Consider the following 127,953-nt stretch of genomic DNA (forward strand, 5'->3'; position numbering starts at 1 on the left):
TGTATTCACATTAGAGCAGTTTGTTCTTTGCATCCAGTCATCTGAACGCGCTTGCAGAAATCCACTTGTTTGCCGCTAAAACACGTCCATTCGTGTAAATAAAAACTGATCTTTTTTTTATTAAGTCATAGACGTTTCTGTAACAAATCTGTGCAAACAATTAGTTCATCTCCGACAGTTTCTGATGATTATTTTGATATAGAAAATGATTTGGGTGGAATGATTTTGTGTTTAATGTCATTTTTGGTGTTTTTTTTAACAATTATTATTGTTAATTAGCTTTTTTTTTTTTCTTTTTTTGTAGGACTTGCCCTCAGAAATGAGATTTTAGCTGCTATGGCCAAATACAACTCATGTAAAAATAGAGTAAGTGGCAATCGAGAAGACATACAGAGCAAAGTTCCATCTCTGCCTTCTCTCATATCCAAGCCCGACCCATGGATGCATGATCATCCACTGAGGTAAAAACTCTGTGCCTTTGAGGTGTGACCTAAATAAAAAGTGGCATGTCACCTTAAATACATAATTCAAAATACTGCCACCCACCCTTCCCAAAAAATGTGACAGTCCTCTACAAGATATGAAGACATCTTCTACTAGGCCTCATCTAACAGTCACACTTTCTTTGTTGCCCCTAGCGACCAATCACAGCACAGCTTTCATTTTTAAAACTGCTCTGGAGAAATTCAAGGTGGTCTCTGATTGGTTGCTATGGGCAACACAAACACTTTGGGCCTAGTGCATCTAATTTAGCTATAAATGACAGTTTTCTATGGTTGTGAACACCGCAGCTGCCGATTATAGACTCACTGCAGGTTAGACAACAGTTCTCCATGTGAAGCCGTTCCGAGGCCTCCATCACAAATAGCAAAGTAAGTAACTTATGTAACTGCAGAGTAATGGTGGCTGCTGACTCCAAAAACAAGAATGTCCGCTGCACGACTGATGGAAAGATTCACTACAGATCACTGTCCATGACTAGCAGACGTCTGTCCGTAACACACGGATCCACACAAGAGTGAAAGTTCATGTAACCTGATTTTTTTTCCAGAAGGGGGCACCACAATCCCACTGTTTTTACCTCAATGTTCCAAATCACTGTAAAATTGCATCTCTTTTGCCATAAAATGGAGCCATAATGTAATTATGAATATTGTAGAAAAAATAAGTGCACCATGGCCGAAATGTGCCAAAAGGTGTGAATTGGGGTCTGATATTAATATAGGGGTCTGGTGTGGGGTCTAATATTAATATAGGGGTCTCAACTGGGGTCTAATATTAATATAGGGGTCTGGTGTGGGGTCTAATATTAATATGGGGTCTCAACTGGGGTCTAATATTAATATAGGGGTCTGGTGTGGGGTCTGATATTAATATAGGGGTCTGGTGTGGGGGTCTAATATTAATTTACAGGTCTGGTGTGGGGTCTGATAGTAATATAGGGGTCTGGTGCAGGGTCTGATATTAATATAGGGGTCTGGTCTGAAGTCTGATATTAATATAGGGGTCTGATGTGGGGTCTAATATTAATATGGGGTCTCAACTGGGGTCTAATATTAATATAGGGGTCTGGTGTGGGGTCTAATATTAATATGGGGTCTCAACTGGGGTCTAATATTAATATAGGGGTCTGGTGTGGGGTCTAATATTAATATGGGGTCTCAACTGGGGTCTAATATTAATATAGGGGTCTGGTGTGGGGTCTGATATTAATATAGGGGTCTGGTGTGGGGGTCTAATATTAATTTACAGGTCTGGTGTGGGGTCTGATAGTAATATAGGGGTCTGGTGCAGGGTCTGATATTAATATAGGGGTCTGGTCTGAAGTCTGATATTAATATAGGGGTCTGATGTGGGGTCTAATATTAATATGGGGTCTCAACTGGGGTCTAATATTAATATAGGGGTCTGGGGTGGGGTCTGATATTAATATAGGTGTCTGATCTGAGGTTTGATATTAATATAGTGGTCTAGTGTGAGGTCTAATATTAATATAGGGTCTGGTGTGGGGTCTAATATCAATATAGTAGCAGAATGAGGGTTCTGATATTAATTTAGGGGTCTGGTATTGAGTCTGATATTAATATAGGGGTCTAGTGTGAGGTCTGATATTAATATAGGGGTCAGATGTGGGGTCTAACTTCAATATAGCATCACAGTGAGGGGTCTGATATTAATGTAGGGGTCTAGTGTGGTGTCTGACAGTAGTATAGCAGGTTTAGTGTGCAGTTTGATACCAATATAGGGGACTAGCTTGGGATCTAGCGTGTGATTTAATATTAACATAGGGTCCTGTGTTGGATCTGATAATAAATTGATCTGTTCTGGGGTTGAATATTGAGATATGGCTATAGTGTGAGATTTGATAACAAGGTCTGGGGTCTGATATTAATATGGACATTTGGTTGTGATTTAATATTAATATAGGGGTCTAACGTGAGGTCTGATAAAATAGGGGTCTGGAGTGGAGTCTGATATTAATATATAGTATGTGGCATGGCAGGCTTTATAATAGTAATATAGGTGTGGGGTGTGATAATATTGGGGTCTGTTATGGGGTTTGACATAGGGGGGTCTGGTGCAGGGTCTGACAATATAGGGGGTCTAGTGTTGGATCTGATATTAATGGGTGTCTCGTCTGGGATCTTATAGTATAAGGGTTTGGTGTGGGGTCGGATAATATAGGGGTCTGACAGTATAGGGGTCTGGTGGGTGGTTTGACATCATTAGAAGGGGTCTGTTGCAGGGTCTGCCAATATAGGGGGTCTAGTGTGGGGTCTGATATTAATATAGGAGTTTGGTCTGGGATCTTATAGTATAAGGGTCTGTTGTGTGGTCTAATAATATAGTGGTCTGTTGTGGGGTGTAATAATATATTTTTGGGAGGGGTATGACGTTATTATATGGTCTGGTGCCTAATATGAATGTAGATAATATAGTGATCTGGTATGCGGTCTTATAATAACATAGGGGTTCTGGTATGGGGTCTTATAATAACATAGGGGGTCTGGTATGAGGTGTTATAATAATATAGTGGTCTGGTATGGGGTCTTATAATACTATAGGGGTTCTGGCGTGGGGTCTTATAATAATAAAGTGGGTCTGATAACAATATAGGAGTCTGGTTTGGGTGTTTTTCACTAGTTTCCCTCCTAATGGGTCATCTGAGCCATATCCTGACCCCTACAATGTCAGGGGAAAAAGCAGGGCCTCCACCAGAGGGCGCTGGAGAAATGTAGAAATCCTGCTACACTGGACTGAATTGTATCATCACATCGCGCTTCATCTCCTGAGAAAAAAACAAACCGGCTCCTTTAAATGCCTTACTGTCAGCACTGTCATAAACTGGGATGATATAATTGCACAGTACACGCAGACTAACTCTGCTAGACTCCTAATGGTTAATAAAGACAGCCATAATTATACTGCTTGGTAATGATTACGTCGTTAATTGTTCTTATGGCCGCTGTTAAGTGTTAATTGAGAGAATCAGTAATGAAATCATCACTTATTTATAGCGCTGAGCTAAATTTAGTCTATAAAAGGTGACCTGTCTTACCGCTTTCCACCACTAGATGGCGGCAGAGCACACGCAGGTAATCCCTGCATTGCACAGGAGCTCGTGTGCCGCACCCACCAGCATGGCACCGCCCTTTCCGGCTTCATCCATAGATGTAACATGGGATGCCTTGCCCGGAGATGGGAACTTCCGGTGTACTCCAGTTTCCTGGGCTGCTGACATTTAAATCCAGCTGGGAAGGCAGATGTGCATCTGTGGGTCCAGTCCCGTTTCATTCAGCACTGGAGAGCAGAATCCTGCACATTGCATTGAAGGGGGCTTTTATTTTTGCTTATGATCACAGATTGTATCATTTACATTGACAGTGCTGAGCAGATCACAGCAGAATCTGCCTCCTGTTCTGATTTTTTTTTTTTGCTTCCCTGGATGCAGTGGTCCATATATTTCCAATAAATCCGGAAATATTTTGCAAATTTTTTTTTATTTCTATTTTGCAAAATATTGACCTTGTTAATTCCCTAAATTGTCCCCACTTCTGCCTCCAGACATGTTCAGCTGGCTGGGGAACGACGACCGGAGGAAAAAGGATCCTGAAGTTTTCCAGACGGTCAGTGATGGGCTGAAGAAACTGTACAAGACCAAACTGCTGCCCCTGGAAGAATATTACAAGTTCCACGAGTTTCATTCTCCGGCCCTGGAAGATGCCGACTTTGATAACAAACCGATGATCCTGCTGGTGGGACAGTACTCTACTGGGAAGACCACCTTCATCCGGTAGGTGCTCTATAGTGAGGAGGACAGGCTGTATAGGGGGCTCTGACAGTAGTCTACTGGGAAGACCACGTTCATCCGGTAGGTGCACCATAGTGAGGAGGACAGGCTGTATAGGGGGCTCTGACAGTAGTCTACTGGGAAGACCACCTTCATCCGGTAGGTGCTCTATAGTGAGGAGGACAGGCTGTATAGGGGGCTCTGACAGTACTCTACTGGGAAGACCACCTTCATCCGGTAGGTGCTCCATAGTGAGGAGGACAGGCTGTATAGGGGGCTCTGACAGTACTCTACTGGGAAGACCACCTTCATCCGGTAGGTGCTCCATAGTGAGGAGGACAGGCTGTATAGGGGGCTCTGACAGTACTCTACTGGGAAGACCACCTTCATCCGGTAGGTGCTCCATAGTGAGGAGGACAGGCTTTATAGGGGGCTCTGACAGTACTCTACTGGGAAGACCACCTTCATCCGGTAGGTGCTCCATAGTGAGGAGGACAGGCTTTATAGGGGGCTCTGACAGTACTCTACTGGGAAGACCACCTTCATCCGGTAGGTGCTCCATAGTGAGGAGGACAGGCTGTATAGGGGGCTCTGACAGTACTCTACTGGGAAGACCACCTTCATCCGGTAGGTGCTCCATAGTGAGGAGGACAGGCTTTATAGGGGGCTCTGACTGTACTCTACTGGGAAGACCACCTTCATCCGGTAGGTGCTCCATAGTGAGGAGGACAGGCTGTATAGGGGGCTCTGACTGTACTCTACTGGGAAGACCACCTTCATCCGGTAGGTGCTCCATAGTGAGGAGGACAGGCTGTATAGGGGGCTCTGACAGTACTCTACTGGGAAGACCACCTTCATCCGGTAGGTGCTCCATAGTGAGGAGGACAGGCTTTATAGGGGCTCTGACTGTACTCCACTGGGAAGACCACCTTCATCCGGTAGGTGCTCCATAGTGAGGAGGACAGGCTTTATAGGGGCTCTGACAGTACTCTACTGGGAAGACCACCTTCATCCGGTAGGTGCTCCATAGTGAGGAGGACAGGCTTTATAGGGGGCTCTGACAGTACTCTACTGGGAAGACCACCTTCATCCGGTAGGTGCACCATAGTGAGGAGGACAGGCTTTATAGGGGGCTCTGACAGTACTCTACCGGGAAGACCACCTTCATCCGGTAGGTGCACCATAGTGAGGAGGACAGGCTTTATAGGGGGCTCTGACAGTACTCTACCGGGAAGACCACCTTCATCCGGTAGGTGCTCCATAGTGAGGAGGACAGGCTGTATAGGGGGCTCTGACAGTACTCTACCGGGAAGACCACCTTCATCCGGTAGGTGCTCCATAGTGAGGAGGACAGGCTTTATGGGGGCTCTGACAGTACTGTACTGGGAAGACCACCTTCATCCGGTAGGGGCTCCATAGTGAGGAGGACAGGCTTTATGGGGGCTCTGACTGTACTTTACTGGGAAGACCACCTTCATCCGGTAGGTGCTCCATAGTGAGGAGGACAGGCTTTATGGGGGCTCTGACAGTACTCTACTGGGAAGACCACCTTCATCCGGTAGGTGCTCCATAGTGAGGAGGACAGGCTTTATGGGGGCTCTGACAGTACTCTACTGGGAAGACCACCTTCATCCGGTAGGTGCTCCATAGTGAGGAGGACAGGCTTTATGGGGGCTCTGACAGTACTCTACTGGGAAGACCACCTTCATCCGGTAGGTGCTCCATAGTGAGGAGGACAGGCTTTATAGGGGGCTCTGACAGTACTCTACTGGGAAGACCACCTTCATCCGGTAGGGGCTCCATAGTGAGGAGGACAGGCTTTATGGGGGCTCTGACTGTGCTAGTCTTAGGTATGCAATATCCATCCATCTTAGGCTGCCGTCACACTATCAGTATTTTACATCAGTATTTGTAGCCAAAACCAGGAGTGGATGATAATGCAGAAGTGGTGCAGATGTTTCTATTATACTTTTCCTCTATTTGTTCTACTCCTGGTTTTGGCTACAAATACTGATGTAAAATACTGACCAAATACTGATAGTGTGACGGCAGCCTCACTGGGGGGGGGGTCCTATAATCTCTGCAGACTACAACATTTAAAAGGGGGCTTAATCGTTACATAATGTAAAATTCAGCAATCTTCTGTTATATTTTGTGCTTCCATTCCTAACCAGTTACAATATCTCTGCTTGCTGCAGATACCTAGGATTGTTCTTGCTTACATCTCGTACTTCTCAGAGCTGAGAGTTTGCTACAATTGCATCCATTCTAGATAAACAGCCTGGACTCCGGTCAGAGAATTATTAGGTCAGGATTGGGCTCCATCCTTTTGGCTGTTTCCATTCACTGACAGCAAGCTCAGATGGTTAAAACCATGATGAATTAAGTGCACTAGAAAGTCCCAGGACTCTTCTTTATACAATGATTTTGCTTTGGAAACCCCCTTGAGCTGCTTTTATCTGCTTCCCCCGTTAGTACAGGGACCTTTTAGAGGCTCTCAACTCACAGTTGGCGCCTGTCATAAATGATGCATGGACTGTAAGTGGAGCAAATGTCCGATTTTACACAGGACTGCCCATCAAAGTGAAACTTAAAGAGAAAGTAAAACTAAACATATGCTCCAAAGTGTGTTTATATAATATCACACAAATGAAGATATAAATGGCTGCTGTCTTTTCAATGAACTTTGCATAGATCAATAGTGCGTGCAAATATAAGAAGCCTTGCAATGTATCTTATTGGAGAAATATTTTTTTTCTGCACTTCCGAGCCATTTCTTTTCCTTCCACTGCCCCCTGAACATATCATTCACTCTATAAAAATGGCTAAAATCTGTATTGGTCCAATCAAGATCGACTGTCCATTCACTGAGGGATCAGGTTACAGCTGCTTATTGTTTTATTTCACACCAGTGCTGGATTCACAGTGCATAATCTAGTACTGCTATGCGATGCTGCCACTTTCTAGTAAGGCTGTTTCCACGATGACTTATATTTTTTTTTCAAAAATACTAAATAAATAAAAAGTAATGTATTTTACTTAATGGGTGCAGAAATAGTGTGTGTGGGGGGAAATCTGTACCATCAAAAAATTTACCTTGCCTGAGCACTGGATTCACAGCTTCATTGCTTAGTAGTGCTGCATACTATCCTCCATGCTGCTTCTACTTTCTAGTAAGTGGTTTCTCACCCTAGCACTGAATTCACTGCTCAGTACTCCAGTATAATGTCACCGATACTTCTACTTTTTAGTAAGTGTTTATCTTGCTTCAATGTTTGGATTCACAGCTACACTGGTCAGTACTCCTGTATAATGTCCTCCGGGCTGCTGCTTTTGAGCATGTGCTACATAGAGACTGGAGAGCAGTAATCCCTCATTGTCTCTGTATGCTGGGTACCAGAGCAGATACTCAACACTCACCAGCTCAGAAACAACTGGAAATTTGAGATGGAGACTGCAGAGGGGAAAACTGATGCAAAACGCAGGATACAATTATAATCTTATAATGGAGAGAAATGTTGTTGTTCCTCATGTTCACACAGTACTGAAGTCTCCTGAAATGACAGGTACACTTTATATATTAGGCGTGTTTTCTAGTAATTGGAGGAGTAATAACCAGCATTGCATCACCTGTAGTGATTGTCACTAGTGATGAGTGAACGTGCTGGGATAAGGTGTTATCTTAGCATGCTCATGTGCTAACCCAGTGACTTCGGCGTGCTTGAATATGTTTGAGATCCCGCGGCAGCATGTCTCACAGCTGATAGACACGCAGGTAATCCCTGCATGTGTTGTGGCTGTCTAACAGGTGTGAAGCATGCAGCCGCAGGGACTCAAACATATTTTACGTGCACGCCGAAGTCACTCAGTTAGCACATCGGCATGCTCAGATAACACCTTTTCCCAGCATGTTCACTCATCACCCAACTTTCTTAGACCCCTGATTTATCATTCACTTGAATAAATTCTCCAATAGGATCGGCACTGACGGACACAATGATCCCATGGGTAAGAACAATATATGCGCCCTTTGCAGTCCAGTCACTCATAATTCTACCTCCTTTGGATCTGGTGGAGCCCCCCTGACTTCTTGGGGCCCCTATACAGTTGCACCAGTGGTATGTCCACCCCTGACTGTCGGCCATATTGCTCGTCACTCTACTTTCCCAGAAAGGGAAACTTTTCCAAATGGTCTTAATCTCCCATCTGTGCCCAATATTCCTATTTGTAGCCTGTAATAATCGCCTCTGCAGGATAGTCTAGACCCGCGGCAGGATTACACATAACGACTTTCTCACTCCATCATCTTCATTTAATTAACCCTTTCTGAATAACTCGCCCCATAGTTAGGTCTAATGTTGTTTTTATGCATCCGGAGCCTCGTTCTGTAAGACGTCATTGAAAGGTCGTTATACCCCAAATGTCTGTTGGTCTCTCATTAGCTGCACAGTGGGATTCATTCTACTGCTTTCTGTTATCAGGGGGCTTTAGTGTTCGTCCTTGGGGAACAGTCCTCACCCCCGTGACCACTACCTAATGTCACATGACTCCGGAGAGACCTTTTACATGATATGTGACTGATGGCAGCCGCTCCCATAATTCTGCCGCACCATTATAATCTGCTGATTATAGAAGGTCTCCACATTATGATGGGTACGTGGTAAATTATACATGTGGGTTAATGGGGTCCGGAGCTTCAGAGGACATCTCTGCTCTTCAATGATTGATGAGGGGCACAGCGTAGATGTATGGGCGAGACACGGAGGCAAAGGGGAGATTTTTCGGGGGAGTATGAGGAACGTAGGAGTAATGCCATTTTTTTTTTTTTTTTTTCATTTTAAATAAGGTAAATACCCCAATACCTTCAGGCTGGTACATTTTATCTGCACTGATACATTGTAACCAATAGGAGGAAAGAAACGAAAGAGTGAGTTGTGCAATTTGCAGAGCATTGTTTAGCCTACATATCATTGTAGCAAACCCTCAGATGTGAAAGGTTTAATGCATGTAATGATTTTCAGCCTCCAGGTGTAGACAGAATGTTTCTTCACTGACAGTAAGCAGAGGTTTTGAAAAATGGTAACAAATTGATACACAAAGGCCCCAATTCATTAAAGGGGTTGTCCAGGCTTGGGGCTATGTGACCTCAGACTTGTGAATCCTCACGGCACGCACGGTGTACGCTGTCGGGATTCTCCAGGGCACAGTTCCCGCTGTGAGGAGTCACAAGTCTGCAGTCACATACAGTGACCCTTCAAGGCTGTTGTTGACGCCATTATTAATGAACGGGGCCGCTGGAGTAAGATGGCACCTTACAGCTGCAGTGCCGGCAGAAATATTACTCCGGTCGTGGACCTCAGAAAACCGTCAAATTCACAAAGGAGATTTCACCAGTTATCAGTTTATGAAATCCTCCATAAAGCTCAAAGTCCCTTTACCTCTGCGCGAAGATTTCTGGTAATGGAAACCTGACACGATCGCCTAAGGCCGTGTTCCCACGCAGCGTGTTTATTTTGCTTTTCAGAATGTCCGATGTGTTTAACGCCATGGTGCGGAGGAGACTGAGAATGTAATTTCTGCCTCCTCCATTGCCAGCGTCTGCAGGAATCGCACTGCACTCGGGTGACATCAGAGTGCAGCCCAATGTTTCACATGCACCCATAGACTTGTATGGATGCGTACAATCCAATTCTTGCTGAATCAGCATGAGAAAGTAATGGCAGATATGCACTGGCCCGTACTTATATATACATTAAATAAAAAAAATTCTGGATTGCACTCATCTGCTTTATTCGCTGGTGTGAGCGAGCCCTAATGGTGCAGTCAGGAGGAATAGCTGATGGCCAGGTAATAAGCTAGTGGTCATCTCTTGTGTTTGGTCAGGTCGAGCTACAGAAGTCTGAGTGCAAAAGGGGTCTTGTCCCCTATAGATCTTTATGGGAAATCAGTCCAGGTGGTCCTGTCTTCTGTTCTCTGAGAAACCAGAATCTCCACTTTAAGAGGCCTGTAACAATACTACAGTATTAAAAGGGGTATATGTTAATGCATGACTGTCAAATCTTATGAGATTTTTTATTTATAGGTGCAGAAGGGGATTTTGCCATTTTTGTCGCACGTGCTCTTGGAGAACTGTACTCTGCACAGGCACAATATAATGCACTGTCCCTTTAAATGTTTGGCTTCTGAGACGGATGTAAGAGGGTGAATGGGCCTTATTGATGGCTCTGAGTTTACCTGGCGGGGTATTAAATAAACCTATATTATTCCCACGGTAGAGAGATTGCGCACAATGGCACATTCACAATCTCGCTCGTCACGTAAAATGGTGTAATTGCGATAACTGACATGGCAGCGGCCGGCGGCAATTGTTTTTGTTTATGAGAAATTGCATTCTGTTAGGAAAAAAAAAAAGTTGTTCTGGTTCACTTCTGCTGATTGTCGCCTCCATGACTCGGACTTCACCTTTAGGGCCTGTGCACACGTTACGTATGTGGTGCAGGAATGTCTGCATGTCTTGGTAGGAAAAATGCCGCGTGCAATATGCCCGTAACTGCAGAACCTCTTCCTGCTGTCAGTGAATGGGAACATGCTTGTGAAAACTTACGTAGATCGCATACGTGTCATAGCTGAGGGTTTGTTACAGTAGCATCCAGTGTAGACACAGAATATTCTGGTGATTCTTGATGGGGGCTTATCCAGATAATTTACTGTTCTCCGCAGGAACTTGTGTGACATCCGCCATTTTTTCCCTCCTCAGGTATCTCCTAGAACAGGACTTCCCTGGGATGAGGATCGGGCCGGAGCCCACCACCGACTCCTTCATCGCGGTGATGCAGGGGGATGTTGAAGGTGTTATTCCCGGCAATGCCCTAGTGGTGGACCCCAAAAAACCCTTCCGAAAACTGAATGCCTTTGGAAATGCTTTTCTGAACAGGTCAGTACTTGATCAGCTTGAGTCGTTAATAATCTACAGATGGAGCAGAGCTGACTGTGTCCTTGAACTTTTCCTTTTTATTGTATTGTGTTATGTCTGTAATGCTGGCAGTTTAGCTGCAGTCTCGTGGAGTTCAGAGGGGACACATTATGCCGTTGCACCAGATAACAATCTCAGCACTGCTACATCTGTATTTTCCATGAGGAAGGTGACGTTGTGCCAATTAGACTAGCAAGCAGTCTGACCTAATTCCAAAGCCGTGTTTATGAAGCGCCATATCTGCTGCTCCTCCTCCCCTCTCACACACAGGCGGAGACAGACTGCAGCTTCATCTCCCTCCTCACCCTCTCCTCCTCTTCTGTTCAGTAACTGTGTGAAGCCCCTATTGATATAAGCCAGTTACGGATCCCCCAGTTCTCGGACTGGACGTCTGAGCATCCGCTGTTATCTGTCATACACTGGAATTAGACGACGGCCCGCGTCTGTTCTCTGCATCCAGCAGTGTTTACCCTCCACAGTAATGCAGAGCTAGGAGCTCCGCGCTGTGTCCAATGACTTGCTAAAAGCTTAACAGCAAAATCTGTGCTCCCCCGAGACCGCTTGTACTGTAAGCGAACCCAGCAAGATATGTTGTACAGCATGATGGAGATTACAGGACAAAGGAGGCGATGCCCCAGAGATGGCGGAGTGAAGGCACATCCGCCTTAGCTTGCTGAAATGTTATGAAAAGCCTCATATGGTATTTCGGCACATTGCAGGGCCGGCGTAGTGTGAGAACTGCACAGTGTAGAACCGGCGTGGTGTGAGATTTGCACGTTGTGTGGTGTGAGAACTGCACAGTGTAGAACCGGCGTGGTGTGAGATTTGCAAGTTGCATGGTGTGAGATTTGCACTGTGCGGAGCCGGCTTGATGTGAGATTTGCACGGTGCAGAGTCGGCGTGGTGAGATTTACACGGTGCATCGTGTGAGATTTGCATGTTGCAGAGCCGGCGTAGTGTGAGACTTGCACGGTACGGAGCCGGTGTGGTGTGAGACTTGCACGGTGCGGAGCAGGCGTGGTGTGAGGCTTGCACGGTGCGGAGCCGGCGTGGTGTGAGACTTGCACGGTGCAGAGTCGGCGTGGTGTGAGACTTGCACGGTGCAGAGTCGGCGTGGTGTGAGATTTGCACTGTTCGGAGCCGGCTTGATGTGAGATTTGCACGGTGCAGAGTTGGCGTGGTGAGATTTACATGGTGCATTGTGTGAGATTTGCATGTTGCAGGGCCGGCGTGGTGTGAGACTTGCACGGTGCGGAGCCGGTGTGGTGTGAGACTTGCACGGTGCGCAGCCGGCGTGGTGTGAGATTTGCATGGTGCGGAGCCGGCGTGGTGTGAGATTTGCATGGTGCAGTGTCGGCGTGGTGTGAGATTTGCACGGTGCGGAGCCGGCATGGTGTGACATTTGCATGGTGCGGAGCCGGCATGGTGTGAGATTTGCATGGTGCAGTGTCGGAGTGGTGTGAGATTTGCACGGTGCGGAGCCGGTGTGGTGTGAGAATTGCACATTGTAGAGCCGGTGTGGTGTGAGATTTGCACGGTGCGGAGCCAACAACCAGCTCTGTTTCCAGACATGATTTTGTTAATTCCTGGCAGAGCTTGATGTTTTCCACTTTTCCGGTGATTTATTAATCAGATTTTCCTCTGCCCGGAGAATCTCTTTAAGGGCGCAGTCAGACGGCCGTATAAACCGGACCGAGCCTGGAAGGCAGCGCACGGACTGGCCGCAGATCTCCCGACCCAAGTGTGACAGCAGCATAGAAATACATGGACTGTCACACTCGGGAGATCCGCGGCCAGTCCGTGCACTGCTGTCCGATCTCGGTGTGATTTATCCGGCCATCTGACTGTGCCCTTAAAGGCCAGGTAACGCCCCTGTACGCTGTGCTGGGATCCGTCCGTCCTCTGGGTCTTGGTAGGAATATCAGGAATGTGCGCAGTGACCGAGGTGTGAATAGTCGCATAGCCCTACTGATGAGGTGTGAGGTCGGGATCACACGAGACCATCTCTCAGTGACACCACAGGAATGTTTGTCCTCTAAGCTCTAATTAAATGCCTGACGGAGCGGGTCTGATGGGAGGAGTGGTTATTACAGGGTGGGTCACTTAGAATGTCACGTGAGTTGTCTTGACCCTTTTATGTGGATTTGTGTCTTATATTAGATCTTCATTTACCCTTTTATTGCAGATTTTTGTTCTCTTTATTTAAAATTAGCAGTGCTCTGCATAGCCTCACGTTCACCACTGATTGGCAGCTTTCTGCCTATGCACAGGGTACACAGAAAGATGCCAATTGATGATGAGCGAATGTTCTCTGACAATGTGTTATATGAGCATGCTCGGATGCTATCTAAGATGCTCGGATACCACGTTGTGGTCGTGGTTCTACAGAGCTCGGCGTTCAAGATCACTGCTAGATCTCCAGCAGAGAAAACCGTGATTGGATCAAAGCTGCAGCAAGCAGCCCAGTAAGTGACACATCCCTGGAATCTGCATTTCTGCCCCTACATCATGCTACTCTTTGGTAGCAAAAACCTGTTGACAGATTCTCTTTAAAGGGTGTGAATACTTTAGGCTACGTTCACATTTGCGTTGTTGGGCGCAGCGTCGTCGACACATGCGTCATGCGCCCCTATCTTTAACATGGGGGGGGGGCATGGACATGCGCCGCTATGCGTTGTACTGCGTTTTACGACGCATGCGTCATATAGACGCACAAGACAGGGCGCAGGGGACGCTACTTGTAGCTTTTTCCCTGCGCCGAAAGTCCCGATCTGTAGGATCTTATGACAACGCATGCGTCGCCGACGCTGCGCCCAACAACGCAAATGTGAACGTAGCCTTAGAAACTTTTTTTTTTTTTTTTTTTTTATTGTTGCAGCACATTTAAAGCTAAAATTAAGTAACTTTTTTATCCATAGTCTTGGGTTAAGCTATTTTTCCGTTTTGTGTATACAGCTCCTATGCGGACCTTTGTGCCAGCAGAATCGTAGGTATTATTGCAATGTGTAAAGCCACTGTCATGAGGACAGGTGGAGACTGGGTGCTATAATGTAGCAGACTACACACAGGGTGCGATGGTTGTCTGTAGCTATGGAGACGCATAGGTCTGCAGGAGAGCTGTGTACATTAAATATTGGGATTTTTTTTTTTTTCTGATTGAGGTGTTATAAAGTTGCTTCTTTAGTCTCATCACATTAGAGCTGTACAAAACCCTCTAGTGCGGAGCTATTTTCTAGTTATTTGTTTTGTTCCTCTGTAGAAGTGACGGCTCTGATGGGAGTAGTTGTCACTGAGGTTTCCCGGAGTAGCGTTCTACAGGTCATTACATGGATGGGCAGATCCGGAGCCTGGGAAAGCTGAGTGATTAACTCTCTAGGTCCCATAGTACAGTTGATTATTGCAGGCAGATTCTACAAGTTCTTGTCATTGCTGTGGATATTTGGTGGAGTTTTCTGCCCGCCTGCCCCTCTTTCCCCCGTCCTGATGGTGAGGTCAGGCCGGGGGACCGCTTCTTCTGTCCTCACACTGGAGCCCTGTGACCGCGGCTCTGCCCGGCGCGGAGCGGACATGTGACACATTGTATGACGGCAGCGGACAGAGCGGCTTCTTATGTAACGGGGCCGCTCTATTCATGCAGGGTCCATAACCGGCCAGGGCATTTTCCAGTTCATTGGAGCGGTGCACAACGTGTCCAGCACCAGAACTGTGCAAATTATAGAGGCCGATAAAACGAATATCACAGGAGCGGCCTCGCCTGCCCCTCAGTATCCGCACACTGCTGAAATACTCTGTGCTGCTGGGGTCGCCGCTGCTTCCAGTATGTGAGCTCTCACAAATGCTTCATGCTGCTGGTGATCCTGACTCCCCCCGCCCCCCTCTGTCTGTGACCTCCTATAAGACCAGCACGCGCCTTTCATTAAATACTCTGTGCTGCTGGGCGACTCTGGTCCGTCTGCTATTTAACACTCCATTTGCATTCTATTACTAGATCAGCACATTACTGTATTGAAATACTCTGTGCTGCTGTAATATTCCCTCCTGAAATACTCTGTGCTGCTGTAATATTCCCTCCTGAAATACTCTGTGCTGCTGTAATATTCCCTCCTGAAATACCCTGTGCTGCTGTAATATTCCCTCCTGAAATACTCTGTGCTGCTGTAATATTCCCTCCTCAAATACCCTGTGCTGCTGTAATATTCCATCCTGAAATACTCTGTGCTGCTGTAATATTCCCTCCTGAAATACCCTGTGCTGCTGTAATATTCCCTCCTGAAATACTCTGTGCTGCTGTAATATTCCCTCCTGAAATACCCTGTGCTGCTGTAATATTCCCTCCTGAAATACTCTGTGCTGCTGTAATATTCCCTCCTGAAATACTCTGTGCTGCTGTAATATTCCCTCCTGAAATACCCTGTGCTGCTGTAATATTCCCTCCTGAAATACTGTGCTGCTGTAATATTCCCTCCTGAAATACTCTGTGCTGCTGTAATATTCCCTCCTCCTGAAATACTCTGTGCTGCTGTAATATTCCCTCCTGAAATACTCTGTGCTGCTGTAATATTCCCTCCTCCTGAAATACCATGTGCTGCTGTAATATTCCCTCCTGAAGTACTCTGTGCTGCTGTAATATTCCCTCCTCCTGAAATACTCTGTGCTGCTGTAATATTCCCTCCTCCTGAAATACCATGTGCTGCTGTAATATTCCCTCCTGAAATACCCTGTGCTGCTGTAATATTCCCTCCTGAAATACCATGTGCTGCTGTAATATTACCTCCTGAAATACTCTGTGCTGCTGTAATATTCCCTCCTCCTGAAATACCCTGTGCTGCTGTAATATTCCCTCCTGAAGTACTCTGTGCTGCTGTAATATTCCCTCCTCCTGAAATACCCTGTGCTGCTGTAATATTCCCTCCTGAAGTACTCTGTGCTGCTGTAATATTCCCTCCTGAAATACTCTGTTCTGCTGTAATATTCCCTCCTGAAATACCATGTGCTGCTGTAATATTCCCTCCTGAAATACTCTGTGCTGCTGTAATATTCCCTCCTCCTGAAATACTCTGTGCTGCTGTAATATTCCCTCCTGAAATACCCTGTGCTGCTGTAATATTCCCTCCTGAAGTACTCTGTGCTGCTGTAATATTCCCTCCTCCTGAAATACCCTGTGCTGCTGTAATATTCCCTCCTGAAGTACTCTGTGCTGCTGTAATATTCCCTCCTCCTGAAATACCCTGTGCTGCTGTAATATTCCCTCCTGAAATACTCTGTGCTGCTGTAATATTCCCTCCTGAAATACCCTGTGCTGCTGTAATATTCCCTCCTCCTGAAATACTCTTTGCTGCTGTAATATTCCCTCCTCCTGAAATACTCTGTGCTGCTGTAATATTCCCTCCTCCTGAAATACTCTGTGCTGCTGTAATATTCCCTCCTGAAATACCATGTGCTGCTGTAATATTCCCTCCTCCTGAAATACTCTGTGCTGCTGTAATATTCCCTCCTGAAATACTCTGTGCTGCTGTGGTCCACGTATTAACTCGTCTAACCTTTCTCAGACTCCACATAGAAACGTCTACAGTAAATCTTCTCATACTGGTTTGTCCTTTGTTCTGCAGGTTTGTCTGTGCTCAGTTGCCCAACCCCGTCCTGGAGAGCATCAGCGTCATTGACACCCCCGGGATCCTGTCTGGAGAGAAGCAGCGGATAAGTCGAGGTGAGGGTCCCTGGTGACGATGGTATAACATGGGTGCTGCACAGATTACATGTCCGCTCCTTGGATTCCTTGATTCAGTCATTTATGAGCTAAAAAGTATCACTGGGATTCTAAGTGTCAGCTCTCCAGATGGGTCATAATGAGACGTTGTAATCTGCATTATGTCTGGATTGTTTAAGATCGCTGCCTGCTCTCGGAGAGTGAAAGCCTCCTCCTTCACACTGTACAAGAAATCCTGTTCATAGTAACTAGTGATGAGCGACTGTGCTGGGATAAGGTGTTATCTGAGCATGCTCGGGTGCTAACCGCGTGACTTCAGTGTGCTCGAATAATATGTTCAAGTCTCCGCAGCTGCATGTCTCACCAATGTTTGACAGCTGCAACACATGCAGGGATTGCTTAGCAAACAGGTGATCCCTGCATGTGCTGCGGCTGTTAGAGACACACAGGCGCAGAGACTTGAACGTATTATTTGAGCACGCCGAAGACACTCAGCACCCGAGCATGCTCAGATAACACCTTATCCCAGCACGGTCGCTCATCACTAATAGTGACCCATCTCCTCCTCGAATGTTGCCAGTGATTCCTGTTACGTAGTTTTATAATTCTGTCTCTGGCCTGACCCAGTCGTAATGGGTTTGTGACAATGTATCAGTGTCGGTAATAGCAGTGAGATCGGCCTGGGCTCCAGGACAGACACTTGGGCTACATTCCTATAATGAGCTTTTGGTGTTTTTTCTTTCTTCGCTGCAGCAAAAACGCAGCATCTTTATAAGTCCGGCAATGTTGATGGGATTTATAGATGTCTCATTGACACTGTGCTTTTTTTTTTACACTGCTTAAACTTATCTGCAGTGCGAGTTTCCTGTCCGGAGCACGTCCATTTCCCTATACATACAATGAGTTTTTCTGTGCAGATTTTCCCCAAAAACTTTCCACATCGGAGATGGAAATTCCACAGGTAAAGAACACACTTGTGTTTTTAGTGCGGTTCCAGAATGGAAACACATCGAATCCACACCTAAAGTCTATCAAAAAAGTTGTCAAAGCCAAATACTATGAACTATCAAAAACTAAAACCACAGCGTGAGAAAACTCAATGAAAAGCAACATAGCGTAAATAGGTGCAGAAATACTGCGGCATCAAACACTCCTCACCGGAACATAGCCGCATGATGCTGCAGCGTTTCGCACTGATACATTGTAACAAAACATTGCCCACGGTAAAACAACATAGACTAATAAAAATGCTGGCTATTGATGACTTTTGTTCAGAATTTTCTTGAGAGATATATATATATATATATATATATATATATATATATATATATATATATATATATACGGTATATATAATTTAAAAAAATTCTGTTTTCCTGCTGTTTTTTCAGCTTCTACAAAAGAGCTGCAGGGAAATCTAATGGGTTCCTCTCAATTGTTGTGTTGTTGTGTTTTTGTTTTTGTGTGTAATATACTTTATTGTATTAATTGTTTGCTGCTGTTAAGATCTCTGCTCGCTGTCATTCAATAAGAATCTTACTTGCTTCCAAAGTGAAGCCAACAATAATCCTCCCTGGTGTTGTGATGGTGACGCAGGTCTGCAGCTCGTTACAAAGCGGATCTCTAATTATGCTGTGCGACCATCATGTGGCCAGAACAGGTTACAGGGGTCTTATTAAAAGCATTTATTAAAAAATCATCTCCATGTTCGAGAACAGAGGGATTGGTAGCTTTTCTAGTTCACTGCTCATTGACCAGTTTACTGGCCACCTCTGAAATCTAACAGAGGTGGCTGGCTACCTAGGCAATGAGCACACACTTGCAAAAATGTCTAAATGCAGCTCTGAAGCTGACCACACCACCATGAGAAAATTCCTATATAACAAGACCAATATTAATAAAGACCCATGATAGTTGGGGCCCCTGTTGACCGTTTTTTATTGAGCCCAAAAGCTTCAATCTTCACCAATGGGATTCACCAAGCGTGTGATAGACTGTCTCTTCCTCTATTGGACTCGATTAACCATTTCATGTGAAAACCTTTACTAAGAGAAGTTTCTAAGATTAGAAGATAAAAACAGCGCCACCCTTTCCCATAGGCTGCAGCTAGTATTGCAGTTCAACCTTATCCATGTGAGTGAGGAGCAGCTGTAATGCCAGAAAACCCTGAGACTTGGCATCACACAGTCTTCACAAGGAGGGCAGCAACCTGGCACAATGGTGGCACTGTGCTAGGAGTAACATGCTGCTCTTATTCCAAAATGTGGGAGGATTCTTTCCTTCCAGGTGGGATCTCTATGGCCGGAGGTGTTACTGGCTCCAGACCATAGGTTTAGGTGTCCACACAGCTGTGATTTCTTATTGCGCCAATGCTCGGCTGTCGCATCACAGGAAATCCTAGTGTGCGGTAATGTCACGGCCGGTACGTCGCGTCTTGTACAACCTTTCATGCCTAGAAAAAGGCGAGGTGATGGCCAGCCTCTCAGATAGAACTACAATCCCCACCCTCCCTTCCTGAGGACATGTCTAGCCTGACCTGCACAGTGAGGATGTGGAGGGCCCTTCTAGGGGTCATCATCATTGTGGCCCCTGCTTCCTCATAATCAAGTGGGAAAACTTCCTGACGCTGCAGAAAACGTGTGTGTCATTACTCTAAGGGTTTTATCTCTCAGCAGAGGGGACACATGTAAGCGGGCATCTTGGTGTCTAATGGTAAGTTGGCATTGTGCACCGTACAGACCACTGGGCACCGTGTATACCCCTGTGACGAGGCATTGTGCACCGTACAGACCACTGGGCACCGTGTATACCCCTGTGACGAGGCATTGTGCACGTACAGACCACTAGGCACTGTGTATACCCCTGTGACGAGGCATTGTGCACGTACAAACCACTGGGTACTGTGTATACACCTGTAACGAGGCATCGTGCACTGTGTATACCCCTGTGACGAGGCATTGTGCACGTACAGACCACTGGGTACTGTGTATACCCCTGTGACGAGGCATTGTGCACGTACAGACCACTGGGTACTGTGTATACCCCTGTGACGAGGCATTGTGCACTGTACAGACCACTGGGCGCTGTGTATACCCCTGTGACGAGGCATTGTGCACTGTACAGACCACTGGGCACTGTGTATACCCCTGTGACGAGGCATTGTGCACTGTACAGACCACTGGGCACTGTGTATACCCCTGTGACGAGGCATTGTGCACGTACAGACCACTGGGCACTGTGTATACCCCTGTGACGAGGCATTGTGCACGTACAGACCACTGGGCACTGTGTATACCCCTGTGACGAGGCATTGTGCACGTACAGACCACTAGGCACTGTGTATACCCCTGTGACGAGGCATTGTGCACGTACAGACCACTAGGCACTGTGTATACCCCTGTGACGAGGCATTGTGCACGTACAGACCACTGGGCACTGTGTATACCCCTGTGACGAGGCATTGTGCACGTACAGACCACTGGGCACTGTGTATACCCCTGTGACGAGGCATTGTGCACTGTACAGACCACTGGGCACTGTGTATACCCCTGTGACGAGGCATTGTGCACGTACAGACCACTGGGCACTGTGTATACCCCTGTGACGAGGCATTGTGCACGTACAGACCACTAGGCACTGTGTATACCCCTGTGACGAGGCATTGTGCACGTACAGACCACTGGGCACTGTGTATACCCCTGTGACGAGGCATTGTGCACGTACAGACCACTAGGCACTGTGTATACCCCTGTGACGAGGCATTGTGCACGTACAGACCACTGGGCACTGTGTATACCCCTGTGACGAGGCATTGTGCACGTACAGACCACTGGGCACTGTGTATACCCCTGTGACGAGGCATTGTGCACGTACAGACCACTGGGCACTGTGTATACCCCTGTGACGAGGCATTGTGCACTGTACAGACCACTGGGCACTGTGTATACCCCTGTGACGAGGCATTGTGCACGTACAGACCACTGGGCACTGTGTATACCCCTGTGACGAGGCATTGTGCACGTACAGACCACTAGGCACTGTGTATACCCCTGTGACGAGGCATTGTGCACGTACAGACCACTGGGCACTGTGTATACCCCTGTGACGAGGCATTGTGCACTGTACAGACCACTGGGCACTGTGTATACCCCTGTGACGAGGCATTGTGCACGTACAGACCACTAGGCACTGTGTATACCCCTGTGACGAGGCACTGTGCACTGTACAGACCACTGGGCACCGTGTATACCCCTGTGACGAGGCATTGTGCACGTACAGACCACTAGGCACTGTGTATACCCCTGTGACAAGGCATTGTGCACGTACAGACCACTGGGCACCGTGTATACCCCTGTGACGAGGCATTGTGCACGTACAGACCACTAGGCACTGTGTATACCCCTGTGACGAGGCACTGTGCACTGTACAGACCACTGGGCACCGTGTATACCCTTTTTACACAAGGCCTATCTGGTGCGTGTTTTCATCACAGAAGTGCAGTGTTATTGAAAATTTACCAAGGAAGCCAGCAGATCATATAAACATTTATCTAAGCAGCAAAAAAAAATTAAACTAAAAAAAAATAAAAATTGTAAACTGGAATAAAAATAAATCATCCACTGAGTAAGCTTCAGATATCTGGCAGGTGGACATGGAGCCCCAGCTGCGGTTCACTGCCACCTGCTGCCATGAGCCCTACGGGACCGCTCTGCTGCGGGCAGGATCACAGTGTGGGTACGGAACCCCGGGCACGGCTGACGCCGCTTGTGTTGGCTCCGCAGATCACTATTACGTCACCTAATTAGTATAAATATAATGAGAAGAAAGCAAATCCCGTAAGTCTGAACTCGCAGGAACCGAGACGCACAGACCTCAGCGCCAATGGGTCCTTTATATCAGACTGAACAGATAATATCCATGTTTACTTAAAGGGGCGTTCCACTGGGTATTGGGCTACACAGAACTAGTAGTCACAAAGGATCGCTCTTCCTCCAGAAAGACTGCCACGTCTTTCGCGGGCTCTGCTTGGCATTCACAACCAGAATTGGGCTGAGTTGCAATACCATACACAGCCTGTGGTCAAAAGTGGCGCTGTTTCCTAGGGAAAGGATGGACAAAGGAAAAACTGTAGTGAGTGTAGACTATGGAAAGGGATGTCTCACTTTATGGCTGACCCTTACCTAACAGTGGAGCCGCACCATCCAGTCTTCCTTCCATCTTCTCTCTCTGCCCTCTTTCCTAGCTCTTCTCCCTGGTGTTCTCCTGCCTATCTTGGCTCCAGCAGTACAGTATATTTCTCCAGTCCAGTGCGTATAATTTACGATTTCCCCTGGCCTTTAATTAGGACGGCAGTGCCATTCAGCATCTGTATGTGATAATTTACAGCAGGACCCATTACTGTCCGTTCATACCTCAATGCTAGTGACCCGGCCATACACACCCCTCGCCCCACCACTTAGCGGGGTCATGTTTGAGGTCCACCGATAAATATTTTCAGGAGTGTTAACTGATTAACCCTTTATTCTCTGCCTAGCACTCTTTTATACCTGAGCAGGGCAGCTGTGGAGCCTTATGTAATCTGGCATCTGATAATCCGTCACAGAACTGTAGACTATAATGTATGTGAAATATCCGGATCCTGAGCAGATTTTTACTATCTGCTTCGTTACATATACAAAAATGTCCACAAACATATCAATGCTGATAAGGTAGTTCCTTCACCGTGAAAGGAGAATCGCAAAGGAAATATAGAGGGGGTGTGTGCTTACACTAACCCAAACAATAGATACATAGTATCATAACACACCACTCAAAGAGAAAGAGTAAAAAAGTAACAAATTTTATTGAAATACCATTTTTACAGAATTCATGACAAAATACAAAGTAAGAGGGAAAGGATATTTACCCAAGTAGGATGCACAAAAAATAGGATCCCATCAACATGGTGACATGCACAGAAGGATAGCCATATCTCTAAAGTGCAGAGTGCAATTACATAGAGAATTATTACAGCAGCTAACACATACCCATGTAGTACGCCTGTCCTCGATCACAGAAAGCCCCGACGCGCTTTTCGCGTACCGCTTTATCACGCACAATTTCTCTTTCCCCCTTGATAAAGCGGTATGGCTATCCTTCTGTGCATGACACCATGTTGATGGTATGATATGCTAATACTAATTCTCTATATACCTGCACCTTGCACTTTAGAGATGTGGCCATTTTTTATTGGCTCTATCCTATTTTTTGTACATCCTACTCGGGTAAATATCCTTTCCTCTTACTTTGTATTTTGTCATGAATTCTGTAAAAATGGTATTTCAATAAAATGTGTTACTTTTTTACTCTTTCTCTTTGAGTGGTGTGTTAGATACTATGTATCTATTGTTTGGGTTACTGCTTCGTTACATGTACAGAGCAAGCACAGGGGCTGCAGCCTGGCCGCTGGTGGAGGTCGGGGCACAAGAAACCTCCTGGAAATGCTGTTATTTGGGAGGTTTTAGCAGATTCCAGGAGACGTGCTGCCCTTCTTATGACTAGCCTATAATTCAGATTATCAGATAATCCAGCAACTTTCATGTCACGTCAATTACCATATTAGGGGGGGTGGGGGATTTATTTTTATAATTACGGCATATTAATAGGAATTATTGTGAAGTGCAGGTAATCCCAGTCAGGATTCGTCACCAGTAGGACTCCTCTGTGCGTCGCTTTCTCTGGATAATCCATGTTCTTATCTCTGGAAATATCACTTTCCTGTTACACCTTCTCCATCCCTGATGCCGCATGTGGCGGGATTAGAGCCCTGAGACGGTAATTGGGGTAGATTGTTGACCCCTGCACTGCAGGTACTGGTAATCTGCAGCACTACAGCTCCCAGCATACCCAAGCAGCCCAAGATGGTTATCTGCATCTAACACCATATTCTCTCCAGACAGAGGCAAAGCGTGGGGAACACGGGACTCCAAAGTCTATGGTGGCACAAAATATTGCCCCATCCTACCTTGTTTCTTCTTGGCCTTGGTGCAGTGAGCGCCCACCAGGCCAATGGTAAGATGACAAAGCTATCAGGATTAATTGAGTTTTGTCACCTAAGTAACTGACTATGCAGAGCGCAGAAGCAAATGACTAACTCATCTTTACCGCTGCTATCTGCATAGGCAGTAAGAGTATTGAGTCAGGTGTGCTGTACTGTGCTCTCCACTCACTTCTAGTTTTGTGAGGAGCAGAGATGGGAACCGCCTTGGAAAGCTGTCACAATTAAACACTAACATAATAGATATTAAAGAGAACACATCATTCGATTTATGGCGCCCAAACCAAATCTGCACGATTACAGCCAGGTATGTTTTTCTCTGAAACACCGAAGAGCCGACTGGGGACCATAGGGAGATATGAGCTTCTGATGCGGTCGCCGACTGGATACCCCCGCCTCGCCCTCGTGTGTGTATGTACATAGGGGGAGACCTGTCAGTCACCTGGAGTGGTGCAGGGAGAATCTGGCCAGGAACCTTACCGAACTTGTCTGGTCTCTCTATGGTCCCTGGCTGCAATCCTGTCTCCAGGCTCATGATTTTGAATAGTTATTGTCAGATTTCAACAAAAAGCAGAAACGGGTAGCACGGTGGCTCAGTGGTTAACTTAGCACACTTGCAGCACTGGAGTCCTGGGTTCAAATGTCTCCAAGGAAGACCTCTGCAGGGAGTCCTTGCGAGGGTTTCCTCCCACAATCCAAAGATTTACATGTTTAATGTCCAAAACAACTCGCACAATGAACCGCACACAGTATCCTCCGGATCGCAGCCGGGGCGTCACAACACTCCGTATACAAGACTGGTTGCTGTGGTCGACTGCACCACCGTATCACGCTGCGGCGTGCCAGGTGCTCGCTGCTCTTGGCGCTGTGTTGCCTTACACAAGCTGGACACTGCAGAGCCACCTGCTCTGCTACTTGCAAACAAACTGTTATGCTCACGCTCTGACTGGTGGGCGTGAGCTCAGGGGATTTGTGGCCCCACTGCCACAAACCAGACTACCCTGGAAGGGGCGTGACAGCTGCTTGGGTTTTCACTGGAGCCTCTGATGGTGAGGTCAGGCTTGTGCAGCAGGCAGCTGCCAGGTGCTGGTCCAGGGTGGTGTCTGGCTGTGGCTGCTGATCCCACTTGGGAGACAGGAACACCAGGATTGGTGCGGGCATCTGGCAGGACTGGCAGATGAGCACGGCTTAAACTCAGACGAGTAGACTGGCACGGCTGAGACAAGGCTGGCAGAAACACTGCACAGAACACAGGGCTGGCAGTCACAGAACACAGGGCTGGCAGGCACAGAACACAGGGCTGGCAGGCACAGAACACAGGGCTGGCAGGCACAGAACACAGGGCTGGCAGGCACAGAACACAGGGCTGGCAGGCACAGAACACAGGGCTGGTTGGTGTGGTGTATGAAGGAACAGGTAGGGACCTGTTCACACAGGAGGTGAAGGTATGGATATGTAGTATGGAGGGACAGGTAGGGACCTGTTCACACAGGAGGTGCAGGTACAGATATGTAGTATGGAGGGACAGGTAGGGATCTGTTCACACAGAAGATGCAGGAAAAGAAACAAGCAGAAAGGAATGAAATATGAAGGAACAGGTAGGGATCTGTTCACACAGAAGATGCAGGAAAAGAAACAAGCAGAAAGGAATGAAATATGAAGGAACAGGTTGGGACCTGTTCACACAAGAGATGCAGGTATGGAAACAAGCCAGAAGGAAAGGAGAATGAAGGAACTGGTGGGGACCTGTTCACACAGGATGAGAAGTGCAAGGCTGCAGATAGGAGCAGAAGAGCAGCAAGAGATAGCGTAGCAACAAAAGCTAAGCAGAGCAGAACCGCAAGGAATGCAGAGAGGAGGTGCAGCAAGAGATTTCTGCAGAAGCAAACCAGAGCTTAGCCACAAGGAATGTGGAGAGGAGCTGCAGCAAGAGATAACTGCAGCAGCAGAAGCTAAGCAGAGCGGAGCCACAAGGAATGTGGAGAGGAGCTGCAGCAAGAGGTTTCAGCAACAGGAAAGCAGAGCAGAGCGGAGCCACAAGGAATGCGGAGAGGAGCTGCAGCAAGAGATTACTGCAGCAGCAGAAGATAAGCAGAGTAGAAAGGAGCAGAACCGCAGGAGTGCGGAGCAGAGGTAAAGCCACAAAGGTACAGAGCAGGCAGAGCCGCAAGAGTGCAGAGCATAAGCAGACTGAGAAACACAAGGAAAGACACAACAGGGAAGGAAACCACAGAGAAAGATAAGACTAAGTTCAGACAAGGCAATGGAACAAGACACAAGGACAAAGACACAGGGACCAGGATATTCTGTCTCCTGGAGGGCAGAAAACAAGATCAAGAACACAGAGAAAAGCCTCCAGAGAGGGAGTAACTCAGAGCTAGGCCTGGCAAACTCAGAAGCAAAACACAAACTGAGCTAACACATTGCACAGGCCCAGACCACTGGGTGGAGCTGTACTATATACTGGAGGCCTCCTGGCAATTGGTCAGGTACACATTAGACAGATGCACCTGATTCCTATAAGAACCAGAGAGTTCAGGCGCCGCCCCCCTATACACACAGCCAGGAAGCATGCAGAGAGCAGAGGCACAGAATATGGAGCTGGCATGAAACAGAAACCACAACATGACCTGGAGCAGTGGGTAAGATAGTGTGAGAGATGCGAGGCCATGCCGTGATGCCAGCAGAGTTGTTACACAAACACTGACACCCCAAACCCTTTACTGAAGGGTTTTTAACTGGAATCTGTGGCCATGGGTCACTTGTAAGACCCGGCTTGGAGAGAGTGAACTGCCCCACTACCATCCTGTAGTCCGCTCCAAAAATAAAAGCCCTTTATGGGTTTTCCTGAACATTTGCCTTGGCCAAATAGCTTGACCAGGTCCACACTTACTTTTATTTTGCCTTGTGACTCGCAGGTGTCCTGCTGTGGACTCAAGTCGCTCCAGCGGGCCCAATAGTACTCCGTCCACATCCTGGGGGACACATATCGACCCTCACATATAATCCCCCTCACTGCCTCACAACATGCACACTCGTACTTTTGGCTGCTCGCTATGCTGATACATGGAAGTGTAGCGAGCAACCGCTGAAAACTGGAGAGAGGAAGGCGTGCACATCCACACTGACACCGTGTGTGTGGTGTGTTGTTTTTGTTTTTTTTTATTTTTGTGAAGGAGAGTACATGTGCTTGGGAGATCAAAACCGGACTGGTGGAAGGAACTTGGAATTCTAATTGCCCACAGGTTAGGGGTGCAAAATACTTCCCTTGCCCTGGGCGCTAGCAGCCCACACTACACCATTGCCTCCAGCTCCTACTACTACAGGAAGCTGAGATTTGGGAACCTGAATCCTCACTGCACCGCAGACACTGGTCATTACTGTACGGTCGTCAGTGGCCACCACTAGAAATGTTTCAGCACTGACCACTTCAACGAGAGCCTGGGGTACAGTGCATTGCATTGTTGTAGTTGTAGTGTACAGTAGACCCCAACAGGGGGCAGCAGAGGAGAGAAAGATCCTGCAGCCAGAAAGAGAACCTGGCTCCAGAGCTGCACTCAAAAATTCAGCTGAAATTTAATTATTGTAGCAAAACTGTGGTGTAAAGCATAATGAAGAAAAGTTCTTGAACTTTCATTTTTGACCTCTCAATATCTGGCAGGAGCTCTACTGGAGTTGGACTGGGACCTAAGTGCTTTGGCAAACGTCTGTAAGTTTCCACTGGTTCCTGGTGACTTCACTCCACGTCATTTCTCCCCGGGTAGAAATGGAATGAGAACATGATGAATTATGGATGAGCGTTCAGTCCGTGCTCCACCAGCTGTGTTTACCTTCTCCAGCCTCTAGCTCTGAAGTCCTCGCTCCTGCTGAGCCCGCAAGCTGTGTGTAAAGGCTAGAGTTGGCATTGTACAGCGCCCCCTACTGGCAGGGCAGTTACAATATCATGGCATTGCTCCAGTAATCACAGAGATCTGTCTTTGGGCACAATGAGTAAAGGCCCCGTCTCACTAAACGATTTACCAACGATCACGACCAGCGATATGACCTGGCCGTGATCGTTGGTAAGTCGCTGTGTGGTCGCTGGGGAGCTGTCACACAGACCGCTCTCCCCAGCGACCAACGATCAGGGGAACGACTTCGGCATCGTTGAAACTGTCTTCAACGATGCCGAAGTCCCCCTGCAGCACCCGGGTAACCAGGGTAAACATCGGGTTACTAAGCGCAGGGCCGCGCTTAGTAACCCGATGTTTACCCTGGTTACCAAAAAAAACAAACAGTACATACTCGCCTTTCGGTGTCCAGGTCCCTTGCCGTCTGCTTCCTGCTCTGACTGAGCCGCCGTACACTGAGAGCAGAGCGCAGCGGTGACGTCACTGCTGTGATCTGCTCTCACTTCTCACTGTACGGCCGGCAGTCAGTCAGAGCAGGAAGCAGACGGCAAGGGACCTGACGGACATCAGATGGTGAGTATGTACTGTTTGTTTTTTTTTACATTTACGCTGGTAACCAGGGTAAACATCGGGTTACTAAGCGCGGCCCTGCGCTTAGTAACCCGATGTTTACCCTGGTTACCAGTGAAGACATCGCTGGATCGGTGTCACACACACCGATTCAGCGATGTTAGCGGGACCTCAACGACCGAAAAAAGGTCCAGGCCATTCCGACACGACCAGCGATCTCACAGCAGGGGCCTGATCGCTGGTACGTGTCACACATAGCGAGATCACTATGGAGGTCGCTGTTGCGTCACAAAACTTGTGACTCAGCAGCGATCTCGCTAGCGATCTCGCTATGTGAGACGGGGCCTTTAAGGCAACGCCGGAATAAAAGGGCTCGCTGTGAAGCAAACGCCGGCCCCATACGCCAGGGGAAAGAGGCGCTTTCTCTGTGCAAACAATGATACCAGTGGTTCTCCATAAAACGCTATAGAAAGTGATGCAGAACTCGCCAGATGGGGTTTTTGCAAATAAAGTTTTTGTCCTGCATATTGTCAATGACGAAGGACTTGTGGATAAATGTTTTAAAATGGAAATCCCTCATGGAAACAGTAAAAATTGTAGTAATTGTTAGTCTGGAATAAAATATGAAAAGTAACATGCTCTATTGTGCAAACAAAAATGCAAGGCGCAAAATACTGATGACCAAGAAACCAAGGTGTGTGCATGAGATCTCTGAAGTCTCATAGACTTTGCTTGTACTGTAAAACGCAGCTGAAAATTTGCATATAAAAAAAAAAGCTGAAAAAACTGAACTTACCTGAACACTTATCACCTTTGCACAGAAGTTAATAATTTTTCTAGGTAGCAATGCCCCATCAAGTATGTCTGCTGGTTTTGCCATTATGTGGCTTGTCATTATTCCCTGTCTTCTCACCTTGATACCTAAGAGTCTTGATCACACACAGATTTCCTGACATCTTTGTTCCATTCACCTGATCTCCTCCCTGTATTTCTTTTGTCTTGTTTTGGTTTTTTTAACGGTAACCCAACTCCCATTGCATTATTTTTTGCTTATTGTCCAAAATGGGAACGGATTGTGATAATTCTTAACCTACGCAAAAGCTTTCAGATTTTCTTCATCCTTCATTTACAGCTCTTTGCAGTTCTCGGCTTACGTGGGGGGTTCACATTCATCGGTCCCATTATAAATCGATTAGGCACTTTGTCATGGCTTCCATTCATATCAACCTTACCAGAGCCTTAAAGAAATGAGTGAACTTTTGGCAATTTTACATTTTTTTTTAAACTATATATATTTATACAGTCATATGAAAAAGTTTGGGCACCCCTATTAATCTTAAGCTTAAAGTTTTATAAAAATTGTTTTTTTTGCAACAGCTATTTCAGTTTCATATGTCTAATAACTGTTGGACACAGTAATGTTTCTGCCTTGAAATGAGGTTTATTGTACTAACAGAAAATGTGCAATCTGCATTCAAACAAAATTTGACAGGTGCATAAGTATGGGCACCCTTATCATTTTCTTGTTTTAAATACTCCTACCTACTTTTTACTGACTTACTAAAGCACTTTTTTTAGTTTTGTAACCTCATTGAGCTTTGAACTTCATAGCTAGGTGTATGCAATCATGAGAAAAGCTACTTAAAGTGGCCACTTGCAAGTTGTTCTCCTGTTTGAATCTCCTCTGAAGAGTGGCATCATGGGCTCCTCAAAACAACTGTCAAATGATCTGAAAACAAAGATTATTCAACATAGTTGTTCAGGGGAAGGATACAAAAAGCTGTCTCAGAGGTTTAACCTGTCAATTTCCACTGTGAGGAACATAGTAAGGAAATGGAAGAACACAGGTACAGCTCTTGTTAAGGCCAGAAGTGGCAGGCCAAGAAAAACATCAGAAAGGCAGAGAAGAAGAATGGTGAGATCAGTCAAGGACAATCCTCAGACCACCTCCAGAGAGCTGCAGCATCAACTTGCTGCAGATGGTGTCACTGTGCATCGGTCAACTATACAACGTACTTTGCACAAGGACAAGCTGTATGGGAGAGTGATGCGAAAGAAGCCGTTTCTGCAAGCACGCCACAAACAGAGACGGCTGAGGTATGCAAAAGCACATTTGGAGAAGCCAATTTCTTTTTGGAAGAAGGTCCTGTGGACTCATGAAACCAAGATTGAGTTGTTTGGTAATACAAAAAGGCGTTATGCATGGCGGCAAAAAAACACAGTGCGTTGTATAGTTGACCGATGCACAGTGACACCATCTACAGCAAGTTGATGCTGCAGCTCTCTGGAGATGGTCTAAGGATTGTCCTTGACTGATCTCACCATTCATCTTCTCTGCCTTTCTGATGTTTTTCTTGGCCTGCCACTTCTGGCCTTAACAAGAACTGTACCTGTGTTCTTCCATTTCCTTACTATGTTCCTAACAGTGGAAATTGACAGGTTAAATCTCTGAGACAGCTTTTTGTATCCTTCCCCTGAACAACTATGTTGAATAATCTTTGTTTTCAGATCATTTGACAGTTGTTTTGAGGAGCCCACGATGCCACTCTTCAGAGGAGATTCAAACAGGAGAACAACTTGCAAGTGGCCACTTTAAGTAGCTTTTCTCATGATTGCATACACCTGGCTATGAAGTTCAAAGCTCAATGAGGTTACAAAACCAAAAAAAGAGCTTTAGTAAGTCAGTAAAAAGTAGGTAGGAGTATTTAAAACAAGAAAATGATAAGGGTGCCCATACTTATGCACCTGTCAAATTTTGTTTGAATGCAGAATGCACATTTTCTGTTAGTACAATAAACCTCATTTCAAGGCAGAAACATTACTGTGTCCAACAGTTATTAGATATATGAAACTGAAATAGCTGTTGCAAAAAAAACAATTCTTATAAAACTTTAAGCTTAAGATTAATAGGGGTGCCCAAACTTTTTCATATGACTGTATATAAATATTTGTAATATTTTTTTGTTTGTAAATAGTTTTCCCTTTTCCTTGTCACCCTGAGTCCGGATGGAGTCCATGTTTGCATTTATTCTGCATGCTTCATTTATTTTATTTTTTTTCTCTTGTGTGTTTTTATTCTCTCATCCAGCACAAGAGGAAAAAGGTTATAGCGGTCTGAGCAGATGCCTTTACGGAGGTATTAAAATGCACAAAAGCTTTGGCACTAAAAAAAAAAACAAAGAAACAGAATGTATTTTGGCTTCGTCCTGCATGAATAATGAATTCTCTTAACCGCTCTGACAAAGTAACATTCACAGTAACCGCTGCTGAGCATTTGCTACAATGTAAAAGTGCCACGGTGCATTTTTTGCATTGAAACTGTAACTAATTTACAAATTTGTGATTTATATGTTTGTCTGTTTTCTGTACTGTGTGTAATATTTGATGATTGAAATGAACTACTTTAATGTAAGGAGTCCACTGGATGCTGCCCTAGGTAATGGGCATGTTAAAGGGGTTTCCTGACAATGGAAGGAGTGGAAGGACCTCCTTGGTCACAACTTTCTGATAAATGTAAGACTTAAATATGGCTTCCTTCAGAATTCTTGCAGATACCCTAATTTTGCCAAACAGGAGCTCCTCGTTGTAAATCAAAACTTTAAAACATTCACCCTTCAAGCTGAGATATGGGATTCTTCATCATGGGGTCTTCGCCCTGTAGGACCCAATGTCTGTCTTTCATAGTCAGTGACTACATTGGAGGGTCCTTATGCGGCTTTAACAACAAACAGCTCCCCGTATCTCCTCTTCCTAGAACCCTGTGAGTGTAACAAAAGAAAAAGTTCTAATCAAAGTGTTACGTTTTCGAGGAAGTTGTTCCTCAGCCCCGGTTGATTAACTTGCAGCTGGTGCCTGAAAGCAGTAAGACCATAAAAGAATTCCCCCCCCCCCCCCCCCCCCAGTACCTGTAACACTGAACTTCAAAGCCTGGTCTCTACCCGTACTGTCAGGAAGTCACCGACTCAATTATTGTTGCAAAAATAAGGAAGGAAATGCCAACACCACCATCCTAAGTACCAGGAAAGAGGGAAAAGTTTATTTATTTTTATCCTCTGATTGTATCTTTTTGTCTTTTATTGCCTTAGTTGACCATTCTTCAATATTAATCAGAAAATTGAACTAATAAAACATCATTAAAAATACAAAAATAATGACTGAGACAGAAATTCTCTTTTGATACATTTTGCTACTTTTCGAAGTTACACAACTGTTTTGCTACAAAGGGAAAGCATATTTAAAAAAAAATAAAAAATAAAAAGTGTTGTGATGTAATTTCTTGGTTCAACCCCTCCTTTTTCATGCTGATGCAGTAGCATCAGGGTAATGAGATTAGGGCTTGGTGTCAGCAGCTGTCATTGACACCTAGGCTTAGTAATGAATAGGTGATAGCCCGACACCTTTATTACGAAGTCTGTAAGTAAACACAAACACACACAAACCTACACACAAACCTACACACACTTTGTCACCAGCCTAGGTAGGAGCATTAACAGAACGAACGTACATAGGCTGTAACCAAACAGCAACTATTAACTTTTTTTTTTTTTTTTAAAGAAAAAAAAATGGAAAAATGGGAAAAAAAATTGTATGGGCTCCCGCTTAATTTTCATAACCAGCAGAAAGCTCAGGGCTGATAATATTATGGAGCCACTAGCCATAAAGGTTCCCAGGCTATGAATATCAGCTCACAGCTGTTTGCTTAGCCTTTACTGGCTAGTTTACAGGGGCTCACCAGAAAAAGTTAACATAGGGTCTTCCTATAAAATCTAACCAGCAAAGGCTAGGCAGACAGCTGTGGACTGATATTTTTAGCATAGGAAGGGCCATTGATATTGGCCCCCCTCTCAGACTAAAAACATCAGCTCTCCGCTGCCCCAGAAAAGGTGCAGCTATAATATGTGCCAAATCTGTCGCTTAGCCACGCTCTTCCCACTTGCCCTGTAGCGGTGGCAAGTGGAGTTCATATTTGTTGGGTTGATCTCGCCTTTGTATTGTCAGGTGACATCAAGCCCACAGGTTAATAATGTAGAGAGGTCTATAAGAAGCTCCCATTACTAACCCCATAGTGATATTGTATAAAAACAGACACCCAGAATAAAGTCCTTAATTTAAAATGATGACACACACTCCTTTTAATAAATCTTAATTAAACCATACTCCCTGACCGTCTAATCCACAGACACCAACGTCTCCTTCAACAAAAATAGAATACTAAACCTCAATATTTCTCACCTGTCCGCAGAGAAGATAATCCATAATGTCCCACAACGATCCTGATGACTTTGAGAGCTGTCACTAATGTAACTGCTCTCAAAGACAGCCCGCGATACACTGACAGGAGGTAATTCTCCCGCAGTCTATGGCCGGGATCACACATGCGAGAAATACGTCCGAGTCTCTCATGGTAATACCCGGCATTGCCGCTGTCACTCAGGAGCGGAGCGTGTGGCCGCATATATTGCTATGCGGCCGCACTCCCCGCTCCTGAGTGATGGCGGCAATGCCGGGTGTTACCATGCGAGACTCGGACGTATTTCTCGCATGCGTGATCCCGGCCTATCACTGAGCTGCCGTAAGAAAGTTCTCACGCAGCTGTGCCGTAAGTGAGAGCACCAGAGCTAATCAGCTGATGAACTCCGGGGAACTCTCACAGCAGCTCAGTGATACACTGACAGGAGGTAATTCTCCCGCAGTGTATCGTCGGCGGTCGCCTCTACCGATGTGACTGTTCTACACGTGAGATCGCCATGGGACACTCGGGATTACGTGGACTATGGCGGACAGGTGAGTATATGGTGGTTTATTATTTTACTTTTTTTTTTTCTAGTAGTTGGATGCATTAGGGATTTGGTGTTAGGTGAGTATAATGGGTTTTCTCCTACGCCTCATTGGGGACACAGGACCATGGGTGTTATGCTGCTTGCCACTAGGAGGACACTAAGTAAACACAAAGAATTAACTCCTCCTCTGCAGTATACACCCCTTGACTGGCCAGTAACGACCCAGTTCTTGCTTAGTGTCTGTAGGAGGCACTTGGGTCTGTTCTCAGACCCCAACTTTTTTTTATTTTATTTTTCTGTAATATTTTAATTAACGGAGTGAAGGGGGCGACGGATTCCTTTCAGGGTCCGCTCTCCCCCGAACCATCAACAGGCGAGCACGGCGAGTATACCTCCCCGTACCTCTCCTGCGACGACTGGGGCACGCCTAATCTGCACTAGGGCGACGGTTTCTATACGGTCCCGATCTCCCCCCTGTAAGAGGGCGAGCACATAGAGTATACCTCTTATGTGCATCTCCCGGGCTCCATCACACTCAAGCCCTCACCTTGGCATCTTGTAGTCCCCACAGCAGCCATAAGCCCCCTGCGGCAGGCACATCCGTAAGTCCCCTGCGGCAAGCACAGCTGTAAGTCCCCCGAAAAGGGCAAGCACACATCAGGATGCTCTCCATCCCCCGGCTTAGGGAGGATCGATTGAGCTGGAGGTGGCTCCTCCTCGGTGAGTACTACTCTTCCTTACAATGTCGGAGTGGGAAGATGCGGTCCGGGTCCCTGGGGAGAGGTACCGCTGGCTAGATGCCAGCGGTGATCGTTAGGTGCGGCGTCGCGGCCGCCGGCAAGCTCCGCCGGTCGGCTCCACTAATTTAGTCCCCAACTTCTTCAGCCGGACTAGGCCGCATTTCAAAAATCCCGCCCACCGCTGGAGCCCCGCCCACTACTCAGGCGCTCTCGCTCTGAACGAGAAGAGTCCTGCAAATCTCAGGCGCCATCTTGGGACTCCACTGCTGCAGGGAAATACAGCCGAAAACGCTACTTCCCTCTCTTCCTCCCTGGAGACACCAGCACAGGACCGTGGGTAAGCTTCTCCACTGCATAGGGAAAACCTTAACCCCTTCTCTGCACCCATAGCTCTGCTATCACAGTTTTTTGGGAAATAGACATACACTATGTCTCAATCTAAGGAGGCTAAAGGGGGCAATAAAAAGCACATTGTGTTTTTTACTTCATGTGCCACTTGCAATTCTGCGTTGCCACGTGCCCACAGTACCCCCTTGTGCCAGAACTGTGACCCGGCCTGTGCACAGCCGCCTCCTGCCTCCGCCTCCAATGTCTCCTCCGACCCCGCCGAGCCTAACCCTCCTGAGTGGGCCGCGTCCTTGTCACGCTCTATGGATTCCTTGGTCAAGGCATTGGACTCTTTCCGAGGGTCCTCCTTAAGCCAGAACTCGCCTCCGTCGGCTGCGACGGAATCTGGCGCCGGTGCGGGGCCATCCAACCACAGGGGGCGTACCGTACTACGGGAATCTCTGGGTGCCAGAAAAAGAACCCTCCCCTCATCTCCCGTCCAGGCTCGAGCTTCAGCTTCTGCGAGCTCATCTTCTCGCTCCCCCTCCCTTGAGGGTCGCAGCGTGCATGACTCAGAATACGAGTCAGAGGAATCTTTAACCCAGGACTCCTCTATCGGTCAGGAGACACTTGACTCCCTTATTGAGGCAGTCAACAAAACACTAATGGTGGACGAGGGATCTGTATCCACTCAGGAACACGTTGTGTCTTTTAAAAAGACTAAACGCATTCAAAAGATATTTGCTAATCAACCTGAGTTTCAGGACATTGTCCAAAAGCACAGGGAACACCCGGAGAAGCGATTTACGGCTCAAAAAGCCACGGAAGCTAAATATCCTTTCTCCAAGGATCTGATGAAGGATTTGCTTCTCTCTCCTTCTGTGGATCCTGCCGTATCGCGACTCGCATCCAAAACAGTCTTATCCCTGTCCGACGGTTCATCAGTCAAAAATCCTTCTGACCGTCAAATTGACTACCTGGCTCGCTTAGTCTTTGAGGCCTCAGGAACAGCTCTTCTTCCATCCTTCTTTGCCGCTACTTGGGTGGCTAAGGCAATGGTTGCCTGGGCAGAGGTGTTAACCTCTAACGTCCACAACAGTAATCTTCCCCCAGAGGCGGCCAGACTAGCTAATCAGATAGCTCAGGCCGGAGATTTTCGTAGTTAACACTTCCATAGATGCGGCTAATTGCGCAGCGCAAGCGGCTGCAACGCAATCTCCATCAGGAGGGCCTAATGGCTCCGTGATTGGCGAGCAGATTCTGCTTCTAAAAAGTCACTGACTTCTTCTTTACCTTACCAAGCGGGTCGTTTATTTGGGGAGAAACTAGACCAAATCATTTCTGATGCCACCGGAGGGAAGAGTAAATTTCTTCCCCAGCAAAAAGCTGCCCGGCCCTTTCGGAATCAACAGCAGTTTCGATTCCAGTCCTTTCGGAACAACTCTAGTTGGTCCTCCTCCTCCCCTGGTTCAGGACGGCGGGAAAACAGAAATCCTCAGGTCTCATACAGACCAAACCGTTCCTGGAAACCCCGACCGAGACCTTCTTGACCTAAGCCATCCGCATCCCTTAAACCTTCTACACAATGACTCGTCGACGTGTCCGGCGGACACCGACAAAGTAGGCGGACGTCTTCTTTCGTTCCGTCAAAATTGGCTCTCGGTCGTTCACGACGAATGGGTCAGAGAGCTCGTGTCTTTCGGATACAAAATCGAGTTTTTTCCACCCCCTCCGCGCTTCTTCCTGTCTTCTCCCCCCAAAGCAAGGGCGTCACATCTTCTTCAGGCCATACAGGCGCTTCAAAGGGACGGTGTCATCGTTCCGGTCCCTCGAGACCAAAGGTTCAAGGGGTTTTACTCCAACCTATTCGTGGTCCCAAAGAAGGACGGGACCTTACGGCCCATACTGGACCTCAAACTGCTAAACAAGTTTGTACGGGTCCGACACTTCAGGATGGACTCGCTCCGTTCCGTTGTCGCGTCCCTGGAAAATGGAGAGTTTCTCGCATCCATAGACATCAAGGATGCTTATCTACATATTCCAATTTTTCCTTCTCATCAGCAGTTCCTGCGCTTCGCAGTCCAAGAAGAACACTTCCAATTTGTGGCCTTGCCCTTCAGACTCGCCACTGCCCCCAGAGTCTTCACGAAGGTCATGGCAGCTGTCATGGCCATTCTTCACGCTCGGGGAGTGGTAGTCCTTCCGTATCTGGATGACCTTTTAATCAAGGGTCCGTCCCATTCTGCCTGCAAGGAGTTTGTAAATATCACCATGGATTCTCTTTCTCGCCTGGGTTGGAAAATCAACTTCGAGAAATCATCTCCAGTGCCGGCTCAGCAAATCTGCTTCCTGGGCATGATTCTGGACTCTTCCCGCGGGTTAGTCATTCTCCCTCCAGAGAAGGTCTTGTCCTTACAACAGGGAGCGTGCAAGCTCTCCCGCCCAGTCCCTCACTCCATTCGCTTTGCGATACACATACTCGGGAAAATGGTTGCGGCGATGGAAGCCGTCCTGTTTGTGCAGTTCCATCTCCGTCCCCTGCAACAGGCGCTGCTGTCAGCCTGGGACAGAAGTCCGTTTTCCCTCGACCGTCATTTTCGCCTGTCCCCACAGGTCAGGCAGACCCTCAGGTGGTGGACGCTACAGTTCTCCGTGAACCAAGGGAAGTCCTTTCTCCCAGTACGCTGGTTAGAGGTGACCACCGATGCCAGCCTTTTGGGCTGGGGCGCAGTTTTCAATCACCACACGGCACAAGGTCGTTGGTCCACAAGAGAGTCGCATCTTCCAATCAATATCTTGGAGATTTGAGCGATCACACTTGCCTTATGCAACTTTCACCATCTTCTCGCAGGCCATCCCATCAGAATCCAATCCGACATTGCCACAGCCGTGGCGTATATCAACCGGCAAGGGGGAACCCGCAGCAGGGCAGCCATGCTAGAAGTCTCCCACATCCTGCTCTGGGCCGAGACCAATCACTTGCTCATCTCGGCGATCCACATACCGGGTGTGGAGAATTGGGAAGCAGACTTCCTCTGTCGCCAAGGTCTTGTCTCGAGCGAGTGGTCCCTCCATCCAGAAGTCTTCCAGCAGATTTGACTTCGCTGGGGGATGCTGGATGTGGATCTCATGGCCTCGAGGCTCAACAACCAGGTTCCCCAGTTCATTGCCCGATCCCACGATCCTTGCGCCATCGGGGCAGATGCTCTAGTCCTGTCGTGGCCTCGGTTCCAGCTGCCATACATATTTCCGCCTCTTCCTCTGCTCCCGAGAGTCATCAAGAAGATCAGGGCAGAGGGGAGAGCGGTGATCCTCGTTGCGCCGGACTGGCCGCACCAAGCATGGTGCGCCGAACTCGTCCAAATGGTCGCCGATGTCCCCTGGCGGCTTCCAGATCGCATGGATCTTCTCACACAGGGCCCGATTTTGCTACCAGAACTCCAGGGCCCTGTCTTCATAAGTGTCCGCATTGTCTGTTCTATTCCAACGAAAGATCGCTTCCAGACTGCCGGTCAAGACGTTCAAGGAGTCTCCCGGGTGGTCCCTCCCTATAGAATGCCTTTGGCTTCATGGGATCTTAACTTGGTTCTCGGAGTTCTTCAGGAGGCCCCTTTCGAACCATTGCAGGACATCTCTCTCACCCTCCTTTCATGGAAGGTGGTCTTTCTCGTGGCGATTACGTCAATCAGGAGAGTTTCTGAATTGGCGGCCCTTTCTTGCCGACCCCCCTTTTCTCATTTTTCACCCAGACAAGGTAGTCTTGAGAACCTCTCCCTCTTTCCAACCTACACTGTGTTCCAAATTATTATGCACAAAGAGTTTAGGAGTGATAAGGTTAGAATTTTTTTGTTTGTCATTTAAACTCATTGATGGTGATGTGTGTCAGGGCTCTTTATATCACTGAAAGCAATTGCAGAAACCTGTGCACATTAGTTTGGCAGGTGTGTCCAAATAAAGGCAAGACTACTTAAGAAGGCTGTTCCACATTATTAAGCAGCCTACATTTTTGGCCAAAATGGGAAAGAAAAAGGATGTGTCGGCTGCTGAGAAGCAACAAATTGTGGAGTATTTAGGTCAAGGCATGACTACAATCAACATTGCCAAGACACTTCATCGTGATCATCGCACAATCAAGAGGTATGTAGCTGATTCCCAGCACACACGTGTGCGTGCTGATAAGGAAAAATTGAGGACTCTTTCCAACAGGCAATTGCGTAAGGTTAAAAGAGCAGCTGCAAAAATGCCTTGTCATAGCAGCAGACAAGTTTTTGAAGCTGCTGGTGTCTCCAACGTCCCCAGAACAACAAGATGCAGGGTTCTTTAGAGGTGCGTAAGCCATCCTGTCGACCACCTCTATCCACTGCACACAAGCAGAAACGGCTCCAGTGGGCCAAATGATACATGAAGACTGACTTCCAGACTGTTTTGCTCACCGATGAGTGCCGTGCAACGCTCGATGGTCCAGATGGATGGAGTGGAGGATGGCTGGTTGATGGACACCCCATGAAAACACGGCTAAGGCGCCAACAAGGAGAAGGTGGAGTAATGTTTTGGGCTGGAATCATAGGGAGAGAGATTGTCGGCCCCTTTATGATCCCTGAAGGGGTAAAGATGAACTCCATAATCTATGTGGAGTTTCTAAAAACACTTCCTGCCATGGTTCAAGAGGAAGAACCGTGCTTTCCGCAGCAAGATCATTTTCATGCATGATAATGCCCCGTCTCATGCTGCAAAAAACACATCTGCATCTCTGGCTGCTATGGGCATAAAAGAGGACAAACTTATGGTGTGGCCACCATCTTCCCCTGACCTCAACCCCATTGAGAACCTCTGGAGCATCATCAAAAGGAGTGTCTATGATGGCGGGAGGCAGTTCACATCTAAGCAACAGCTCTGGGAGGGTATTCTGTCCACATGCAAAACAATTGAAGCAGAAACTGTCCAAAAACTGACAAATTCAATGGACGAGAGAGTTCAGAAGCTTCTTTCGAACAAGGGGTCCTATGTGCAAATGTAACATCACCTAGAATAAAGTTTTCACTTGAAAACTGTTTGATTTCATTTTGTAATAAGCTGATAATGCTTATAACTTCACAATTGACCATTTTTTTGTTCAAAATAAAAAAAAAAGGTTGAAAACTCTGCTGTGCATAATAATTTGGAACATGCATTTTGAGTGTTTATTTTTTTTTTAAAGATACTGTTTTCATAGGCAGTTTGTTCCAAAACATTGCAATTTTACTAGAATAGTAGATGACTGGAAAATAACAATGACTGCAATTCAGATAGGTAATTTAGAGAAAATATGAGGAAATATTATTTGCATAATAATTTGGAACACAGTGTAAAGTCGTCTCCTCTTTTCATCTAAACGAGGACATTGTCTTGCCGTCATTCTGTCCTGCTCTAACCCATCGTATTGAGAAAGCTCTCCATACTCTGGATGTGGTTAGAGCTCTTCGGCGGTACATATCTCGCACGGCTCCCTTCCGTAAGTCGGATGTCCTGTTCGTGCTTCCGGAAGGACATAGGAAAGGTCTACCCGCCTCAAAGGCCACTCTTGCCAAGTGGATTCGCTCCACTATTCAGGAATCCTACCGCGTCAGGAACGCCTCTGTCCCAGCAGGGATTAAGGCGCATTCGACTCGGTCGGTCAGTGCTTCTTGGGCCATTCGGCACCAGGCTTCAGCACAACAGCTTTGTAAATCTGCGACTTGGTCTAGTCTGCATACTTTTACGAAGCACTATCACGTTCATACTCAGGCCTCGGCAGATGCTGCCCTTGGCAGGGTCATTCTGCAGACAGTGGTACCTCAGTAAGCCAGTGGTACATGGGGTTTTAGCAGTGCAATTGCTCCCCACCCAGGGACTGCTTTAGGACGTCCCATGGTCCTGTGTCCCCCAATGAGGCGTAGGAGAAAAGGAGATTTTTGTGTACTCACCGTAAAATCTTTTTCTCCGAGCCAATCATTGGGGGACACAGAACCCACCCTGTTAGCCTATTGGCTGGCTGTTGTTGTGATTTGTTCCTCAGTTTTAGACCTAGTTTACTTGTCTTGTTTTTTCTCATACTCCTACTGCTTTACTACCGAACTGGGTCGTTACTGGCCAGTCAAGGGGTGTATACTGCAGAGGAGGAGTTAATTCTTTATATTTACTTAGTGTCCTCCTAGTGGCAAGCCACATAACACCCATGGTCCTGTGTCCCCCAATGATTGGCTCGGAGAAAAAGATTTTACGGTGAGTACACAAAAATCTCCTTTTTTTATTTGAATACGTATGTAATTATTTTATCAGTGTTACTGCTAAGAACCACCGCATCGGTGTTTCCCACGCTGTGACACAGATGACAGCATGGGAAATGCCATAGGAAAGTACGTGAAAACGCAAACAAAAACTCAGCAATTTCGCAAACATTTTTATACCTGTGTTTTTGCTGCGGATTTGACTGACTCAATTGAAGTCAATGGGTAAAAAACACTGCAGAAACGCACAAAGAATTGACATGCTGCAGGAAAAAACTCACTTCAAATTCTCAAAGGAAATTTACTGATCATGTGCACAACACTTCAGGATTGTCATTGAATTCGCTTGCAGAAGGATTCCATAGCGGTTTGGCCCACTTCTGCTCAGAAAAAAACGCCACAAAAACGCACAGTGTGCACACAGCCTAAGGGGATTGGGGGATCATATCCTAACTAGGTCAGGTCCTAATTCTTTCTGAAAGACTGGTGCTAGTAAATCTGTCATAGTAAGCATTATGTGCACTTGGAAATTTATTTTTTTTTGCCAAAGTTTTGGAACAGAACCTCCAAAGTTTGAGTTGTTTTGACTTTTTCAGGAGGATTTTGAGAGTTAATTATCTGCCCCAAAACCTCCCGGGAAAAAAAAAATACAACAGTCTAGCTCTTGCAGGGCTTCATGCTCTGGTCTAGCCGCTTGGATACATGTGGCACAGGGTTTTATATCAAAACAGCATGTAGTGACAGTCTATGGTCTGTCATAAACTTTACAGCTCCAAAATGAGAACGACCTTCATTCAGTATCAATTCTGTTATTAGATTATAGATCCTGGACTGGGTCATAGGATTGAATATACACTGCTCAAAAAAATAAAGGGAACACTTAAACAACAGAATCTACCTCCAAGTAAAAATCAAACTTCTGTGAAATCAAACTGTCCACTTAGGAAGCAAAATATTTAGAATTGAGAGTCCTCAGTGGTTGATACCTTTTAATGGCTAACTGACAAGATGGTAACAAATTGCAAGCTTTCGAGACTACACAGGTCTCTTCATCAGGCAAAGACTAATAGAAATTCTGAAGAATCACATATTTATGCACAACATAGCACAGAAAAAAAAACATGGATAACACAGGTGGCATGAAGCAGAATTACCATGAATGGTAAACAGTTATGTCCATAAATGTTGGGCCAGTTCTTAGATAAGGAATGTTTTATTGTCCTCTGATAGGGGTCTCTGTTGTGATGACCCCTCATAGTCTGAGGGGCAAATTCCTTAGTTGATGGATGATGTGCATAAATATGTGATTCTTCAGAATTTGTTTTAGTCTTTGCCTGATGAAGAGACCTGTGTAGTCTGGAAAGCTGCAATTTGTTACCATCTTTTCAGTTAGCCATTAAAAGGTATCAACCACTGAGGACTCTCAATTCTAAATATTTTTCTATCTACTGGCTAACACGGTACCAAGATATATATCTTTCCTGTATCACTTAGGAAGCAACACTGATTGACAATCAATTTCACATGCTATTGTGCAAATGGAATAGACAACAGATGGAAATTATTGGCAATTATCAAGACACCCTCAATAATGGAGTGGTTCTGCAAGTGGAGACCACATAAAGGTACCAATGCTTTCTGGCTGATGTTTTGGTCCCTTTTGAATGTGGGTTGTGCTTTCACACTCGTGGTAGCATGAGACGGACTCGACAACCCACACAAATGGCTCAGGTAGTGCAGCTCATCCAGGATGGCACATCAATGCGAGCTGTGATAAGAAGGTTTGCTGTGTCTGTCAGCGTAGTGTCCAGAGGATGGAGGCGCTAACAGGAGACAGGCCAGTACACCAGGAGACGTGGAGGGGACCATAGGAGGGCAACAACCCAGCAGCAGGACCGCTACCTCAGATTTTGTGCAAGGAGGAACAGGATGAGCACTGCCAGAGCCCTGCAAAATGACCTCCAGCAGGCCACAAATGTGCATGTGTCTGCACAAACGGTTAGAAACCGACTCCATAAGGATGGTCTGAGTGCCCAACATCCACAGATGGGGGGCTGTGCACACAGTGCAGGACGCTTGGCATTTGCCACAGAACACCAGGATTGGCAAATTCGTCACTAGCGCCCTGTGCTCTTCACAAATGAAAGCAGGTTCACATGTGCGCAGGTTCAGTCTGGAGATGCCGTGGAGAGCGATCTCCTGCCTGCAACATCCTTCAGCATGACCGGTTTGGCATTGTCAGTAATGTTGTAGGGAGGCATTTCTTTGGAGGGCCGCACAGCCAGAGGTAGCCTGACTACCATTAGGTTCCGAGATAAGATCCTCAGACCCCTTGTGAGACCATATGCTGGTGCGGTTGGCCCTGGGTTCGTCCTAATGCAGGACAATGCCAGACCTCATGTGGCTGGAGTGTGTCAGCAGTTCCTGCAAGATGAAAGCATTGAAGCTATGGACTGGCCCGCCCGTTCCCCAGACCTGAGACATCACGTCTCGCTCCATCCACCAACTTCACGTTTCACCACACTGTCCAGGAGTTGGCTGATGCTTTAGTCCAGGTCTGGGAGGAGATCCCTCAGGAGACCATCCGCAGCCTCATCAGGAGCATGCCCAGGCGTTGTACAGTAGGGAGGTCATACAGGCACGTGGAGGCCACACACACTACTGAGCATCTTTTCCTTGTCATGAGGCATTTCCACTGAAGTTGGATCAGCCTGTAACTTCATTTTCCACTTTGATTTTGGAGCATCATTCCAACTCCAGACCTCCATGAGATATTCATCTTTATTTACATTGAAAAAAAATAAATAAATAAATAAATATATATATATATATATATATATATATATATATATATATATATTATAATTATTATTCTTTTTTTCTCCCACAGCCAGGCTCCTTTGGTTACTCCACAGCACTCAGATTCCAGTCATATTAATCCCTCTCAGGAGCCTATTGTTGCTGGTGCAGCTTACATTACCAACACATATCTACCTTCCGGGACCTTACCTCCTGCTTTCCAACGCCCATAATGACCCAAATCTCCTTTTTCCAGCAACCCAGGCTGATAACTGTTACCAGTATGAGCAGAACTCAGTCACGATGGATTGTCAGCTGCTGTGTATAAATAAGAATGTTTTTACTTTCACCGACAGCAAGCAGAGATAGTGACAATGGTTAGGAACTAAAACCCAAAGAGCCCGGATTCATTAGCAGTTTTTGCTATAAATGTAAAAATGAATCGGGCTCCATGTATATTAGAGAGTTTGCAGGACTTTTCATTCTCCTATTTGACCCATTGGGGCAATTGTTTTGCTTGTGGCCTTTTAGAGCAAATGGACATGATAGAGGTGGTCCAGTTCCCTCCATCAGAATATTGGATTTTCAATGTAGGGAATTTTGGACCTTCATTTATTGAAAAACCACTAAATAATTACGGATGTACCTTTTTCCTGGGGAAAAACAGCTGTTTGTGGTCTCAGAAGCGGGATGTGCAGCTGATCTTCGTGACAGCTGTCTGCGTTGATAATCTGAACCTTTACTTCTAGAAGCCTGAGAAATCTTTCATCTAATATACTAAAAAGACCCAATGATTCATGTGACCTCCAAACCTAGAACATTTACAACTATAGTGATAGATACGTTACCCATTGCCCAGTCCAAACTGTTTACACGCATTTTCCAGGAATTTGCTCCAAAATCGCTATCAAAGGGTCACTTGCGTGCATAGAGACTTCTTCCTGAGCATGGTGACCGCTCCACATAGGATGTCAATTACTGCAGAGCACACTTCCTAAACGTGATAAATATGATGTACTGAACTCTGTTCTGATTCCCCTCCAAGGGGTTAATTGTATTAGGCCACAGTGCAGCAGGAGGCGAGCGCTGCTGGAGAGGAAGCTGCGTCCGGTGACTCCGTCCAGTGTATAGAAAAGTGGCCTAATCCTGCCCCAATAGTACGAGTGTGAGTGATAATCCTTCCCTGTCCTGCTGTAAATCCGGCGCTCTGCGTATCCTACTATTACAATAAGGCCGGAGTCACATTAGAGAGGAATACGTACGAGTTGTATGTGATAAAACATCGCATAGTACTCGGACCAGTATTCCTCTATGGGGCAGCTCACTTCACCGTTTTTTTTTCCCTCAGCCATATAGTACGGTACATTGACGAGTCTCGGCTCACTCGCACCCATATAAGCCTATGGGTGCGAGTGAGACAACGCACATCACTCGGATATCCTATCGGTACTTAACTACCAATTCCAGCATCGTCTGAAATAAACAAAAGTATAAAACTCGTACAATAGAAAAAAGAAAAGCACTAACCGATCTGAAAAATGCTTAGCTTTGTTGAGTATTCATTAAAGAGTCCATGGCCGGGAGAGTGAGGAAAGGAGTTAGTGCGAGCAGGTCAGAACGACGGCTGTTTCGCGCTATGCCAGCTCTTCTATGGGTCCACGGGTGTACAAGAATATAACTAGTATAATACTGCCCCCATGTACAAGAATATAACTAGTATAATACTGCCCCTATGTACAAGAATATAACTACTATAATACTGCCCCCTATGTACAAGAATATAACTACTATAATACTGCCCCCATGTACAAGAATATAACTACTATAATACTGCCCCCATGTACAAGAATATAACTACTATAATACTGCCCCCATGTACAAGAACATAACTACTATAATACTGCCCCCATGTACAAGAATATAACTACTATAATACTGCCCCCATGTACAAGCATATAACTACTATAATACTGCCCTATATACAAGAATATAACTACTATAATACTGCCCCCATGTACAAGAATATAACTACTATAATACTGCCCCCATGTACAAGAACATAACTACTATAATACTGCCCCCATGTACAAGAATATAACTACTATAATACTGCCCCTATGTACAAGAATATAACTACTATAATACTGCCCTATATACAAGAATATAACTACTATAATACTGCCCCCATGTACAAGAATATAACTACTATAATACTGCCCCCATGTACAAGAATATAACTACTATAATACTGCCCCTATATACAAGAATATAACTACTATAATACTGCTCCTATGTACAAGAATATAACTACTATAATACTGCCCCCATGTACAAGCATATAACTACTATAATACTGCCCTATATACAAGAATATAACTACTATAATACTGCCCCCATGTACAAGAATATAACTACTATAATACTGCCCCCATGTACAAGAACATAACTACTATAATACTGCCCCCATGTACAAGAATATAACTACTATAATACTGCCCCTATGTACAAGAATATAACTACTATAATACTGCCCTATATACAAGAATATAACTACTATAATACTGCCCCCATGTACAAGAATATAACTACTATAATACTGCCCCCATGTACAAGAATATAACTAGTATAATACTGCCCCTATGTACAAGAATATAACTACTATAATACTGCTCCTATGTACAAGAATATAACTACTATAATACTGCCCCTATGTACAAGAATATAACTACTATAATACTGCCCTATATACAAGAATATAACTACTATAATACTGCCCCCATGTACAAGAATATAACTACTATAATACTGCCCCCATGTACAAGAATATAACTACTATAATACTGCCCCCATGTACAAGAATATAACTACTATAATACTGCCCCCATGTACAAGCATATAACTACTATAATACTGCCCCCATGTACAAGAATATAACTACTATAATACTGCCCCCATGTACAAGAATATAACTACTATAATACTGCCCCCATGTACAAGCATATAACTACTATAATACTGCCCCCATGTACAAGAATATAACTACTATAATACTGCCCTATATACAAGAATATAACTAGTATAATACTGCCCCCATGTACAAGAATATAACTACTATAATACTGCCCCCATGTACAAGATTATAACTAGTATAATACTGGCCCCTATGTACAAGAATATAACTACTATAATACTGCTCCTATGTGCAAGAATATAACTACTATAATACTGCCCCTATGTACAAGAATATAACTACTATAATACTGCCCCTATGTACAAGAATATAACTACTATAATACTACCCCTATGTACAAGAATATAACTACTATAATACTGCTCCTATGTACAAGAATATAACTACTATAATACTGCCCTATATACAAGAATATAACTAGTATAATACTGCCCCTATGTACAAGCATATAACTACTATAATACTGCCCCCATGTACAAGAATATAACTACTATAATACTGCCCCCATGTACAAGAATATAACTACTATAATACTGCCCCCATGTACAAGCATATAACTACTATAATACTGCCCCCATGTACAAGAATATAACTACTATAATACTGCCCTATATACAAGAATATAACTAGTATAATACTGCCCCTATGTACAAGAATATAACTGCTATAATACTGCTCCTATGTACAAGAATATAACTACTATAATACTGCCCCTATGTACAAGAATATAACTGCTATAATACTGCCCCTATGTACAAGAATATAACTACTATAATACTGCTCCTATGTATAAGAATATAACTACTATAATACTGCCCCCTATGTACAAGAATATAACTACTATAATACTGCTCCTATGTACAAGAATATAACTACTATAATACTGCCCCCTATGTACAAGAATATAACTACTATAATACTGCCCCCTATGTACAAGAATATAACTACTATAATACTGCCCTATGTACAAGAATATAACTACTATAATACTGCCCCTATGTACAAGAATATAACTACTATAATACTTCCCCCTATGTACAAGAATATAACTACTATAATACTGCCCCCTATGTACAAGAATATAACTACTATAATACTGCCCTATGTACAAGAATATAACTACTATAATACTGCCCCTATGTACAAGAATATAACTACTATAATACTGCTCCTATGTACAAGAATATAACTACTATAATACTGCTCCTATGTACAAGAATATAACTACTGTAATACTGCCCCTATGTACAAGAATATAACTACTGTAATACTGCTCCTATGTACAAGAATATAACTACTATAATACTGCTCCTATGTACAGGAATATAACTACTATAATACTGCTCCTATGTACAAGGATATAACTACTATAATACTGCTCCTATGTACAAGAATATAACTACTATAATACTGCCACTATGTACAGGAATATAACTACTATAATACTGCTCCTATGTACAGGAATATAACTACTATAATACTGCTCCTATGTACAAGGATATAACTACTATAATACTGCCCTATGTACAGGAACATAACTACTACTAGATGGTGGCCCGATTCTAACGCATCGGGTATTCTAGAATATGTATGTATGTATATAGCAGCCACATGGTATATAGCACAGGCCACGACATATTGTAGAATACCCGATGCGTTAATAGAGGCCACGTAGTATATAACATTTCCCACGTAGTATATAACACAGCCCACGTAGTATTTAGCAGTGTGGGCACCATATCCCTGTTAAAAAATAATAATAATTTAAAATAAAAAATAGTTCTATACTCACCCTCCATTGTCCAGTGAAGCTCTGTCGATGCGCGCGCGGCTGCCGCCAGCTTCCGTTCCCAGGATGCATTGCGAAATTACCCAGATGACATAGCGATCTCGCGAGACCGCTAAGTCTTCTGGGTAATTTTGCAATGCATCTCTGGGAACAGAAGCTGGCGGCAGCCGCGCGCATATCGGCGGACAACGGAAGGTGAGAATAGCAGGTTTTTTGTTTGTTTATTATTTTTAACATTAGATCTTTTTACTATTGATGCTGCATAGGCAACATCAATAGTAAAAAGTTGGTCACACAGGGTTAATAGCAGCTTTAACGGAGTGGGTTAACCGCGGCATAATGCGGTCCGTTAACGCTGTCATTAACCCTGTGTGAGCACTGACTGGAGGGGAGTATGGAGCGAGCACCGTGTACTGACTGGACGGGAGTAGGGAGGGACTAATTCTCGGCCGGACTGTGGCCGTCGCTGATTGGTCGCGGCAGCCAGGACAGGCAGCTGGCGAGACCAATCGGCGACGTGGGATTTCCATGACGGAAGTTGCAGACAGAAAGACGGAAGTACCCCTTAGACAATTATATAGTAGATAATACTGCTCCTATATACAAGAATATAACTACTATAATACTGCTCCTATATACAAGAATATAACTACTATAATACGGCCCCCTATGTACAAGAATATAACTACTATAATACTGCTCCTATATACAAGACTATAACTACTATAATACTGCCCCTATGTACAAGAATATAACTACTATAATACTGCTCCTATGTACAATAATATAACTACCATAATACTGCCCCTATGTACAACAATATAACTACTATAATACTGCTCCTATGTACAAGAATATAACTACTATAATACGGCCCCCTATGTACAAGAATATAACTACTATAATACTGCTCCTATGTACAAGAATATAACTACTATAATACGGCCCCTATGTACAAGAATATAACTACTATAATACTGCTCCTATATACAAGAATATAACTACTATAATACTGCCCCTATGCACAAGAATATAACTACTATAATACTGCTCCTATGTACAATAATATAACTACCATAATACTGCCCCTATGTACAAGAATATAACTACTATAATACTGCCCCTATGTACAAGAATATAACTACTATAATAGCGCCCCCTATGTACAAGAATATAACTACTATAATAGCGCCCCCTATGTACAAGAATATAACTACTATAATACTGCCCTCTATGTACAAGAATATAACTACTATAATACTGCACCTATGTACAAGAATATAACTACTATAATAGCGCCCCCTATGTACAAGAATATAACTACTATAATACTGCACCTATGTACAAGAATATAACTACTATAATACTGCCCCCTATGTACCAGAATATAACTAGTATAATACTGACCCTATGTACAAGAATATAACTAGTATAATACTGCCCCCTTACTTCTTTGTGATGAGACAGAGGTCAGTTTTGCTCCTTTGTTACATGTCTCGCTCTGGTAATGCCCCTTTCATTTACAATAAGCTCTGGGGGCAGATTCTCGGGGAGATCTATGTCCGGCCCATAGATCTTTACAGCTCATTTTACATATTAAGAAAATGTGTGTTTCGCCGGGATTAGATATCGGATTGCAGATATGACGCTATAATTTGGGCAAATAACCTTTAATATTCTGCTCTTTCCGATACATCCTTTCTGCGTAGTGCGATGACAGGTCACATCCAGTACACGGCGCGGTGTGAACACTATGTAGAGAGAGTGGAAAACACCTTGAAATCCCATATTCACACTTTCCATGCCAGGAACAAAGCTCTCTGGAAAGAATAATGGAGACACCTGAGTGGCGGTCACTTCCTCATGAGCTCCTTGTGTTGATTCTGGTAGTTAACACTCGCTGATCCTATCTTCCCCCGGGATCCCCTGTGAGCAATCACATCCACTAATGCCGTAATCCCAGACACAAATAAATGTACTCGCAACAATACGGCTTCCGCTATCAGCAGAAAATTACTAACGCTGCTCAGAAAAGGCTGAATCTTAAAATTGAGACTTTTTTCCCACTAAAAGTGCAAAATATTTCCTAGAAAACATGGAATTATTTATTTTCTGTTTACACTTTTCTTTTTTTGTTTGTTTCTTATGCCACATTTTATAATGACAATGTCTTTTTTATTTATTTATTTTTTAATATACATGGTATTTTATTTTGTGCCATTTGTCACGAAAAATAGTAAAAAAAAAAAAAAAAAAAACAAACAAACAAGAGAATATAAAAAGAATAATCACATTTTTGCATTTTCACATAATTTGTCGGAGTGCCTTCATTCTTTTGACTGTGACTACACTGTGGCAGTAAAGTGCAGTCAGTCTCTAATTTTGCAAAATTTCCAGCGCCCTCATAGAGCAGTGTGCTTGGATTTTTCTGACCTGATTTAGCCTAGAATAAAAAAAGCATAAAATGAAACCCGTGCCACAGATCCCCCGTAATGATTTTAATCAAGGGATCCCTATAACCGTGTTAACCACAGGACCCCCATGAGAGTCAAAGACGGAGGATTTTCATAATAGCGGCAGCCATAGGATCCCAATAAGGGCGCAGTCAGATAACCATATAAATCGGACCGTAATGTGCACGGACTGGCCAGCGGGTCTCCTGGCACGAGTGTGACATATATTTCTGTGCAGCTGTTGAGTCGGGAGATCCACCATCCAGTCCAGTGTCAGCCATATTGTACCCAGAAAAATGCCAGCCATGGAATCCCTATAAAAGTGATGGACGGAGGATCCTCTGTGTCTGCCATAGGGTACCCATAATAATGCCCGCCATGGAATCCCACATTGCTGATTTGCCTTTGTAAAAATCTGCGCAGATTCTGCCTCTCTTGGCAGAAAATGCAGTTGATGCGGCTTTTCATGCGGTTTTCTCTGCGGATTTGCATGCTAAATATATATTATTTAACAATAAAAAAATAATTCTGATGTCATTTCCTTGTCCAACCTCTTCTTTTACATTCTCCATTGAAGACCATAATATCATTAGATACCATGTTAACATATAATGTTTACACACCCAAAACAAAAGTGAATATATGCGTCAGTCAGATACCCTCATTAATAAAATGGTACAAAAAGTTAAATAAAAGACACACACACACTTTGCGTCAATATCTGTTAAAAAAATAAATAAATAAAATTGCATGGGCTCCTGCATAATTTCCATAACCAGCAGAGGGAAAGCTGAGGGCTGAAGTTAATATTCTTGGAAGGAGCCAATGGCCGTAATGGTTCCCAGGCTATTAATATCAGCTCACAGATGGTTGCTTAGCCTTTTACTGGCTAATTTACAAGGGAACCCCAGAAAAAAATTGACATGAGGTCCCCCTATAAAATCGAACCACCAAAGGCTACGGAGACAGCTGCAGGCTGATTTTAATAGCCTGGGAAGGCGCCATCGATATTGCCCCCCCCCCCAGTATAAAAACATCAGCTCTCAGCTGCCCCCAATTCTTTCACTTAGCCTCACTCTTCCCACTTTCCCTGTAGCAGTGGCAAGTGGGGTAAAATTTGTGGGGTTGATGTGAACTGTGTATTGTCCGGTGACATCAAGCCCACGACTTAGTAATTGAGAAGCATCAATTAGATTCCTATCCATTACTAATCCTATAGTTACATGGTAAATAAAAACACAGCCAGAATAAAGTCCTTTATTTGAAAAAATGACAGACTCCTTTATTAATCTTAATTTACCATACTTACTGCATCGCCTAATCTCTGAATCCCTCGATCTCCTGCAACAAAAATAAAATAAACCAACACAAGTACTCCCTGTCCGCCGTAGTCCATTTACTCCCACGACGATCTCACATGTAGAACAGTCACATCTGGAAATGTGACTGCTTTACCCAGCCTCCAGCGATACACTGACAGGAGGTAATCCCTCCAGCATGTGCTTTGGTGACCACTGAGTGCAGCGCAGTGATACACTGCGGGAGGATACCTCCTGTCACTGTATCACCTGAGCCATGTAGAGCGGTCACATCTCCCGATGTGACTGTTCTACATGTGAGATCGCCGTGGGACACTCGTTATTAAATGGACTACGGCGGAAAGATGAGTATATGTTGGTTTATTATTTTATTTTTATTGCAGGAGATGGAGGGCGTCGGGGAATTAGGTGTTTTGAGTATGAATGTGTTTTGTTTTTGTTTTTTTTACAATTAAACAGTCGCCAGGTGATGGGGCTGTGAACCCGCAACAAAATATGCAATGTGTGAACATAGCCTAAAAGAGGTGGATGGAGGATCCTCGTAGCCGTGTCAGCCAAAGCCTAAATATGAATATAATAGAATAAAATGACATATTTACTACAAAACAAATACATTATTTCCTACAGAACCCCCATGATGGTGACAATCATCAAAGGATCCCCATAACCGTCTTAGTGAAATTATGTCCCATAACGGTGTCAGCAGTCTGTTACAGGACATGTCCTCAGATATAAAGGCTGTCCGGGCAAAGCTGTGTGATTTTCGAAAGGCGGTCCAATTCATTACTCCGGGTTCTCCTAACACCCTATAGACATAGTGATGGGTAATCTAGATTGTGAGGACCGAGATGATGACGATGGCTGTGAAGCTCCATGGAATTAATGGCACTATATAAGGATAATTAATACATACTGTTGTAGTGAGCAGATCATATATTCAGGTTTTTCTGACCCTTATGGAGATTTCTTCGTTCATCAGGAGTAAAGCTTGTAGATCGTTGTCTTCAGTAAAAAAAAAAGTGGCAAAAATAATGAGGCATTTACTATTCACCAACTAAACATCAGTCACCAAATTCTTAATTCCTAATGGCCAACCGCCCAGGGAACCTACTGAGTGTCCTCGGCACGAACCCTAAACCTTCAGGACCAACAAACTTACCGGAATGTGACGTGTAAACACACACGTAAAGGACATCGCCTAAGTAATACATCACACATGTGGATGTAAATATTAGGGTAACTTAGATTTTCATGGGGTTCAACTTTAAGCAAAAGTTTGTCCTCCAGAGCTGCAGTTCATACTGTAAGCTGCCAGGAAATAAATAGCAAAGTGAGCAACCATGTCTACATACATCATAGCTAAAGATGGCGAATCACATAGAGAGCGCCCTCTAGTGGTGGCTGCAGGCAGCTGATGGTTTATTACTTACCTCTGTGTATGGAGGAGATGTATGTTACAATCCCATTATGGACATACATTGACGTCTTTTGTGATTATGACATAACATTTTTGGACGGCAGTAACCATTTAATGATATGATTTAATTTGCATTAAAACTTAATTTATAGCTTCAAGTACTTTTCTACACATAGTAAATCAATTTACCGTGGACTCTATGCTGCAAATATAGAATCCATCATCTGCATCTTCAGTAGGTTTTTTTAATTGATTTTTTTTTATTATTTTAGAGTAGAATTTTTTTATATTATTTGTGGGGGGGGGCACCAACAGCAGCTTGCTGATGGCTTCCAAATAGCAAAAGTATCTGACTGACTTACCCCAGATTAATCTGCTATGCTCTACTGCGGTTTCTTAGAACATCGATCAGACTCACACTATACCCAGCAGAACAGGACATTATAATGTGCCATAGGTGCCTAATAAGAATACAAGATCCATCAACAGCAGCTTGTTAATGGTTTACAGGTAGCAAAAGTCTCTCCATTACCGTACTTAAGCAATATTTATTTCTAATCCTCGTAACAACAAGGAAACTACTTAAGAAACCACTTTAAACCTTAACAACACAGGAACTTTTTATTTTTGCTCTTTGTTTTTACTCCCCTTGTTCCAAGAGCCATCGGGTTTTTTGGTTTTTTTACACTGACTCGGCCATTTAAGGGGGTTTTTTTGTGGAAAAGCTGTTGGAGTTTTTTATATATTTACAATTTTATTTTTAAGTCCTTTTCGGTGGGTTGAACTTTGTCGGACGATCACTTACTGCATTATATAGCATGTCACAATATTGCAATATATTTGGAAATCGCAGTTCTCCTATGGAGCTCAGCCTGAGGCTCCAGTCGCTGCGGTGCCCGATTTGGCTCTGGATCTGTTCTGCAGCAGGACGACAACCCCAAACATCCAGCCAATGTCATTAATAATGAGGAGTCCTGGGGGTGATGATCCGGCCCCCGCAGAGCCCTGATCTCCCATCATCCCGTCTGTCTGGGATCACATGAAGGATCCGCACAAGCCTCATACACAGAAGATCTGGGGTCAGGTCTCCAAGATGTTTGGAGCAACCTCATTGCAGAGTTCCTTCGAAATCTATATAAAGTATCTAGAGGACGTGATGGAGGCGACGGGCGGTCACCAAATATTCATTTCTCTTTTATTCATTCATTTTTCATTCAGTTAATTGATAAAAATAAACTATTAGTACTTTTATTTTATTTTTTTAACCATTCTTACTTTGCAGCATTCTTTCCACACCTGACTAAAAGGTTTGCACAGTTCTCTACATAAGAATACAAGATCCATCACCAGCAGCTTCTTGATGGTGTCCGTGTAGCAAAACGATCAGAATCACTTAACCAATATTTATTCCTTACCCTCATAACAATAATAATAATAATAATAATAAAATATAAATAACTATTAATTTTAGATAGATGATCTCTTTAAAGGGAATCTGTCAGCAAGATTTTTACACCCCAAACTATGTATTTAGTCACGTAGTTCTTTCAAAGGCAAGTCCGGCCATACCTTTACATGGCGATTCCTCCGTTACTGAGAAATGTGCATTTGAAAATGCATGCACATGAGGCTGAAGAGCTATGGTAGATCTCAAGCCTCTGCCACTCCAGCTCTATTACTTGACCAACGCTGCCTCCTCCTTCTTTTTGATTGATGGCTCTTCTGCTTAAACTCATACACCATAGAGGCTGTCGGTGAAGCTGGAGGAGGTGGCATTGGGTGGGGAATAGAGCTGGAGTGACGGAAGTTTCAGATCTGCCATAGCTCTCCAGCCTTATTTGCATATCAATTAAAACACTAGTTTCTCAGTAACAGAGGAACAGATCGGCCATGTAAAGGTATTGCTGGACAAGTCTAGGTAAGGGCTACATGCACATATAGTTTGGGGGTGAAATCCTGCTGACAGATTCCCTTTAAGAGATGACACCACAGCCCTCGGTTGACCAGCTTCTTGTATAACAATGTAATTTACCTCTGTCGTTCCAGGTTATGATTTTGCTGCAGTGTTAGAATGGTTTGCCGAAAGGGTTGACCGCATCATACTGCTTTTCGACGCCCACAAGCTGGACATCTCCGATGAGTTCTCAGAAGTCATCAAAGCCTTGAAGAACCACGAGGACAAAATGCGCGTGGTCCTAAACAAGGCGGATCAAATAGAGACCCAGCAGCTGATGAGGGTTTACGGCGCCCTCATGTGGTCCTTGGGCAAAATTGTCAACACTCCGGAGGTCATCCGGGTCTACATCGGGTCTTTCTGGTCGCACCCGCTGCTCATTCCTGACAACCGCAAACTGTTTGAAGCAGAGGAGCAAGACCTGTTCAGAGACATTCAGAGCCTTCCACGTAACGCAGCCCTCAGAAAACTCAATGACCTGATCAAACGAGCGCGACTGGCAAAGGTGGGATGACGTTTATTTTCAGTTTTCACTTATCTGTATTTATTTTGAGTCTTCTACTCTTGTCACATCCAACATGGCTTTTCATGGGAGCTGTATACACAAAAGGATAACCACCGTGAAATTGAGATTAATTTTTCATTATACAGGGGAAAAACACTAAATTTGACTGTTAAACTGTTCATACCCTTTTAATTAGTTATACATTATATTGGTATTGATGGGACAGGAGTTTGCACCTTTCTTCTACAATATACTCAGATAATTTGTGATCCTCCACTCACGCTAATCTCTGACAGGGCGATGTACCTTGAAAGAAGACCCAATTTTATAGTTTTGTGCCCTGGAATGCACAAAGGGTTAATCCCATTCCATTGTTCTCCTTTCTAGAAAGTGATTTTCTTTGTGTTTGGAGTTTTGTCTTTTAATAGTAACAAGCTGGAGCTGCTCTATTTTAACGCTGCAGTTTGTATACTCGGAGCGGAGTCCATTGAGATGTAATTCATGTCTGGTATTTCCTGCACCCGCCGCCGTGGATTTCTGCCCTATTAGTGCAGTGACCTCATCATGGGCTTAAAAAGTCAGAGGAAACAGCGTGATGGATTACTGGTGTGGAGTGCGGAATAGAACATTGCTAATAAATCCAAAATGTGCTTTTAATGTTGTGTGTCCTGGTGGTGGAAAATCAGAAATATATATGTTAATGGTCTTTGTAGTCTGGAGCCTCCTATAACAGTAGTCTGAATGTGTAGTATGGAGCCCCCTATAACAGCAGTCTGGATGTCTAATCTTGAATCCCCCCCCCATAACAGCAGTCTGGATATGTAGTATGGAGCCCCCTATAACAGCAGTCTGAATGTGTAGTATGAAGCCCCCTATAACAGCAGTCTGAATGTGTAGTATGGAGCCCCCCCATAACAGCAGTCTGGATGTGTAGTATGGAGCCCCCTATAACAGCAGTCTGGATGTGTAGTCTGGAGCCCCCTATAACAGCAGTCTGGATGTGTAGTATGGAGCCCCCTATAACAGCAGTCTGAATGTGTAGTATGAAGCCCCCTATAACAGCAGTCTGAATGTGTAGTATGGAGCCCCCCCATAACAGCAGTCTGGATGTGTAGTCTGGAGCCCCCCTATAACAGCAGTCTGGATGTGTAGTCTGGAGCCCCCTATAACAGCAGTCTGGATGTGTAGTCTGGAGCCCCCTATAACAGCAGTCTGGATGTGTAGTATGGAGCCCCCTATAACAGCAGTCTGAATGTGTAGTATGGAGCCCCCTATAACAGCAGTCTGGATGTGTAGTATGGAGCCCCCTATAACAGCAGTCTGAATGTGTAGTATGGAGCCCCCCATAACAGCAGTCTGGATGTGTAGTCTGGAGCCTCCTATAACAGCAGTCTGGATGTGTAGTATGGAGCCCCCTATAACAGCAGTCTGAATGTGTAGTATGGAGCCCCCTATAACAGCAGTCTGGATGTGTAGTCTGGAGCCCCCTATAACAGCAGTCTGGATGTGTAGTCTGGAGCTCCCCCATAACAGCAGTCTGGATGTGTAGTCTGGAGCCCCCCTATAACAGCAGTCTGAATGTGTAGTATGGAGCCCCCCCATAACAGCAGTCTGGATGTGTAGTCTGGAGCCCCCCTATAACAGCAGTCTGGATGTGTAGTATGGAGCCCCCTATAACAGCAGTCTGGATGTGTAGTCTGGAGCCCCCTATAACAGCAGTCTGAATGTGTAGTCTGGAGCCCCCTATAACAGCAGTCTGGATGTGTAGTGTGGAGCCCCCTATAACAGCAGTCTGGATGTGTAGTCTGGAGCTCCCCCATAACAGCAGTCTGGATGTGTAGTCTGGAGCCCCCCTATAACAGCAGTCTGGATGTGTAGTCTGGAGCCCCCTATAACAGCAGTCTGGATGTGTAGTCTGGAGCTCCCCCATAACAGCAGTCTGGATGTGTAGTCTGGAGCCCCCCTATAACAGCAGTCTGGATGTGTAGTCTGGAGCCCCCTATAACAGCAGTCTGGATGTGTAGTCTGGAGCCCCCTATAACAGCAGTCTGAATGTGTAGTCTGGAGCCCCCTATAACAGCAGTCTGGATGTGTAGTCTGGAGCCCCCTATAACAGCAGTCTGGATGTGTAGTCTGGAGCCCCCTATAACAGCAGTCTGAATGTGTAGTATGGAGCCCCCTATAACAGCAGTCTGAATGTGTAGTATGGAGCCCCCTATAACAGCAGTCTGAATGTGTAGTATGGAGCCCCCCTATAACAGCAGTCTGGATGTGTAGTCTGGAGCCCCCTATAACAGCAGTCTGGATGTGTAGTCTGGAGCCTCCCTATAACAGCAGTCTGGATGTGTAGTCTGGAGCCCCCTATAACAGCAGTCTGGATGTGTAGTCTGGAGCCCCCCTATAACAGCAGTCTGGATGTGTAGTCTGGAGCCCCCTATAACAGCAGTCTGGATGTGTAGTCTGGAGCCCCCTATAACAGCAGTCTGGATGTGTAGTCTGGAGCCCCCTATAACCGCAGTCTGGATGTGTAGTCTGGAGCCCCCTATAACAGCAGTCTGGATGTGTAGTCTGGAGCCCCCCTATAACAGCAGTCTGGATGTGTAGTCTGGAGCCCCCCTATAACAGCAGTCTGGATGTGTAGTCTGGAGCCCCCTATAACAGCAGTCTGGATGTGTAGTATGGAGCCCCCTATAACAGCAGTCTGGATGTGTAGTCTGGAGCCCCCTATAACCGCAGTCTGGATGTGTAGTCTGGAGCCCCCTATAACAGCAGTCTGAATGTGTAGTATGGAGCCCCCTATAACAGCAGTCTGAATGTGTAGTCTGGAGCCCCCCTATAACAGCAGTCTGGATGTGTAGTCTGGAGCCCCCTATAACAGCAGTCTGAATGTGTAGTCTGGAGCCCCCTATAACAGCAGTCTGAATGTGTAGTATGGAGCCCCCTATAACAGCAGTCTGGATGTGTAGTCTGGAGCCCCCCTATAACAGCAGTCTGAATGTGTAGTATGGAGCCCCCTATAACAGCAGTCTGGATGTGTAGTCTGGAGCCCCCTATAACAGCAGTCTGGATGTGTAGTCTGGAGCCCCCCTATAACAGCAGTCTGAATGTGTAGTCTGGAGCCCCCTATAACAGTAGCCTGGATGTGTAGTATGGAGCCCCCTATAACAGCAGTCTGGATGTGTAATCTGGAGCCCCCTATAACAGCAGTCTGGATGTGTAGTATGGAGCCCCCTATAACAGCAGTCTGGATGTTTAGTCTGGAGCCCCCTATAACCGCAGTCTGGATGTGTAGTCTGGAGCCCCCTATAACAGCAGTCTGGATGTGTAGTCTGGAGCCCCCCTATAACAGCAGTCTGGATGTGTAGTCTGGAGCCCCCTATAACCGCAGTCTGGATGTGTAGTCTGGAGCCCCCTATAACCGCAGTCTGGATGTGTAGTCTGGAGCCCCCTATAACAGCAGTCTGGATGTGTAGTCTGGAGCCCCCTATAACAGCAGTCTGGATGTGTAGTCTGGAGCCCCCCTATAACAGCAGTCTGGATGTGTAGTCTGGAGCCCCCTATAACAGCAGTCTGGATGTGTAGTCTGGAGCCCCCTATAACAGCAGTCTGAATGTGTAGTATGGAGCCCCCTATAACAGCAGTCTGAATGTGTAGTATGGAGCCCCCTATAACAGCAGTCTAAATGTGTAGTATGGAGCCCCCCTATAACAGCAGTCTGGATTTGTAGTATGGAGCCCCCTATAACAGCAGTCTGAATGTGTAGTATGGAGCCCCCTATAACAGCAGTCTGGATGTGTAGTCTGGAGCCCCTATAACAGCAGTCTGGATGTGTAGTCTGGAGCCCCCTATAACAGCAGTATGGATGTGTAGTATGGAGCCCCCTATAACAGCAGTCTGAATGTGTAGTATGGAGCCCCCTATAACAGCAGTCTGAATGTGTAGTATGGAGCCCCCTATAACAGCAGTCTAAATGTGTAGTATGGAGCCCCCTATAACAGCAGTCTGGATGTGTAGTCTGGAGCCCCCTATAACAGCAGTCTGGATTTGTAGTATGGAGCCCCCTATAACAGCAGTCTGAATGTGTAGTATGGAGCCCCCTATAACAGCAGTCTGAATGTGTAGTATGGAGACCCCCTATAACAGCAGTCTGGATGTGTAGTCTGGAGCCCCCTATAACAGCAGTCTGGATGTGTAGTCTGGAGCCCCCTATAACAGCAGTCTGGATGTGTAGTCTGGAGCCCCCTATAACAGCAGTCTGGATGTGTAGTCTGGAGCCCCCTATAACAGCAGTCTGGATGTGTAGTCTGGAGCCCCCCTATAACAGCAGTCTGGATGTGTAGTCTGGAGCCCCCTATAACAGCAGTCTGGATGTGTAGTCTGGAGCCCCCTATAACAGCTGTCTGGATGTGTAGTCTGGAGCCCCCTATAACCGCAGTCTGGATGTGTAGTCTGGAGCCCCCTATAACCGCAGTCTGGAGCCCCCCTTATAACACAGTCTGGTTGATCACTAGGTGTTCTGGACCATCACATGCCCAATCACTGGCTTTTTTGTTGTTAGACCTGAGTTACAAAGATAACTACACGTCACATTATTCAAGTTTTATTTTTTTTATTTTTTTTTTACCCTCAGGTCCACGCGTACATCATCAGTTCCTTGAAGAAGGAGATGCCTGCCGTCTTTGGAAAGGACAATAAAAAGAAAGAGTTAATAGGCACTTTAGCGGAGATTTATGGTCGAATTGAACGAGAACATCAGATCTCTCCAGGAGACTTCCCCAACCTGAAGAAGATGCAGGTACAAGTGGACTTTTCTGCCCGGCCATCCAAACGTCTATAGAGTCACCCCAATAATCCAGTACTGGAGGACTTGTGCAGAGTAATGTACCATTAGAAAGATGATGGCTCTGGTTTAAAACTTGGTATTGTTTAGTTCAGTGGCTTGTTCCATGTGGGTTTTTCTATACTTTTTTTTATCTTGAGAAAGTTGGGGTGCTTGGGGGGGCCCTTCAGTGAGCTGTTCGGCAAAGGGTCTAGGAGTCTTACTCCTAACAATTTATTTATCTTGACCGCCCTTCTCTTTTAGTTCCAAACCCAACCAATGACCCCTCCAGACTTTTACTCTTTGAGGCTCATGATGGTGGACCACCATGTTGCACAACCTCCACCCTCCAATAGTCTTCACCCCCTGTATTATTTTAGTCACGTCTTTACCTTCTTGCCCTAAGAGTTTGGCTTATAATTCTGCCCTTCTTTGGCATTGTCTTCATCAACCTCTCATCCTTTCTTGGTTCTCCCTTGTCTACACATGATTATCTGTGGTTTGACTGATAACTCAAGTAACGTGTGACAGTTTTATAATGGGTTGGACTATGGCTTACAAAATAGGTACCTAGAGGTGGCACTAGTGAGTTAGTTTTCGTCCTTCTGGAGGAGAGCTAATTTGCATACTTTTTCCCAGCTAGCGTTGCCTGTAACACCCTAGACACCAGTTAGATCTCCATAAGGAGAACCAGGACCTCCTGAGAGCGTTGTCTTTTTACAAAAGCAGATTAAGCTGTAACATTGATTAGTGAAGAATAATTGATGGAATATTGAGATTCTGTCTTTTTTTTTTATATTGGACGTTTACCATTTTTCTGCATTTTTCTTACATAGGATCTCTTACAATCCCAAGATTTTAACAAATTCCAGCCCCTGAAGAACAAGCTTCTGGAGACTGTAGATGAGATGCTGGCTCATGACATTGCCCACTTAATGGTTCTGGTTAGACAAGAGGAAACTCAAAAACCAGTCCAGATGGTGAAAGGAGGTGCCTTTGAAGGTACTCAGAATGGTCCCTTTGGACACGGTTACGGAGAAGGGGCAGGAGAAGGCATTGACGACGCAGACTGGGTAGTAGCCAGAGATAAGCCCATGTACGACGAGATCTTCTACACTTTGTCTCCCGTCAATGGCAAAATCACCGGTGCCAATGCCAAGAAGGAGATGGTCAAGTCCAAGCTGCCTAATACTGTTCTTGGAAAGATCTGGAAGCTTGCTGACATAGATAAAGATGGCCTGCTGGACGATGAGGAGTTTGCCTTAGCCAACCACCTAATAAAGGTGAAATTAGAAGGCCACGAGCTTCCAAATGACCTTCCTTGCCATCTAATTCCACCCTCCAAGCGGAAGGTGATCGAGTGAAGCAGGAGAACATTGAAAGTGTTGGCGAGCCGAGACGTAACAGAGTTTCCTTCAAGTTGATACGATTTAATGTGAAGTGACCCTGCTGAGGCATTTTGATTTAACATGATATATCCTATCAAAATGCTGATTGAGCTTTTATTAACAGTTAACCAGAAGCTAATCCTCGTTTCTTTCTGCTGACCTTTACTTACAGAAGACAAACAATTAAAAAAATTAAAGGGAAGAAAGACCCTGAGGACGTAACATGCTCTCAGACCTCTGTTGCGTTGTATCGTGCTTCCTCAATTCTCTTCACTTTCCAGATACCTCGTTGTATTGTTCTCCAGCCTTGTGTTATGCAAATCGGTTTCAGTTGTTTTTATGTCTTGTATGCGTCTATTTTACTGATTGTGATGCTTCGTTGTGAGTTCTTTTAAAGGATGTCTACGCTTTATTCTTCTGGTCTAGAAGGTTGCAGCCAATCATTGCGTCTCCACCAGACACGTTCTCCACAGGTTGATTCATCATATATAGACCTACCAGATGGTTCCTGTTCATTGTAGACCTACTTTGGTCTTTGTTCTCCATTAATGCCACCTCAGAACCTTTTGATGTTCCCGTTCATTGTAGACATACTTCGGTCTTGGGCCAGTTGGGGCAATAGTCTAGAACGTTTTGATGGTTCCTGTACGTTGCAGACCTGCTTTAATCTTGGGTTGGAGAGGGCAATAGTGGAGAACCTTTTGATGTTATTTTAATAGTCTTAGGATGGAGTGGTTAATAGAGGGGAAATTCCTGATATTTTTGAACCTACAGTTTTTAACTATTTGCATCGTGGAAAGCTTGGTGCCCAACATCACTTGACTTTCACCCATTGTTAGGGGAGCCCAATATCCATTGACATTGCTGAAAAATTGGACGCCAAAGGAAAGTGGGAGCGAAGTTTGACGTGAATTTTAACCTTTTTTGATCCCTTTGGGATCTTTGTAGGGACCTTGTTAGTCGTTTGGACACAGTGTTATGACAGGTCCAATTCTGTACCAGCAAATGACAATAGATGTGTAGCCCTCACATTAACCCTTTAGGATATAGTATTGATGATTGTGTAGTATTGGTTCTCCTGTGAAGATGGTAAATGGATGAGAAAACAAAACTTTTGAAGACAGATGCTCTAAGAAGTCTTACTGGGTTTTTTTAGTGGACCATGAATTTGGGTGTGAATTGGTAAGGTGTAGATGCAGTTATGTTATGTTGTTAGACTCTACAAAGAATTAGTTAGTGACATTCCCAAGGCACAAGCCTCTCGTATTGACACTTAGTGGTTTATTGGTTCATGCAGAAACTGCCTTCAGTATAAAGCCCCCAATACCCAATAGATAGCCATCAGCCAAATGATTTTCCCGACTCCAATATACCCAGGAGCTAAAATGCTCTAACATTAAGTATTAAAGGAGATCATAAGAAATAATTCACGGGGCAAGAAATCTGTATGCCGATCTGTTGAGTGTATGACTTGTTTTATAGATATAAGCTTCAAACTCTCGGTTCCGTTCGTTTTCCTGGAAGCTTTGTTATATCCCTCACCATTTGCATTAGCTTTTACTTAGAATAATTATATATTTATAATAGAATGTCACAGTTTCAGAATTCTGTAACCCCAGAAATAGCGCCCCCTCTTGTCCATGGCCATGTCAGCTATTGCAGCTCATCTGTATCCACATGAATATAAATGGGCTGTAATACTGGGCACAACCATAGAAGAGCGGTGCCATTTCTGGGAAGTTACATAAAAAAATATATACATGCCTATTGAAAGAAAAAAATATAATATATATATATATATATATATATACACATGCCTCACCTGTGTATTGGAAGAGGACCCATGCTGCTACGTAAATGAACCTGGTTGTGCACATTGAACTCTATATGATTTAAAGGGGGATACGTCATAATATGCAGTTTGGGTTCTGTAAGAATAAATTAAGCTTCAAATCTTCTTCTCTCTACTTTTTCTTTATTGGACTCACTATAAGGCCTCGTTCACACGTTCAGTATTTGGACAGTATTTTACATCCGTATTTGTAAGCGAAAACCAGGAGTGAGTGATAAACACGTCACCACTTCTGTATTTATTAGATTTTTCCTTTGATTGTTTATCTCCTGGTTTTGGCTACAAATACTGATGTGAAATACTGACCAGTACTGTAGCTACCGGGGGGAGGGAGGGAGGTCGCCCCGGGCCCCCCACCCAGAGCTACGCTACTGTAACTGTATTGACGTGTGCACAGCGCGCCTACACAGTTACATTCTGCGGCAGAGCAGGAGACTTGATATCCCTGCACTGCCACCAGACCACTATGGGGCCCCTGAGCAAGTGGGGGGGCCCTGGTGCCAGCAGTGGGCCCCCCGCCTGTCATCGCAGGTGAGAGAAGGAGCGCATTGATGAGAGAAGGAGCGTTACGCTCCCTCTCCCATCATCCCCCTGTCAGCGTCTGACGTCACCGACACTGACGGGGTTGCGATGATGTCACTGCCCGGCACCCACTGTCCGGAGATGTGCGGGCGCTTGGAGCAGCGGAGGAGGCCAGAAGAAGAGAGGTGAGTGATTATTTCTTTTTGTGGGGGCGGCTTTATACTACTGAGTCTACCTATGGGCAGGACTGGTTTTAGACAAAGTGGGACCCTAGGCAAAAATTTAAAGTGGGGCCCCAAATGCTAACATTGTAAAATCACACAAACGTTTAGGTTACATTACATGAGCAGGATGCGGATACAGTTGGTGGAGGGGCCTGGAGCCAGTGCTCACACTGTGGCCCCCATATTTAGGGGCCTTATATCGGCCAACAGGTCTGCCACTGTTAGCTGTATGCAGGGGCGTTGCTAGGGTCAGAAAAGATTGGGGGCCCAAGACAAAGAGTTGCCCCCAACCCCCTCTTAATTTTTTTTTAACACCACAGATAATACAGTGCTAACTCTCTAAGAACAGATAATGTAATAGATGTCACCTGCAGTCCTATGTAACACCAGAGACAGCAGTGATAACTCTGAGTACAGATAATGTAGTAGATGTCACCTGCAGTCCTATGTAACACCACAGATAGACATAGCGTGTCAGAGTAAGACTTTGTTCACATGCAGCATTTGTTTCAGTAGCCAAAACCTTTTCTATTAGCAGTAAAAACATTGCGTTCACAACCCCTGTTTTTCCGCTTGTTTTGTGGTGTTCTTCACACTTTTTTCAGCTTTTTTTTGGAGTGAGGATGTTTGTTTTGTCTACAGTATGTTTAAGGCCACGTTCACACGTTGAGTGTTTGGTCAGTATTTCACATCAGTATGTGTAAGCCAAAACCAGGAGGGTGATAAGTACACAAGTGGTGACGTGTTTCTCAGACTATGTGAACACGTTGCGGATTTTGCTGTGGATCTGCAGCAGTTTTCCATGCGTTGCACAGCACCATGTAAACCTATGGAAAACAAAATCTGCAGTACACATGCAGCGGAAAATACCACGCAGAAATGCAGCGTTGTATTTTCTGCAGCATGTCAATTCTTTGTACAGATTCCGCAGCGTTTTACACTTGCTCCATAATAGGAATCCGCAGGTGTAAAAACGCTGTTAAAAACCGCACAAAACGCGGTAATTCCGCCGTAAATCCGCCCTGTGTTTTGCCTGCAGATTTTTAGGAATCTGCATGGAAAAATCCGGGGCAGATTCGGCAACGTGTGCACATAGCCTCATTGTTCCACTGCTGCTTCTGCATTACAAATACTGACCTGATAGTTTAATTATAATAATAATAATTTTTATATAGCGCCAACATATTCCGCAGCGCTTAATTCACCAAAACCACTTAAAAAATTGCAGTGAAACATGCTGTTGCAATATCTGCAGCTTTTTTAATCTTTCATTGTTTTCTACGGGTGAAAACACACTGAAAGAAGTGACCGCTGCAGATTTAAAAAGCGCTACAGTTCTGAAATCCAGTCAGAAAACAAGCGCCTGCAGGAGATTTCGGAAATCTATGTTTTGCTGGCACTTTATAAAGCAGCTTTTCGCCATGTTCATATGCAGAATTTTTGCAGCGTTTTCTTCTGCAAATAAGAAGTTTACAGCATTTTACAGCAACAAGCAAAAACTGAGATTTTCAGAAATCTCCTGCGCACCCTTTTATTTTCCCCTGACTGAATTTCACAACGGCAGCGTTTTTTACATCTGCAGCGTGTCGCTTTCAGCAATTTTTTTCACCCGTAGAAAGTAATGAAAAAGTTTAAAAAATGCTGCAAATGTTGCAATGTTGTTTTTCGCTGCATTTTTTGTGAATAACACTAAGTTTATTAAACGTGTACTGTAGACAAAATGCAAACTGTAAAAAACAAACAGCAAAAGCTCGATTGGTGTGTGTCTACAGTCAGTAAACGCTGCGGGTCGGCTGCTGTGCACTTGTGCAGCGTCCAACCCGCAGCGGCCAGATGTTACAGTGTAGTGGATGGGATTTCAAGAAATTCCATCTCTACTATGCGTGCACTGACACCCGCACCTCACCCGCAGAGATGGACATGGGGCGCGTCTGTCCAGGCTGCAGCATGTCAATTTATATGGTGCAGACGCGAGTCTCCATAAGAGAAATCTCACCCCTGCAATGTATAGGACGTGGTGATTCCGCACAGATCAATGAACACTAAATGATTGTGAGCACACCACCGATTCTATATAAAAAAAAGGAACAACTTTAATAGGTAACACATAACAATAAAACCATTTAAAAACAGTACAACACTGCTCCCCCAGTCAGGCCCATATAGCTCATCAATATACATACAAACATGTTACATAAACCGGTTTGGTCTGGTTCTGCCGAGGAACTCTTTCAATTCATGGGGTTCCTCAATAACAACTCTTGCAATATCTTTTTGACTTACCAGTTTTCTTCCATTTCAGTGAATTTTTTGGATTTGGAGGTCAGCAACCGCGAGGGGTTGATTTCCACACGCCTGTATCGCAAGCCCACAGCGGTCACGGGGTTCTTGGACTATCGGAGCTTTCATCCTAAACACACTAGGGAGGGGGTCCCGACTGGCCAATTCCTCAGGGCCAGGCGCAACTGCACTGAGGATTCCGACTTCAGGAAGGAAGCTAAGGAACTGACGGCCAAGTTTAAGTCCAGGTATTATCCCAACAAGTGCATTTCACGAGCCTATCAGAGGGCCAAGGGGCAGTCACAGGACTCTCTATTGGTGGCCAATAAGAAAATACCGGATAAGTTTGTGCGGTTTATTACGGGGTATCATACCCATTGGCCAGAGATGAGTAGAATTATTAACAACCATTGGAGGATTTTGGCCACAGACCCACTTACTACCCAGGTTATTAGCGCACGGCCTCTCATAACGGCTAAAAGGGCCCCGAATTTTAAGGATTTGTTGACCCAGAATCACTATAGGAGACCGGCTAAGCGGCTTAATCGGGGCATAGTCTTGAAGGGATCATTCCCGTGCGGGGACTGCAGCATCTGTTCCTTTATGCGTCCCGTTCGTGACATGTTTTGCAATCCTGTGGATCGCAAGGAGCACAAATTAAAGGCTTACATTAATTGCAAGACAACTCATGTGGTATATGCTCTGATTTGTCCGTGTCCTTGCATTTATGTAGGTCAAACCTCGCAGGAATTAAGACGCAGGATGCAGAGTCACTTATCTACCATCAACACAGCATCGGTGGATAGCAGGAAAGGCAAGACACTGAGCACGGTGGCAGCACATTTTCTGCTCCATCATGGAGGCAGTTGTGCCAACATCAGGATGGTAGGCCTGGAACGTATCAGGCCCTCAGGCAGAGGGGGGCCGCTACACAAAAGGCTTCTTCAAGTGGAGTCACGATGGATCTATCTACTCAACTCCATAGCACCCGAGGGCATTAATGAGGACCTGCACTTCACGGGCTTCTTGGGCTGAGTTGATCACTCGGACTTTGGATTTTTATGAGACTGATTTGTTGCTTAGTAGTATCTATATTGGACTGCCCTATTGGGCTTCATATGTCTCTACTGCTGTTGACAGTTCTAGACCCTGTCGAGGACCTGCATTTTCTGCTCAAAAGTCTGTACTCCGGGATTTGGCCACGGACTATTTATAATTGACAGATTACATGGTGGCGTTACCGTGTTTATATTACATATGGATCATAACTGTGTGGCCTGGGCACCATGAACTACACACAGAATAACATTCATGATCCTCTTCTTGTGTTATTATTTATGCCTGATATTTAACTTGATGATTATTTCCCTACAGTGCAGCAGCGGCATACGGTATACTATTATGGGCTTGTTTTACTCGGGGCCCTGAGCTTCGTAGCTACGGTACACCCCTCCACTGATGTCACCACGCTTAGATTTTCGGTCTGCGCTTACCAGGTGCAACAGGTTCGAGTCATGTTGCGCACCGTTGGACTCCATCCAGCGCGTGCGCATAGTGACTAAGTGGGCAGAGACGTCTGCCCTTCTACAACCACTACTACCAACTGCGCAGGCGCGGGCGGCATTCCACTTCCGGTTGCGGCACCTTCGGTTCATTACGGCGCACACGTGCGGCGTGTTCTGACCACTGACAAGTGACTATATATGGGACGCACACTTTAGAAGGTAAGCACCTGCCCCTGACGAAGCGGTCTGAGTAACCGCGACACGCGTTGGGTCCTCCCCCGTGTCGGTCCAGCTCTTTTGCGACTTTACCCAAGGTGATTATACGGCCGTCGTTATTCCAGACTTATCTGCCTGTACAGACTTACCTGTTTACCTGTTTCCTGCTGATTGTGCCTAGACCACCTTGACATGGTTTTATCATATACCTTGGCCCATTCACATGCAGGTATCCATAGGGACATTAACTCCTCAGGGGATACGTTTTGAGGGCTTTGGGCTCATTGCTCTATTTTTCCCTCTCCCCTCTTTGTCCTTTGGTGCATATGGGCTACTAGATCTAACGCATGCCCAGTTCTGGATGACTTCCAGTGATTATTTCATGTTTAGTATTGGTTAACACAGCCGGTTTATGTAACATGTTTGTATGTATATTGATGAGCTATATGGGCCTGACTGGGGGAGCAGTGTTGTACTGTTTTTAAATGGTTTTATTGTTATGTGTTACCTATTAAAGTTGTTCCTTTTTTTTTATATAGAATCGGTGGTGTGCTCACAATCATTTAGTGGCTTCTTTTTCTTTTTGTTTCGATATTCACTTCAGCCACTAGTGTCAGCACCCCCATTTAAACAATACTGATATTTACCTGGTAGTGCGCCAGCTGTCAATTTTTGGTTCAGATCAATGAACACACGCGGAATCACCTGTGTTCAAAAGATGGCAGCACTTTGGACACCGCACATGTCCGCTGCATCCAAAGGGCTGCCATTTCCGGATCCTCTGCACATACCCTAAAAAATGGGTGCTTTGAAAGCAGTGTTTTTACTGCCAAGAGAGCAGGCTTTGGCTGCAAAAAAAATGCACCAAAAACGCTGATTCCTATGCACACCTGCACTATATATGTGTATGGTTTACCCTTATTGTTTCACGTGGGAATTCATTTATTTCTATATAATAAATGCCCTGATTCAGCAGACAATATTCCTGCCTTGTGTCATCCAGACAGAAGTGACAGGAGGTCGCCCTGTCAGATTACAAGCAGTGATTGTGGTCAGAGCCTATGCTGATCCCTGCTGTATGTGACTGTGAAACCTGATCCTACAGCACGGAGCTCAGGGACCACAGGAGTAAATCACTACACTGAGGGGGTCTCAAGGGGGGTTTGGGAGACACGTTCTGGGACTACAGAGCAATGCACAGCATTATTCACTGCTGAAAACCCTCTGGGCACTTCATACAGGGGTTGCAGATGCAGGGGGCCCCCTTGTAGGTGGGGGCCCCAGGCGTCTGCCTGGTCAGCCTGTGCCAAACGCCGGCCCTGCCTATGGGGATGTTCTGCCTTATACTACAGAGTCTGCCTATGGGGGGGCTGCCTTATACTACAGTCTGCCTATGGGGGGCTGCCTTATACTACAGAGTCTGCCTATGGGGGGGCTGCCTTATACTACAATCTGCCTATGGGGGGCTGCCTTATACTACAGAGTCTGCCTTTGGGGGGCTGCCTTATACTACAGAGTCTGCCTATGGGGGGCTGCCTTATACTACAGTGTTTGTGTTTTGGGGCTACCTTATGCTATAGAGTCTGCCTATGGAGGCGCATTATACAATATAGAGTAGGCCTATGGGGAGTGCATTATACTATATTGAGGACTATCTGGTGCGTTAAACTGTAAAGCGCTGCGGAATATGTTGGCGCTACATAAAGATTTATTTATACTATATGGAGGCTATCTAGGGGTTCATCTTACAGTGTTGAAGCCATCAGTTTGGGGTCTACTAAAGGGTCAGTATACAGTGAGGGAGCATCATGCTGTGTGTAAGGGAGCTGTACAGGGGGAGACTCAGGACATTATTAAATGTAAAGTGGGCACTTATTGTTATAGGGGAACTCAGGTTACTGTGACTGTCAAAGGGGCACACAGGGCATTATTACTTTCTAGGGAGCAAATTGTGGGCACTGTTTTCTAGGGCACTTGCACCTGGCATTACTATATTATAGAGAGTTGCTTTAGAATTTAGAGGGCACAGAGAACCACACAGCAGGTGCTGTAATAGGGTCACATACGGCAGCAGCGGCTCAGTATTGGGGTATCAGGTGCAGTAATGGGGACACATACGGAAGCAGCGGCTCAGTATTGGGGTATCAGGTGCAGTAATAGTGACACATACTGTAGCAGCGGCTCAGTATTGGGGTATCAGGTGCAGTAATAGGGACACATACGGCAGCAGCGGCTCAGTATTGGGCTATCAGGGGCAGTAATAGGGACACATACGGCAGCAGCGGCTCAGTATTGGGCTATCAGGGGCAGTAATAGGGACACATCCGGCAGCAGCGGCTCAGTATTGGGGTATCAGATGCAGTAATAGGGGCACATACGGCAGCGGCACAGTATTGGGGTATCAGGTGCAGTAATAGGGGCACATACGGCAGCGGCTCAGTATTGGGGTATCAGGTGCAGTAATAGGGACACATACGGCAGCAGCGGCTCAGTATTGGGGTATCAGGGGCAGTAATAGGGACACATGCGGCAGCAGGGGCTCAGTATTGGGGTATCAGGTGCAGTAATAGGAACACATACGGCAGCAGCGGCTCAGTATTGGGGTATCAGGGGCAGTAATAGGGACACATACGGCAGCAGCGGCTCAGTATTGGGGTATCAGGGGCAGTAATAGGGACACATACGGCTGCAGCGGCTCAGTATTGGGGTATCAGGGGCAGTAATAGGGACACATACGGCAGCAGCGGCTCAGTATTGGGGTATCAGGGGCAGTAATAGGGACACATACGGCAGCAGCGGCTCAGTATTGGGGTATCAGGTGCAGTAATAGGGACACATACGGCAGCAGCGGCTCAGTATTGGGGTATCAGGTGCAGTAATAGGGACACATACGGCAGCAGCGGCTCAGTATTGGGGTATCAGGGGCAGTAATAGGGACACATACGGCAGCAGCGGCTCAGTATTGGGGTATCGGGTGCAGTAATAGGGACACATACGGCAGCAGCGGCTCAGTATTGGGGTATCAGGGGCAGTAATAGGGACACATACGGCAGCAGCGGCTCAGTATTGGGGTATCAGGGGCAGTAATAGGGACACATACGGCAGCAGCGGCTCAGTATTGGGGTATCGGGTGCAGTAATAGGGACACATACGGCAGCAGCGGCTCAGTATTGGGGTATCAGGGGCAGTAATAGGGACACATACGGCAGCAGCGGCTCAGTATTGGGGTATCAGGGGCAGTAATAGGGACACATACGGCAGCAGCGGCTCAGTATTGGGGTATCAGGGGCAGTAATAGGGACACATACGGCAGCAGCGGCTCAGTATTGGGGTATCGGGTGCAGTAATAGGGACACATACGGCAGCAGCGGCTCAGTATTGGGGTATCAGGGGCAGTAATAGGGACACATACGGCAGCAGCGGCTCAGTATTGGGGTATCAGGGGCAGTAATAGGGACACATACGGCAGCAGCGGCTCAGTATTGGGGTATCAGGGGCAGTAATAGGGACACATACGGCAGCAGCGGCTCAGTATTGGGGTATCAGGGGCAGTAATAGGGACACATATGGCTGCAGCGGCTCAGTATTGGGGTATCAGGGGCAGTAATAGGGACACATACGGCAGCAGCGGCTCAGTATTGGGGTATCGGGTGCAGTAATAAGGACACATACGGCAGCAGCGGCTCAGTATTGGGGTATCAGCAGGATGAGGAGTTTGTGCAGGTTGGAATAGATGGTGATGGGGCAGGAATATGAGATGTGAAATGTGTCTTTGTTGTTTTCTCTGCAGACGAGTCCTGGGTGGAAGAAGTTGTCATGACGGTCTGGGCCAGATGGAAAAGACGGAAAAGTGAACGATTCCATCAGAAAGAACGTCAGCAGTAAGTCATTATCTGTAACTGTGCTGTGATGTCTTACATGTTCTGTAGGGCTGGTATCTACCACTGACCATATGGTGGTAATATCCATGTTGGTCTTTATATAGAGATTATCTTCAGTAATAGCGCGGTCATCTGCTGAGGTTCTCCTCCACTATTAGGGCGCGTCACCGAGTTGTAATGAAGGTTACCTGGTTAGGGGCCACTCAGAAGCTTCGCCCCCTGAACCAACATCCTAGCTACTCCTCAGATACTGACCAAATACAGACAGTGTGAACATGGCCTCAAAGTAATAGGACGTGGTTACAAATTAAACAGGATTTTATTGTTTTTAACCCCTTACTGACCTCGGACGGGATAGTACGTCCGACGTCAGGTCCCCTGCTTTGATGCAGGGCTCCGCGATGAGCCCGCATCAAAGCCGGGACATGTCAGCTGTTTTGAACAGCTGACATGTGCCCGCAATAGCGGCGGGTGAAATTGCGATTCACCCGCCGCTATTAACTAGTTAAATGCCGCTGTCAAACGCAGACAGCGGCATTTAACTACCGCATCCGGCCGGGCAGCCGGAAATGACGTCATCGCCGACCCCCGTCACATGATCGGGGGTCAGCAATGCTTCAGTATTGTAACCATAGAGGTCCTTGAGACCTCTATGGTTACTGATCCCGGATAGCTGTGAGCGCCACCCTGTGGTCAGCACTCACAGCACACCTGATTTTCTGCTGCATAGCAGCGAATAGCAGATCGCTGCTATGTAGCAGAGCCGATCGTGCTGTGCCTGCTTCTAGCCTCCCATGGAGGCTATTGAAGCATGGCAAAAGTAAAAAAAAAAAGTTAAAAAAAATGTGAAAAAAATTAAAAAAACATAAAAGTTTAAATCACCCCCCTTTCGCCCCAATCAAAATAAATCAATAAAAAAAAATCAAACCTACACATATATGGTATCGCCGCGTTCAGAATCGCCCGATCTATCAATAAAAAAAAACAAAAACATTAACCTGATCGCTAAATGGCGTAATGAGAAAAAAATCCGAAGTGCCAGAATTACGTTTTTTTGGTCGCCGTGACATTGCATTAAAATGCAATAACGGGCGATCAAAAGAACGTATCTGCACCAAAATGGTATAATTAAAAACGCCAGCTCAGCACGCCAAAAATAAGCCCTCAACCGACCCCAGATCACGAAAAATGGAGACGCTACGAGTATCGGAAAATGGCGCAATTTTTTATTTATTTTTTTTTTCAGCAAAGTTTGGAATTTTTTTTCACCACTTAGGTAAAAAATAACCTAGTCATGTTAGGTGTCTATGAACTCGTAATGACCTGGAGAATCATAATGGCAGGTCAGTTTTAGCATTTAGTGAACCTAGCAAAAAAGCCAAGCAAAAAACAAGTGTGGGATTGCACTTTTTTTGCAATTTCACCGCACTTGGAATTTTTTTCCCGTTTTCTAGTACACGACATGGTAAAACCAATGATGTCGTTCAAAAGTACATCTTGTCCCGCAAAAAATAAGCCCTCACATGGCCAAATTGACCGAAAAATAATAAAGTTATGGCTCTGGGAAGGAGGGGAGTGAAAAACGAATACGGAAAAACGGAAAATCCCACGGTCATGAAGGGGTTAAAGAAACACTACAGACAAAACTGACGGGTCTAAGGGGCAGTTTTCAAGCACGTACTGTGCCCATACAGAGACAAAGTAAGGGCTGGTTAGGGGTTAAAAAATAATGGGAATTTGCCCATAAGATCAATCTCCCCTCGCCCCCAAACACAGGTATGATATAACTCCATTGTCATCTCTATATCTTCTATCTGTTGCTTCATTCCTGAGAATGGCTCATTTGCATATTAATTCAAATGCCAGTTTAAGTGCTCTGGGTGTTAAAGAGCACTTAAGGAGCCTCTTCAGCTTGATTGGTAGGTCACTGATTTTATTGCCTGACGTCAGACGGCCGTATAAATCGGACCAAGGTCGGACTGGCCGCAGCTCTCCTGACTCAAGTGTGAGAGCTGTACAGAAATATATGAGGCTGACGTGCTCGGGTGGGGACAGCCGCCGGCCAGTCCGTGCATTGTGTTCTGGTCTTGGTCTGATTTTGTATGACTGCACCCAGACAGCGAGCTATCATTTCCTTGTTAATCTATTAGCTCATTCCTGTAATCCTAATTCTACTCACAGCTGAGGGTTTGCATCAATTGTATCCAGTCTGGACAATTCTCCATCTCCCCTATACTACGATCTACTTGCATTGATACATTGTAGCAAACTGGTGAGGTGGAATCTACTGCTGATATATCAAGTCTAGGAAATTCTGAGCATAATCAATACAACTGTAGCAAAGCCTCAGCTGTGAGAAGAATTAAAGGGGTTGTCTAGGCAAAATTAAAATTTTCCCTGTGGCTTAGTATGTTAAAAAATAACAAGATAAGCCAAGCGATACCCCCAGTGATGTCACTGATGATGCGCTGTGGAGATCACTTCACCGCTGCGGTCAATCACAGACTGCTGCTGCCGGAGTGAGGGTCGCAGTGAGCTTACGTCTGTCCGGTGATGGGCACGGCTCACCGTGATAAATCCTGAGATTAGAAGATTGATTCAAGAATGTACAAGAAGTGACCAGAAGAACGGGAGATGGACTAAGTGACAAGAGGTCAGCGTGGACTGTTCCTCAATGAAACCAGCAGAATTTTGAATACAGCTCTGGATATCACTATAATATAGAACTGAGAAGTGTTTGTTGTTTCTCCCAGTAAAAAAGCATTTGTTATGGGACGTGTACAGTATGCGGTTTGCCTCTTCTGCTATTGTTTTTTTTTTCTATTTGTGTGTAATTAAGTGTAAATGTAACTAATACAATCTTATAAACTGTCAGTTATGAATTACTGTATATTTCAATGTTTAATACGTCCAATATGGAAAAAATATGGCGTATTTCTGAAAACAGCTCCACATCGGTCTACAGGTTGTGTGTGGTACTGCAGCTCAGCCCCATTCACTTCAGTAGAGACTAGCGGAATGCTCCGCGCTGGGCCGTGGTCGCAGCGTTTCTCTACTCCCTGATATCATCTTCTCCGACATTAGTCTATTCGGACCCATGTAACAAAAGAGTCGTTACACTTTCATCAGGAGGCTTAATTTTAGGGTACGTGCACACGTTGCGGAATGGTGTGTGGATTTTTCCACACTGATTTTGGGAAATCTGCACTGCGGAATTACCACTGATTTTCCACTTTTTTTGTGCGGTTTTACACCTGCAGATTCCTATTATGGAACAGGTATAAAACGCTGTGGAATCCGCACAAAGAATTGACATGCTGCGGAATAAATAACGCTGTGTTTCCGCGTGTTTTTCGGCAGCATGTGCACTGCGGATTTTGTTTTCCATAGGTTTACATGGTACTGTAAACTCATGGAAAACTGCTGCGAATCCGCAGCGGCCAATCCACTGCGGATCTGCAGCAAAATCTGCAGCGTGTGCACATAGCCTTAGTCAGCCCCCCTCGCTCCTGCGGGAATGTGAGGCAATTAGTGACGTTTTAAGGATTGGGGAAGGGGCGCTCAGACTGCTCTGTCTGTGGATCAGATCAAAAAGACAAAGAGCCGAATTAATAAATTAATTTAAAAAAAAGTTTTCTAAAAGATATGTTCAGAACAGTGAGCTCCTATAATAAAGCTTCCAAAATCAGATGATATTGCAGTGTCTAGTGAGAAGATTCCTCCCAAAGTAAAGCAATGTGCCTGCACCAGCAGAATAGTGAGTGCAGCTCTGGGGTATAATACAGGATGTAACTCAGGATCAGTAATGTAATGTATGTACACAGTGACTGCACCAGCAGAATAGTGAGTGCCGCTCTGGGGTATAATACAGGAGGTAACTCAGGATCAGTAATGTAATGTATGTACACAGTGACTGCACCAGCAGAATAGTGAGTGCAGCTCTGGGGTATAATACAGGATGTAACTCAGGATCAGTAATGTAATGTATGTACACAGTGACTGCACCAGCAGAATAGTGAGTGCAGCTCTGGGGTATAATACAGGATGTAACTCAGGATCAGTAATGTAATGTATGTACACAGTGATTGCACCAGCAGAATAGTGAGTGCAGCTCTGGGGTATAATACAGGAGGTAACTCAGGATCAGTAATGTAATGTATGTACACAGTGACTGCACCAGCAGAATAGTGAGTGCAGCTCTGGAGTATAATACAGGATGTAACTCAGGATCAGTAATGTAATGTATGTACACAGTGACTGCACCAGCAGAATAGTGAGTGCAGCTCTGGAGTATAATACAGGATGCAACTCAGGATCAGTAATGTAATGTATGTACACAGTGACTGCACCAGCAGAATAGTGAGTGCAGCTCTGGTGTATAATACAGGTTGTAATTCAGGATCAGTAATGTAATGTATGTACACAGTGACTGCACCAGCAGAGTAGTGAGTGCAGCTCTGGGGTATAATATGGGATGTAATTCAGGATCAGTAATGTAATGTATGTACACAGTGACTGCACCAGCAGAGTAGTGAGTGCAGCTCTGGGGTATAATACAGGATGTAATTCAGGATCAGTAATGTAATGTATGTACACAGTGACTGCACCAGCAAAATAGTGAGTGCAGCTCTGGAGTATAATACAGGATGTTACTCGGGATCAGTAATGTAATGTATGTACACAGTGACTGCACCAGCAGAATAGTGAGTGCAGCTCTGGGGTATAATACAGGATGTAACTCAGGATCAGTAATGTAATGTACGTACACAGTGACTGCACCAGCAGAATAGTGAGTGCAGCTCTGAGTATAATACAGGATGTAACTAAGGATCAGTAATGTAATGTATGTACACAGTGACTGCACCAGCAGAATAGTGAGTGCAGCTCTGGAGTATAATACAGGATGTAATTCAGGATCAGTAATGTATGTACACAGTGACTGCACCAGCAGAATAGTGAGTGCAGCTCTGAAGTATAATACAGGATGTAACTCAGGCTCAGTAATGTAATGTATGTACACAGTGACTGCACCAGCAGAATAGTGAGTGCAGCTCTGGGGTATAATACAAGGTGTAACTCAGGCTCAGTAATGTAATGTATGTACACAGTGATTGCACCAGCAGAATAGTGAGTGCAGCTCTGGGGTATAATATGGGATGTAACTCAGGATCAGTAATGTAATGTATGTATACAGTGACTGCACCAGCAGAATAGTGAGTGCAGCTCTGGAGTATAATACAGGAGGTAACTCAGGATCAGTAATGTAATGTATGTACATAGTGACTGCTCCAGCAGAATAGTGAGTGCAGCTCTGGGGTATAATACAGGATGTAACTCAGGATCAGTAATGTAATGTATGTACACAGTGACTGCACTAGCAGAATAGTGAGTGCAGCTATGGGGTATAATACAGGATGTAACTCAGGATCAGTAATGTAATGTATGTACACAGTGACTGCACCAGCAGAATAGTGAGTGCAGCTCTGGAGTATAATACAGGATGCAACTCAGGATCAGTAATGTAATGTATGTACACAGTGACTGCACCAGCAGAGTAGTGAGTGCAGCTCTGGGGTATAATACAGGATGTAATTCAGGATCAGTAAAGTAATGTATGTACACAGTGACTGCACCAGCAGAATAGTGAGTGCAGCTCTGGGGTATAATATGGGATGTAACTCAGGATCAGTAATGTATGTACACAGTGACTGCACCAGCAAAATAGTGAGTGCAGCTCTGAGGTATAATACAGGATGTAACTCAGGATCAGTAATGTAATGTATGTACACAGTGACTGCACCAGCAGAATAGTGAGTGCAGCTCTGGAGTATAATACAGGAGGTAACTCAGGATCAGTAATGTAATGTATGTACACAGTGACTGCACCAGCAGAATAGTGAGTGCAGCTCTGGGGTATAATGCAGGATGTAACTCAGGATCAGTAATGTAATGTATGTACACAGTGACTGCACCAGCAGAATAGTGAGTGCAGCTCTGGAGTATAATACAGGATATAACTCAGGATCAGTAATGTATGTACACAGTGACTGCACCAGCAGAATAGTGAGTGCAGCTCTGGAGTATAATACAGGATGTAACTCAGGATCAGTAATGTAATGTACGTACACAGTGACTGCACCAGCAGAATAGTGAGTGCAGCTCTGAGTATAATACAGGATGTAACTAAGGATCAGTAATGTAATGTATGTACACAGTGACTGCACCAGCAGAATAGTGAGTGCAGCTCTGGAGTATAATACAGGATGTAATTCAGGATCAGTAATGTATGTACACAGTGACTGCACCAGCAGAATAGTGAGTGCAGCTCTGAAGTATAATACAGGATGTAACTCAGGCTCAGTAATGTCATGTATGTACACAGTGACTGCACCAGCAGAATAGTGAGTGCAGCTCTGGGGTATAATACAAGGTGTAACTCAGGCTCAGTAATGTAATGTATGTACACAGTGATTGCACCAGCAGAATAGTGAGTGCAGCTCTGGGGTATAATATGGGATGTAACTCAGGATCAGTAATGTAATGTATGTATACAGTGACTGCACCAGCAGAATAGTGAGTGCAGCTCTGGAGTATAATACAGGAGGTAACTCAGGATCAGTAATGTAATGTATGTACATAGTGACTGCTCCAGCAGAATAGTGAGTGCAGCTCTGGGGTATAATACAGGATGTAACTCAGGATCAGTAATGTAATGTATGTACACAGTGACTGCACTAGCAGAATAGTGAGTGCAGCTATGGGGTATAATACAGGATGTAACTCAGGATCAGTAATGTAATGTATGTACACAGTGACTGCACCAGCAGAATAGTGAGTGCAGCTCTGGAGTATAATACAGGATGCAACTCAGGATCAGTAATGTAATGTATGTACACAGTGACTGCACCAGCAGAGTAGTGAGTGCAGCTCTGGGGTATAATACAGGATGTAATTCAGGATCAGTAAAGTAATGTATGTACACAGTGACTGCACCAGCAGAATAGTGAGTGCAGCTCTGGGGTATAATATGGGATGTAACTCAGGATCAGTAATGTATGTACACAGTGACTGCACCAGCAAAATAGTGAGTGCAGCTCTGAGGTATAATACAGGATGTAACTCAGGATCAGTAATGTAATGTATGTACACAGTGACTGCACCAGCAGAATAGTGAGTGCAGCTCTGGAGTATAATACAGGAGGTAACTCAGGATCAGTAATGTAATGTATGTACACAGTGACTGCACCAGCAGAATAGTGAGTGCAGCTCTGGGGTATAATGCAGGATGTAACTCAGGATCAGTAATGTAATGTATGTACACAGTGACTGCACCAGCAGAATAGTGAGTGCAGCTCTGGAGTATAATACAGGATATAACTCAGGATCAGTAATGTATGTACACAGTGACTGCACCAGCAGAATAGTGAGTGCAGCTCTGGAGTATAATACAGGATGTAACTCAGGATCAGTAATGTATGTACACAGTGACTGCACCAGCAGAATAGTGAGTGCAGCTCTGGGGTATAATGCAGGAGGTAACTCAGGATCAGTAATGTAATGTATGCACACAGTGACTGCACCAGCAGAATAGTGAGTGCAGCTCTGGGGTATAATACAGGAGGTAACTCAGGATCAGTAATGTATGTACACAGTAACTGCACCAGCAGAATAGTGAGTGCAGCTCTGGGGTATAATACAGGATGTAACTCAGGATCAGTAATGTAATGTATGTACACAGTGACTTCACCAGCAGAATAGTGAGTGCAGCTCTGGGGTATAATGCAGGATGTAACTCAGGATCAGTAATGTAATGTATGTACACAGTGACTGCACCAGCAGAATAGTGAGTGCAGCTCTGAGGTATAATACAGGATGTAACTCAGGATCAGTAATGTAATGTATGTACACAGTGACTTCACCAGCAGAATAGTGAGTGCAGCTCTGGGGTATAATGCAGGATGTAACTCAGGATCAGTAATGTAATGTATGTACACAGTGACTGCAACAGAAGAATAGTGAGTGCAGCTCTGGAGTATAATACAGGATGTAACTAAGGATCAGTAATGTAATGTATGTACACAGTGACTGCACCAGCAGAATAGTGAGTGCAGCTCTGGAGTATAAGACAGGAGGTAACTCAGGATCAGTAATGTAATGTATGTACACAGTGACTGCACCAGCAGAATAGTGAGTGCAGCTATGGGGTATAATACAGGATGTAACTCAGGATCAGTAATGTAATGTATGTACACAGTGACTGCACCAGCAGAATAGTGAGTGCAGCTCTGGAGTATAATACAGGATGCAACTCAGGATCAGTAATGTAATGTACGTACACAGTGACTGCACCAGCAGAGTAGTGAGTGCAGCTCTGGGGTATAATACAGGATGTAATTCAGGATCAGTAATGTAATGTATGTACACAGTGACTGCACCAGCAGAATAGTGAGTGCAGCTCTGGGGTATAATATGGGATGTAACTCAGGATCAGTAATGTATGTACACAGTGACTGCACCAGCAGAATAGTGAGTGCAGCTCTGGGGTATAATGCAGGAGATAACTAAGGATCAGTAATGTAATGTATGCACACAGTGACTGCACCAGCAGAATAGTGAGTGCAGCTCTGGGGTATAATACAGGAGGTAACTCAGGATCAGTAATGTAATCTATGTACACAGTGACTGCACCAGCAGAATAGTGAGTGCAGCTCTGGGGTATAATACAGGATGTAACTCAGGATCAGTAATGTAATGTATGTACACAGTGACTGCACCAGCAGAATAGTGAGTGCAGCTCTGGGGTATAATACAGGATGTAACTCAGGATCAGTAATGTAATGTACACAGTGACTGCACCAGCAGAATAGTGAGTGCAGCTCTGGGGTATAATACAGGATGTAACTCAGGATCAGTAATGTAATGTACAGTGCATTGCGAACGTATTCAGCCCCCTGGAACTTTTCATACTTCAAACATAAAGATACCAAATGTAAATTTTTGGTGAGTAATCAACAACAAGTGGAACACAATTGTGAAGTTGAACAAAATTTATTGGTTATTTAAAATTTTCGTGGAAATTTAAAAACTGAAAAGTGGGGCGTGCAATATTATTCGGCCCCTTAAACTTAATACTTTGTTGCGTCACCTTTTGCTGCGATTACAGCTGCAAGTTGCTTGGGGTCTGTCTATCAGTTTTGTACATCGAGAGACAGTAAGCCGACTAACCATGTTTTATGCTCTACCTGCAGATTGACCCTACATCTACAGATAAACAATGTTTCTCAAGGTGACAAGTTATCTTTAAAGAGGTGTCTAGAACATTTGTAGAACTTCACACTCTTAACACTGTGTAATGTACTATTAGGATTCGTCTGTTTTTACGCTCTCTGCGCTCGTCACATTTCAGCTCCATATGCAATTTTTATAGAGATAAACACTTTCTCTTCTGCTTCTCTCATTGTTTCCGTTGGGTTTAACAGAAAAGAAAGCGGTTGGCATGCGATTGTCTCTCTGCAAACTGAATATGGAGCAGTGATGGGACGAGCGCAGAGAGTATGTAAACAGCCATAACCTTAGACAGAATCTGAAAATATTTTTGGAGGGTGAAAATAAAGTTTTCATAAGGTTTTTTTTTTTAAGATGGTGTTCATAAGGGCCTCACTTGGAAACTTTTGTATATATAGTGATCTGGGTTATGGTTCTGTATCTATGTAGTAAGCTTGGTTTTGCTCCTGTATCTATGTTTAATTTGATTTTAGTATTTTTTATTACGTTCTTTATGTGCCCTAAAAAGGTCAGAAATTAAGATGGGAGGTGGCGGGAGGAATTTATTAATTTTATAGCTTTTCTTATCCTATGACTGGAGCCGCCATCAGCCCTGATCATGTGACTAGATTTCCCCTGACCTATTGGTCACATATCCGGCCTATCGGTGACCACGCTTCACCTGAACCAATGGCGGCTGTTAGATTACCGCTCCCTCCACTGTATACACAGCATGAAGAGCCGTCAGCTCAGGCTCAGTGCTATTGGACATTGTGTGCTTTTTTTTTCTCCACTGCACAGATTTTACAGGTGAGACAAATTAAAAAGCACAGGAGAAAAAAAGCACTGCAAAACTACCGTACTTCATAAGAAAATCACAGGCAACAAAGACCATTTTAAAATATGTGATCAAGAGCAGGGGCAGGTTGGGCCGGAGGGCAAATGCCCCCCAAGACACTACCCCAGCTGTGTGATGTCAGTATAACAGACATGGCCGCGCACAGCCAACCGTAAAGTATCTGCTGTACTGTGATACGGCCGGACCGGCACACTGACACATTTACAGGCGCAGTGCCGCATCACAGTACAGCAGGCACATCCCTGGGCGAATGGGGGTCTACTTGACATCGGGAACATTGGCACGTTATGGGGTCTGTGAGTGGGGAGCTGCCCCCTTCTCTCAAATACTTACCTCTCCTCATTCCCCGCAGCTCCATTGTCTTCAGTGTCTTCTGCCTCTCTGTGTTGTCTTAGGGCAGAGGGCGCGATGATATCACTACAGCGCACACCCTGTGCTGAGTCAGAAGACACAGAAGAGACCGGACCTGCGGGGAACAGGAGAGGTGGATATTTGATTCTTTTTTTTATGTGTGGAGCATTATATGGGGTACATTATACTGTATGGAGCAATATATGGGGCTCATTATACTGTATGGAGCAATATATGGGGCTCATTATCATTATACTGTATGGAGCAATATATGGGGCTCATTATACTGTATGGAGCAATATATGGGGCTCATTATACTGTATGGAGCAATATATGGGGCTCATTATACTGTATGGAGCAATATATGGGGCCCACTATTCTGTATGAAGCAATATATGGGGCCCATTATACTGTATGGAGCAATACATGGGGCTCATTATACTGTATAGAGCAATGTATGGAGCTCATTATACTGTCTGTAGCAATATCTGGGGCTCATTATACTGCATGGAACAATATATGGGGCCATTATACTGTACTAGATGGTGACCCGATTCTAACGCATCGGGTATTCTAGAATATGTATGTAGTTTATGAAGTTTTCAGAATAATGCAATTTATACACGGGATTCGGCTGGCCGGGCGCAACCAATTAGCGAAGCGTGGTTCAAATTCCACACCAATTCGTGGCCGGACTGCGCCTGTGAACAATCAGTGAAGCCAGGGCCGGCTACAAGTTTTTAAGGGCCCCGGGCGAAAGACTCTCAGTGGGCCCCCCTCTTTAACACATACCATGATTCATGATGCACAGATACAGCAGAGAAATATAGCACAGCCACGTAGTATATAGCACAGCCACGTAGTATATAACACAGCCCACCTAGCATATAACACAGCCCACATAGCATATAACATAGGCCACGAAGTATATAGCACAGCCCACACAGTATATAGCACAGCCCACGTAGCATATAGCACAGCCACGTTGCATATAACACAGCCACGTAGTATATAACAGCTCACGTAGCATATAACACAGCCCACGTAGTATATAGAACAGCCACGTAGTATATAGCACAGCCACGTAGTATATTGCACATCCACGTAGTTTATAGCACAGCCCACATAGCATATATCACAGCCACGCAGTATATAGCACAGCCCACGCAGTGTATAGCACAGCCCATGTAGTATATAGCACAGCCCATGCAGTATATAACACAGCCCACATTGTATATAGCACAGCCACGTAGTATATAGCACAGCCATGTAGTATATTGCCCAGCCACGTATATTGCCCAGCCACGTAGTATATAGCACAGCCCACGTAGCATATAACACAGCCACGTAGTATATAGCACAGCCACGTAGTGTATAGCACAGCCACGTAGTATATTGCACATATATATGTGTATAACACAGCCCACGCAGTGCATAACATAGCCCATGTAGTATATAGCACAGCCCATGCAGTGTATAACACAGCCCACGTAGTATATAACACTGCCCACGTAGTACATAACACAGCCACGTAATATATTGCACAGCCACGTAGTATATAGCACAGCCACGTAGTATATAGCACAGCCACGTAGTACATAACACAGCCATGTAGTATATAGCACAGCCCACATAGTATATAGCACAGCCCACACAGTATATAGCACAGCCCACGTAGTATATTGCACATTCACGTAGTATATATCACAGCCCACGCAGTATATAGCACAGCCCACGTAGTATATTGCACATCCATATGGTATATAGCACAGCCCACGCAGTGTATAGCACAGCCCATGTAGTATATTGCACATCCACGTAGTATATAGCACAGCCCACGCAGTGTATAACACAGCCCATGCAGTGTATAACACAGCCCACGTAGTATATAGCACAGCCCACGTAGTATATAACACAGGCCACGTAGTATAAAGCACAGCCCACGCAGTATATAACACAGCCACGTAGTATATAGCACAGCCACGTAATATATTGCACAGCCACGTAGTATATAACACAGCCACGTAGTATATAACACTGCCCACGTAGTACATAACACAGCCACGTAATATATTGCACAGCCATGCAGTATATTACACAGCCACGCAGTATATAACACAGCCCACGCAGTATATAACACAGCTCATGCAGTATATAACAGCCCACATAGTATCTAACACAGCCCACGTAGTATATAGCAATGTGGGCACCATATCCCTGTTAGGCAGCATCAATAGTAAAAAGTTGGTAACACAGGGTTAAAAGCAGCGTTAACAGACTGCATTACACTGCGGCATAATGCGGTGTAACGCAGCCATTAACCCTGTGTGAGCGCTGAGTGGAGGGGAGTATGGAGGGGGCACTGACGGAGAGTAAGAAGGGCGAATTCGTGGCCGGACTGTGCCCGTTGCGATTGGTCGCAGCCATCCGTTACAGACAAACAGACAGACAGACAAACAGACGGAAGTGACCCTTAGACGATTATATAGATAGATGGAGCAATGTAGCATGTAGCTGAAGGTTGTGGTGAGAAATTGAACTGTATTCCCCCCGACACTCGATTTAGTCACGGGGGCAGCACAGGCGCTGGTTCAGTCTCCGCTCTGAGTAACTGCGCCTCCTGCCCTGACTTATAGCCTGCCCCCTGCAGAGCCAGCATCAGTCAGGGCTGAGGGCGCGGTTACCGAATACAGAGCGGTGACTAGACCCGCGCCAGCGCCGCCTGCGAGACTGAAACTGAATGTTGTGGGGGGAATAAAGTTAATTTTCTGCCTGCAACTTTTGACTGCGTGCAGGCACCGGCAGTTTAGTAATGCTATTAACATGCAGATTAACCCCATATCTACAGGTTAATAACAGTGTTTTCGGGTGACAATTTCCCTTTAACATTTAAAGTATAGAAGGAGCTTTGTAATGTCATTTTCTATATCCGTAGCGGAAAAAAACGAATGACACACGTTTTTAAAGAATACATACAAATGGGTGATAAAAAATAAAAACTGAGGGTCAAAATGGACTCTGCCACACGTATGTTTTTATATACGGACGTGTGAAGGGTTCCCAAGGGTGCACTTGTATGTAGCAGGTTCAGGAGCTGAACCTGCTCTATACTGAGCAGATGCTGGCTGTCATACACAGCCGGCATCTGCCTGTAACAGCAGTGATCAGAGCTCACCTCAGTTATAGCTGTTTTAAAGTAGACATCTGGGATTTTGTAAAAAAACAATTGTGCCTAAGCATTATTAGGCAGGTAGTTGCTACCTACCTGCCTGTTGTGCTGCACAGAGTGTCTGATCTTCATTGTTTTTACTTTTTCTTTAAGGTCCGGAAGTGACTCCATGTCTATAAACGGCAGGTAGAGTCTATAACGGTCCAAGAGATCGCCCCGACCTTCAACCGGACACGACCCGGGACTACAGACCAGTCTGTACCAGTAAGTAGCCATGGACTTTCCATAATACCGCTGATATAGTGAATGTGTAAATATGATGGGGGGGTGTGCTGCCAATTTTTGGGGCATCGGATCTTCATTGTTTTTACTTCTTATTCCAGAAAGAGCACGAAGCGAGTAACTCTGGCCGTCACATCCAGGCCCAGAGATGGATCGCATCGGACGCCCTCAAACCCTAAATCACGTAAGTTCCTTGTTACAAAGTTAATACAATGTCTTCTTATCTGTGTATATAGCAACCAATCAGAGCTCAGCTTACATTCCTTAAACAGCTCTGGTAGAATGAAAGCTGCATTCTGATTGGTTTCTGAGGTGAAGAAGGTCAGGTGTGCTGTCTCATTGTATCCTGATGTTCTGTCTTTTTCTGTCTCACAATAGTTATGTGTTTTCCTGTTTTATCTTGGAAACAGTGATGCATCCACGACTGTTGTCTTCTGCTCTACATCACGATGTACCAAGGACCCAATGCAGAACATCGCAGCAGATCGGATCCTTCATGACACCAGAGAAAGCAAGGTGCAACGTGCGACCCTCTACGGGTCTCTCTGTGCCCCCCAATGAAGATGGGGTACGGCTAGAGGTGACAGCTATGACAAGTCATTGATGTGGCGGCCGCCATGTCAGGAGCAGATCAGCCGCACCTCAGGATGAGGTAGATTCCAGGACTGGTCTCTGTCCTCATTACTTTCTGCAGTCAGATGTGATCACAGGATCAGTGAATCTTCTGCTGCATCCGCACCAATCTACGGCACATGCTGCCATGATCCAGCACTGCCCAGGGGAAGGGCACGTCAGCCAAGGTTCCCTATAGGTTTCCTCCACTGGGGGGTTTTCCTCTCTCGAGCGCTGACAGATGACTCTCTGTGAGTCCAGGACCCATCGTCATCATTATCATCATGGTGGGAACTTCTACATGTGATATCTTATATGAATAATAATAATAAAGAATTCAATTAATATCAAGCAGCTGTGTGTCTGAGTTGTGTGTCTGAGCTGTGTATCTGAACCTTGTGTCTCAGCCGTGTGTCTGAAAAAAAATTTCGGAGCCGTTTTTATGTATCATCACAGTATATTTAGTACAGAAGGTGGTGAACCCCGGGGGGTATATACAGGGGTGTAGTATTGTAGTGTTATACTACTGTCATGTGGAGGTATATAAAGGGGTGCAGTATTGTAGTGTTATACTACTGTCATGTGGAGCGCCTGCTAGAACCATGGGGAACTCGGTACAGGGCCAGTCCTATTCTTAAAGGGGTGGTCACGGTGGCAGACACCCGGTCTGTGGCCCTGGGCGTCCAGTAAAAGGGGGTTAATGAAGATGAAAATAAAGTCTATGTAGTAGTAATGTTCGTGACGCCACCTGTGGTACTCGGCCATGGTTAGCCGTCGCTGCTTAAAGGGGTCCACTGGGGATTATGGTATTGCAGCAGAAGTGGTATAGTTCCCCACAGGTAGAACTTAGTCCCCAGGGCTCCTGCTGTAGTTGGGAAGGAATGATAGATGGTGGAGTGCAGGAAATAATTGTAGGACACCAGGTTGCAGTCTCTTTACCTTTTACTGATGCAGTTCAGGTACAGGTTACAGGCGGTCTTTGGAATCCGGGCAGCCTGGAAGCGATTCGGAATCCCCCTAGCCAGATGGGGTTGTAAGCCTTCCTTACTGCGCTGTGTTCTAAGTTCCTTGCTGTCTGAGACTTCACACAAGGTCCTCTCTTTTTCTCTGCCCCTTTTAGGTGGACACTACCCACATGGCAGGCAACTCGAGCCATTTTACAGGTGTCCCTTCTCGTGGTGACTCCGGCTCTAATCTGCTGCTATGCCTTTGGGTGTAATGGTGGCCAGGAGACTTGTAATCTCCTGCCCGCCGGTTTCTTCTGTGTGGCATACAGTTCCCCCCACAACCCCGGAATTCCGGCCTCCAGTTTCTGTGCTGGATCCTGGAGTGAGCCCAGTCGCAACTCCACTCCAGTTTCTCTCTCGTCCTTTACTTCTTCTCCCCTCACAGTCTCCTACAGACTGCTCTGTCAGGAGCTGCAGAACCAGACGTCTGCTCAGCTCCAGCTCTCCTCTTGACTCACTAGCTAACTCCTCCTCCAGCCAGAATATCTAGGGAAGCCACCCTCAAAACGAGTCTAGAGCTCCCCTCTCCTGGCCTGGAGTCAGAACAGTGTTGTATGTAGGTGTTACCTATTAAAGGGAACCTCCTCGCTTCCAGGCATGACATCACCCTCCCCGTGAAGAAGGCAATACCACTGTAACAACTGGCTTCCTGGGGTGTTACACATGTATATACAGTATTTGACCTCATCTTGTTCCCAGCTGTAATACACAGGTTTCTTGTTCTCTATATACAGTATACGCCTTATAAATAAATGTATATACTGATCTGTAGGAATATTACACAGATATTCTGATCAGCCATGATTTTGGTCCAACTATAGACATTGATTGCAGATCCATGACATTTGTCATTAATCTGATGAGCACCCCTTTCAGATATGTTCCATTTTGGAGAACAGGGGGTCCACATTACCCTTTCATTTGCTGCAGGTATGCAGAGGCCCCCAATCTCTAAACAGATGGGGTGACGCTCAGGCTATAATTCTTTGTTGGCAGAATACCCCTTTTATGATGTTCTGCCTGGTATGAATGATTAGGGTCAGCCCATCAGACCAACGGACTAATTTAGCCCTGAGAGTTTTCCTACCAAATCCCCTAGAAATTAGATTTTGTCACAGGGAGAAGCAACCAGCAACCATACGAGAACTCCGCTTATCAATGTGTCTCCATGTAAGCTAACACTAGGAGGTCAAGGTGGACGACCCCCCTGTATAACATCCATATGACCCAGTGAGACATATAGACAGGGCTTGTCTTCATGGGGTAATCCTGTATAATGCATTAGGAAAATACAGTATTACCTGTGTATTAGACCATCCATAAAAGTATGACAGGTGGACGCCCAACTTCCCCATCCCCACCATTGCTGAGAATAAGAGGCCCAAGAAACCTCCTTTCTGTTCCTGTAGACACTTGCTATACTCCGGCAGCTCTCAGGCTGAGAATGAAGACTTTATCCTTATGATCAAAAGCTTCCGGCTCCAATCATTGCGATAGTCAACAAACGGATTGGGCTGGAGGAGAATATTCTATATAGGATGGTAGCTAACCCAAGTGTGGGTCATGCGTTACATTTCACAGTCTATATGTTCCGCATGGTGTAAATCCAGTCATAAACTCTCCTTCGGTAATCTACACACTGTACATGGTGAAAAGTTAGTCAACCCTTCCCAAGAGCAGGTGGCCAGGGGAAAACTCTCTGGTTTTCAGAGTCTGGAGATGACGTGGTGAACGGTGGTTGCACCCTCATCCAGCAGGACTGGTGGTTGTGGGTCAGGGATGGTCCAGGAATGCATATCCTCAGAGGGTCTCACAAGCCTCCATATGATAGCCAACAGCACCCTGACAGAACCGGGATGAACCTTTTTCTGGTGCAGTGAGCTCTGGGTTCTTCCTGGCATAGGACAATGCCCGGTCTCATGTGGCCAGAATATGCATGCAGCTCCTTGATGACAAAGACATCACTATCGTTGACTGTCCCTCATGATCCCCATACCTGAACCCAAGTGTGAACCTCTGGGACATTGTGTATCAATAGTGACACCAGGTCTCCATCCACCGTCTCATCAGGACTATGCCCAGATGTTGTCAGCAGGCCCATGGGGTCATGCACACTATGGGGTCACATTATGAGTTGTCGTGAGGAAGTTCACACAAATTGGAACTGTTTGTGATTATAGAGTTTCACTTTGATTTTTGGGGTGATGAGAAAACCACGTCTTGGGAAAAAGATGAGCTCAAATGGCCATTTGGAAATCCTGCCCAACAGGTGGTCTTCATCTTGATGATTAGGGAGTCACGAGCTGACACCCCCATCGCCTTCAGGAAACATCTCCGCAAAGATCTCATTTTTACAATATTCAGGTTTTCTGCTCGTATTCAATTAATTTATAACACTAGATTCAGACGAAATGCGACTTTGTGTGATTCCTTCCCACAGAGGACAATTTTTTCCTTGGGCTCAGAGGCCAGAATAATACGAGGATCTTCTCTGGGGTCTCGTCCCACCTACCGGTGTTTGGCCCTATGTGCACCGTCCTCTTGGTGTAGAGCTGGGCTGATGCATACGTTGGGATGGCATCAGCCCCTTTCACCTAATTGTCCCCCCGCCTCACAATCTATGTGTCACTATGTGTCCTTTCCTTCCGTGGTTCTCCAACCCTTCCCCTGTCACAGCGCAGCCCACAGAGCGAAGGTCCAGGACAAGGAGCGGGTTCAAGGTGAGTTCAGTCCCAAATACAAAGTTCATGTTTTCCATGACTGACTGCAATCAACGGCCATTCATATCACCGAGGCCTGTTCACACATGAGAGACGGCGCAGATAAGAATCACAGGAATGTCCACGATCAACCGAGGAACAATGAGTCATATCAGTGCAAATATGTGTATTCATACATAGCCAAAATACCCGAGTTATACCAGTCATATACAACTTGTACCAGCTGTATAATATACTGTTATACATATATCATTATATACAGGAGATGCCCAGATTATACCAGCTGTACATATATAATTATATACAGGAGATGCCCAGGTTATACCGGCTGTACATATATAATTATATACAGGAGATGCCCAGGTTATACCGGCTGTACATATATAATTATATACAGGAGATGCCCAGGTTATACCGGCTGTACATATATAATTATATACAGGAGATGCCCAGGTTATACCGGCTGTACATATATAATTATATACAGGAGATGCCCAGGTTATACCGGCTGTACATATATAATTATATACAGGAGATGCCCAGGTTATACCGGCTGTACATATATAATTATATACAGGAGATGCCCAGGTTATACCGGCTGTACATATATAATTATATACAGGAGATGCCCAGGTTATACCGGCTGTACATATATAATTATATACAGGAGATGCCCAGGTTATACCGGCTGTACATATATAATTATATACAGGAGATGCCCAGGTTATACCGGCTGTACATATATAATTATATACAGGAGATGCCCAGGTTATACCGGCTGTACATATATAATTATATACAGGAGATGCCCAGGTTATACCAGCTGTACATATATAATTATATACAGGAGATGCCCAGGTTATACCAGCTGTATATATAATTATATACAGGAGATGCCCAGGTTATACCAGCTGTACATATATAATTATATACAGGAGATGCCCAGGTTATACCAGCTGTACATATATAATTATATACAGGAGATGCCCAGGTTATACCGGCTGTACATATATAATTATATACAGGAGATACCAGGGTTATACCAGCTGTACATATATAATTATATACAGGATATGCCCAGGTTATACCAGCTGTATATATAATTATATACAGGAGATGCCCAGGTTATACCAGCTGTACATATATAATTATACACAGGAGATGCCCAGGTTATACCAGCTGTACATATATAATTATATACAGGAGATGCCCAGATTATACCAGCTGTACATATATCATTATATACAGGAGATGCCCAGGTTATACCAGCTGTACATATATAATTATATACAGGAGATGTCCAGGTTATACCAGCTGTACATATATAATTATATACAGAAGATGCCCAGATTATACCAGCTGTACATATATCATTATATACAGGAGATGCCCAGGTTATACCAGCTGTACATATATAATTATATACAGGAGATGCCCAGGTTATACCGGCTGTACATATATAATTATATACAGGAGATGCCCAGGTTATACCGGCTGTACATATATAATTATATACAGGAGATGCCCAGGTTATACCAGCTGTACATATATCATTATATACAGAAGATGCCCAGATTATACCAGCTGTACATATATCATTATATACAGGAGATGCCCAGGTTATACCAGCTGTACATATATAATTATATACTGGAGATGCCCAGGTTATACCGGCTGTAAATATATAATTATATACAGAAGATGCCCAGGTTATACCAGCATTCTCCATATAACCCTGGTGTTATGGGATGTACCCCCTGCGGTGACATACACTATGACATTTGTGTATTATTATACCTCGCCCCCCACTATCTGACATCCGGACCCCCGTGGTGACTTCTGTATACACAGCACTGCTTACTTCGTAGGTTCCTTCGCTGTAGGATGTTCATGTGTCAGGAGCAATGACCTGAGGAAGCGCGGCACTAAACCCTGCTCACCCTGCGTCTTCTCTCCTGCCACTCGGGGCCACAGTGACGTTAGGACAGTATTTTTATATACAGAGCGGTGCTGGCCTTGGTCGGATGCCAAAGAAGAACAAGTCATAAAAATAGTATTTCACCATATGTCCAGGATCCTTATAGATGGAGCTGTGACCACCTAAAGCGGGGCAGTGGTGTCTGAGCGAGACCTTGTAGGCGCAATGTGTAATGTGAATGGTGACACTGATCTATATGGCTTGTAATTATTTTGTGCACCCTACCCCTATATGCAGTGACATAGCTCCCGGATATTAAAAACAAGAGAGAGGTCCACACACAGCGGCATGTGTAGTGGTAATTTCCATATGCTCCCCTGGTGAATACAGACACAGCTCTGCTATATCATTACACACACAGCTCTGCTACATCAATGCAAACACATGCACATATAGCTCTAGTTCTGCTACATTAATACACAACCATGCGCACTCAGTTCTGCTATCAATACACACACAGACTTACACAGTTCTGCTACAATACTATACACACAGCTCTGCTACATAATACACACACGTGCACATAGCTACATCAGTACACACATCTGTTCTACACCAATGCACACACATACGTTCTGCTACATCAATAAACACACGCATGCACACAGCTCTGCTCCATCAATACACACACATACACACACACAGCTCTGCTACATAAATATATTAACAGCTCTGCTGCATAATACACACACAGGCATAACATTGCTACATCAATCCACAAACATAAACACAGCTCTTGTAAATCAATTCCTGCACATACACACACAGCTTTTCTACCTCAATATACAAACATGCACACACAGCTCTGCTACATCAATATGCACACAGCTCTGCTATACAATACACACACAGAGCTCTGCTACATCAATAAATAGGCACACACACTGCTCTTCTCTTTTCTTCACTGCCAATCACATGAACAGACAGGACCTTCGGTCTTTACAAAGAATGACCTTAGGCTACGTTCACATTTGCGTTGTGCGCCGCAGCGTTGGCGCCGCAGCGCACAACGGAAACAAAAACGCAGCAAAACGCATGTGCGGCGCGCCCCCACACCGCCGCAGGGCCGAGGGGTACCCGGAGCCGGGCCTCTAGTTCTCAGTCTCGGGGTTGTCACGGTGGCTAGACCCGGTCCGTGGCCCTGTCCGTCAGTGGGGGGCGTCCGGTGAAATAGGTGGTAGTAATGGTAGCGGTGCGGTTGTGGGGTGTAAGTCGCGGTAAATAACGAGGACACCAGGTTGCAGTCTCTTTACCTCTTTACTGGAGATCTCTGAGTCCTCAGTCCAGAACACGGTTCACCAGGCTACGCAAGTCCGGCCGGTCCAATGGCACCTCCAGAGTTCTCCTCTCAGGTGGAAATCTGTGCCTTCCTTCTAGCGCTATGTGTTGTAGTCCTTCCCTGCTGTGCTCACGGAAAGTAACCCCACAACGGTTGTGTCTGTTTCTTAAGTTCCCTCACAACTCGATTTGATGTTCCTCTGTAATCCACCCCTTCCCTGTATTCAGGTTGGAATGGCACCCGTTTGTCAGGTAGGCCTGGAGTTCTTCCGGGACCCTAGAGTTGCCCCTCTCCCGCAATTGCCCCCCAAGACTTCATAGGTGATATGTGGTAGACAGCCCGCCTGAGACCGACTGTCCTGCCGCTGTTTGGAGTATGGCTTGAAGCTGTATTCTAATCCACTCCCTCGGCGTTCCGGCCACCGGTATTGCGCCTCAGCAGGGTGCTGCCTCTTTCAACAAAACCCCTGCTGGTATTCTCCTTCTGCTTGATTTCGTTTCTCACTCAGCACAATCTATCTCGCTTCTAGTCCTTTCTTGAGTCCCGCCGCTTCCAGGAGCCTGCGCGGACCCGTTACGTTCTTTCAATGCCAAGCCTCTGCCAGGATCCCACCCCTGGCAGAGACCCTACAGTCTCTCCCTTCACAACACCCCCTGCCACAGGGTGTTGCTCCGTTCAATCCCGTCAGCGTTCTCTCTAACTTCCTGCCTGACCCCCAGTTTACCCACTATGGTGGGGAGTGGCCTAATGAATAGCACCCTTAGCTCCCCCCGGAGGCCCTGCTGTGAAACATATTGGTGTCTGTGATACCTGATTGGAGGAACTCCTTCGGTGCCATCGAACGTACCATGGCTCCCCTTAGTGGCGGAGCCACAATACTGCAACGACCAGGACTCTGGGGCGCTGCACTCCCCCCTGGTTAAACACAGTACTCCTGGACTGGGAAGAAAAACAACAATACAGATTAGCAAAAAGACATACAATTTTGTTGAGTGCAAAACAATAAGTATACTTGAACAGGCTTCCCTTTATGGGAGGTGAGGACACTTCTAACGTTACAAACATAGTCAACATTATAAATTACAGGCTATGCATAACTCCTGTTACCCAACCGGGTATTCTACTTAGTGCAAATTCTGGAACAATAAATTAACATTGCCTTTAAGAAACATACACTCTTAGTTTACCAAAGGCCTTCCTATAATCACATTACAGGGTAAGGTAACTTCACATTCTCCTACTTTGAACCTGCAGGACCGCCTGTCCCTATGGCACCAGACCTACTGCCTCTCCTTTCTTTTACAGGACCGCCCCGTTCAGCCAGGGCCTACTGCCTTTCGCTACTATACATAGTATAGATATAACATTCCTTTCGTTTAAAGAACTCTGAGCCCGCTCTACTCGGCTCCTTTAAGGACTCACTCTCTAACCCCTACGGGTTCGCTTTCTGTCCTTAGTAACAAAGTAACTTTCTATGGGGACGCAGGGTTGACCTTCTATCCTCACCTTCATCATTACTTCCTTACTTTCAGCTATGCAGATCTCTATCTCTACCCCTACGGGCTCTCTGCATCTTTTCTTTCTGCAAAACATTATTTAGATTTCACATTTCAACAAATTCAACACATATAACTTAACATGTAAAACAGTTACATTTCTTTTTCAAGCTTCATTATCACATTACTGTTCTGCAACAGTATCTTTCTCAAGTTCAATTTCACACATCCCCTTTAAGAGGGGACCAAGTCTTTCTGAGGTAGCTCGTCTTCTCAGCCTACCAGCCCACGCAAAGGTTCCGGTATGGTATCTTCGCAAAGTGTCTTTAACTAGAACCGGTAGAAAAGGTATCTTCACAAAGTGTCTTTGGCTCACACCAATAGGGCAAATATCTTCGCAAAGTGTCCTTGGCTAAAACCAGTAGGGAGCACCTTTAAGAAGGTGCAAACTATTTACAAAAGAAAGTTCAAATCATGCACAGTCCATGATTTCTGCAGTTTGTGTAACTTGGTGCAAAAACTTCAAGAAAAAGAAAAACAAACAAAGGGGATCCCGGGTCAACAAAGGGATCCATTAACCCTGGACAGGTTTAGCAGCAACTTAAAAGAACAAACAGTAACTATTTACATTTTCATGGTATCGAGGTTTATTCTTCTTCTGGTGGCTTGGGTTCCTGAACCCCGGCCACTGTAGCACGGACACCAGCGGCAAGCTCCGCAGGGACCACCTGGTCGCCTGCTGTCTGAATTTGAAGCCTAACTCTGTCGGCAAGTTCAGGAGCTGCTACAAAGCGTACAGTAGAAACAGTAACAAGGTCTGGCAGCCCTGGATTGACCACAGTTGGGGCCACAGGTGCCATTCTCTCAGACTCGTATCGCTGAACTTTCCGGGCACGCCATCCTTGTGTGTTCCAGTGACGGGTATACGTCACCTGATCCCCCTCCCGGAGTGGTTCACCTTCTCGATCACAGCAGGGAGTCTCCACATCGTAGCCGGCAACGAAGATGCCAGTAGGTAGACCCGACTCCCAAATGGAACCCCACCCCTTCTTTGGGTGGAATGCCGCCACCGTCCCTCGCCTGACAGCATCTGTCCCATCATAGATCATTTTTTTGCCCTGCAGTTCCCGTTTTTCAACTTCAGTGCGCTGCCCCCAATGCTGGAGCACGCATTGTTTGTATTGGTCCCAGGTAAGTATCGCAATAGTGAGACCTTCCATTGGAATCCCATCCTGCTCGACCCAGGGAACATCCCATCGGAACATCACCCCTCCTGGGTCCATTTCTATGGGCTCTCCCCACCTGGTTGGCAATGGTGGTAACAACTTCCCCAACGCGCCGGGGGTGAGAACCGCCCGGTCGATTGTAAACGCGGGGTTACTGTTGTGGGGAGGATCGGTCGGGAGAGCAGAACCGTCCAGGGGAGTAGGGGCGCCGCCCATACCTGCGCCTGATGTGGTTCCACCGGCGTCGCTCTGGTCCGTTAACGAGGACGCTGGAGTCTGCTGCAGCCCGGACCGGGGCTCCTCCAATGGGATGCTCGGACTCCGCTCCGCTTGCTGTGGTTCCTCCTCCTCTAACTCCGAGGTCGGGATTGGTGGACGTAGCTTCGCTGTCGGATCCGCAGGCTTCCGGTCCATCTCCGGTGAAGAAAGGCAGGCCTGAACCGCTTCTTCCTCGCTCAGGCACTCGCCGTTCATCATCGCCACCTGATAGTCGCTGGCAGTGCATGCACCTAACTCCGCCATTTCTCTGAGGTCGGGCTTCTCCGTCACCAGCCTCTCGCCGTTGCATATCAAGGGGTGTTTCTCTTCTGCTTTGGGGCAGGTCATTCCTCTGCAGCCAGAAGTGCAGGGGGCGGTAGCCATTTCTCGCGCCACACTGGGAGTCTCCGCCCATAACACGCCCTCCTTCCCCTTGGGTGTAGCAATGGCGGCGCCTTTTGGCGGGAACTTTTGGCGGCTAATGGCGCAGCATAGTCTTACAATAAAGTACAGTCCAAGCACAACAAAGCACAGTCTCTAGGCACACATGACCTGATTCTTCAGGCTTAAGTAGATCCTGTTCGTGACGCCAAGTCTGCGGCGCGCCCCCACACCGCCGCAGGGCCGAGGGGTACCCGGAGCCGGGCCTCTAGTTCTCAGTCTCGGGGTTGTCACGGTGGCTAGACCTGGTCCGTGGCCCTGTCCGTCAGTGGGGGGCGTCCGGTGAAATAGGTGGTAGTAATGGTAGCGGTGCGGTTGTGGGGTGTAAGTCGCAGTAAATAACGAGGACACCAGGTTGCAGTCTCTTTACCTCTTTACTGGAGATCTCTGAGTCCTCAGTCCAGAACACGGTTCACCAGGCTACGCAAGTCCGGCCGGTCCAATGGCACCTCCAGAGTTCTCCTCTCAGGTGGAAATCTGTGCCTTCCTTCTAGCGCTATGTGTTGTAGTCCTTCCCTGCTGTGCTCACGGAAAGTAACCCCACAACGGTTGTGTCTGTTTCTTAAGTTCCCTCACAACTCGATTTGATGTTCCTCTGTAATCCACCCCTTCCCTGTATTCAGGTTGGAATGGCACCCGTTTGTCAGGTAGGCCTGGAGTTCTTCCGGGACCCTAGAGTCGCCCCTCTCCCGCAATTGCCCCCCAAGACTTCATAGGTGATATGTGGTAGACAGCCCGCCTGAGACCGACTGTCCTGCCGCTGTTTGGAGTATGGCTTGAAGCTGTATTCTAATCCACTCCCTCGGCGTTCCGGCCACCGGTATTGCGCCTCAGCAGGGTGCTGCCTCTTTCAACAAAACCCCTGCTGGTATTCTCCTTCTGCTTGATCTCGTTTCTCACTCAGCACAATCTATCTCGCTTCTAGTCCTTTCTTGAGTCCCGCCGCTTCCAGGAGCCTGCGCGGACCCGTTACGTTCTTTCAATGCCAAGCCTCTGCCAGGATCCCACCCCTGGCAGAGACCCTACAGTCTCTCCCTTCACAACACCCCCTGCCACAGGGTGTTGCTCCGTTCAATCCCGTCAGCGTTCTCTCTAACTTCCTGCCTGACCCCCAGTTTACCCACTATGGTGGGGAGTGGCCTAATGAATAGCACCCTTAGCTCCCCCCGGAGGCCCAGCTGTGAAACATATTGGTGTCTGTGATACCTGATTGGAGGAACTCCTTCGGTGCCATCGAACGTACCATGGCTCCCCTTAGTGGCGGAGCCACAATACTGCAACGACCAGGACTCTGGGGCGCTGCACTTGCACAACGCTGCGTTTTGCGCCGCATGCGTCCTTTTTTTAATTGATTTTGGACGCAGCAAAAATGCAACTTGCTGCGTCCTCTGCGCCCAGACGCGGGCGCCGCAGCGAAGCATGCGGCGCAAAACGCAAGTGCGACGCATGTCCATGCGCCCCCATGTTAAATATAGGGGCGCATGACGCATGCGGCGACGCTGCGGCGCCCGACGCTGCGGCGCAGACCGCAAATGTGAATGTAGCCTTAAAGACACATACACAGCTGATGTCGGAACACGTCGCCAACCGCCAGGGACAACTCCTAAGCGCCACCCAGTGGTGATTATTGGCAGCCACACTTTTATCATGTATAAACTATAAACTCTGACACTTTTTTCCCCTCAGCTGAATACAGGCCACCATTTTCCAGAATCCTGCTTGCCTGCGCGCTCAGCACATGAGACAAATGACCCTGTATGAGGCTTCTTCAGTTCTGGAGGAGGATGAAAGATATTTCCAGGACCAGAATATCTGTAGAGTCAGAAAAAGGTTTTGTTTTGCAGTATTGGTAATTTGGCACCAACATGTCCTTACATGCGTGGTATGCTGTGATGGGTCAGAACTTAAAGGGCCACTGTCACCCCCTCCAGCCGTTATAAACTAAAAGAGCCACCTTGTGCAGCAGTAATGCTGCAGTCTAACTAGGTGGCTCTTTTAGTTTTTGATTCATTTATTACCTCAATAAAGCGTTTTAAAAATTGGCCACACATACCAGATATTGTATCTGGAGGTGGTCCGAATCGTCCTCTATGAATCTCCCAACTGCCGTCACTCTTCTCTTCAGGGGCGATGGTCGCCGCCCCCTGAGCGCTGTTGCTTCTTAAATCCGGTGCCTGCGCTGTGCGTGCCTGCCTGGGGCCTGCGCAGTCTTCATTGTGAGTCACAGCTCAGACGCAGGGTGCCTGACTGCGCCTGTGCGGGCAGTGCGGCCACCCTCTTCCTGAATCCCCGCCCCGCACTGTGTTATTCATTATGCACAGTGCGGGGCTGCGGTTCCTGGGCATGCGCACTGCGCTTGTCAGACGCTCCCCCGGTCCCCCGCCTTCCAGCGTTGCCGGAATATACAGGTTTCATTGCCGACGTTTTGAACAGCCACAAAGAACAACGCTGGAAGGCGGGGGACCGGGGGAGCGTCTGAACAGCGCAGTGCGCATGCCCAGGAACCCCAGCCCCGCACTGTGCATAATGAATAACACAGTGCGGGGCGGGGATTCAGGAACATGGCCGCACTGCCCGCACAGGCGCAGTCAGGCACCTGGCATCTGAGCTGTGACTGACAATGAAGACTGCGCAGGCCCCAGGCAGGCACGCACAGCGCAGGCGCCGGATTTAAGAAGAAACAGGGCGAAGGGGGCGGCGACCACATCCCCAGAAGAGAAGAGTGACGGCAGTTGGGAGATTGATAGAGGACGATTCGGACCGCCTCCAGATACAATATCTGGTATTTGTGGCCAATTTTTAAAACGCTTTATTGAGGTAAAAAATGAATCAAAAACTAAAAGAGCCACCTTGTTAGACTGCAGCATTACTGCTGCACAAGGTAGCTCTTTTAGTTTATAACGGCGGGAGGGGGTGACAGTGGCCCTTTAAGGATTTAATTGAAGCCAAAATGTAGGATTTGTTTTATTAAAATATTTAGTATTAAAGGGATCATCCAAATGGATGGGGCAAATGTAGGTAAAGAAAGCAAAAACATTACACAATGAAAAGTTATGCAACTTTCCTACAGACTTGTTTCACTTCCATGTTACTATAAAGATCTCTGCTTCTTGTCAGTGCATAGAAACAGCATCATAGCCTGAAATCTTGCCGGGGTGTAATGATGCTCACAACTGAGTGTTTGGTACAATTGTATCCAATCTGCACCCTGAACCAGAGGCTGATACCTGCAGGGATACAGTGTAACAAGTGTCAGATTGCACTGTCCTGAGTTAGTAGGTTTTTCAGGCTCTGGGTTCTATCCACTAATAGCAATGTTCTATTGTTTCCTGTCTGATGTGCCATGTGGGGCTCATGTAGTCTGGGTTCACATTTAACCTTTGTGGTTACTTTGGGGTCTCCGCCTACATCCAAAAAAATGGGATTCAGATGGAACCCCAGATAGAGCCATTTACAATAATGAGTCAGATGGAGTAACTTTGGACTCCGTTTGGTCTTTGTTCCCAGGGTGTGACAACTTTTTTAGGCGAACACAAGTCTCGTCTGTATCCTAAAATCATGTCCACCGCCAGAACGGAGGCTAAAGGGAGTCCGAAGTAACTATCAGCCTCATTATAGTAAATGACTCAGTCGGGGATCTGAATCATGATTTTGGGGGACTTAAGACAGAAACCCCAATGCAGTATTCAACCAAGGAATATGTTCATTTATCTGAATGTGTGAGTAATAATGACCTGAGGTGTGCCGAAGTCATCATTAAAACCAACAGCTACCCTACTTGTTGATGGTTTCCTGGTAGCAACCGGACTTTTACACCATTAAAAAAAAAGCTAAAAACAAATTATAAAGTGCATGAAGCAAAAAAAATATAAATAATAAGCGGTAGCTGTATAAATCTGAATGCAGTGAACTCTTTTATTATAAAAATACAAAAGTTACAATCAATAAATAGCAAAAATCAAAACCCCAGCAAAAGCAACTGTCCGAGTCCAACATTACCCCCCCAGTCCAAAGCAAAGTCCGAGTCCAGCATAACTGCCCCCAGTCAAAGCAACCCCGCAAAAGAAAAAAAACTGCCTTCTTTCTCAGAGAAGCTTCCTCCATCTTTCTTTCTTAGGGCTGTCCCACACGTCCAGATAATTCCGGTACCGGAATAAATCGGTACCGGAGTTATCCGTGTCCGTGTGCCTGGGAACTCACGGAGGCCATACCTGCGGCACACGTGTGCCACCCGTATGGCGAGTGGGTACCACACGGAGCGTGTGGTACCCACTCTGCATGGTGCTGAAGCTGCGATTCATATCCTCTCTGCAGTAACGTTTGCTGCAGAGAAAATATGAAGAATAGTGTTAAAAATAAAGATTTAGGTGTCCGCCGCCCCCCCACCCCCTGTGCGCCCCCCCGCTGGTCAGAAAATACTTATCCGGGTCCCCCGTCGGCTGTCGCTCCTTCTTGGTCTTGCCGCGGCTTCTCCTGCATGCGGTCACGTGGGCCCGATCATTTACAGTCATGAATATGTGGCTCCACCTCCATAGGGGCGGAGCCGACTATTCATGATTGTAATTGATCGGCCCCACGTGACCGCATACAGTAGGAGGCGCGGCCAGACCAGGAAGGAGCGACAGCCGACGGGGGACCCGGATAAGTATTTTCTGACCAGCGGGGGGGCGCACAGGGGGTGGGAGGGCGGCGGACACCTAAATCTTTATTTTTAACACTATTCTTCATATTTTCTCTATAGCAAACGCTGCTACAGGGAAGATATGAATACCGGCTTCAGCACCATGTGGGGGGGACAGCGCTTACTGTAGCGCTGTCTCCTGCACGCACACGGACCCCAGACGGAGAATGTCCGTGTGAGGTGCGTGTTTTACGCGGACCCATTGACTCTATTGGGTCCGTGTAAAACGTGCGCTCCCACGAACACTGACATGTCTCCGTGTTTGGCACACGGAGACACGGTCCGCACACGGTCCGCAAAAAATCAATGACATCTGAACAGATGCATTGATTTTTATGGGTCTACGTGTGTCAGTGTCTCCGGTACGTGAGGAAACTGTCACCTCACGTACCGGAGCCACTGACGTGTGAAACCGGCCTTACGCTGTTTTCTGTCCTTTACTCGTCTTTTCACTTTTTGATTCCTCCAGATCTCCTCCTCCCCAGGTTACCTCACCCAAGGAGAGAAGAAACATTTTGTTAATACACACGCACATACACACTTCATACCAAACCTGACAAAGAAAACTCTGGTCCATCGCCCAAAAAGAAACATTATAGCCACCTGGCTTAAACACATCTATCTAAATCACAAACATTTTTATTTTTTTTTTTTATTTAATTTATTTTATATTTTTTTTTAAAAAAAAAATTTTTAACCCCTTCCCGACCCATGACGCAATGTAGGTGTCATGAAAGTCGGTGCCAAACCGACCCATGACGCCTATGTGGCGTCATGGAATGATCACGTCCCTGCAGATCGGGTGAAAGGGTTAACTCCAATTTCACCCGATCTGCAGGGACAGGGGGAGTGGTACTTCAGCCCAGGTAGCCCCCCCCCCCGTAGCTACGATAGCCAATCAGAGCGATTTGTAATATTTCACTATGAAAACTGGTGAAATATTACAATCCAGTCATGGCCGATGCTGCAATATCATCGGCCATGGCTGGAAACCCTGATCTGTCCCCCCCCCCACCGCCACCGATCTCCTCCCCAGTCCTCCATTTTGTGCTCCGCTCCCCTCCGTCGTCCTGTCCGCTCCCCCGTACTCCTGTCCGCTCCCCCCGTGCTCCGATCCCACCCCCCCGTGCTCCGATCCCCCCTTCATACTTACCGAGCCTCCCGCTGTCCGTCTGTCTCCTCCACGGGCGCCGCCATATTCCAAAATAGCGGCCGCATGCGCAGTGCGCCTGCCAAATCTGCCGGCCGGCAGATTCGTTCCAGCTACATTTTGATCACTGTGATAAAACCTATCACAGTGATCAAAATAAAAAAAATAGTAAATGAAACCCCCCCTTTATCACCCCCATAGGTAGGGACAATAATAAAATAAAGAAAATATTTTTTTTTTCTCCACTAGGGTTAGAACTAGGGTTAGAACTAGGGTTAGGGGTAGGGTTAGGGGTAGGGTTAGGGTTAGAACTAAGGTTAGCGTTAGAATTAGGCTATGTGCACACGGTGCGGATTTGGCTGCGGATCCCCAGTGGATTGGCCGCTGCGGATTCGTAGCAGTGTTCCATCAGGTTTACAGTACCATGTAATCCTATGGAAAACCAAATCCGCTGTGCCCATGGTGTGGAAAATACCGCGCGGAAATGCTGCGTTGTATTTTCCGCAGCATGTCAATTCTTTGTGCATATTTCGCAGCATTTTACACCTGTTCCTCAATAGGAATCCGCAGGTGAAATCCGCATAAAAAACACTGGAAATCCGCGGTAAATCCGCAGGTAAAACGCAGTGCCTTTTACCTGCGGATTTTTCAAAAAATGGTGCGGAAAAATCTCACACGAATCCGCAACGTGGGCACATAGCCTTAGGGTTGGAATTAGAGTTAGGGTTGGAATTAGGGCTATGGTTGGAAATAGGGTTAAGAATAGGCTTGTGGTTAGGGCTATGGTTAGGGTTAGGGGTTAGGGTTGGGATTAGGGTTGGGATTAGGGTTGGGATTAGGGGTGTGTTGGGGTTAGGGTTGTGATTAGGGTTATGGCTAGAGTTGGGATTAGGGTGTGTTGGGGTTAGTGTTGGAGTTAGAATTGAGGGGTTTCCACTGTTTAGGCACATCAGGGGTCTCCAAACGCAACATGGCGCCACCATTGATTCCAGCCAATCTTGCGTTCAAAAAGTCAAATGGTGCTCCCTCCCTTCCGAGCCCTGACGTGCGCCCCAAACAGTGGTTTACCCCAACATATGCGGTACCAGCATACTCAGGACAAACTGGGCAACAATTATTGGGGTCCAATTTCTCCTGTTACCCTTGCGAAAATAAAAAATTGCTTGCTAAAACATAATTTTAGAGGAATGAAAAATTATTTTTTATTTCCACGGCTCTGCGTTATAAACTTATGTGAAGCACTTGGGGGTTCAAAGGGCTCAACACACATATAGATAAGTTCCTTGGGGGGGTCTAGTTTCCAAAATGGGGTCACTTGTGGTGGGTTTCTACTGTTTAGGCACATCAGGGACTCTGCAAATGGAATGTGAAGCCCGCAGACCACTCTATCAAAGTCTGCATTTCAAAACATCACTACTTCCCTTCCGAGCCCCGACTTGTGCCCAAACAGTGGTTTACCCCCACATATGGGGTATCAGTTTACTCAGGACAAACTGGGCAACAACTACTGGTGTCCAATTTCTCCTGTTACCCTTGGCAAAATAAAAAATTGCTTGCTAAAACAATTTTTGAGGAAAGAAAAATGATTTTTTATTTTCATGGCTCTGCGTTGTAAACTTCTGTGAAGCACTTGGGGGTTCAAAGTGCTCACCACCTATCTAGATAAGTTCCTTGGGGGGTCTAGTTTCCAAAATGGGGTCACTTTTGGGGGGTTTCTACTGTTTAGGCACATCAGGGGCTCTGCAAACGTAACATGATGCCCGCAGACGATTCCAACTAAGTCTGCATTCCAAAATGTCACTACTTCCCTTCCGAGCCCCGGCATGTGCCCAAACAGTGGTTTACCCCAACATATGGGGTATCAGCGTACTCAGGAGAAACTGGACAACAACTTTTGGGGTCCAATTTCTCCTGTTACCCTTGGTAAAATAAAAAATTGTGGGCTAAAATATCATTTTTGAGAAAAGAAAAATTATTTTTTATTTTCATGGCTGTGCGTTATAAACTTCTGTGAAGCACTTGGGGGTTCAAAGTGCTCACCACACATCTAGATTAGTTCCTTAGGAGGTCTAGTTTCTTGGAGCTCCAATGTTTAGGCACACAGGGGCTCTCCAAACGCGACATTGTGTCCACTAATGATTTGAGCAAATTTTCCATTCAAAAAGCCAAATGGCATGTCTTAACTTCCGAGCCCTGCTGTGCGCCCAAACAGTGGTTTACCCCCACATATGGGGTATCATCGTACTCAGGACAAACTGGACAACAACATTTGGGGTCCAATTTCTCCTGTTACCCTTGGGAAAATAAAAAATTCCGGGCTAAAAATCATTTTTGAGGAAAGAAAAATTATTTTTTATTTTCACGGCTCTGCGTTATAAACTTCTGTGAAGCATCTGGGGGTTTAAAGTGCTCACTATGCATCTAGATAAGTTCCTTGGGGGGGTCTAGTTTCCAAAATGGGGTCACTTGTAGGGGAGCTCCAATGTTTAGGCACACAGGGGCTCTCCAAACGCGACATGGTGTCCACTAACGATAGGATCTAATTTTCCATTCAAAAAGTCAAATGGCGCGCCTTCCCTTCCGAGCCTTGCCGTGCACCCAAACAGTGGTTTACCCCCACATATGAGGTATCGGCGTACTCAGGAGAAATTGCCCAACAAATTTTAGGATCCATATTATCCTGTTGCCCATGTGAAAATGAAAAAATTGAGGCTAAAAGAAATTGTGTGTGAAAAAAAAAGTACTTTTTCATTTTTACGGATCAATTTGTGGAGCACCTGGGGGTTTAAAGTGCTCACTATGCTTCTAGATAAGTTCCTTGGAGGGTCTAATTTCCAAAATGAGGTCACTTGTGGGGGAGCTCCAATGTTTAGGCACACGGGGGCTCTCCAAACGCGACATGGTGTCCGCTAAAGATTGGAGCCAATTTTTCATTCAAAAAGTCAAATGGCGCTCCTTCCCTTCCAAGCCCTGCCGTGCGCCCAAACAGTGGTTTACCCCCACATATGAGGTATCAGCGTACTCAGGACAAATTGGACAACAACGTTCGTGGTCCAGTTTCTCCTTTTACCCTTGGAAAAATTAAAAAATTGTTGCTAAAAGATCATTTTTGTGACTAAAAAGTTAAATGTTCATTTTTTCTTCCATGTTGCTTCTGCTGCTGTGAAACACCTGAAGGGTTAATAAACTTCTTGAATGTGGTTTTGAGCACCTTGAGGGGGTGCAGTTTTTAGAATGGTGTCACTTTTGGGTATTTTCAGCCATATAGAACCCTCAAACTGACTTCAAATGTGAGGTGGTCCCTAAAAAAAATGGTTTTGTAAATTTTGTTGTAAAAATTAGAAATCACTGGTCAAATTTTAACCCTTATAACTTCCTAGCAAAAAAAAAGTTTGTTTCCAAAATTGTGCTGATGTAAAGTAGACATGTGGGAAATGTTATTTATTAACTATTTTGTGTCACATAACTCTCTGGTTTAACAGAATAAAAATTCAAAATGTGAAATTTTCAAAATTTTCGCCAAATTTCCGTTTTTTTCACAAATAAACTCAGAAATTATCGACCTAAATTTACCACTAACATGAAGCCCAATATGTCACGAAAAAACAATCTCAGAATCGCTAGGATCCGATGAAGCGTTCCTGAGTTATTACCTCATAAAGGGACACTGGTCAGAATTCCAAAAAACGGCCAGGTCATTAAGGTCAAAATAGGCTGGGTCATGAAGGGGTTAAATATATATATATATATATATATATATATATATATATATATATATATATATATATATATATATATATATATATATATATATATATATACACACACATTTTTCATTATTTATTTATTATTTTTTTTAAAAAAAAATTTTGTACACAGCAAACAAAATTATAAACAACCTACCACCAAACCCACACAATACAAAAATAAGCTCACCGAGTAACTCATATCCTCTTGCTTACAAGACACTGTGCATTAACCCCGTAAGCCTCAGGATCATCACCTTACAATACAATGCTACATAACTCTATATACAACACTTACCCAGAGCCAGGATTGGTGCCTGTAAGCCCTATATCAATAGTTAACTTCTGCAAAACAAAAATCTGATAGTGAAAAGCCCCCAGCCCGCCACCGGGAAACCGGAGATGACAGGCTTCTACCCTAACAATCCTTACCCTACCAGCCGTCCCTACCTGTCTAGACATCTGCCCCTATTTATCTACCTACCTTTCCCTGTCTCTCCCTGCCTGACCCTACTACCCAACCTAACTCACCGCGTGCCTATCTAACTGTTCCTGGGCTGTCCCTATCCTGTCCCTAACTATCTACCTGTCCCTACTGAAGCTATCTACCTGTCCCTATCATTTACCTGCTCATCTAAGCCCTAGGTACATTAAATGAGAACCCTCTCCAGAGAAGAGAGGCCCTCGCTGCACCCAGCCTGTCATACTCCAGAGAGCGCACCTTCACCAGGCCACCCAGAATGTTCCTAACAACCTCGTCCCTGGGGAGGATTTTCTGCTGAGTTGACACTAAGCACCATGCGTTCCACGTGTAAAACCTGAGGACTAAACTGACTAGAAATAAAGTGCCCCGATCTCGGCCACCCAGGGATCCGAATGCCCCATACGCCCACTCCGCATAGGAAAGGTGTGCCAGCCGAGGCCAGCCTATGGAAGCACCCACCCTGTTGTAGACCCCTGTATTAAAAGGACACTGAAGGAGGAAGTGCTCCATGCTTTCCAGCGTGTCGCAACACCCCTCACGGGGACAATCCCGATCATCGGAGTTCCTACACTTCAGGTTGTCCCTTACATACAGTTTCCCATGGAAGCAGCGCCAAGCCAAGTCCCAAAACTTCAAGGGGACCCGTGTAGAATTCAATAACCTCAGCCCACCCTCCAGATCCCGACTTGGGCAATCTTTGAGCACCAGAGGCTTCTGGAAGTGGGTCAACAGGACCCTCCTGTCAAGGAATTACCTCGACATGGTCCTGATCTCCCACATTCCCAGACCCCACCGGCGGATCACCTTCAGAACCGGGGTAGCGTAAGCCGGGAGATGCCCATGCAGTGTGCGCAGGTCCTTCACTTGCCCTCCTGTCTCCCATTCCTGGAAGAAGGGTCGAAGCCATCCCCTGCAGGAGAATACCCACGGAGGAGCCCTCTCTGACCAGAGGTTGGCGATGTTAGTCTTGACAAAAGTGTTTATTAGAAACACCACTGGGTTGACCATACCCAACCCTCCTAGTCTCCTTGTGCGATATGTGACCTCCCGCTTGACTAGGTTCAGCCTATTTGCAGCGCCCCAGAGTCCTGGTCATTGCAGTACTGTGGCTCCGCCGCTAAGGGGGGCTATGGTACGTCTGATGGCACTGAAGGAGTTCATCTGACCAGGTATCACAGACACCAATACACTTCACAGTCTGGCCTCCAGGGGGAGCTAAGGGTTCTATGTATTAGGCCACTCCTCACAATCTGGTAAAACTGGGGGTTAGAGAGGAAGTTAGAAAAGAAAGCTGACTGGGTTGGAACCAGGCAACACCTTGTGGCAGAGGGTGTTGTAGGGGAAGATTCGGAGGGGTCCCCGTCAGGGGTGGGATCCTGACAGAGGCCTAGCAACCAGAGAGAACGTTACGGGACCGCGCCTGCACGATATAGCGGCGGTACCCCAAGAAAGGACAAGAAGCGAGGTTTATTGTGCTGAGTGAGAAACGAGATCAACGCAACAAGGAGAATACCAGTAGGAGTCGTGCTGTAAGATGAGGCAACATCCTATTGAGGCGCATAACCGGTGGCCGGAACGCCGAGGAAGTATAGAGCTCCAAGCCAAACTTCAAACCTACGGCAGGACAGTCAGTTATAGGCGGGCTGTCTCACCCAATTGACCTAGGAAGACACAGGGGGGTAACAACAGGAGTGGGGCGACGCTAGAGTCCCGGAAGAGCTCTGAGCCTCCCCGTCATACGGGTGCGTCCTAACCATAAGATCTGGGGGACGTGGAAGAACATCAGAATCGAGTTGTGAGGGAACACGAGAAACAGACAACAGTTGTGAGGACTATCCCGTGGTGCTTAGCAGGGAAGGACTACAACACACAAGTGCTAGAAGGTAGGCACAGATTTCCACCTGTAAAGGGAACTCTGGATGTGCCATCGGACCGACCAGGCTTGCGCAGCCCGGTTAACCGTATTGAGGACCCTGAAGCCTTCAGTAAAGAGGTAAAGAGACTGCAACCTGGTGTCCTCGTCATTTACTGCACCGCACTACCACCACCATCCACACCTATCATTGTACGCCCCTCAGCAGGGTCACGGACCGGGTCTAGCCACCGTGACAACCCCAGAACAGAGACTCAGAGGCCCGGTACCAGGTACCCCTCGGCCCTGCGGCAGTGGGGGCGCTACATATTTCCCCATAACATCTGGAAAAACAGGCTGTAGACCCGGCTCTAGGAACATGCAGACACTGCCCAGGTATATTAACAAGGGTAGCAAAAACCCTTAACCAGGCTAACCCTTTCCCTCAGGGGCAAAGACCAACCCTTCCATTGGTCCACCTTCTGGGCGGCGATCTTAAGTTGGCCCTCCCAATTTTGCTGGGGGTAGTCCCCAGGGCCAAATTCGATGCCTAGGATTTTTGCCGATGCCTGGGGCTCTGGAAGAGTGTCCTGGAGACCAAAACTAGGGTCTCCCCCTCCCAGCCAGAGACTCTCACACTTTTCCTGATTAATTCTGGACCCAGAAGCCTCCAAGTAGCGATCAACCTCAGACATGACCCACTCAGCCTCCTCACCCGAGGACACAAAAAGGAGAAGTCATCGGCATACGCTACCACCCTCAGAGTGGCTTCCGGGGCCACCTGGTCCATCCTGACTCCCGCCAACGGCCCACGCTCAATCCTCCTTAAAAGAGGATCTATTGCAAACACGTATAACAGCGGGCTCAATGGACAGCCCTGGCGGACCCCAGACCCAACCTCAAAAAGGCGGCCAGTCCAACCATTCACGAGCGGGAAAGTCTCTGCCCCCGCGTACAAGATCTTTAGCCAATTTACAAACCCCCCAGGCAGACCGTACCTCAGAAGGATGGACCAGAGGTAATCGTGGTTAACCCGATCAAAAGCCTTCGCCTGGTCTAAAGACCGCAAGTACCCCTTCCAGTGACCTGCCCCGCCCTGCTCAACTGCCTCTCGGACACCAAGGACAGCATTAAACGTACTGCGGCCTGGAACAGAGCAGTGCTGGGCCCCCGAAAGGAGCCGGGGTGCAAACTTCACCAGCCGTTTGAACAGCACCTTTGCCAGAACCTTCCGGTCCGTATTGAAAAGCGCTATGGGACGCCAATTCTCAATACGGGACGAGTCCTTACCCTTTGACAGGATAATCAGGGCAGACTGCCTCATTGACCGAGAAAGAGCGCCCGAGGAGACACTCGTTAAACACCTCAGTCAAGAGTGGGACCAAGGAGCCCCTAAAGGTCTTATATAACTCGGATGTTAACCCATCCGGACCTGGCGATTTCTTAGGCCAAAGCCCATCAATGGCCAGTCGCACTTCCTCTTCCCTGATTGGTTCTGTCAAAACGTGAAGTGAGGGGTCATCCCCTGGCTCAGGGATGGCCTCGGCCAGGAAAGCCGACATCACGTTCCGATCCAGATCCCTCTTCCCCAAGAGGTGTGAGTAGAAAGATCTGATCACCTCCAGGATCCCTGATTTGGATCTGTTCAGGGAACCAGTATCGTCGACCAAACCTGTCACCACCTTACAACTCACTGACATCTTACAGTTTCTGTAAGAGTCAGGCGAGCGGTACCTCCCGAAATCCCTCTCAAAAACCAAAGATGTGTGCCTATCGTACTGACACCTCGCGTAAAGACTTCACTCTGGAGATCTCCTCACGGTCACCTCCAGCCGAGACGAGACGTTCGAGTTTCCTCCTCAGTTCCTGATACAGGCGGTACCTGCTCAGGCTCCTGAGACTCGAGAGCTGGCGGAAGAAACTCGCAACCCGATCCTTGAATATCTCCCACCACTCTGACTTATCGCTACAGAGATCCAAAAGTGGTACCTGGCTCTGAAGAAAGTCCTCAAAGGATTGTCTTATCTCTGCTTCTTCCAAGAGGGACGAATTCAGCTTCCATAGTCCCCTTCCCATCCGAGGGGTTTCTGAAACATTCAGAGAAAAAGAAATCAGACAGTGATCGGAGAACTCCACCTCAACAACGGACACTGCTGAAGAGATGGCTTCCTCCTTTAAAAAAAACCTGTCTATCCTAGACCTACAATTACCTCTATGAAAGGTGAAACCACAGTGACCTGGGGTGTGCCGGATGTGGACATCCACCAGGCGAGCGTCACTAGCTATGCTATTAAGAGTATTACTATCATAAGCCAGCCGGTCAATGGAGCCTCCCCTATCACGAAGCCTTCTGACAGTGTTAAAGTCACATCCAAAGACCACCTGCCGACTCGTAAAAAGATAGGGCTTAATCTTCAGGAAGAGACATTTATGGTCCCACTTTGACTGCAGACCATAGATGTTAATGAGCCGAAGCTCCTGTCCCCTCATGAACACGTCTAAGACCAGGCACCTCCCCATTTCTACCTCGATAACTCTCCGGCATTCAACCGATGCAGTCTTAAAAAGGACTGCCACCCCGCTACACGGCTCGGCCGCAAGAGACCAGTACGAAGACCCACACCTCCACTCGCTCTCCGCCTTGCGTTTGGCCCCCATATCCGTAAGCCTGGTCTCCTGCAAAAACAAAATTTCAGCCTCAATTCGGGTGAGAAAATCAAAGGCCGCAAATCTAGCCGCATCAGACTTTATACTAGCGACATTAATGGTCGCTAGAGTCAACGGGGTGGGTGCCGCCATCATGAGTGATAGAGTTAGATGGCCTTTTTCTTCCCCCCACCCATTTTCCTAGCCCGCTCATCTCCGGACGATGAAGCCCCCCCTCTTCTTTTCAGAGAGACAGAGGTATCCATCCCTCCCACCTCTTTCTCATCTCCGGACCCAGGGTCATCACCACCTCCTGAGGAAGACACACCCCCTGGAGAAGGGACTCCCCTGCCTCCCAAAGGCCCTCCCGATGTTACCTCCGGAACCTCACCCCCGACTCCCGTCTCGGCAGGATCGTCAAGGGCTTGGAACCGGTTGGAGAGGGGGATCAGAGGGGAGTCGGTGGGACCTTCCTTAGGCACCTTGGTCAGGGAAGAAGATGTTCCACCTTTTTCCTTCTTTTTTTTTTACTTTTGGTACCCTTGTCACCCATTTCTTTTGGCTGTTCCCCTCCATCCTCATCAAAACTTTCATATTGAGAGGCATCTGAGAGATCCGTCTGATCTCCTCATTCACCGCTTCCTCCCCCGGGGCCTCAGTGACATGGGCCGTCGCCTCGGAGGAGGGGGCAGCCATTACCCCAGTTTCCTGAGGCTCCTCCTACCCCCTGCCCTCCTGACGCCTTGCCTGCCTCCGCTGGTAAAAGGTGGGCCCCAAGCCCTGCCATTCCTCATTGGCCCCTCAGCTCCTCCCCCGCTGCCACCTCCAAGCTCTGCAGAAGTTGCACCGCCAGGAACTTCCTCGCGGCTCCCCTCCACCCAGCTGGCCATGGCATTAGAGAAGGAACGAGGGCAGCGGCTGAATGGGTGACCTAGATCACCACACAGGTGACATCAAATGACACCACAGGATGCGGCGAGGTGACCCACCTCGCCACACAAGTCACATTTCTGCACCTTGCAGCCCGCGCTGAAGTGGCGAGGATCACCGCACCTGTGGCAGACCTTCGGCTGCCCCTGGTAGAAGACCAGAATCCGATCCCTTCCCAGGAAAGCCGAGGAAGGGATGTGGGTGACAGTGCCCCCTGAACGCTTCAACTTTACCATGAAGGTCCAGCCTCCTGACCAGATACCAAAATCGTCCCGGTTCTTCTTAGGGACCTCCACAACCTCGCCGTATCGGCTCAACCAGGTCATTATGTCAACGCCAGAAAGAGACTCATTACATGTTAAAACGGTCACTTTCTTCGGCCCACTTTGGCGAGAAATTGCCAGCCAGGCTCCTCTTTTACCAGCTCATAATTCGACCAAAAGAGCTCCAAGCCCTCTGGCTGAACAAAGCTGATATCAAAGGTGGAGGTCCCAAAAGGATGTATCAGAGCAAAGATGTCAATAGCCCTGAAGTCCATCTTCATGAGGAGCTTCACCACATTTGTCCTGGATGGACACGCCTCATCGCCCCTCCAGCGAAGACGAACCACATTTCTCCTGGAGACCCCCTACCCGGCTGTCGGGAGGGACCACAAGGTCTCCCCCCCCCCTTTTTCTCTTGGAAGGTAGCTAGACCAAACTTATCTAGCCAGTAGGACAATGCCACCTCTCTTCCCTCTACATTGATTGTCCGCTCCCCTTTTTTGAGGGCCTCCAGGAAACGGCGGCGAAAAGCTTCATTCCCTGGGTCCGGAGATGAGGAAGACCCCGGTGGAACCCCACCGGCAGCAGCCGCATAACTAATGGCGGCTGCATGTGAGGGGGACGATGGACCAGCCCCTATATTCCCTGAACCCTCAACCTCACAGTCAACCATCTCCACCTCACTTACCTCAGCCTCACCATTTTCACTAGTAGAAGTCCCCGCACTGGCACCATTCACACCAACCATACCTCCAGCAGAAACCGCCCCTGACCCGTCACCATTATCACAGATACTATTCACACCACTTGCACCACTTCCATTCTTATTTACATTTTTTCCTGCATTTTTTTTTCTGCTTTCTGCTGGGGTTGTTGCTATTTGCAGTGCAGCTGCCCCTTTAAGATCCATACTGCAGGGTTTGATTACCACACCCTGCTTTTCAGCAGAGCATGTGCTGGCAGCTGCAGACTGTTGCTCCTGCCTCTCCTGCAGACCATCTCCACGCTCCTGTGTGCACTTCACCGCCGGGTCCCCCACAGATACAGGTGACACACATGCAGAGGACCCCGGCGGTGTGACCCCCTCCGGTGAGGGTGCGATCCGGGCCGGCATTACCGCAGCCATTACAGCTGCACCCGAGATGATAACCGGTGCCGGGGTCCCGGACTTTGACCCAGCATCAGATCTGCATGTGGGGGACCCCGACACCACAGCACACGCCGCCGATGATGCGGCCCCGGCTGACAGCGCACCGCCAACACTGCGGGGAGCAGTGACCACCGGTAAGGTACCCACAGCCTCCACCCCCCCGAGCGTCAGCGGGTGCAGCAGGCACCAGGCCACCCCCAGTTTCCACAGAGGATTGGGCCTGGACACCTCCACAGATTTTATTACTGCCCGCCACAGGGCCACACTCCAGACCATGCACACTGTCCGGCTCTGCAGCCGCATGCCCACTCTCGCCCCCCGCTGTGTGTGGCCTGGAGATCACTTACCAAGCCCCAAGGTGGGTACGGTGCCTCCTCCATCTCCACATGGTCCACCTCCTCCACCTGGGTCGGACACCGAGACCCCTCTGGCTCCTTTGGAGCAGCCATGTTGTGGAATCGGTCCTCATTTTCCAGCTTTTCCCGGAAAGGCCCGCTGTTGTTCAATATCGCCGCTCTCCGGGCTTCCATGCCCTCAATGCAGATCTCCAGGCTGGATATCCTGGCTGTTAGGGCAGACTTCTCTGTGCGGGAGGCTCTGCTTGCAGCTTGCCTCACCTTCAGCTCCTCCCGGAGCCTCCTCAGGGTCTTCCCAGCCTCCTCATTCTCGCTGAGGTACGCATGGACACGGGAGCCATAGCTGGTAACCGGCTCCCGTGCGGCACTAGAGCCCCAATCCTTCGGCACCGCCGCCGCTGCACCTCTGCGAGTGCTCCGCTCACCTCCGGGAGGAGACACCGCAGTGGCCCTCGCCTCAGCCTTAGGGGCTTTGCAGCCCTCCTGGGTCTTCCTGGGCTCCTCCATGTTTTGGGCCTTGCCAGATCTGGTGACCCTCTTTGCCGCTAGCAATGAGCTCCGACCCCTCGCCGGCTTAGACCGAGGGGTGGGAGACGGGGACTCAGCCCCACAGTCCATCCACTACACCCCTCTCTTTCCTAGGTCAGAGGGGGGGGGGGGGAATTACTGGGTGAAAAAAAAACGGTGACTCTCCTGGAGCAAACAAACCAGCACACCTTCCTCCACAGACTACAGGCTCCTAGTGGTGGCTGTAGAAATCTGTATGTAGTGAGCTCTCTCTAGTGGTGGCTGTATAAATCTGTATGCAGTGAGCTCCCCCTAGTGGTGGCTGTATAATCTGTATGTAGAGAGCTCCCTCTAGTGGTGGCTGTATAAATCTGTATGTAGTGAGCTCCCCCTAGTGGTGGCTGTATAAATCTTTATTGTAAGGTGGCTGCTGAACACATAGAGTATGTAAGATATGTATCACAGACATTGTTGTTTTCTGTGATATAAACTTAATATAGTTTATATCACAGAAGTAGTACTTAGTACTTCAAGCTCTATGTCTCAACCCCTGATGATGCGGCTAGTGCGGTGAAACATGAAACATGTTGGGGGGGATGCTGGTGATAAAATTTGTTTTCCTATTCTGCCAATATGTATTAGCATAGCGGGTGCTATACACTTTCTAAATATAAATTAGCAGAAATGTTATGGTCTTCTAGTGAGGGTTTATTTGGGGTTCTCCCCAATTTGGAAATTATAATTAGCCCCCCCTAGTGGTGACTGTATACATTTATATATAGGGAGCTCAACCTAATGGTGACTGGAGACAAAAAGAAAAGAGTAAAGTTTACCATTTTAGAAAAAGACATATCTGCGGAGGCATTGTGAGTTTTGTGATGGGACCCTGCGGTATGTCTGAACACAACATAAAATCATCACGATGACAAGTTGTGGAAAAAGAATTTCTAAAATGCAAAGCAGGAATATGTGGTTTATAAATAGGGTAAGTCCTCTGCCTTTTTTTAGCCCTTTTGGGTGTAAATTGGTCACAAAAAGGAAAAGCAGAATAATTCACACATTGTACAGTGAAATCCTTATCTCGGGGAGGGACAGGACTGAGATAGCAATGATTTGGACCCACTTGTTTTTTCCCGTGTTGGTCACCCCTCCCAGACCCGAGCCCTGGGCTTGACGCCCTACAAGACTCATGAATTATTCCTGAGGAGCCCTGACAGCATCAGGAACTCTAAACTAACACTTCCACTTAGCAATTGGGCTTCCTGAGCAGCTGATAAGAAATTCCTGTTATTTTATGTACTACAAGCCTGGACTCCGACCCCGAGCGGCAGCCATAGACCAGGCTGATGTTTGGCCATGAGGTTCTGGATATAGGATCCTTCCATCTTTTGGGTCCAGAATGCAGCGACACCTGATAACCCCCTCCACCCTCCCCAGGGTTACATTTTTGGACAGTATTTCCATAATTTTAAACCATAAAATATAAAGATAATACTGTCATTTGCAGTCCACATAATACCATCATATAGAGCCAAGATAATACTGCCATATACAGTCCACATAATACTATCATATAGAGCCAAGATAATACTGCCATATACAGTCCACATAATACCATCATATAGAGCCAAGATAATACTGCCATATACAGTCCACATAATAGATGGCATTTGGACTGTACATGGCAGTATTATCTTGGCTCTATCTGGGGGTATTATGTGTGGATTATGCAGTCCACATAATACCATCATATAGAGCCAAGATAAAACTGCCATATACAGTCCATATAATACCATCATATAGAGCTAAGATAATACTGCCATATACATTCCACATAATACCATCATATAGAGCCAAGATAATACTGCCATATACAGTCCACATAATACCATCATACAGTGCCAAATAATATGCAACATGTAAATACGTCTCACAGTCCGCATAAGGTTCAGACTGTATTCAGTTTTCCAGTATTTTGCACTATATATAGATACTAGCTGAAGAGCCCGGCGTTGCCCGGGCATAGTACCAAACTGTGGTAACAAACTGTAGTTATAACAAATTATAATGATTATATTGCACATAAAAACATTTCACATCATATATTCAATACTACAGATTTGCAACACAAATTAACTAAATGATTACCGAAGTATTGATAGTATTTTATTTTCAACTCATTCAAAGGTCTTTTGGTAAACAACATTTTTGGTTTTTCCTTCCGATGCAAAGGTGAACAGATTTCCCACATCATCCCGTTAGACAGAGCCACCGGACTACTACCCCTAATTTCCCAATCATCCCATCAGCCAGAGCCTCCGGACTACTGCCCCTAATGTCCCACAGCATCCTGTCAGCCAGAGCCACCGGACTACTACTCCTAATATCCCACATCATCCCACCAGTCAGAGCCACCGGACTACTACCCTTAAAATCCCACATCATTCCGTCACCCTGAGCCACAGGACTACTACCCTTAATATCCCACATCATCCCGCCAGTCAGAGCCACTGTACTACTACCCCTAATATGCCACATCTTCCCGTCAGAGCCAACGGACTACTACCCCTAATATCCTACATCATCCCGTCAGAGCCAACGGACTACTACCCCTAATATCCTACATCATCCCATCAGAGCCAACGGACTACTACCCCTAATATCCCACATCAGCCAGAGCCACCAGACTATTACCCCTAATATCCCACATCATCCCGCCAGTCAGAGCCACCGGACTACTACCCCTAATATCCCACATCATCCCACCAGTCAGAGCCACCGGACTACTACCCTTAAAATCCCACATCATTCCGTCACCCTGAGCCACAGGACTACTACCCCTAATATCCCACATCCTCCCGTCAGAGCCAACATTGTCAGGTTGGAGCTGTTACACCGATTAAAATGATACCTGGGTTGGAGAAATGCATCTTGAAGTTTTAAGTTAATGAGATGCTTCATGCCGGACAAAGAGAAGTTCCTGATTCTGGCCCCCTGCAGTCTGTGTCAGATGGGGGTCTGTGTCGGCACGGTAATAAATTGTGATATTTCCAGCTTTACAGAAGGACGATAACACCATAGAAATTAGAAGAAGAAGAATAGGCCTCAGTTACCACAACTGTCTACAAGGAAAACTGCCTCTCATAGCAACCAATCACAGCTCAGATTTCATCTTTTAAACAGCTCTGGTGAAATGAAAGATGCTTAGTGATTGGTTGGGACTATGTGGAGTGGGTGTGGCTGATACATACACACACTCAGCTTTATATATATACTAGCTATTGAACCCGTTCTACGCCCGGGTGGCGAGCATTTATATTGGTATATGGTCTCCATCCTGGTATGTGCTGCTCCCATCTTGCTCTCCCATCCTGTCATGTGCTGCTCCATCCTGCGCCCCGATCCTGTCATGTGCTGCTCCATCCTGCATCCCCATCCTGTCATGTGCTGCTCCATCCTGCATCCCCATCCTGTCATGTGCTTGCAGCGCCCCAGAGTCCTGGTCGTTGCAGTACTGCGGCTCCGCCACTATGGGGAGCCATGATGCGTCCGATGGCACTGAAGGAGTTCATCTGATCAGGTATCACAGACACCAATACATTTCACAGCAGGGCCTCCGGGGGGAGCTAAGGGTGCTATTCATTAGGCCACTCCCCACCATAGTGGGTAAACCGGGGGTCAGGCAGGAAGTTAGATCAGAAAGCTGACTGGATTGGACGAAGCAACACCTAGTGGCAGAGGGTGTTGTGGAGGAAGAGACAGTAGGGTCTCTGTCAGGGGTGGGATCCTGACAGAGGCTTGGCATTGGAAAGAACGTAACGGGTCCGCGCCAGCTCCGGGAAGCGGCGGTGCCCAAGAAAGGACTAGAAGCGAGATAGATTGTGCTGAGTGAGAAACGAGATCAAGCATTAGGAGAATTCCAGTAGGGGTCGTGCTGTAAGACCGGAGCAACACCCTACTGAGGCGCACTACCGGTGGCCGGAACGCCGAGGGAGTATTATAACATTCTGCTTCAAGCAATACTCTAAACAGCGGCAGGACAGTCAGTTTAAGGCGGGCTGTCTAACACATATCACCTATGAAGTCTTGGGAGGCAATTGCGGGAGAGGGGCGTCTCTAGGGTCCCGGAAGAACTCCAGGACTACCCGACAAACGGGTGCCGTTCTAACTGTAACATCAGGAAGGGACGGAAGATTAGAAGAACATCATTTAATCGAGTTGTGAGGGAACTTAAGAAACAGACACAACGGTTGTGGGGTACTTTCCGTAAGCACAGCAGGGAAGGACTACAACACATAGCGCTAAGAAGGAAGGCACCGATTTCCACCTGTGAAGTGAACTCTGGAGGTGCCATTGGACCGGCCGGACTTGCGCAGCCTGGTGAACCGTATTCTGGACTGAGGACTCAGAGATCTCCAGTAAAGAGGTAAAGAGACTGCAACCTGGTGTCCTCGTTATTTACCGCGACCTGCACCCCACAACTGCACCGTTACAACACGACTTATTGCATCGGACGTCCCCCACTGACAGACAGGGCCACGGACCGGGTCTAGCCACCGTGACAACCCCAGGACTGAGACCCAGAGGCCCGGCTCCGGGTACCCCTCGGCCCTGCGGCGGTGTGGGGGCGCTCCACATGCTGTTCCATCCTGCGCCTCCATCCTATCATGTGCTGCTCCATCCTGCGTCCCCATCCTGTCATGTGCTCCCATCCTGCGCGCTCAGTGCGGGCGGCTGTGCTCAGTGCGGGCGGCTGTGCTCAGTGCGGGCGGCTGTGCTCAGTGCGGGCGGCTGTGCTCAGTGCGGGCGGCTGTGCTCAGTGCGGGCGGCTGTGCTCAGTGCGGGCGGCTGTGCGTGGCGATGCTGAGTGCGGGCGGCTGCGCGTGGCGATGCTGAGTGCGGGCGGCTGCGCGTGGCGATGCTGAGTGCGGGCGGCTGCGCGTGGCGATGCTGAGTGCGGGCGGCTGCGCGTGGCGATGCTGAGTGCGGGCGGCTGCGCGTGGCGATGCTGAGTGCGGGCGGCTGCGCGTGGCGATGCTGAGTGCGGGCGGCTGCGCGTGGCGATGCTGAGTGCGGGCGGCTGCGCGTGGCGATGCTGAGTGCGGGCGGCTGCGCGTGGCGATGCTGAGTGCGGGCGGCTGCGCGTGGCGATGCTGAGTGCGGGCGGCTGCGCGTGGCGATGCTGAGTGCGGGCGGCTGCGCGTGGCGATGCTGAGTGCGGGCGGCTGCGCGTGGCGATGCTGAGTGCGGGCGGCTGTGCTGGGCGCCGGGGGCCTGAGCAGGCGGGGACACCCGCGCGCTGGGGGGGGGGGGGGGGGGGGTCAGGTGCTGGAGTCGCCGCTAGCTCAGGCCCCAGGCACTTGCTATATTTACCTGTCTCCCGTTCCACTGCTGCGCGCCGCTCCATCTTCCGGGTCCTCTGCCTGTGACTGTTCAGTCAGAGGGCGGCGCGCATTAAGCGCGTCATCGCGCCCTCTGAACCGTTCAGTTCAGAGGGCGCGATGACGCGTTAATGCGCGCCGCCCTCTGACTGAACAGTCGCAAGCGGAGGATGGAGCAGCGCACATCACTGGAACGGGGACAGGTAAATATTGCATACTCACCCTCGTCCCTGCTTCTCCGTTGGAGATCGTGGTGTGCGTTCAGTGCTTACGCATACTGCGATCTCCTGGGAGCGTCGCTCTGTGGGGTCCAGACTGCGCCGGCGCTTGCGCAGTCTATAAAGGCTTCGGACAGAGTGACGCTCCCAGCGTTATATTATAGATATATAATACTGGGCAGATATTGCTCTATGGCTTCCTGTCCTCCTCAGCTCCTTAGCTTGTTGAGAAACTGGGAAATTGTCCAATTTTACACCCCCTAAAGCTATGGCACATTGGTGGGCTCTGCTATATTGTGGCACTAAGGTGACAACGGTTATTGAGGAAGAGTGATAGCCATTGTTATGGGGCAGCGTTGGTCCTGTTACTGGAGGTCTCGTTGAGGCTGTGACTGACTTCGCTATAAGGCGCTTTGTCTGGCTCTGCGACAAGGACAGTGTGTATGGTTCTGTTGTGCACCCACCGTAGCTGACACTGTCCAGGAGGACATTATTATGGCGGCACTACACCCATCCTAGGAGGCAGGGCCGGACTGGCCATCGGGCAGTTCTGGCAAATGTCAGAAGGGCCGGTGGCAGTAGTGGGCCGCTCGAGTGTCGGCACACTCCCCCCGCTGTCGGCACACTCCCGGCCCCGCATTCAACTATACCGGCATCATAGACGCTGGTACAGCTGAATGCAATGATGGAGAAGAGAGCGTCTGCTGACGCTCCCTCTCCCATCATTCCCCGCTCTGCCTGCCGCTGACACTGCGGGTGCACGATGACGTCATATCATCGCGCACCTGCTGTGTGTCGGGCGGGCAGACTGCAGCTGCTGAGACCGGAGCCAGGAGCAGCGCGGGGCAAGAGGAAAGGTGAGTAGAGTGTTTTTTTTTTTTATTATTATTATATAACAATGACTGAGTGATAACTGGATTGTGGGGCTATTGGGGGCTGGGCTGCATTACATTCTATGGGGCTGGGCTGCATTACATTCTATGGGGACTGGCTGCATTACATTCTATGGGGGCTGTGCTGCATTACATTCTATGGGGGCTGTGCTGCATTACATTCTATGGGGGCTGTGCTGCATTACATTCTATGGGGGCTGTGCTGCATTACATTCTATGGGGGCTGTGCTGCATTACATTCTATGGGGGCTGTGCTGCATTACATTCTATGGGGGCTGTGCTGCATTACATTCTATGGGGGCTGTGCTGCATTACATTCTATGGGGGCTGTGCTGCATTACATTCTATGGGGGCTGTGCTGTATTACATTCTATGGGGGCTGTGCTGTATTACATTCTATGGGGCTGGCTGTATTACACTCTATGGGGGCTGGCTGTATTACATTCTATGGGGCTGGCTGTATTACACTCTATGGGGGCTGCGCTGTAATGCTGGATACAGCTGTGATTATATGTTATATAGTCGTGTTACACTCCCCTCGTTCTTGTAACCTACAAGTGTACAAAGATATAAGACTACTTTCACACTAGCGTCGGACGACGTACGATGAATTGTGTCGTTGCGACGTACCGGCGCTAGCAGTGAATGCGCCGCACAACGGGGGCAGCGGATGCTGTTTTTCAACGCATCCGCTGCCCCATTGTGAGGTGCGGGGAGGCGGGGGCGGAAAAGACGCACCAAAAAACGTTACAAGCAACGTTTTTTGGTGGCGACGGTACGACGCAACACGACGCAACCGTCGCACGACGGTTGCGACGTGTGGCAATGCGTCGCTAATGCAAGTCAATGGAGAAAAAACGCATCCTGCAAGCACTTTTGCAGGATGCGTTTTTTCTACAAAACGACGCATAGCGACGTGCAGTGCACGACGCTAGTGTGAAAGTAGCCTTATACAGTCACCAAGTGACAAGTGGGCCTGTGTGACTTCAAATGCCAGGGCTGAATTTTAATCCCAGTCCGGCCCTCCTAGGAGGGCACTGCTATAGAGTGAATGTATCCAATGTTGTATCCCTGGGACACGTTTGACACTTGTGAGATCAGCACCAAGATCCATAAAGAAGAAGTTCGTACAATTTGCCTGAAATCCCACATATCTTTATATACCGACCAAAATTAGCCGCCCCCAGCCCCCGGCCAGCAGGGACGAGCCGCACACTTAATAATAGCAGGAATTCTGTGTATTTTGATGGAATTTTCTGTATAAATAGAGTTTCCTGTGTGCGGGGGACATATTCCTGTTATGGTTTCTGCAGTCCCAGCTCCACTCATGTTGATGGATGTTGGAGGGTTTTATATTGGGGCAAATTCTTCTCCTTCCAGGATGGATATTTCTGTGTCAACCTGCGGACATTTATAGAGTCGTTTATTTTCTTTGGACAGAAAACTTTTCAAGGCTTCTGGAAATCAGAACTAAGATACGGTAATCTGTATTGTATCCGAAGGTCTGTACATACGGTGGCGCTTCCTGGACCCCCGCCCTGACAATGCACATACAACCCAGTGACTCCAGATCCAGGTGGTCTATCCGGCCCTATGGACCCCACCAATATATATAATCCAAATCCAGGGGGTCTATCCTGCCCTATAGACCCCACCTATATATGTAATCCAGATCCAGGGGGTCTATCCTGCCCTATAGACCCCACCTATATATGCAATCCAGATCCAGGGGTCTATCCTGCCCTATAGACCCCTCCAATAAATGAAATCCAGACCCAGGGGGTCTGTCTAGCCCTATAGACCCCACCAATATATGTAATCCAGATCCAGGGGGTCTATCCTGCCCTATGGACCCCACCAATATATGTAATCCAAATCCAGGGGGTCTATCCTGCCCTATAGACCCCACAAATATATGTAATCCAGATCCAGAGGTCTATCCAGCCCTATAGACCCCACCTATATATGTAATCCAGATCCGGGGGTCTATCCTGTCCTATAGACCCCACCTATATATGTAATCCAGATCCAGGGGTCTATCCTGCCCTATAGACCCCTCCAATAAATGTAATCCAGACCCAGGGGGTCCGTCCGGCCCTATGGACCCCACCAATATATGTAATCCAGATCCAGGGGGTCTATCCAGCCCTATAGACCCCACCAATATATGTAATCCCATACTCTAATATCCCTAGATCACAGACTATCTATGTATCTAAACAGAAGAATACAGCCATCTTTATAAGCGCTACTTTATAAGCGCCACCGGACTACTACCCCCAATATCCCATATCATCCCGTCAGCCAAAGCCACCGGAATACTACCTCTAATATCCCACATCATACCATCAGCCAGAGCCGCCGGACTACTACCACTAATATCTCATATCATCCCGTCAGAGCCACCGGACTACTACCACTAATATCCCACATCATCTCATCAGCCAGAGCCGCCGGACTACTACCTCTAATATCCCAATCATCCCATCAGAGCCACCGGACTACTACCACTAATATCTCATATCATCCCGTCAGAGCCACCGGACTACTACACCTAATATCCCACATCATCTCATCAGCCAGAGCCACCGGACTACTACCCCTAATATCCCATATCATCCCGTCAGAGCCACCGGACTACTACCCCTAATGTCCCACATTGTCCCATCAACCAGAGCTACCGGACTACTACCCCTAATATCCCACATCATCCCGTCAGCCAGAGCCACCGGACTACTACCCCTAATATCCCACATCATCCCATCAATCAGAGCCACCTTACTACTACCCCTAATATCCCACATCCTCCCGTCAGAGCCACCGGACTACTACCCCTAATATCCCACATCCTCCCGTCAGAGCCAACATTGTCAGGTTGGCGCTGTTACACCGATTATAATGATACCTGGGATGGAGAAATCCGTCTTGAAGTTTTAAGTTAATGAGATGCTTCATGCCGGACAAAGAGAAGTTCCTGATTCTGGGCCCCTGCAGTCTGTGGCAGAGGGGGGTCTGTGTCGGCACGGTAATAAATTGTGATATTTCCAGCTTTACAGAAGGACGATAACATCATAGAAATGAGAAGGAGAATAGGCCTCAGTTACCATAACTGTCTACAAGGAAAACTGCCTCTCATAGCAACCAATCATAGATCAGCTTTCATCTTTTAAACAGCTCTGGTGAAATGAAAGAAGCTTAGTGATTGGTTGTGGAGCGGGCGGGGCTCTGTGGAGTGGGCGTGGCTGATACACACACGCTCAGCTTTAGGCCGGCGTCACACTCAGCGTATGTAAATACGGTCCGTATTTTACAGCCGTAATACGCAGAAATGTTCCAAAAATAGTGATCCGTATGTCATCCGTAGTCAGGGTGTGTCAGCGTATTTTGCGCATGACATCCTCCGTATGTAATCCGTATGGCATCCGTACTGCGATATTTTCTCGCAGGCTTGCAAAACCAACATCTAACGGATTTATGTGCTCAAATGTTCGGGAAAACATATATACAGTATATATATATATATATATATATATATATATATATATACTGTATTTATATTTAATTCAGCGCGAGATATGTGATAAGCCGGTAATTCAATTGCCGGCTTTTCATTTCTCCTTCCCAAACCCGACAGGATATGAGACATGATTACATACAGTAAACCATCTCATATCCCCATTTTTTTTACATATTCCACACTACTAATGTTAGTAGTGTGTATGTGCAAAATTTGGGTGCTGTAGCTGCTAAAATAAAGGGTTAAATGGCGGGAAAAATTGGCGTGGGCTCCCGCGCAATTTTCTCCGCCAGAGTGGTAAAGCCAGTGACTGAGGGCAGATATTAATAGCCAGGAGAGGGTCCATGGTTATTGGCCCCCCTGGCTAAAAACATCTGCCCCCAGCCACCCCAGAAAAGGCACATCTGGAAGATGCGCCTATTCTGGCACTTGGCCACTCTCTTCCCACTCCCTGTAGCGGTGGGATATGGGGTAATGAAGGGTTAATGTCACCTTGCTATTGTAAGGTGACATTAAGCCAGATTAATAATGGAGAGGCGTCAATTATGACACCTATCCTGTTATGATCCGGTGACCTTGGAGCCGCATGAGACTTTCTCAGGAGTAGGTGGAACCTGTACTGACCGCAATCCCTAAACTGACACCGCAACTAGAAGTAGCTGTGGGGTGTACCTACCAATCCTAGACACCTCGACACAGCCGGAGGACTAAATACCCCTATAGATGGAAATGGGAATACTATCTTGCCTCAGGGCAGAACCCCAAAGGATAGGCAGCCCCCCACGAATATTGACGGTGAGTATTAGAGGAAAGACACACCCAGGTAGGAAACAGGATTTAGCAAAAGAGGCCAGTCTAGCTAAATAGGAAAGGATAGGACAGAATACTAAGCGGTCAGTATTAGGGTACGTTCACACAGGACTTTTTTGATGCGTATTTTTGCTGCGTTTTTTTATGCCAATTTTCAGCTGCTTTTTACAGTACCAGCAAAGCCTATGAGATTTCAGAAATCTCATGCACACACATTGGGTTTTTGTTTGATCAGTATTTTCTGCTTTGCTGCGTTTTTTGGACATAGGGCATGTCACTTCTTTCAGCGTTTTTGCTGCGTTTTTGCAGCGTTTTTTCACCCATTGACTTGAATGGGTGATGGAAAAAACGCTGCAAAAACGCATGTAGCATTATTTGCTGCATTTTTTGTGCAGAAAAATCATGGCCAGCAGGAAGTGATCTCACAGCCAAGAGCTTAGGGGTGTGGTTAGTGAGGTGTGAAGATCCATTGTGAGGTGTCCTGATTGTGATCTATTGTGAGGGAGTTTCTGGTAGTAAGGTGTTAGCCATGTCTTGGTATAGGAGGATGAGCATTAATGTTTCCCAACTAATCATGGAGGTAATATTTTTTTTAATTTGTGATATCTATCTATCCGATTGTTTGCTATGGTACACTTTGCGATGCTCATGTGCTGTTATGTACATGTTCATGTGTATGTTTGTATCTTCCTTGTCATGAATGTTGGCTTCATTTCATCTTGCATTTGGTAATTACTTTTTCATTTATTTTTCCAAGGTGGAAGCAATGCCTGTAATTTGGGATGTAGCTTGCCCAAACTACAGTGATCGTCAAAAAAAGGCCGATGCATGGCATGTAATTCGCCGTAAATTGTTCCCCCGCTGGGATGAAGGCGATGCTAAGCTCCACTGGGGTCACTCAACTTTATTATCATACACAAATAGACAAAAAAAACACACCAAAACCGCACAAAAAACTCATCTATAAGCAGCTG

The 127,953-nt window shown here is 46.4% G+C and overlaps 1 protein-coding gene and 1 long non-coding RNA gene across 5 annotated transcripts; one reads left to right on the forward strand and one right to left on the reverse strand.

The window, feature by feature from the left end:
• Window positions 1–680: 680 nt before the first annotated feature.
• On the forward strand, window positions 681–64,930 carry EHD3 (EH domain containing 3). Of its 4 annotated transcripts, none has more exons than XM_077282133.1 (7): window positions 681–815; window positions 4,066–4,294; window positions 11,049–11,225; window positions 16,874–16,971; window positions 56,354–56,766; window positions 61,397–61,561; window positions 62,422–64,930. In XM_077282133.1, exons 1-7 carry the CDS (start codon window positions 773–775, stop codon window positions 62,947–62,949), a joined length of 1,653 nt encoding a protein of 550 aa, XP_077138248.1. In that variant the 5' UTR covers window positions 681–772; the 3' UTR covers window positions 62,950–64,930. The 4 variants fall into 4 exon arrangements, with proteins under 4 accessions (XP_077138248.1, XP_077138250.1, XP_077138249.1 ...); XM_077282135.1 differs by having other exon boundaries at window positions 734–872; XM_077282134.1 differs by lacking the exon at window positions 681–815 and adding an exon at window positions 3,704–3,774.
• A 58,942-nt stretch (window positions 64,931–123,872) lies between these two features.
• LOC143809039 (uncharacterized) lies at window positions 123,873–125,746 on the reverse strand. Its single transcript, XR_013222040.1, has 2 exons — window positions 125,558–125,746; window positions 123,873–124,053 (listed from the first exon to the last, which is right to left on the reverse strand). It is a non-coding gene; the product is annotated as an uncharacterized LOC143809039 (long non-coding RNA).
• Between the last annotated feature and the right edge of the window lie 2,207 nt (window positions 125,747–127,953).

The sequence above is a fragment of the Ranitomeya variabilis genome, chromosome 2, assembly GCF_051348905.1.
Source record: "Ranitomeya variabilis isolate aRanVar5 chromosome 2, aRanVar5.hap1, whole genome shotgun sequence".
Taxonomy (NCBI): Eukaryota; Metazoa; Chordata; class Amphibia; order Anura; family Dendrobatidae; genus Ranitomeya; species Ranitomeya variabilis.

Excerpts from the sequence above, each read along its gene's own strand:
- EHD3 (XM_077282133.1), top strand. The coding sequence starts at position 773 with ATGGTTGTGAACACCGCAGCTGCCGATTATAGACTCACTGCAG. Across the intron at positions 4,295-11,048 it reads GGGAAGACCACCTTCATCCG|GTATCTCCTAGAACAGGACT; the intron begins GTAGGTGCTCTA and ends TTCCCTCCTCAG. Across the intron at positions 16,972-56,353 it reads GAAGCAGCGGATAAGTCGAG|GTTATGATTTTGCTGCAGTG; the intron begins GTGAGGGTCCCT and ends CTGTCGTTCCAG.